The 107,582-nt window shown below is 42.4% G+C and overlaps 1 protein-coding gene across 3 annotated transcripts; it reads left to right on the top strand.

The window, feature by feature from the left end:
- The first annotated feature begins 5,479 nt into the window (after nucleotides 1-5,479).
- On the top strand, nucleotides 5,480-105,111 carry cep290 (centrosomal protein 290). Of its 3 annotated transcripts, XM_067999307.1 has the most exons (54): nucleotides 5,480-5,556; nucleotides 10,334-10,454; nucleotides 10,546-10,623; nucleotides 11,763-11,832; nucleotides 11,945-11,991; nucleotides 13,175-13,318; nucleotides 15,348-15,401; nucleotides 15,820-15,972; nucleotides 16,579-16,761; nucleotides 20,608-20,697; nucleotides 20,823-20,945; nucleotides 22,643-22,766; nucleotides 24,515-24,687; nucleotides 27,596-27,758; nucleotides 28,927-29,027; nucleotides 29,129-29,216; nucleotides 31,662-31,771; nucleotides 34,596-34,688; nucleotides 37,008-37,092; nucleotides 40,065-40,207; nucleotides 42,434-42,598; nucleotides 43,333-43,482; nucleotides 44,315-44,430; nucleotides 45,158-45,260; nucleotides 46,545-46,775; nucleotides 48,119-48,292; nucleotides 49,346-49,457; nucleotides 51,219-51,424; nucleotides 52,968-53,119; nucleotides 56,063-56,174; nucleotides 58,825-59,280; nucleotides 60,476-60,640; nucleotides 61,039-61,146; nucleotides 61,885-62,019; nucleotides 63,427-63,696; nucleotides 64,546-64,653; nucleotides 66,215-66,414; nucleotides 67,877-68,090; nucleotides 68,802-68,939; nucleotides 69,908-70,129; nucleotides 72,504-72,635; nucleotides 74,747-74,892; nucleotides 78,075-78,230; nucleotides 79,808-79,931; nucleotides 81,704-81,838; nucleotides 83,096-83,182; nucleotides 87,285-87,449; nucleotides 88,460-88,582; nucleotides 89,342-89,514; nucleotides 91,668-91,809; nucleotides 95,000-95,073; nucleotides 97,055-97,158; nucleotides 99,640-99,749; nucleotides 101,923-105,111. In XM_067999307.1, exons 2-54 carry the CDS (start codon nucleotides 10,353-10,355, stop codon nucleotides 102,109-102,111), a joined length of 7,521 nt encoding a protein of 2,506 aa, XP_067855408.1. In that variant the 5' UTR covers nucleotides 5,480-5,556; nucleotides 10,334-10,352; the 3' UTR covers nucleotides 102,112-105,111. The 3 variants fall into 3 exon arrangements, with proteins under 3 accessions (XP_067855408.1, XP_067855409.1, XP_067855410.1); XM_067999308.1 differs by lacking the exons at nucleotides 89,342-89,514; nucleotides 91,668-91,809; XM_067999309.1 differs by lacking the exons at nucleotides 91,668-91,809; nucleotides 99,640-99,749; nucleotides 101,923-105,111 and having other exon boundaries at nucleotides 97,055-97,136.
- Nucleotides 105,112-107,582: the final 2,471 nt, after the last annotated feature.

Genomic DNA, 107,582 nt, shown 5'->3' with positions numbered 1-107,582 from the left:
CCGTGCTGTATAACTCTATGACTCTATGACGACTCTATGACTCTATGACCAGGAAAATCTCCCCCCTTAATCTGCTTCAACAGGAGGATCTGCAGCCAGAATATTAACATAAACTTTTCCTTTCCAGATGCTGACTGACCTGCAGTTTATCTGTAACATTTTCTGTTCTTATCCGAAATACTGATTCTTGACCAAAAATGTGCCCTTTTGCATGGCTTCCATCCTCTGTTTAGAGAAATAGCAGCTGTAGAATTGATTCACTAAGTGCAAGTGGTTTGTAAGTAATTGAACATTTTGTGATTTTACATTTAAAGAACACCACTTTGAAAGATTGATTAGGATCTGACAGCTGGCGCAGTAGAATCTTTAATTATTATGTTTATGAGGGGGAGGAGGCACTGACGGAGCTGCGCAGATATAATAACACATGTGTGGATTGAAAGGCCCAATATCAGTTGGCATGTTTAAACAACAACTTGCATTTATATAGCCTTTTTAACTTAGTAAAACATCCCAAGGCACCTTCACAGGAGCGATTATCAGACAAAATTTGATACTGTGCCAAAGAAGGCCAGCACATGGGAACAACACCACCTGCACGTTCCCCTACAAGTCACACACCATCTCGACTTGGAAATATATCGCCGTTCCTTCATCGTCGCTGGGTCAAAATCCTGGAACTCCCTAACAGCACTGTGGGAGAACCTTCACCACACGGACTGCAGCGGTTCAAGAAGGCAGCTCACCACCACCTTCTCAAGAGCAATTAGGGATGGACAATAAATGCTGGCCTCGCCAGCGACGCCCACATCCCATGAACGAATGAAAATAAAATTAGGACAGGTGTCCAAAAGCTTGGACAGAGGTAGGTTTTAAGGAGTGTCTTAAAGAAGGAGAAAGGTTTAGGGAGGAAATTCCAGAGCTTAGGGCCTAGGCAGCTGAAGGGACGACTGCCAATGGTGGAGCGGAGGAAATCGGCGATGCACAAGAGGCCAGAATTGGAAGAATGCAGAGATCTCAGAGGGTTGTAGACACAGAGAACATCAATCTAACTGTGTGTGTGCCCTTTTCCTCCCTTCCCTTTGCTCCGTTCCTTTTTAAAAAACGCTGTTATCTACACAGATGTTGACAAGATCTATAAGATACGTCCTGGCCTCTGCACTGCCATGGCAGATGTCTGTACTTCTTGGCTTGATTGCCACCCTAACTGACTTAATGTGTCCTGGCCTCTCAGTTTTGCTTGGTTTGATGTGTCCTGGTTCCTCTACACTACCTGACTTGATGGGTCCTGGTCTCTTGTACACAAAGGAGGCTTATGATAAATGTCAGGTTCATAATTCAGTAGGGAATACAAAAAGTACAGGGGAGAACTGAAAAAGGAAATGAGGGGTAAGGAGAGAGTATGAGAATAGATTAGCGGGTAACATAAAAGGGAACCAAAAGTCTTTTATAAGCATATAAATAATAAAAGGGTAGTCAAAGGATGGGTGGGGCCGATTAGGGACCAAAAAGATCTGCTTGTGGAGGCAGAGGGCATGACTAAGGTACTAAATGAATACTTTGCACCTGGCTTCATTAAAGAAGATGATGCTGCCAATGTCACAGTAAAGGAGGAGGCAGTAGAGAAATTGGATAGGGTAAAAATAGATAAAGAGGAGGTACTTCAAAGATTGGCAGGGCTCAAAGTAGAAAAGTCACCCGGTCCGAATGGGATCCATCGTAGGTTGCTGAGGGAAGTAAGGGTGGAAATTGAGGAGGCTCTGGCCATAATCTTCCAATCCCCCTTAGATATGGGAGTGGTGCCAGAGGATGGAGGATTGCAAATGTTACACCCCTGTTCAAAAAAAGGGCGTGGGATAAACCCGGCAATTACAGGCCAGTCAGCCTTACTTTGGAAACTTTCAGAGAAATAGTCCAGGTCAAAATTAATTGGCCCTTGGATAATAAATGAAAGCCATCGCGGATGTGTTAAAGGCAAATCGTGTACGAGGAACTTTATTGAGTTCTTTGATGGAGTAACAGAGGGGGTTGATGAGGGTAGTGCAGTTGATGCTGTGTGTATGGACTTTCAAATGACATTTGATAATGTAATGGAGGCCTGGCCTGGTCTGGCCTGAAAAACGCATCATCAGTGAGGATGGTGATTAAAAACCTCTACCTACCCATAGTGCAAATTACAAAAGTGCAAAGAACATCTTAAAACTACGTACAGCAGCTCGAACATTGTTATTTCAGTCCAGTTTCTAATCCATACATCCACACCAGGACGGGCTGGGCCGGATCGGATTGACATTTGGCTCAGCTCAAGGAAAAATCCTGAGAGAAGGGTGGGGAATACCACTTCATGCTGTGTCTTGTCCAGCCCCCAAACTGCGGAGGAACCACGCTGGTCTGGAGCTGGGCCAGGCTTTCCTCTTTTAATTGTTAGTCGTGTAAACCCAACATTCTGAAACAATTAATTGCACGAGTTAAAAAAACTGACTCGAAGTACAAACTTTGGAATGATGCATCTCCTTCACTTCCAGTAAATGAGTGGAATGCAGCTACAATGGGCGGGCCATCATTTACACCTGTCAGTATTTGGCAACAGCAATCACTGATGGCGACCAGGTTATTCCCATATTTTGGAACAAGTGCAGCAAAGTAAAAGAAAAATGGTCTCAGAAAAGGTTGTGTTTGTTAATGCCAGACAAAAATCTAATGCATACAATTACAAGGCAGTTTTATCAGGGAAGTGAGATCAGGCCTGTTGGGAATGATAATGAATGAAAATTAAGGCCCGGAAAATCCATAGTAACACTAAACGCATGGTACTGGGGAAATTCATGCAAGATGTGAAGGGCTTCATTGGGAAGGCTGAGATCAAAACTGTTCTTATCCTCCCGGAAAGGGGAGTAGTACACAGCCTTGATGGTGACTTTCTGAGTGACCCTTTCCAAACACTTTTAATTACTCCACTCAACTCTTCATCGAGTGGCTTGGCTCTGTGTGCCCCTTGACCCGGCTCCGTGTGTCCCTTGCCCCGGCTCTCTCTGTGCCCCTTACCCTCTCTGTGTCCCTTACCCTCTCTGTGTCCCTTGCCCTGGCTCTCTCTCTCACTCTCTGCCCCTTGCCCTGGCTCTCTCTCTCTCTCTGCTCCTTGCCCTGGCTCTCTCTCTCTCTCTGCCCTTTGCCCTGGCTCTCTCTCTCTCTCTGCCCTGGCTCTCTCTCACTCTCTCTCTCTGCCCTTTGCCCTGGCTCCCCCTCTCTCTCTGCCCCTTGCCCTGGCCCTCTCTCTCTCTGCCCCTTGCTCTGGCCCTGGCTCTCTCTCTCTCTGCCGCTTGCCCTGGCTCTCTCTCTGCCCCTTGCCCTCGCCCTCTCTCTCTCTCTGCCCCTTGCTCTGGCCCTAGCTCTCTCTCTCCCTCTCTGCCCCTTGCCCTGTATCTCTCTCTGCCCCTGGCCCTGTCTCTCTCTCTCTGGCCCTTTGCCCTGGCGCTCTCTCCCTCTCTGCCCCTTGCCCTGTCTCTCTCTCTCACTCTCACTCTCTGGCCCTGGCCCTGGCTCTCTCTCTCTCTCTACCCCTTGCCCTGGCTCTCTCTCTCTCTCTGCCCTTGGCCCTGGCTCTCTCTCTCTCTCTGCCCTTGGCCCTGGCTCTCTCGCTCTCTCTACCCCTTACCCTCTCTCTCTCTCTCTACCCCTTGCCCTCTCTCTCTCTCTCTCTGCCCCTTGCCCTGTCTCTCTCTGCCCCTTGCCCTGTCTCTCTCTCTCTCTACCCCTTGCCCTGGCTCTCTCTCTCTCTACCCCTTGCCCTGGCTCTCTCTCTCTCTACCCCTTGCCCTGGCTCTCTCTCTCTCTACCCCTTGCCCTGTCTCTCTCTCTCTCTACCCCTTGCCCTGTCTCTCTCTCTCTCTCACCCCTTGCCCTCTCTCTCTCTGCCCCTTGCCCTCTCTCTCTCTCTGCCCCTTGCCCTCTCTCTCCCCTTGCCCTCTCTCTCTCTACCCCTTGCCCTGTCTCTCTCTCTCTCACCCCTTGCCCTCTCTCTCTCTCTGCCCCTTGCCCTCTCTCACTCTCCCCTTGCCCTCTTTCTCTCTCTCTCTGCCCCTTGCCCTGTCTCTCTCTCTCTCTACCCCTTGCCCTGTCTCTCTCTCTCTCTCTGCCCATTGCCCTCTCTCTCTCTCACCCCTTGCCCTGTCTCTCTCTCTGCCCCTTGCCCCGTCTCTCTCTCTGCCCCTTGCCCTCTCTCTCTCTACCCCTTGCCCTGTCTCTCTCTCTCTCACCCCTTGCCCTCTCTCTCTCTCTGCCCCTTGCCCTCTCTCACTCTCCCCTTGCCCTCTTTCTCTCTCTCTCTGCCCCTTGCCCTGTCTCTCTCTCTCTCTACCCCTTGCCCTGTCTCTCTCTCTCTCTCTGCCCATTGCCCTCTCTCTCTCTCTCACCCCTTGCCCTGTCTCTCTCTCTGCCCCTTGCCCCGTCTCTCTCTCTGCCCCTTGCCCTCTCTCTCTTTCTACCCCTTGCCCTGTCTCTCTCTCTCTGCCCCTTGCCCTGTCTCTCTCTCTCTCTACCCCTTGCCCTCTCTCTCTCTCTACCCCTTGCCCTGTCTCTCTCTCTCTCTGCCCCTTGCCCTGTCTCTCTCTCTGCCCCTTGCCCTGTCTCTCTCTCTACCCCTTGCCCTGTCTCTCTCTCTCTGCCCCTTGCCCTGTCTCTCTCTCTCTCTCTCTACCCCTTGCCCTGTCTCTCTCTCTACCCCTTGCCCTCTCTCTCTCTCTACCCCTTGCCCTGTCTCTCTCTCTCTCTGCCCCTTGCCCTGTCTCTCTCTGCCCCTTGCCCTGTCTCTCTCTCTCTCTACCCCTTGCCCTGTCTCTCTCTCTGCCCCTTGCCCTGTCTCTCTCTCTCTCTACCCCTTGCCCTGTCTCTCTCTCTACCCCTTGCCCTCTCTCTCTCTCTCTACCCCTTGCCCTGTCTCTCTCTCTCTCTGCCCCTTGCCCTGTCTCTCTCTCTCTCTACCCCTTGCCCTGTCTCTCTCTCTCTCTGCCCCTTGCCCTGTCTCTCTCTCTCTCTGCCCCTTGCCCTCTCTCTCTGCCCCTTGCCCTGTCTCTCTCTCTACCCCTTGCCCTGTCTCTCTCTCTCTGCCCCTTGCCCTCTCTCTCTCTGCCCCTTGCCCTCTCTCTCTGCCCCTTACCCTCTCTCTCTGCCCCTTGCCCTCTCTCTCTGCCCCTTGCCCTCTCTCTCTGCCCCTTGCCCTGTCTCTCTCTCTACCCCTTGCCCTCTCTCTCTCTGCCCCTTGCCCTGTCTCTCTCTCTGCCCCTTGCCCTCTCTCTCTGCCCCTTGCCCTCTCTCTCTCTGCCCCTTGCCCTCTCTCTCTGCCCCTTGCCCTCTCTCTCTGCCCCTTGCCCTCTCTCTCTCTGTGACCTTTGCCCTGGGCTAATTCCACCACCTTTTTTGCTGAATGGGTCTGAATCTCGCGAGAGTGGCCACCCGTGCCGTAAAGCGGATTGCGGGGCGTGCCGTAAAGTGGCCCTGTTTGAATGGTCGCCTAGCAGCCAGTGACCAACGGCCCGCGCTTCCAGGCCGCCCGGCCAGGTAATGGACTCCGTTTGTTTCAATCACAAGGAGCGGGTCGGGAGGATGCGGGGCGGGCGGGGGAACGTGGGCCGGCTAGCTGAAGATGGAGTTTCCCGGCGCTGGGCCGGGCCGGGCCGGGCCCGCTGGGTGTGGCGGTGACTCGGGTATTGCAGCTCCTTCCTGTCCCTTGTGAGGGACGCGACCTAATACTGGGCGTAACGGTGACGTTTGCAAGTGGCTGTTATCTTGTCTTTAGTGACGTATGCAAGTGGCTGTTATCTTGTCTTTAGTGATGTGAGCAAGTGGCTGTTATATTGTCTTTAGTGACGTATGCAAGTGGCTGTTATATTGTCTTTAGTGATGTGAGCAAGTGGCTGTTATATTGTCTTTAGTGACGTATGCAAGTGGCTGTTATATTGTCTTTAGTGATGCATGCAAGTGGCTGTTATATTGTCTTTAGTGATGTGAGCAAGTGGCTGTTATATTGTCTTTAGTGATGTGAGCAAGTGGCTGTTATATTGTCTTTAGTGACGTATGCAAGTGGCTGTTATATTGTCTTTAGTGATGCATGCAAGTGGCTGTTATATTGTCTTTAGTGATGTGAGCAAGTGGCTGTTATATTGTCTTTAGTGACGTATGCAAGTGGCTGTTATATTGTCTTTAGTGATGTGAGCAAGTGGCTGTTATATTGTCTTTAGTGATGTGAGCAAGTGGCTGTTATATTGTCTTTAGTGATGCATGCAAGTGGCTGTTATATTGTCTTTAGTGACGTATGCAAGTGGCTGTTATATTGTCTCTAGTGATGTGAGCAAGTGGCTGTTATCTTGTCTTTAGTGATGCATGCAAGTGGCTGTTATATTGTCTCTAGTGATGTGAGCAAGTGGCTGTTATCTTGTCTTTAGTGACGTATGCAAGTGGCTGTTCTACAGCCTTTTGTGACGTGAGCAAGTGGATGTTACACGGCCTTTAGTGATGCGTGCAAGTGGCTGTTACACATCTTCTTGTGACATGTACAAGTGTATATGGCGTTTAGTGATGTATACTGTCACACAAGACTAGTGACGTATGCAAGTGGCTGTTTCACGGTCTTTATTGACTTGTACAAGTGGCTGTTACACACTCTGTGACGTGTGCAATAGCTCTTACATGGCCTGGTGTCATGTGTAAGTGGTTGATGCATGGGCTTTTGTTTAAAGATGGTCACTTTTCATGTTAGAGACCGTTGTGTATGTGTGACAGAGACAAGAGCAATCTTCCTTCCTTAGGAGATGCTTAAAAATAAATTAAAAGTAAAATAGGAAATCTGAAATCAAAACAAAATGCTGGAAATGCACGTTAGATCCATTATCATCTGAAACAAGAAAATATAGGTGAATGATTTGGTCAGAACTGTACTCTGCTTTTTACTAATTATATGTAGAGCACATGATGTAACACAGAAACTAAGTGATGCTGGCTACATAATAGGAGTGAAGTTGGCCACAGCAAAAATGGGCTGTTTTGCCTGTTCTAATATGCCAAATGTAGTAAATATACCCATAAGATGATTTTTAAATAGATTTTGAAATGATTTACATCACTCTGGGTGGATTCACTGTTGTGGAGTGAAGCATATGGTGAAGCCACATTCTGTGCCACTGGCCCAGATTTTTCTGCAAAGTCAAGATTGGCGACATTTACCATAAATTTCACGGTCTAGCTCGCCGATCTCACTGTCGACGACTTCTTCCATATTTTCCTGCATCTCTAATTAGAACACACCTCAACGAGTTTGGCATCAAATTGGAATTGACGTAACCAATGACCAAAGTTTGCTACAGTTCATTCAGTGGCGGCACTAATTCTTTATAGTTTTTACGTAAAACTGTGACCGAATCAAAGTCCCCACTCCTCACTCTAGCCTCCGAAGTCGATCCATATAATATAGAACAATTTTAAATCACTGTATGCTCTCCTGGCCGGCCTCCCACCTTGCACCCTCCGTAAACTTGAGCTCATCCAAAACTCTACTGTCTGTTTCGTAACTCGCACCAAGACCTGTTCTCCCATCACCCCCTGTGCTCGCTGACCTACATTGGCTCCTGGTCCGGCAACACCTTGATTTTAAAATTCTCACCCTCGTGTTCAAATCCCCCCATGGCCTCGCCCCTCCCTATCTCTGTAACCTCCTCCAGCCCTACGACCCTCCGAGATCTCTGCGCTCCTCCAATCCCGGCCTCTTGCGCATCCCCGATTTTCTTCGCTCTGCCATTGGCGGCCATGCCTTCAGCTGCCTAAACCCTAAGTTCTGGAATTCCCTCCCCAAGCCTCTCTACCTCTCCTCCTTAAAACGTACCTCTTTGACCAAGCTTTTGATCACCTGTCCTAATATCTCTTTGTGGCTTGGTGTCAAATTTTGTTTGATAACGCTCCTATGAAGTGCCTTGGGTTATTTTACCACACTAAAGGTGCTATATAATTGCAAGTTGTTGTTATGTAAATTTGATGAAGCAATAAACTGGAAAATAAAAGACGGTGAAACTGACAATGGTTGCTGATTGTGCTTCATAAATTTCTGCTCAGTTTTCTGCCCTGTGAACACCTTTCATATCCTGTGAGAAATGACCATTAATTCGACGAGTTACGATTATGGGGATTTATTAGGCTACCATGACTCTGGTCTCTGCAGCTTTATCTGCTACAATTTATTCTATCGCCTCAAAACAATATGAGTTATTTTAGTCAAATAAAATATTCAAACCATATTAGAATGTTGCTTTCACTGATATTGATTCCTTATGGATGTCTTGTTTGGGTTAGGGTCCAGTTCAATCAAATTTTGACTATTTCTGATGAACTTTAATTCATTGTGTGATCAAATTCAGTACCATCTTCGAGAGACTTTGTGTACAATAATGACCACGACGTCAACACAACGATAATTCTAACAGTTGGGGAAAGTGCTGGAGATAATTACACAGATCTGTCTCTCTTTCTTAAGAGTGTTAACAGCTCTCCGTTTTCCATACCGATCTTGGAGAAATCTCATCGCTGCCAGGTCACCAGCGCCAGTATTTTCCAATCTGACTGGCAGCGGCAAGAAAATAGGCATCCGTTGAAGAAAGTCACGATTGATTTTAATGGGGGAGCAGAACTACGAAAATGAACTTCAATGCTATTTTGTTGAGGGTAATGGTGGAGTGGCACAAATGGCCCAGGAAATTTTGGCAAGGCGTAAGTCACTTATGCCATAATTTCCTCGAATAATGGCGTTTGCCATAGATGCACCATTGCTATGGTGCAAGTTTCCAGGCAAGTCTGGGCCATTATGATGGTTCTTTGCATATTTGGCGAGCACATGATGCAATTTTGTCATTAAAACCAATGCTCAGAAAGTGTATACTGCCACCTTGGACTCCACATTTAACAGTAGTTCAGAGTCATGGCTACCATTTAAGGGGCACTGCTTTCATCAAAAAAGGTGTTTGAAAACTTTTTTTTTCCATTTTCAATTAAGACAAAAATGATGCACACTCTTCCCTCTCCCAAAGCAAAAAAACATTTCTTAGCCACTTTTTCATTAAGATCCCCTAGATATGGAGTAGGTTATCACATTACTGTAATCGTTGCATTTAGCTGACACTGCATGAAACCCAGACTCTTTTCCCCCATAGAAAAATATATATCATATAATAACAATCCCTTCTTCTTTTCAAACACAAAACCCAATATTGTATATCAGTAAATGTTTTGCTAATGTTTTTCAATCAAAATTTGCATAACTGCAGGTTCATTTAAGTATTCTAATCTGTTGAGTGTATACCAATAGTGAAAAACCACAGCAGTAGAACACAAAACACCCAATGCAACAATTCAGAGTTCTGTATTATGCTAATAGACACTCAGGGCAAAAACAGAAGAGCTCTTCAGTCAGTCCTGTCCTGAGCAGACTGCTCCTTTGTAAAATTATTCTCCACAGAAACCTCTGATGGTTTATCTATAATCACAGCACTTTTGAATCCTTTACAACAGGCTGTTAAGGCAACAAACTCCCAAGCACTCATCATTCACTCTCATCCTTTGTTTGTATTGGTCTATGTTCCATCACCTGCTTGAAGGTATGCAGACCCCCAGATTTAACATGGCTTAATGACAGAAACTTTGGCCTACAAATTGCTACATGCAGCAACTGCAAAAGTTTTGTTTTAAGTTGCAAGTGTCACCATTGGTGTTGATTGCTTGCCATATGACAGTTTTAATACTGTCCAGCTTGTTTACGAGCTTATTTCAAAAAATTTTCAGAAAATAACGTTTTGGGATACTGTGCCTGTTTCCACTGGCAGGAGGATTGGTAACCAGAGGACACAGATTTAAGATAATTGGCAAAAAAATCCGGGGGGGAAATGAGGAGAATTTTTTTTTACGCAGCACATTGTAAGGATCTGGAATGCACTGCCTGAAAGGGTGGTGGAAGCAGATTCAATGGTAACTTTCAAAAGGGAATTAGATAAATATTTGAAAAGGAGAAATGTGCAGGGAAAGAGCAGGGGAGTGCGACTAATTGGTTAGCTCTTCCAAACAGCAGGCACGATGGGCTGAATGGCCTTCTACTGTGATCTATGATATATGTTGATCAGAAGGTAGGTCAGATAACTGAGAGGTCTGTCATTGCAGTGATTGGAGAAGCATTTATTTGATAAAATATGAATTGCAATTTTTTCTTTCAATGCTAGACTGAGGTTTTTTAAGTCCAGAGTACACTAATTTACAGGATGGTTTGATTTATTACTGACGTTTTCAATATTTTTCCCTATAGTGTGAAGCCAGCAACCAAGATGGCGCCCAACCTGGATTGGGATAAACTAATGAAAGTTGATCCAGACTCATTGCCAAGTCGAGAGAAACTGGCAGATAAGTTGTTGGATTCAATATCCAAGGTCTTTCTACTCATTTCAGTTTGAGGGTTTAGTATTGATAACATTTTTGCATTTAGTAATTTTAGCAATAACGATGAATTTCTGTGCCTAGGTTGAAGGAAGTGACTTGACATCAGAGGACCCAGAGAAGCTGATTCAGCTTTTCCGCATCACTCAGTCCTTAATGAAGGTTTGTGTTTAAAGATGCTCGTTTGTTGCTCCATTGCTAAAATGGAATTTTATTAGCGGAAGTGGTAAAGGAAAAGGGTTTTTGTGTCATTATTAATGAGACACTGAAAGCATGAGGAAACTGTTACTAAAAGGGCTATGCAATTAATTGCTGGGAGATCATTTGATTTTAAATCAAGCAGCTTATTGTATCCATGCATAATTCATCAGCAAGATGTCATTCAGAATGATTGTGCACAGTTTTGGACACAATCTTCAAAATTACATTGGCGCATTGGTGAGAATTCTGACTGAGATGAATCTGGATTTTATGGCTCTTAAGATATGAAGACCTGCGGAACTGATAAAGAGCAAACAACTGCAGCGATTGCAAATCTGAAACAAAAGCAGAAAATGCTGGAAATATTCAGCTGGTCAATCGGCATCTGTGGAGAGAATAGACAAATTAACGTTTCAAGTGTGGGGCTTCTACCAGAACTGGAAGAAATTGGAGTTGACCAGCTGACCAGCAAGGGAGAAAGGGAAAGGACAGGAAAAAAACACACACACACACACACACACACATGTGATGGTTAAGTAGGTGAAGTAATATTAACATGAGACAATAGGAGGCATAATGACATAAATTAAAGATATTTACAAGCCATCTTCAAATAGCCTGCTGATACTCACTGTTATGGTTCACACATGAACAATGACTACATGGACAAGGTTCCAGAGGGTCACTGGCCACATGTGGAACCAGCATGCAGTAGTAAGGGGTCCATCCCTTTGGGCGGAGAGGAGAAAATGGCAATAAACCAGAAAGGCAGCACAACTTTTTTTATTTCTGAATTCTTTTTACTGGCTTACATACAGATAGTTTTGAATGTGATACTTATTTTGTTCAGTACTTTTGAATAGTCCTTCATCCAATTTATTGTGAACAGAAATAAATAAATAAACAGTGTAAAAGATTGTTGTAAAACTTTTTGTTGATAAGTGCTTCATTTCTAAGAAGCACAAATATTGGCTACAGTTGCAAAAAAAAACACCAAACTGCTTTAAACTGGATGTTGTATTTACAGTATGCTTTTAAAGTTCACAGTGTTTTAGATTCACACACGATCAAGATGTTTGTTTTTTAAAAATAATATATAGATGAAAGCACAAGAGGTTGAGTTGGCTTTGGAAGAAGTTGAAAAAGCTGGTGAAGAACAGGCTAAAACAGGTAAGTAAGCTGTTTTGCAGTCTGTTTGTTCTGGTCTGTGAGTTCTGTAGTATATTTCAGATCACTGAATAATTGAATGTACACAGTTATTTGTTATCTGTTTTACCCACAGAAAACCAACTGAAAGCAAAAGTTCTTAAGCTAGAAAATGAGCTGGAGGTTAGTGTAAAGATTTAATTTCTTTCTTTAAACAATGTTATGTTTAAATAAAAATACCACCAAATTGAGCCTAGTACCTTATAATGTATCCGTACTAAGCGTCAATTTGGCTTTAATAAGGAACTTGTGTCTCTTGAGTCAGAAGCTTGTGGGTTCAACCCCCATTCGAGTACTTGAGCACATAAATCTAGGCTGACACTTCAGTGCAATACTGAGGCAGTGCTACATTGTCTGAGGTGCCATCTTTCGAATGAGACATTAAACAGAGGTTATATCTGCTTGCTTGGAATGATGTAAAAGATCCCAAGGCTCCATTCAAAGAAGAGCAAGGGAGTTCTCCTGGTGTTCTGGCCAGAATTTCCCTCCGCCAACACCAGCGAAAACAGATTAACTGGTCAAGTGTCTAATTTGCTGTTTTGTGGGACTTCGCTGTACAAAAAAATGGCCTTCATGTTTGCCAACATAACAACAGTAATTATTCTTCAAAAGTAATTTATTGGTTTTGAAGCACTTTGGGAAATCCAACAAATTACCGACAAACTTTAGTGTTTCTCAGCTTCTTCTATCAGTATATACAGAAGTCTTGCACAATTCAGCATCAAAAGAGAAAGAAAGGCAGCTGTTTTATCTTGGTTTCTTCTGTCCTGGAGCTGCAAATTTAAATACATCATCCAATCTGCAAAATTCCCTCCCCAATCTGTAACTGACCTAAGGATGTGCCTATAAGGTAATTTATCAATTACAATTAGACTTTGTGCTTTTCAAGGGACAGGTCAAATTATACACAGTTGAACCACAGCAGCAGAGTAATACCTTGTAAACTACATGGTACAATATTCCAATTGGAAAACGGTGAATAACGTGTCTTGCCATGAGCAAGCCCAAAGGAGATCTGCCAGTATCATTCTAATTATTCTGTTTGAATTGTTTTTCTCTGAAAACCATGTTACCAATGGCACGTTTACAGAATAGATATTTTTCATAAACAACTTAGCGAGATTTTGACATTTATAGTTAATTGAAACCTAAAAATATAGGCCCTGTTCCCATCATGCATATTCTGGTATAAGTTACCTTTGAAGTAACTCACTATAGGAGATTTTCTCGGCGAAGGTAATTTATCGATTACTTAAATGCGTTTGAATTCAGATTGTGAGCGACACTCCATTTTATTTCCGCCCAGATGGCCCACATGAGTGCTGGAGGGCGCGATACCCGATTCTTACGAGAAGAACTTCGGCAGCTGGAAAACCAGCTGCAGCTTAAGGACCGGGAGATTTCCGAAATGGAAAAAGATCTGAACAAGGAAAAGAAAGCTGTTGAGCAAGTAAGGAAGCTGGAGCAGGAACAACTCTGAATGCACAACTTCCACAGTTTTTCTTTCAAACTGAGCTCAATTTTAAAAATAAACGTAATAGAATTACATGGAATGTAGAGAGGCAGGCCATTCGACCCAACAGGTACATGCCGGTGTTTATGCTTCACACAAGCCTCCTCCCTCCCTACTGCATCTAACCCTATCAGCATACCCTTCTATTCCTTTCTCCCCCATGTGTTTATCTAGCTTCCCCTTAAATGCATCTATGCTATTCACTTCAACTACTCCTTGTGGTAGCGAGTTCCATATTCTAACCACTCTCTGGGTAAAAAAGTTTAAAGATCGCAACCCTTTATCTCTGAATCCATCCCAGGATGAAGTGAGATTAAATGACAGCTTAAATATTTGGGACATAATAAACATAGGGGGCAGGGCAGACTGGCCATTTGGGAAATCGGGAGATTTCCTGGGTGTCCCTGCCAGTGGTTCCATGGTGCTGTGATATTGCCGTCCCCTGTCTCCGTGCCCTTTCGGGGGAGTTAGTCCACTCCTGGTAAGGGGATGGGGACGGGGTGGGGGGGGGGGGTGTGGAAATGACTGCGTAGGCTACGATAGTGCACACCCGACATAAGGAGAAGTGCTTTAACTGATATGCCTGCATGGGTGAACCTCTCCACTAAAAGATATTCTTATTTCAAAGACTTCCCTCTAACGCTGAGGCATAGTGCTGCATAGATGCTTCATTCATAGGACTAGAATTTGGTGGCTAGGGTTTTCCACTTCTGATCTCACCAACCTACAGTTTTCCGTCGATTCATTTTAATTGAGGGGGGTGGGAATTGCGCGCTGTCGGAACGCAGAATCGGAAAATCACAGCCTATATCTCAATCTTGGATTGGTGCACAGAATCCCCAACTCTGCCATATATTGTTAACCATGGTTATTGGGTAGTGCAAGACCAGCTGCAGTTTAAGGACCGGGAGATTTCCGAAATGGAAAAAGATCTGAACAAGGAAAAGAACAACTTTGAACGCACAACTTGTTGGAACAACTAATGTTGTTAGTATGCCTGCTGGCTGTACTGCATTGCAGCACTGCACCAACGTGTTGTCTGTAAGAATTGGCTACTTAAGTTGCAAAGCCATGCAATCGAGCTGTGTCAGTTTCCCTCCTGAGCAGCCCGCTGTACAAGTTCAAGAAAACTGTTCCAAAATATGTTAATCAAGCCTAAGAGCGCCACATCCAGGCCACTGCAGACTGCACTGCAGCAAGTTTCACGAGACTGGTGCTAGAAGCTGTCGCCCCGCGCGCGAGAAGTCCCGCTATCTCAAACAATCCCAGGTTGCTCGCAACAGCGCCTGCGAGGTCACGGGGCCCCGGACCTGCAGGCCCCTGCGTTAATCCAGCCCTGTCTCTGAGGGCAGCTGCCAGGCAGGAGGTGGTGACATGTGTCAACACTGTGTCCACTACCTGTGGGGCCTGGCAATAGGTAAGGAAGGAAAATGGCACTCTTTTAAGAAGCTACCAAGATAAGACTGCCCCAACAGTAGCATTTATCAGGTAGATGTCCACATTTGCGTGCATAGGGGGTTGCCTACCAACCTGTGCCACATTATTGCTAGCCCATGCCAAGCCCTCACACAACCTTACAGTTCTATCTTCGCTTATCATGCATGTCCATAATCCACCAGAGCACACCTTCAAGCCGCACACCTCTTGATAGAACCATTATGACACAATCTAGTTGCTGGGTCACGTATGGAGACACTTACTGACGGGCACAGAATGGCCACGTAGCTGCAATCAGTCAACCCTCTTCCCCCCACCTCCTACACTGGAAATTCAGCAGTGCAGTGATATTTTGTACAGCTCACCTAGGTTCTCTTCAGCATACGCATTGTAACATTCAGTAAGGGGATAATTTCATAATGCAGTAACTGCTTTCATTTTAATTCTTGGCATCAAAATTTCTAAAAGATAATTGCTTTTTGACTCCTCGTGTGTTTTGCTGTATATTTACCTTTATGGTACTTTTCAGGTGGGAATTCGAATCAAGGAAATAGAAAATGAAAACAACAAGCTAAGAAGAGAGGTCAGTGTTAGGAACTGATAATATCTGATTAACATTCAAATGTGAATAATGTTAAATAAAAATATGTGTTTGCAAGCCACTTGTAGCAACTTTCCATTTCTTTGCATCTTCAGTTCTGTTTTATTACCTTTTGCTGCCAAGTTAGCGTTTCTCCTATTAAAAAGTTATTTCTTGCTAACACGCACTTTCTTAGTCTTTTCTTTCTTTCGTTCACATCATTCACTTTTCTTTGTCAAAGAGAAAAGAACTTAAAAGAAAGGTAAGAACATCATAAAGATGACTGGCTGTGTAATTAATGATCTCCCTCATTAGCGGGCTTATACATGAAATCATTATTTAGTTTCTAGGACTTTTATATTTCAAGTGTTTAATTGATGGAATGACCATGAACGTCCTGCATTGCTGATGCTTTTTGCAGAATGATCAACTACGCCAAGATGTTGGTGACTATCAGAGACAAATAGATTCTCAGCGGGAGACTCTCCTTAACAGGAGAGGTGATGAAGCAGACTACAGATCTCAGCTCTCTAAGAAGAACATGGAGCTTGCACACTATTTGGATGAAATTCAGGTACTATAAAAATATTTTTAAATATTTCCTTATATTTTATAGCTTAAGTATTTCTTCAGCATGTTACATTTCTGTATTGTTACATCCTATGGTTATCTTGTTTTATGACAGAATAAAGAAAATCATGTCCTTCAAGGCAGGGAACCTGCCACCCCTGCCCATTCTGGCCTAAACATGACTCCAGTCTCACTCTACGTGGTTGACTCTTAAAGCCCTCCGAAGTGGCCTAACAAGCCACTGAGTTATCAAAAGAATCAGCTACAATGAAGAAGGCCCAACGCCACGTCGTCAGGGTAACTAGGGATGGGCAATAAGTGCAGCCTCACCAGTGTCTCTCACATCCCAAAAACAAGTAAAATACCTAACAAATTGAGGCGATTGGTGATACTTTCCCTGATTTGGCTAACGCCTTTTAGGGTGAGGGTTGGCAGAGCCTTTCAGACTCGGTACTTGATAGCTGGAGCCATGCAGGTACACACGATACTTTGCACCAAGTGCGTTCCTCCGTTTAAACAAAAACGAGCAGTTGCCCTCTTTAGCACCAGACTGCTGATTAAATGTATCGCTTGATTATTCTGTTACTATTTTATTTTCTGTGCCCTCTAGAATTTGTCCGATACCAACGAGAAGCTGGAGACACAGAACCAGCAGATGCAGAAAAACCTAGAAGATTCCGTGCAAGAGATGGAGAAGATGACCGATGAGTATAACAAAATGAAACTGATTGTCCAGCAGACTGATGGTATCGTGGACCAGTTCAAACGAGAAAAGACACAGCTGTTGTATCAGGCAAGAGTCAGAGTTACTTATGTTAATCAAAAAATAATTGAATTAATTACACGGTAGTCTGGGAGCCATGATGTCAGAACACTGGACTCTCAATCTGGGAAACCCCAAGTAAGATTCTTACTTGTAACTGATGTTCACACTGGCTTCTGCAGGGTGAGTTTGGTGAAGGGCAAGGACATTGTGCAGGGAGGGACACTGGTCCACACTGTCAAACATTCTTCCTGATGGGTCAGCCAAAATATTGACAACATTACTGGTTGCGTTTGTAGGCCGGACTGTCCTAATGGAGAAGTTGGTTGGAGGAGGCGGGAGAGATGACTAACTTGAGAAGGAGAAAATGGCATTGAGAAATGGCAATCAGAGTATAAATAAAGGGGAAGGCAAGTTAGGGATTGCTTTCTTTATCGCAAAATCCTAATCTATTACAGAGATGTTTTTTTAATTCTTTTTACCTCCCACTCCAAAAAATAGTTACTTGCTTTTATCAAAGACAAAGTGCAAGGCATGGGAAGTTTCTGATAAATAAAAAGTAATTTAAGATGAGTTTAGATTAATTATTATACTGAAACACAGAATAATATTTGTTAAGTTATCCCCTTAAGATATATTCGGTTGTTTTAAGATAGTTAAGGTAAGATGTGTTCAGTTAAAAAAGGATAATTAAGATAGGTTATTATGCTTTTATATTAACATTCATGAAAGGGCCGTTAATCTAACCAACATTTTTAGCTGGGTTAAGCCACACAGGAAATGGAGAGGTGATGAGATGTGTTTGCCATTAAATTCAACTGGATATCGCTGCAATAGGTATTTACTAATTTAAAAAGGACAGTAAAAGATGAATTAGAGAGGGGGAAGCAAGGAAGAGTCTGAAGGACGTTAGCGACCCTGTGGGGTTTTTAATGTGCTTTTGTAAATTACCAGATTTATAGAATTCAATTTCACAGTTTGCAATGGTGAGATTTGAACTCACAGCATCTGGGCTGCTAGTCTGCTACCATAGCCATTATAGTACTGTGCCCAGACCAGCCAATCAGATAGGCAGAAGAAAGAGCAAAGTCAAAAATTGGATAAAGTCACATGAAAATAAGAAATAAACTGACCCACGTAATTATTACCAAAGATTCAGGCAGAGGCTATTAGAAAGTACAACAAAAATTTCACACTGTCTCTTTCCTTGTCTTGAATCATTTTATATAGTGTGTCAGGTCTAGTATTGTACCTCATGGTTTCATACTGTGTTCCTATTTCTGTGTAATTGTAGAATCATAGAAAGTTACGGCACAGAAGGAGGCCGTTCGGCCCATCGTGTCCGTGCCGGTCGAAAGAGAGCTATCCAGCTTAATCCCATTTTCCAGCACTTGGTCCATAGCCCTGTAGGTTGCGGCACTTCAAGTATTTTTTAAATAAGTTGAAGGTTTCTACTTCTACCACCCTTTCAGGCAGTGAGTTCCAGACCACCGCCACCCTCTGGATGATTAGATTTCTCCTCAGCTCCCGTTAATCCTTCTACCAATTGCTTTAAATCTATGCCCCCTGGTCACTGACTCCTCGGCTAAGGTAAATCGGTCCTCCCTATCCACTCTATCTAGTCCCATCATAATTTTATATACCTCAATTAAATCTCCCCTCAGTCTCCTCTGTTCCAAAGAAAAGAACCGAAGCCTATCCAATCTTTTCTCATAGTTAAAATTGTCCAGCCCTGGTAACATCCTCATAAATCTCCTCTCTACCCTCTCTAGTGTATTCACATCTTTCCTGTAATGTGGTGACCAGAACTGTACGCAGTACTCAAGCTGTGACCTAACCTCCCTGCTCTTATATTCTGTGCCTCGGCTAATAAAGGAAAGTATCCCGTGTGCCTTTTTAACCACCTTATCTACCTGTCCTGCTACCTTCAGGGATCTGTGGACAAGCACTCCAAGGTCCCTTTGTTTCTCTACACCTCTCAGTATCCTCCCATTTATTGTGTACTCCCTTGCCTTGTTTGCCCTCCCCAAATGCATGACCTCACACTTCTCTGGATTGAATTCCATTTGCCACTTTTCTGCCCACCTGACTAGTCCATTGATATCTTTCTGCAGTCTACAGCTCTCCTCCTCACTATCAACCACACGGCCAATTTTTGTATCATCTGCAAACTTCTTGATCAAGCCCCCCCCCCAGATTCAAGTCCAAATCATTAATATATACCACAAAAAGCAAGGGACCTAGTATTGAGCCTTGTGGGACCCCACTGGAAACAGCCTTCCAGTCGCAAAAACACCCGTCAACCATTACCTTTTTCTTCCTGCCACTGAGCCAATTTTGGATCCAACTAGCCACTTTCCCTTGGATCCCATGGGCTTTTACTTTTTTGAACAGTCTGCCATGTAGGACCTTGTCAAAAGCCTTGCTAAAATCCATGTACACTACATCAAACGCGTTACCCTCATTGACCTTCCTTGTTAGCGGCTCAAAAAATTCAATCCAGTTAGTCAGACATGACCTTCTCTTAACAAATCCATGCTGACTGTCCTTGATTAACCCGTGCCTTTCTAAATGACTATTTATGCTGTCCCTCAGAATCGATTGCAGTAATTTGCCCACCACCAAGGTTAGACTGACTGGTCTATAATTACTCGGTCTATCTCTTTCTCCCTTTTTAAACAATGGTGCAACATTAGCAGTCCTCCAATCCTCCGGCACCATACCTGTAGCCTCCATGGTCAGAGCCTCCGCTATTTCCTCCCTTGCTTCTCTTAGCAGCCTGGGATACATTTCATCCGGGCCTGGCGATTTATGTATTTTTAAAGATGCTAAACCCCTTTAATACTTCCTCTCTCACTATGTTTATCCCATCCAAAATTTCACATTCCTCCCCCTGAACTACAATCTCTGCATCGTTCGCCTCTTTTGTGAAGACAGATGCAAAATATTCATCAAAAACCATACCCACATCTTCCGCCTCCATACGTAGGTTACCTTTTTGGTTTCTAATAGGCCCTACTCTTTCCTTAGTTATCATCTTGTAATATGTCATCAATAAATCTGACTATTAGTCTTAGAGTCAATATAGTGGCCCACAAATGTGTTATTTACCACCTTTCAGAGAAGATAAGCAAACAGGGTAGGCATGCCATGTTGCTGGTGTGATCTACTGAGATTAAGGGATAATTATCCTCTACATGATACATGTAAAAGGAGCAGATTTCAGTTCATAGGAGATTTGCTCTTCATGTGGAATAGCCTCTTGCTGTGAGCAACAGACAAAAATGTTGGGAGAAATTCCAAATTTTTAGCAGGGTATATAAAATACTTAATCAAAAGCAAAATACTGCGGATGCTGGAAATCTGAAATAAAAACAGAAAATGCTGGAAATACTCAGCAAGTGAGGCAGCATCTGAGGAGAGAGGAACAGAGTTAACATTTCAGGTCAATGACCTTTCGTCAGAACTGATGAACGGCCATCAACCAAAAATTTTAACTCTGTTTCTCTCTCCATAGATGCTGCCTGACCTGCTGAATATTTTCAGCATTTTCTGTTTTTATATTACTGTATATATTATATAAAATACTTGTTAAGATAGAGAAACAGTACTTACAGATGAGGCAGGGCAGCGAGACTAGTGGTTCAGGATTGTGAAGAGCAAACTTAAGACAAGTGTCACAGATGGTGATCTACCGCTAGAATGAGTTACTAGGTATGTTTAGTTGAGGCAAGGACATTGGACTCCTAACAGCTAGGTACCATAATGGAAGGCGGAAGGGTTTGGTATTCTGGAGGGCTGAGATTAGATGAGCCCTTGCTTGTGAATTCAGATTGTTTTTTTTGCCAGCACTGCCACTGTCACTTCTGTGAACAGGTGCAAGATCTGACCAAGCAGCTCCAAGCCGCCACCGAAGAGGAGGATCCTGTGATGTTGGCAGTGAACGCAAAAATCGAGGAATGGAAGGTAAATGAATACCTGGCATTTTACTCAGAAGAAGTGTTGAGCTGTCACTACTTGTTTAAAAAATTATATTCTAATTAACAATGGTAGCTGATGTTCTAACGCATTTTTGTTTGAAACTCTCACAGAAAGTGTTGTCTGCCAAGGATAACGAAATCAGCGAGTACCAGCAGCAGTTGCATGATCTCCGAACTAAACTAATAATTGCTGATTTTGACAGTGATAAGAGCAGCGTCATTACCCTCCAACAGGTATATCAACTGGTCAGATTACAATTCCTTCCCATGACATTTTAGTAGGTTTTAAAACATTTTTTATGTCATGCTTATATTTCTGGCCAGATTTATTTTTCACCTGTTTCAACTGTAAGCTATTCTCACAACTTCTAATAAACACATTTGCCTTCATCTTTTTCTATTGCTTTCCTTATCTCATGGTCATCTATTAGATCATAGAAGAACTTTTAATTGTAAGTATTTTTCTTTTAATTTATGATCAAACACATTACAATTTCCTTCATTCATCTTCTATAATTTTACTTTGCTTCTCTTGGCCTTTGTTCCCAAGAGACTCTTTTAATTCAGAATTACAGCAATTCTCTCATTATTGTCTCATGTGACTGATACAGAATAATTTCACTAAAGATTAATGGCATTAAAATTGGTCATTTGGCTATTATGTAGGTGAAGGCACATGTCTTGGACGACGACTTGATATGTTGCACTAAATTTAAAAACTGTTTTGCTTTTCATTAGTTTTCATTTTGGCAAGTGGCTCAATTTAACATAATGGCGCGTTTCAACTTTCTATTAAATGTTCAGTGTGGTAGGATAGCAATCTTTTTTTCTAACCAAAATAACATTTGATTTGTAGCTTTATCGAATAATAGTAAAAAGAAAATAAACATACTGTCCGCTTTATGGCATTTCAATTTTACCTTGTAGATCTGAGCTGATGAAGTAAATGTCTGCATTTTACCTGCTACAGTGTTCAAAAGGCTGAAAACAAATTATTGAATACTTTTTTTTTTAAATTGGGCTTTACGAAGAAATGTGCATTGCCCCAAATGATCATTTGAAACAAACGATACAGGGTTATAGGAAGAGAGCATGGCAGTGGGTTGCTTTTGGATTGCTCTAGCAAAGAGCTGGCACAGACACGATGGGCTGAATGGCCTCCTCCTGTGCTGTAAATTTATACGGTTCTATGGCTGAGCCTGTACCTTCCCTTCCCCGTATTATTGTCTGTCTATTTTTCTGATGTCCTCCTGCAAGCATGATATCTCAAATATTTATTCTTTCTTGTTGGACTAATCCTTTGGTGCCCTGAAAAAATGCATAAGATTTTTCCTAATACAAACTCCATAATTTGTTGCCTAGGTCTCGGCCATTCCTGCCAATATTGGGCCTGAAGAAGCCTTTTATGGTTCACCTCAACTTAGTCCTTGTCATGACTCTCACCACAAGATCTCTTGTCTTTATTTGCCTACATAACATCAGTCACTGCGCTTTAAATGAATTCAATTCCTTGCATGTAAAGTGCTTTGGAGGTAGCTGTTTTCGAGAGATGTACGTCTTCCTTATGAGCCTAGAAATTGCTAGTTTTTCTCTATCAACCCTATTATATGCTTCAATCATCTTAAACACCTCAATTAGATCACCCCTTAATCTTCTACACTCAAGCGAATATAAGGTGTTAATATCACCAACAGTATTTTCTAGGCAGTGATCATTTGACGTTGCTGTTGACTAACTTAATCTTGCCTCTGGCATTTGACTGTGATGAACTTGTGCTTAAATTTGTTACTGTCACAATATTACAATTCTGCTACATATGTTATCTTTTTTAATTCAACTTTTATTTGTATTTATGCTTAGGTTACTTTCCTCATGTGTAGCTATTGCTACGTAATTCAAAGATTTCTGTTTAAAAAATCAATTCCTTACAGGTTCTGCAAGAACGAGACAACCAAATTAAGATTCTGATGGAACAAGCAGAACAATACACCAATGATATGGATAGAAACGTACAAATCATCGAAGAGTTAAAAACTCAGCTAGAGAAAGAATCAAGTACTAATCTATGTGTATTATTTTGTTTATGTTTATGTAGCAAATAAATGACACGTACTATATACAAGATAGTGTGTAAAATGTTTGAGGCAGCTAAAATATTGCACTGAGCTTGAAACCGAGGAGGATGTAAATCCTGAATTGGTTAAAAGCGTAAGAAGGAAAGTATTAGAGAAGTTAGTTAAGCTTAAGAAAGATAAAGTGCCGGCGTCTGACGGGATATATCCAAGGATTTGGAGGGAAATGGGGAAAGAAATAGCAGAGGCCCTAGAAATTATATTTCAGGGTTCCATTGAGTGTGAATGTTTGCCGGAGGACTGGTAATTATAGGCCAGTTACTTTAACAACTGTGGTTGGGAAAATTCTGAAATCTTCAATTGAAGTTGAAATTACTAAATATCTAGATAATAAGAAAATAATTAGAAGCAGCTAACACAGATTTCAGAAAGGAAGATCATGCTGGACAAAAGTGACCGAGGCCTTTGAGGAGATGATGGATATGGTGGATGAGGAAAATGCATTGGATGTGGTGGAAATGGATTTCCAGAAAACCTTTGACAAGGCACCACACAGGAGACTATTGGAGAAGATTAAGGGGTGTGGAATTAGGGGGAGGATAGCAAATTGGATGAAAAACTGGTTATAAATGAGGAAACAGCGAACAGGGGTTCAGGGCAGTTTTTCAGAGTGGATGGAAGTGGGTAGCAGTGTCCCACAAGGTTATGCCTGGGGCTGCTTCTGTTCTCTGTGTATATCAATGATTTCGAAATAGGTCTAGATGGAGTGGTGTCCAAATTTACAAATGATAGTAAAATGGGAGGCATAGTAAGCAATTCTGAAGACCAAAGGAAGCAGCAAGGGGATAGTGATAAGATGGTGGAATGGACAGAAAAGTGTGAGGTGGCTTTTTAAAAAAAAAAGTAATTGCGGGGAAATCTGGGTAATGTGGAAGAGCCAAGGGATTTGGGGGTTCATTATGGGGTTCATAATATCACACGATATTAGAAGCAGCACCTCAAGTGACTAATTCCCTTAAAAAAAGCTAATACAACACTGGGTGTATGGCAGGGGGTATAGAATATAAAAGTTGTGATGCAATGATGAATCTATATAAAATCTTAGTAAGGCCACTGTTGGAGTACTGTACACAGTTTTGGGCTCCACAATATAGGAAGGATGTTAAGGGAATAGAGCATATTCACTGGGATGCTGCCTGGTGTGAGGAAATGTGTGAAAGATTTTGGCTGTTTTCATTAGAACAGAAGAGAATACGGGGTGATTTTATAGATTTGTTTAAAATTCTGATTAGATAGAAACAGACTGTTTCCAGTGGTCTAGAATAAAGGGACTTAGATATAAGATTAAATGTAAAAGATTTAGGACAGAGTAGAAGAGTGTTTTTTACATAGTGCATCCACAGCCTCATGACCCTCTATCAAAGTTAGTGACTGAAGCAGGAACCATGTCAACATTTAAGAATAGGTTAGACAGGTTATTGAAGGAAAGGGGGATCAAGGGACACAAGATCATAGTGGGTAAATTGGACGACTGCTTGTAAGAAGGATAAACATTCGCACAGCCTGGTCCTATGTTGCAATTTCAATGTAAAAAAAATATTGCTGTAAAATGCTGCATTGTTCAAATGTGTCTATTTTAAGCCTTTTTCATTATTATTTTTTATTCAAGTCATGCATTTTTGATTGGTGTGCAAATATTTGGTACTGTAATACGATTCTGGTTTCTTCAAGGTTTTCCCACTCTTAATCAGCAGTCCAAAATTGGGGCACTCTGGGAAAAGGTAAGGGCAGCAGAGCAAACGACACATGAAGCTAAACAAATAGCAGAGCTTGCAGAGAAAGATGCCAAGGAAAAAGACAAGGAACTGGGGGAAACGCTGATCCGCCTGAGGGCGTATGAATCTGTAAGTATTCGTAACAAATACACAGATTCCTCTTTTAAAAATTGTATGATTTAAAAAATACAGCATGATTAAAATAAATCCACTGTATGATTGCCGTGAAAGTGATTGTGAACAGTTTTTAATAAGAGTACAGCCTTAAGAAGAACTCCAACAAGCTGAGAACTGTTGTAGTATTTGCAATAAATGCTTGATTTCTCTATAAGGAAAATTCACCAGTCCAGAGCTTCCAGGGTGGAACATTGGACTGATGGAGCACGGGTCAGCATGTGGCTTCCTGTTGGGGACACAGAGGTGGGAAATGTTACCCTAATGTCTGACTCCTTTAATTTTTCAGGATTGAGGTTGCTGCCAAGAATTTCACACAACAAAAACAAATTTAAAATGTTTCATAAAATAAAAATACATAGTGTGTCTAATGCTGCGAATTTGCTCCTAGCTTGTCCTGTGTGCACCCGCTCAGTCCCCAATAAATGCACACCTTTTTGCTCTTTGATATCTAAATTTAAAAAAATCAATGCACACTCTGGTGATATTTTACCAACAATTGTATTATCTTCATTCTAACATTTGTGAAACATTGGGTCTGTGTAATTTCCAATCCACTTATTAGATCTGCTGTAAAAGACCTATTTCTAATTTTCACAAACTCAGTCTCAGTTTCCACTAATTACTTGATTGTCATGTATTTTAAAGATACACAACAAAGACAGCTTTGGCTTGAACGGTCATTTTTCTTACTGTAAAAGTGCACAATGTGCATTAGTAATGTAATTTTAGTTTACTGGTAGCACTCTCGTCTCTGAGTCAGAAGGTCATGGGTTTAAGTCCCACTCCAGAGATTTGAGCACAAAGTCTAGGCTGACCCTCTAATGCAGGGAGTGCTGCACTGTTGGAGGTGCCGTCTTTCAGATGGTACGTTAAACCGAGGTCCCATCTGTCGTCTCAGATGGGCGTAAAGGATCCCATGGCATTATTCGATGAAGAGAAAGGGAGTTCTCCCCAATGTCCTGGCCAATATTTTTCCCTCAACCAACATCACTTTAAAAAAAACACACTGACCCAGAGTTTCTGCTAGACTGCGCTGGCTTTTTCAGCGTAATCCGGCCGAATCAGCGCAAAATATCACAGAATTTCAATTTAAACTGAATAGATCACCCCATAATCTTTTAAACTCAAGGGAAATGCAAGCCCAGTCAATGCAACCTGTCCTCGTCATTTAACCCTTTTAGCCCCAGTATCATTCAGGTATAACAGAAAGGAACTATGAGATAATGGATGGGCTAAAAATTGATGAAGAGGAGGTATTAGAAAGGCTGGCTTTTCTTAAAGTACCAAACCAGATGGGATGCATCCTAGGTTGCTGAGGGAAGTAAGGGTGGAAATTGCAGAGGTGCTGGCCATAATCTTCCACTCCTCCTTAGATATGGGGGTGGTGCCAGAGGACTGGAGAATTGCAAATGTTACACCCTTGTTCATAAAAGGGTGTAAGGATAAACCCGGCAACTACAGGCCTGTCAATTTAACCTCGGTGGTGGGGAAGCTTTTAGAAATAATAATCCGGGATAAAATTAATAATCAGTAGGACAAGTATAGATTAATAAAGGAAAGCCAGCTCGGATTTGTTAAAGGCAAATCGTATTTACTAACTTGATTGAGTTTTTTGATGAGGTAACAGAGAGAGTTGATGAGGGCATTGCGGTTGATGTGTATATGGACTTTTAAAAGCGTTTCATAAAGTGCCACCTAAAAGGCTTATCAGCAAAATCGAAGCCCATGGAATAAAAGGGCCAGTAGCAGCATGGATACGAAATTGCCTAAGTGACAGGAAACAGAGAGTAGTGATGAATGGTTGTTTTTCGGACTGGAGGGAGATGTATAGTGGTGTTCCCCAGGGGTCGGTGCTGGGACCACTGCTTTTTTTGATACATATTAATGACTTGGACTTGGGTGTACAGGGCACAATTTCAAAATTTGCAGATGACACAAAACTTGGAAGTGTGGTAAACAGTGAAAAGGATAGTAATAGACTTCAAGAGGACATAGACGGGCTAGTAGAATGGGTGGACATCGGGCAGTTGAAATTTAACGCAGAGAAGTGCAAAGTTATACATTTTGGCAGGAAGATCGAGGAGAGGCAATGCAAACATAATGGTACAATTCTAAAGGGACCAGGAACAGAGAGATCTGGAGGAAGATGTGCACAAATCTTTGATGGTGGCAGGACAGGTTGAGAAAATGGTTAAAAAAGCACACAGGATCCTAGGCTTTATAAATAGAGGCATAGAGTACAAAAGCAAGGAAGTTATGTTGAACCTTTATAAAACACTGGCTCGGCCACAACTGGAGTACTGTGTCCAATTCTGGGCACTGCACTTTAGGAAGGATGTGAAGGCCTTAGAGAGGGTGCAGAAAAGATTTACTAGAATGGTTCCAGGGATGAAGGACTTAAGTTACATGGATAGACTGGAGAAGCTGGGGTTATTCTCCTTAGATCAGAGAAGGTTGAGAGGAGATTTGATAGAAATGTTCAAAATCATGGGTTTAGATAAACTAAATAAAGGGAAACTGTTCCCACTGAAGGAAGTGTCGAGAACCAGAGGACAGATTTAAGGTGATTGGCAAAAGAATCAAAGGCGAGATGAGGAAAAACTTTTTTACACAGTTATGATCTGGAATGCGCTGCCTGGAAGGGTGGTGGAAGCAGATTCAATCGTGGCTTTCAAAAAGGAATTGGATAAATGCTTGAAGGGAAAAAATTTGCAGGGCTACGGAGAAAGAGCAGGGGAATGGGACTAACTGGACTGCTCTTAAAAAGAGCCAGCATGCGCTCGATGGGCTGAATGGCGGCCTCCTGTGCTGTAACGACTCTATGATTCTATTTACGCTAACCAGTGTAATCCTGCACTAGGGTCACTATGGACTGGAAAATGCTGTTGCAGAGATTAAGGAATGCAAGAACCATATCAAAATCCGAGATCATCAAATTGAAGCAATGACGAGAGAGATCAACAAGCTTGAAATGAAGATTAATGATCTTTTGGATGAAAACGAAAATTTCCGGGAACGTTTAGGTGTGTAACCAGATCGTTAAGATCTTCAGGAGTAGTGATAATAGAAAGTGCTGGGCGGCTTTTTCTCGCTTTGCATATTAGGGTGGTTTCCGACATTGAACTTGAAATGGCAGTGCAATTGGTTCCAAATACAGTGAACTTAAACGAGTAGTTTTAGCAGTTTTCAATGCAAGCACTTGATTGTTTGCAGCTTAACCAGCCCAGTAGTGCACTACGCCAAGATTGTGCTGCTCCATATGGGCTCTCTGGCCACTCCATTGTCCCGGCTCCCATTGTGTTCATTGGAGCCACTCTGGATGCACAGGAACTCTCTCCATCTGCAGAGTGGAATTTGGGGGAGATCAGCAATGGATTGTCTTGAAATGTTTTAAAAAATGTACATTATTGTATGTAGCTCAAATTCATTCTTTTCTGGGGTGGAGCGGGGGTTGGGGGGAGATTATCGGTGTCTGATTTGCAAAAACATGTGCCCATTTAACAAACTATTAATGTTCTTTTTATGAAAAAATACTACAATCTTAGCAAATGAGATATTAGAGCAGTCCAGGATTCGGCAGCAGTGAGGAATGTGCAAATTAACTGAAAAATCTGTATTATTATAAATGCGTGCATTTCCTGTCCACAAACTGTTGTCACAATTTTTGGTCGTGCTTTTATGTCAACATTTAGTATTGAAAATGACCATGTAATCGGATGTAATGAGAATTTCCAGAGTAAACATGTCCCAGTGACACTGTAGTTGCAGCTTAAGGCCACTAGGTGCCGCTGTGGTTCCACTGGAGCTCCGCTGTATCCTCTGGCAGACCATGAACAGTGTCACTGGATAACGAATGGATTTATCTGGTTCCCCTGAGGCTCCCTGACATATACAAGTGGACCAAAAAATAAGTTTGGAAACTCCTGCCCTACACTGTCGTGAGGCCACTTCTTGCAGTACATCACCCTGAAAGTGGAATGCAAATGTACAAATCGATATTTAGTGCCAACGAGTTTTTAAAAAATTCTTTGGTCAATGGAATTGCATTTAGCATTGTCATTACAACTGATACAAACGATGCCAGTAATATTTTGCCCATCATTTCTTGAATGATGTGAATTCTGTTGATGAAGAAAGTTGATAATAAAGTTCCGTTTCTTCTCGCATTAATGAAAAATAATTTGTGCTTAGGCCTCGAACCTAAAGAACTGGTCGATCTGACTGAATTTAAGAAAAGCAAGAACTTGAAACAGCAGCAGTTTCAAGCTGAGAACCAGGTTCTGCTAAAAGAGGTTTGTCAATCGTCTTGTTTACCTTGCTGTTGGTCTGCTACAATATTATGTTTGACTGTTTTATTTAAAAGTCCAAAAACTTACGATGCACATCATTTCAGATTGAACTCCTGGAGGAAGAAAGACTAGAGTTAAAGAGGCAAATTCGCAGGATGGCCCAAGATAAAGGCATACGGGCAAGTGCAGGAGGTAAGCTTTATGCTACGTTTTTGTTTCTACATTGTACAGGACCAGCAACATCATCTAATAGAGAATTATTATCTAATGTATTTGGAATGTGGAATTATGCGAGATAATTCGATTGCAAAAACTGCCTCATGAGCTTTTCAGTTTCTTAAAAAAAAAACACAATTGTGCTTGCTGTCACCATCAGGAGCATGTGCACATTTGTTTCTCTGCTGATGACACTGGGGCAAACCAGTGTCATATTTATGGATCAATTAAAAAGAGGCAACTGAAGCTCCTCCTTCTCTTCAAACTCCACATTTAAATAACACGGTGAATGACTTCACCAGACAAGGTTAAACCTCAAAACGGCAATCGGCTGCCTGACGTTGAGCAGTTGTCAATGTGACAACAGTGATGAGCTGTCCAAAGTAGTGAGATTGCTACTGAGGAGGCTGAGAGAGAGGTTGTTGCGGAGATCTCTGGAGAAGCAGCATAGCCTCAAGCGCGAGAGCTGGGAAGGGAAAGGAAGCATTGTAACCACAGCAACCTATTAACTGCCACTGAACTACCTGTGATAGCTGTGTTTCAGTTGGTAGCACTCTCACTTCTGAGTCAGAAAGTTGTGTGTTCAAGTGTCACTCCAGGGCTGGAGCATATAATCTAGACCGACTGTAAAAGTGCAGTACTGAGGGGGTCCTGCATTGTCAGAGGTGCCGTCCAACAACGGAGATGTCAAACCAAGGACCCGTCTGCCTGTTCCAGTGATTCAAGTGGGAGTTAAAGGTCCCACGGACTTATTTAAAGCAGGGTCATAAAACTTTGGAATGAGAAAAGGCCATTTGACCCATCAAGCCTGCTCTGTACACAGTCCACACATAATATGATCCACAGTCATGATTATTCCTGACCACCTCCCCTGAATCAAACAGATCTATTAATTAATACTCATTAGAATGCAAGGAAGTTCAGCCAACATTGCTTCCTCAACTCACACCAAAAAAATGATTCACTGATCATTCATCTCCTTGCTGTGCACAAAATGGTAGCTGCTTTTGCCTACATAATAACAGTTGCTGCACTTAAAAGTAATTCATTGCATCTGAAGTACTGTGAATTGTTTTTAAGAGACGTGATAAGGTGCCATTTCAATGCAAGTTTTTTTTTTCTTTTTTATCAATAACACAAATAAAATCTGCTCGTACTACATACTGATACAAAGGAGGTAATTTTAACCTGACTCGCCGGGCGGGAAACCCACAGGATCGGGTGGAACACTGGTTTTACATCTCCTGGTTTTAAAGGAGAGTAAAATCGGATGGGGTGTAAAACCAACATTGCACCCGATCCCATCAGTTTCCCGTTGGGCAGGTTAGACTAAAATTACCCTCAAAGTCAAAACACCCTCAGCATGCCACAGATGCCATCGAACCCAATTATCTCTGCACAACAGCACTGTCTAAAAATGGAGCACAAATCTCAATATATGGCAAAGAGATACAACGTGAAGCCAGAAATAATGCATCACTTTCAACAAAGTTTCTAACAAACATATACAGAAAGATACAAGGTAAAACCACACAATAGTACCACAGGAGCTCAACACGATTCTTGACAAATCTCTTCTCTCTACAAACACAAATCCATAAAGAATATGAACCAACAATATTATAAAACAAGAAATGCACATTGGACAAGAGCTAGCAATATTCGGACAAAACCTGAAAGCCAAGCGGATGTGATGAAGGAAACTTGGATTAGGCTGTATTCATGATGCAGACAGTCTAAAATGTAAGAATGAAAAAAAACACTGAGAATAAATTTCATATTGGCAGAATGGGCGTTAAATGAAGTGTTATGTCTCACCATGTTTGACCATTTATTAAATTGACCATATAAGGAAGACATGTCTCTAATCACATGCAAAGAGTAACTGAAACCAGTTCAAACACCCCTAATCCACCAAAACATTATATATTTTTTGATGTGTTTGAAAAGCCCTTTACATTCCAAAAGTAATGAATCATATTTTCTCATCTTATGACTTTTAGGATGTAATTATTTTGATATTTTTGACATCTAATAATGATGTTAGTTGCAGGTAACAGTTTTATGTGTATGAAAGGCAAATTAAAGAGATTAGGAAGGATGTAGTTTTTATATTAATAGTCGCTGTCCTACAGAAACAAGATGTACAAAAGTAACTGTTGTGGTATTTGCATTGAAATGATGAACATCTTTTAATCTTTCAGATGTTTTTTAAAATTGTAAATCAGCTCTGTATACACTTTATACATAAACTTCTTAAGTATAATGAATTGAAATAATACTTTACATGCAACTAATTTACAAAGATTATGAACTTCAATTTAGAATATAGAATTAAATGTTTTTTATTAATGTATTAATTTTGGCCTTGGTCACATTGAGTAAGATGCACAAGTTTTGTCAACATGTTGTACCTTCTAGGACTTTCAACAGTTGATTTGGGGTCAGTGGAGCAGTTTACTGATAGATTGAGTCCAGTTAAAGAATCAGTACTGTTGAGTACTTCCAACTTTGAGGAGTTAAAGAACAAGGTAATAAATATGCTTTGTATTGATATTTTAGTTCATCAAACTTATCAAAATGATGTTGCAGTAACTTTGAATGATGTTGTTAAATAACCCTGACCAGTGTTCGGTCTAAAATGTAACAGGATTATAACTTTCGCAGTCATTGAGTTAACATGCAGGCTGTGCGTGACTGAAATTTACCAGCATGGCTCGTAATGAAATATCAAATCCATTATCCTGAAGTGACAATAATTGTGTTATAGTAGAAAAGCGAACAGAATTTAGTACCTTGACCAGCATAATACGAACAATGACGGACAGGAAAAGACCCTCTGGTCCATCCAGCCTGTCCCACACAATTGTGATAACTTGTTCATCACAATATATACGCTCCCCACCCCACCCGAAACCATGTGATCTCCTGGGAGAGGTGAAAAACCAGATTAAAAACCCAGGCCAATTTGAGGGGGAAAAAAAACCTGGGAAATTCCTCTCCGCCCACCCCCCCACCCCCCCCCCCCCCCCCCCCGGAGATTAAAACGATAATGGAGTACTATATTGGAGCTCCAACACACTTTAGTAGGTTCTGACTTGCAATTTCTCACACTGTGAGCTCCTGATCTCAGATATAGCCAGGTGCTTCCCCTTAGGGAAGGAGAGCAAATTAGGTCAGTGTCTCCAGATCACTCTTGTGCTCCTGCTTGCAACCGGCTATTGAATTGCGACGGTGAAGGAATGGGATCAACTCTCCAGCCTGTTCTCTCAAACAGAGAAATTGTGAGGCATAGGTAGGCTATAAGGAGGGAAAATTGATAAGAGAATAAAATTACTTGTCAAACGACACAACAATGATCATCATGTATCGGAATATTTGCTGTTTTAAAATTGACAATGCTTTCATGGGAGGAAATCATTTTTAAGACGTTAACTTCCTGTTTAAGTAATGTGACAGAGCCAGTTCTCCCATAGTAGATCTAGGGATGTGCTGCAAAATATGTCCGATCTGGGGGACTGGCATGTGTCTTCTCAGTGTACTTCAGACTTAACACATGACCTAGCTATTCTGTTGGTGTGTTGATGCAACACCTAGTGACTTGAGTGTGAGTGTGTGCACGTGTCTCTTTGGTGGCAGTACATCCTCATTGAAAGCACCCAATCACAAGAAGCAGCAGCAAGATAGCTCCTGAATAGAACAGATTCATTGCACACTATGTGTAATGCATTTTATGTAGCCTGTTTTTGATAAGCCATCATGACTGGGCCCAACGGAAACAAGTGAACTGGTATTTCTGAAGGAAGCCAGTCGATTATATCTGGCAGGCTGGATGCGGATGGATTTTTATGTACCATTTGAGTTAAGGATTTGCCCGTGTACTTATATATATAGTAGCAGGAACTGTTGCTTTGTAGTGCCAACCAGAAGATATGAAATAATTGACCATTGATGGTTGATTTAAGATAATTCTGTATCTATTTTCCCTGCTCTTTCAAAAGTTATATCTATTTCTAGCTTACAGATTTTTCTAGGGTACGACCAGGGTTTTGAGAGGAAAGAATCATATAATTTAGAATTACATCTGTTCTGTTTTGATACAGGACAACAGTAGAAACAATGATTTTGACCAGGAAGCAGGAAGAGGCTTTGCTGATGCTCCTCATGACAATGACCACTATAGGGGGAAGGCATTGAGGAGAATGTCCAGCCAGATTTCAGATATTCTTCAGAGGTCTATAGTGCAGTTAGGAGGATGGCAGAGGCAGTCAGAAAAATTTCAGAGGGAGTCTTTGCGTCAGGAAGATTCTGTGGCTTCCCTGAAAGCAAGTCAGTTCCTTCATAGTCCGACCGTGACAGAACATTTTGAAAAGGGAAAGTCTGTTGAGAAGTTACCATCCATTCCGTACAAACATCCGGAAGCTCCAGTCAGGTCACAGCCACCGGAGGGAATTTTGGTAAAGTTACCAGAGATACCAATGAATAATGCAGCAGTGCCACTTGGGCAAACAGATGTTCCCACGCCTGAGAATGTTCAGTCAGTGCAGGTGACAGCTTCTGAAGAGCCAGCAGAGAACTTAACCAGAAACGGAGACCCATTAGATCATCTCCTAGATCACTTGAGGCAAGAACTATCGAGCCTTAAATCACAGGTTAGAAAATAAGTCTTGCAATTTTTGTCAAAGGTTTCTAATTCTGCTAACGTATTGCAAATATTTGAATATGATCAGTGTGGGCATCCTATAATGATAGAACACTACAACATGAGTTTGCTCTTTATACTTCTAAATTACTCCCAGAGCCAAACCTTAAAATCAAATAATGAATCACCCCAATTTCTGCCCTACTGTGGCTTTTATTATAATATGCGTCAACAAATGAGGGTGAAAGTTACACATGACCATCTCTTGGTATGGGCTTCCTCATTCTTTGGTTGGTTTATCCTCCACAAACATGGTCCTTATCCTCCTACCCAATTGTTTGTCTCTAATTTGGAGTCCCATGAACTTATGTTTTAAGAAATTATCCCTTCCATCCTGCCTTAGTTGAAAGGAACTGAGGATCAGCCCATGGTTGTAATATCTGTGCAACATGGGAGCAGGAGGGGAATCATATGGCTGTCACAAATCAAACTCTTAGCGATTGTCCCTTTTGACTTTCGACAGTGAAACCTGCCTTATTGTATGCAGAGGGTGAACTTCGATCAAAATATGAAGAACTCCCCTGGTGTAGGAGCTGAATCTAACTTTTATTGTAAATGCTGTTAACTGCCTTAGTAATGCTTTTCAGAGAATGAGAGGAACTTGGCATTATAAGCGCTCAGTGTATTTTAACAAAGTTAATGTGTGTCTGTAGAATCGTCATATGCACAGTGAGTTACTGAACAAAGAAGGAGAGTACCAGGATGCAAAATTTGAACTCGCCAAGCTCAGCCAGCTAATGACGCAGGTAATACAAGTTACCCACTCAAGACTAGCAAAACCAGGAAGGTGGAAAATCGCTTGAGTGGGTTTTATTGGGTCGTATAGCTGCTTAGGGGAATAGTTTTCTGACAATGCAAATGTAAGCTATTAGAACAGTTCAGGCCATTGCTAAATTCGTCGGGCCTTTTTTTATGCTTTGAAATATTTTTTAAACAATTGCAAGTGTAGAGAGAAATGACCAATATGTCTGCAATTCTTAGACAGTGGGCCCGATATTAGCACCCACTATCGGGTGCGTTCCTGGCGGGGGGGGCTCTGAAAATCAGGGAATCCCAGAGCGGGTCGGGAGCCTGGCTCCAACCCGCCCACTTCCGGGTTCCCCACAGACGCGCTGATGTGCGCGCGCAGCCCCCGCATGTGGGACTCCCGCAGGCAATTAAAGCCGGCGGGGTGCCACTTGACAGTATTTATTGTGGTATTTCAGGTCGTTAACAGACCTGATTAAGGGAATATTTCAGGAGGGGTGGGATTTTAGTAACAACTGGGACTGTTTCCCGTACTGAGGGAAACACTCCCAGTTCAAATAGACGTGTTGCAGCTGTCAGCCTGTGGCAGCTGCAAAGGTCCATTTGACAGGTGGGGTGGGGGGAGACCCTCACTCATTGCAGGAGGCCACTCTGTCACTTTGGACAAAGTTTGGCCTCCACCACCCTCCTCCTACCAATAAAATTCACAAACTTACACACTTACCCCGGGGTCCAGACACATGTACCTACCTACTCAGATGTACATCTTCCGGATGGGGGCCGCTGTAGCTGCAGTCATGACCTCCTCGGAGGGCGAACAGCATCACCGGCCACGCCGTCCACCTCTGACACGTGGAGCTCCACAACACAGTGCTGTGACACATCCACCTGCACAGCAGGAGGGAGGGCAACTGCAGAGACAGATGCCTCGCAGAGGGCACTACCCTCGCCACAGGGTCCACAGACCAAGGCTCAGCTTCCTGGACCTCTCTGAGCAGCAGTGCACACGGAGGCTCAGAGTCACTCGACATGTAGTCGTGGACATCTGCAGCCTCCTTCATGCCAAGCTGCTCCCGGCTGGCCCGAGCACCATCTTCTTACCTGTCGCTGTCAAAGTCACTATTGCCCTCAACAACTTCTCCGCATCCTTCCAGGGTGCCACCGGGGACATCGCCGACGTCTCTCAGTCGTCTGCACAAAAGAGCCCTGCAAATACACCTACACCCACTCTGCAGTGACACAATGGGTGGCATCAGGTGTGGATCTTCATTGTGATCCTCAGGAAAGGGCATTATTGCACAAACCAGACAAGATTCGCAAAGACGTGTCAGTAGTGGTGCCAACATAATATGTAATGTGAGTTGGTCAGAAATTAAATATAAGTAAAAACCATGACAAACCCTCAAACACCCTTGTGCATCCCCTTCATGCTCACAACACGTTTGCCTTGCGCTTCCTACTGCACATATGTGATGCATGCCCTGTGGCTGCAGCACAGGTAGTGGCAGGTTGAGTGAGGCTGACCGTGAAAGAGATGCATGAGAGGGTGAGTATGAGATAGAGCCATGAGACTGTATGAGGATTGGGTTGAGTGGTAGTGGCGGGATGAGTACTGACAAGGTGAGTAAGTGCAGGTAAGATGAGGATGAGGTTTGAGTGGGTGTGAGGGGTGATGTGACAGAGTAGTGTTGGCAGTGCAGAAGGAGATGTGGGGTGGGGACGGTGATGTGGCAGACGGAGTGTAGGGGAATGAGTAAGTGTACTCATTTTGGCTGACCTACTTAGGTCATTGCAGCGCCTCCTGCACTGTATGCAGGTGCGCGATATGTTGGTGGTGCAGGTGACCTCCTCTGCCACCTTGAGCCAGGCCTTCTTGGTGGCAGAGGCAGGCCGCTTCCTCCAGCCCACTGGGGGGAAGATCTCTGTCCTCCACCTCCTCCTCACCCCATCCAATAAGAGCTGGAGTGAGGCATCATTAACCTGGGAGCAGCCTTTCCCCTGGGCTGCTCCATGCTGTAATTTTTCCTATTTCTTGCAGCATCAGTCAGTGGAGGACTGCCCCTTTAAATAGAGCTCCTCCAGCTGACAGATCTTACTGCACATGCGCAGTCCGCCCGACGCGCAGATCAGCAGCGGGGAACCCGGAAGACCAGGTAAGTGGCTCCAATTAGGCTGCGATCGCGTGCGGGGCAGACTGATTTCACCGGGCACGTTAACCACGCGCCCAATAGACCCCCCCGCCGCAAACCCGCAGCCCTGGTAATATCGAGCCCAGTGTATTAGAAATAAATGTATTTATTTTGTGCATTGCTACCCAGAATGAATATATTTTGAGAGAACTGGAAGAAAAGGAGAAAGAACTGGAAAAAAGAAAGACAGAAATTGCTCTGCTAAAAGCAAATGGTAAGCTCTTTTTAAAAAAAAAATTAAAATTGTTTGCTGTTACCTGTATATGAAAGACAAGTTAGATAAGTAAGTTTTCTTCTTCTATGTTTTTGTCTGATGAATCCTTGATTAGTGTGATTTATATTGTAGAAACCTTGCACCTGCCACATGTCCATAGGGCATAAACAATGCCAATTATCATAGAATCATAGAATCATAGAAGTTACAACATGGAAACAGGCCCTTCGGCCCAACATGTCCATGTCGCCCAGTTTATACCACTAAGCTAGTCCCAATTTCCTGCACTTGGCCCATATCCCTCTATACCCATCTTACCCATGTAACTGTCCAAATGCTTTTTAAAAGACAAAATTGTACCCGCCTCTACTACTGCCTCTGGCAGCTCGTTCCAGACACTCACCACCCTTTGAGTGAAAAAATTGCCCCTCTGGACCCTTTTGTATCTCTCCCCTCTCACCTTAAATCTATGCCCCCTCGTTATAGACTCCCCTACCTTTGGGAAAAGATTTTGACTATCTACCTTATCTATGCCCCTCATTATTTTATAGACTTCTATAAGATCACCCCTTAACCTCCTACTCTCCAGGGAAAAATTGCCTCAAATACTCCAGTGATGAGAAATAGACTAAACCCAAACTGCTATCTGTTGAGCATTAATGTCCTACCGACTACAAATCTCTCAAGGCTGGAAAACAACTGTTGCTGACGCTGTCGTGTGAATGGAGTTGCATCAAATTTCAAATCAAATCAAGTTTGAATTTGATACTCGTGTTAAGTGTTAGTACGACAACATCACTGACAGTAATTTCCAGGCTGATCTGTCTGTTTGAACAAAAGCTCCATTCAGAAAACACACAGTCAGTGAACAATGAGAAACTGTCACAAAACCAACCAATCAAATGACTGAAACTTTTTATCCAAGTGTTTTGAGTGGCCATCTTGGTCCCCCACTACCTCCCTATCTATCTATTATATAATAACATCATATCTCATATCTCACGATATAAAAATAGCATTTATATATAGTATATAATAAAGACATAAACAAATTAAACATTCAGTTACCCATAAACCTACCCCATTGACTGTTGGAAATCTCCAGCAGTTTTTCTTCCCATGGGTATTTCCCTCCCTCAGAGCTTTGGGACTTGCTTGCGTTGAGTTCTATTTCTGAAGCTTGAAGCATCCTAGCTGATTTTTTTTTCCCTCTGTATATGTGACCCCTCAGTGACAGCCTCCCATAGGCAGTTCTGCATCATGTCTTTCTATATTTGTTGGGATAAATAATCAAAGGCAAATGAATCCTACCAATTTCAAAGCAGTCAGACTGCTTGTTTGGCATCAAGTTCTGGAAGGGTCACAATTTCCTTCAGCTCAACATCACAGAGACCGAAGCTATCGTCCTTAGCCCCCACCACAAACGCTGCTTCCTTGCGCTTGACTTGTCCCATCCCCGGACACTTTCTCAGGCTGAATCAGACAATTCACAGTTTTGGTATCCTGTTCCACCCTAAGCTGATGGCCAAGACAGCTTATTTTTACCTCTGCAACATTGTCCATCTCTGCCCCTATCTCAGCCCCTCCACCACTCAACATCATGTAACAACCCTCCATAAATCCCATCCTGTACTAAGTCCCGCTCACCCATCATTTCTGTCCTCATTGACCTACACTGTCTCCCTATCCCAATGCATTCAGTTCAAAATCTTTGTTCTTGTCTATATTCCCTCCGTGGGTTTACCCACACCATCTCTACAATCCTCTCCCAATGTATTGTATTATTCGAACACTCCGTTCCTCTATCAGTGGCTTTTGTGCATTCACCCTCCCTCTGACCCATCATTGGTGGCAGAGCTTCGAGCTGCGTTGGTCCTACTTTTGGAACTTTCTCCCAAAATCTCCCTGCCTGTGCACCTAAAAGTCTCCTTAGTATCCATCCTTTCAACCATTCCTAATCTCTTCCTTCCTAGCTTAGCACCCATTATCATCATGTCAATTTGTGAAGCACCTTGGGATGTTTTTTAAACCAAAAACACTATATAAATTTAAGTTGTTGACGACAAACTTTCTATGATATGAAAATGTTAACGTAAAAACTCATGCCGGTGGCTTGGCAATGTCAGTGCTATTTGAGGCCACTAATCTTGAGAATTGGGGTAGAGAGGTTGCACAGTATCAGATCTGAGCAGAACGTACCTTCAGTGCATCTTCAAAGTCAGTAAGAGTGAGGTGGTACATTTTGGTAAAAATAGAATAATTATACTTTGAATCGAGGAAGGCTGGGTGTTGTGGAAGAGCAGAGGGATTTGGGGGGTTCATGTTTCACAAGACATTAGAAGCAGACCTCAAGACGATAAGACCATATAAAAAGCTAATGAAATAATAGGTTTTATGGCAAGACGTGCAGAACATAAAAGTCGAGATGTAATGGTGAATCTAAATAATTCCCTCTAATAGAGCAGAGGGTCGGCTTTTGGTGTGAAAGCTGGTAAAGCATGAACTTGTCTAGATGCAGAAAATTGTTTTTGAATCGAGTTTACTGTGTGGAGGGGGAAATAACTAAATTCACATTACAATCGATTAGATTTGTTATAGTTTTTCGAGTGCTCCCAGATGGCCACCTCCCCTAGTGCATTCCCTGATCTCTCCCAGTGCACCCAGGCTCAAGCATCTAGTTTGCAGAATAGCAGGTGGTGGGAATTATGCCATAACTAATACGCTTTGACATCTAACAGTAAATAATGTACAGTGTAATATACATATACCTCCAACTCACCATGAGCGGTGTCACAGGACATGTTCCAGTGATGTACAGACTCGAGGGGCTGACTGGCCTACTCCTGTTCCCACGTACCTGAATTACTCGCTTTGTAAACATGCATGTATCAGTAAGATTTATATTCCACCAACTAAATCAGACTGGCAACTGTTAGTCCTTTACTAATGTGAGTAATATTGTTTTTTTATAGTAAAAAATGTGGTAAAAGAAAATAAACAGTTTGAGGATGGTATGAAAGAGATTTTACAAGCCATAAAGGATACACAAAAGGAAACTGTTCCAACAGGAGAGGAAGAAATCCTAAAGATAGAAAGTCTGGAGCGACTAGTTAATGTAAGTAGCATCATCCTTCTGGAGTTCTAATTTCACTGGTTAATGTACTGATGCAGTAAGAGGTGTTTGTTTCACATTGTGCACTGACACTTGAAAGGCCTCAGCCATTAATTGGCAAAAGGACCAGAGGCGAGATGAGGAGAAATTTTTTTATGCAGCGAGTTATGATGATCTGGAATGCACTGCCTGAAAGGGCGGTGGAAGCAGATTCAATAGCAACTTTCAAAAGGGAATTGGATAAATACTTGAAGGGGAAAAATTTGCAGGGCTCTGGAGAAAGGGCAGGGAAATGGGACTAATTGGATAGCTCTTTCAAAGAGCCGGCACAGGCACTATAGGCCAAATGTCCTCTTTCTGTTCTGTATCATTCTATGATTGTATGATTTCCTACTTGGCAACAAATTTGTGCCGTAAGCTCAAGAGCCAAGAAGCGATTCTGTATTTACATCCAATGTTGTTCTGTAAAGTAAACAAGAATGGTCGATATGTTGATAGAGTGGGAGGAGGCTCATGGACCAGTTGGGCCGAATGGCCTGTTTCTGTGCTGTAACATTCTATGTAATAAAATGTAAATGTGACTGGTCACAGAAAAAACACTGTATGATGCTAATAACAAATGTAAGGTACCGTCAGATTTCTTTCATTCCTATTATATCTCTCGTGGCATTGCTCGCAGGTAGTCTATGCTTCAGACCCCAACTGCTGCTGGGCTGGCTTCCAAGATGGTCCTGATTCCTGCTGGCCACCTTACCTGGCCTGATTGCCCTGGTCTACTGACATGGCGCTGGATATTTCTACTCATCAATCATTGTCTCTCTCACTCTTCATCCATCTCTCTCTTTTTCTCCATCTATCTATCTCTTCGTCTCTCTCTTCTTCTATTTCTCTCTCCACATTCCTGACACGCTGACTTTTGCAGTCTAAAAAATATTGAAGTATTTTGAGGCCTCTCCACCCACCTGAAAACCTCATTGTACCTGCTAATTTGAATCAATTACATGCAGATTTGCCCTACTCTGAAGTCTGCGATTTTTCTCAGCTGATTACTCCATTTGTGCTGCTTACTCTATAAAGCAGGCAGTGGAGTTGGCTTCTCAAAAGTGAATAGTTTTACATCCCTAGGCAGTGTACTCCATTATTATAACCAGGAAATCAACTGAGGCATCATTGTAGTGTATTCCATCTGTATTGGACCCAACATGGCCAGAGCTAAAACTAAAGTTGTAGGTACGTAATGCTGTCGTGCTTGCTATATTTTTATTTGGTTGTGAAACTTGGACTCTTAGAAACATAGAAAATAGGAGTAGGAGTAGGCCATTCGGCCCTTTGAGCCTGCTCTGCCATTCATTATGATCATGGCTGATCCTCTATCTCAATACCATATTCCCGCTCTCTCGCCATACCCCTTGATGACCTTTGTGTCTAGAAATCTATCTAGCTCCTTCTTAAATATATTCAGTGACTTGGCCTCCACAGCCTTCTGTGGTAGAGAATTCCACAGGTTCACCACCCTGAGTGAAGAAATTTCTTCTCATCTCAGTCCTAAATGTCCTACCGGTATCCTGAGACTGTGACCCCTCGTTCTGGACCCCCCCCCCCCGAGCCAGGGGAAACATCCTTCCTTGCCATTGGCATGTGAAGCAGCTTGAAAGATTTCACCAAATGTGTGTAGGATCTCTGCTACAAGTTAAGTGGCAAGACGGAGTGATGACCACTGAGGTCTGTACTGCGCCAGCACTGATAGCATCAGGATCGTAGTTACGCAGGTCCAATTCTAGTGGGGCATGCTTGCTGTCCAGAAGATAGAGGAACAGCTTCCCAAAGCTATATTGTAGAGGGTCAGAGAAAGCGTTTCAGAGATAACCGAAAACAAAAACTTAGGGACTGGGACGTTCATTCAGAAACCTGGGGAAAAATTTAGCCAACAGTTGCACATTCTTGAACTTTGCGGTGAAGCTTGGCACCATACACACAGAAGAAGAAAAGTGTAGTCGCATAAAGGTAAATGAGCAACAACTGGCAGATAGAAATGGAAATATGATACCAGTGGCCATTAATGTATATTGTGCATTGGTCTATGGAGCTACTCTTGCATCGCTGACTGTAACTTGTTCCTATATATGCGTTGTGGTGATATTTGTTCAAAGTGACTTTGTCTTGTTATCTTGGTTTAAAGTGCAGCATGTACTGACGTGCTAATCAAGCTGCTCCAAAATATTGTTTCAGGCAATCGAGACGAAGAATGCAACAGGTATATTTGACGCCAGTGTCCACCTAAAAGCTCAGGTTGACCAGTTGACCGGGAGAAATGATGAACTTCGACAGGAGCTTAAAGAGGCTCGAAAGGAGGCTGGTATAGCTGGCAATCAGCTGGAGAAAGCCAGTGAAAGGGTTTGTACACAAAATCTATGTTAGTGTGGTGCTTAACCACCTTGCATTTCACAACAGAATCAAGGAATTATATATGAGATATACTAATATTGTCAAGGGTGGGAGGGGGAGTAAAAGTAAATCCACAAGTGACATTGTGGCTGCCTAAACTCCCAACCTTGAAGACCATGGACTCTGCAATCTGAACAGCGTGAGGTAGGAGTTACAAGTGGAACTGTTCTCGTATGCACTCACGTGGAATTCCTCTGTGCACAGGTTACCAGTTCAGTTCAGCTCTACAAAATGTTAGTAGGTTATCAGCACACATTTAAAGCGAACATTAAATAATAAGTTTAAGTATAAATACTCGGGTGAAGGAAGATCATTTATGTATAATTGTATTTCCCAAACCCGCGACCTCCACCACCAAGAAGGGCAAGGGCAGCAGTTGTATGGGAACACCATCACTTCCAAGTTCCCCTCCAAGTCACACACCATCCTGACTTGGACATATATCGGTTGTTCCTTCATTGTCGCTGGGTCAAAATCCTGGAACTCTCTACCTAACACCACTGTGGGAGCACCTTCACCACATGGACTACTGCTGTTCAAGAAGGTGGCTCACCAACGCCTTCCCAAGGGCAATTAGGGATGGGCAATAAATGCCGGTCTTGCTAGCGACGGCCATATCCCAAGAATTAATGTTTTTTTAAAATTTCCTTACAGTGAAGTGCCTTTTTCTCTTTTTTTTTTAGATTACACGCCTGGAAAGTGACTTAACTCTAACGCGTCAATCAGGAGGATGCAGTGTTCTGTTCCAACCTCTCACTCTACCAGAAGGAATGGTGCTCTCCAGTACTGATGTCATCAACACCCTTAATGAATATTTGGTACAGCTTCTGCAGGTATGCAAACTTTGCCTGTTTGAATTAATAGTTAATACTATATTCTAACACCTTATTCTGTTACGATCTTTCAAAATGTAAAATCTCATGAATGCCTGGTTGTGACAGTACTGATCATCAATTTGTAATATGAAGAACGGTAGAAAATTGAGAGTTCAGAGGTTGATGTCAATGTCTGTTTCCCAGAGGCTCTCCATATTGTGGGAAGCAAAATATACCAATTTTTTGGTATAGGTTTTATTGTTTTACTGGTAGATTAATAAATAGACCAGTGGTTGCTTGAGAGTAATAAAGATATAATCCAATCAAAGGGAATTTGATGATATAGTAAAACCTAACATTTTGAAAGAGCGATCCAGTTAGTCCCATTCCCCTGTTCTTTCCCCAGAGCCCTGTAAATTTTTTGCCTTCAAGTATTTATCCAATTCCCTTTTGAAAGTTACTAGTGAATCTGCTTCCACCACCCTTTCAGGCAGTGCATTCCTAACCTATCTTGTTTTTGCCTCCTTTGAAAATAAATTATTTTCTGTGCAATTTTCATTCCCTGTCCTCTACCAATTCGGCTGCTGACGACTAGTAGATAAGAGTGGTAGGGTTAACTAGCTCACCGTTTATTTTTGTTTTGTGGTTCCCCAAAACAGCTCAGTGGGGACAAGTACCCCGTCCTGCTCAGTGCTCTCCACTGATGCCTGAGTGGCATGAGTCTGCATGCCACCTCTCTCTGCCACATCACAAACCTTTTTGAAATAGGAATATTCCCTCCCACCGTTTAACCTTTTTACTAGCAAAGTTGTTCTCAGCAGAGTCGTTTTTTTATATATTGGCGGCTTAGGAAATCTCAAATAAAGAGAAGGAAGGGAAGAAACTGCAAGAAGCAGCTGAAGATCACAAACGCAAATTTGCAGTAATTCGTCATCAACAAGGATTGCTCTACAAAGAATATCAAAGGTACCAAACAGAAATCATTTCTCAATATGCATGATTCATGATTCACATTCTGAATACTCCCATATTGGTTTATTTTGTTATTTTAATTGAAACCCAGGCACCAGAGCCCACCAATTAAAATACTGGTTTTGAACGATGGAATTAAATATGGTTATCATCAATTATGTTACTATACTACTACTAAATTCCCATCCGTCAGCGCAGCAGTGAATTAAGTCACTCCACTTTTAGCGGTTCTGAACTAGCTAGGCCGCATCTGTCCTCTGTGTCCCTTCCTGCAACGAGTCGCTCTCGACATTGTCTGTCTATCCAGCTCTTCCTTGGTCTTCCTCGGCTTCTTGTCACTGGGTGAGCCCTGAAAGTGGCACCTCTGCACATTAAACAACCGCCCCAGAAGGGTGGTTTGACCGACGTTTGGTTCTGACCACTCACCCAGGCCCTCACTAGTGCCATACCCCGGGAACCATGCCTCGGTTGGCATGGTAAACCTAATGAAAGTAGCCGAGGAGTAATGGCTGAGCACTTGGGAGGGTCCTAGACCTCTGGAACCAAATGAATTACCGGAGGATGAGAAAGGCAATTCATGCCGGATGGGTCATCGCCTGGTTAAACAAGGACCACGCTTACCATTCAGGAACCGAGGCAGGAGAGGAAATCTTTTAATTGGTACAAACCATCATGTTGCTATAGCTAACTTGAAAATCATGACTGATATTCTTTTGTACAGTGAAAGAGAATCTTGGCAGAAGGATATTGAAAAAATTGAAGGAGAAAAGAAAAAGCTTGAGGATTTAAAGGAACAAGATCGTGTAAAAATTGAGGAATACAATGTAAGTGTTACACAAATCATTAAAAGCTAGTGCACGGGTACAAATAGTAATCAAAAAGACTAATGAATGTTGGCCTTTATCTCAAGGCGGTTGGAATAGAAGGGGGAAGAAGTGATGCTTCAGTTGTACAGAGCCTTGGCCAAGCCCCATCTGGAGTTCTATTTTGGGCACCATACCTCAGGAAAGATATATTAGTCTTGGTACAGTTCAGATTCACCAGAACGATAAAGTGTTAAATTATGAGGACAGGTTGCCTAAACTTTGTTTGTATTCCCTTGAATTTAGAAGGTTGAGGGGTGATCTAATTGAGATGTTTGAAATGATTGAGGGATTTGATAGGGTAGGTACATTTCCTCTGGTAGGGGAAACCAGAACAAGAGGGCATAATGTTAAAATAAGAGCTAGGTCATTTAGGAGTGAAATCAGAAAGCACTTTTTTACACACAGGGTAAATCTGGAACTTTCTTCGCCCAAAAGGCTGTGGGGGGGTTAGTTGAAATTTTCAGGACTGAGATAGATAGATTTTTGTTCGGTAAGGGTATCAACAAATATGGAACAAAGGCGGGTAAATGGACTCGAGGTACAGATCAGCTAATATCTAACTGAATGGAGGAATAGGCTCAAGGGGCTGAATGGCCTTCTGTTCCTGTGTTTCTATGTTCGATGTTGTGCAAGCACCCGCTCCCCAGGTTATTAAAATTAGGGAAACATCCCCTGACCTGGCATACTGTGGTGGGGTCAGCGCCAGAGGTTCCCAATAGAGACATCCCAACACTTAGCACCAGGATGTCGCCTCCATGGATTTTTGTGAGAATAATCTGGTTTATTTTCTCTTTCCAAGTCTGCAAACTTTTTTTAGCTTTTTTTTTTAAGAATATGTAGTACAGTTGATGCAAATAGATTAGCAGTCGGTGAGATTTTTATGTCCAAATATGTGGCTCTAATACGTAAACTGGCTATAATTTATGATTTATACCACCACACCATTGGGAAATTTAAAAATTGCAGCATAGATCAACATAAAATATATTGACCTTGGAATTGCATCATGCAGTGCTGTTTTTCGGGTGCTACAGGGGCATGTAAGGCCCCAAAATGTCGGACAGGAAGCCCAATATCAGGGGCGCCCCAGACCATACCATTCTGGTGCAGGATATGTACCCTGCACGCCAGAAGTGGGTGTGCCCAAATTTTTAGGCAATTGTCTTATAGTTTTGTTTTTGTCCATATCAAATTATAAATCATATTGTGTAATTTTTTAACCATTCTCCACTTCTAAATTAGCAACTACTAGAAACACTTCAGCTGGATCCTGACGAAATCAAGAAAAAACTTGCAGGAATTACTAGCAAATTAACCGTTCTGCGGGTAAATGAAAATTCCTTAACGAGGCGCTACACAACCTTGCTGGAAATGGAACAGCACCTAAGAAAAGAAAATAACAAGCTCAAGAACGAAATAATAGCCATGGAGGCAGCTGTTGGTGAAAGAATTGGATACCTGCAGCGATTCAAGGCACGTACCGATTTTAAAAGCAGAAGGAAAATAAAATGGAAACCTGTTCCTTGGATTTTTCTCCAATGTAAATTCAAGATGTGAATAATTGAGTTTATATTGGTGGTGACTAGTGCACCAGCTTAGTCTTACAAATTCAGGTCTGCCGTAGATACCTTCTCAATTCTATGGTATCAGTCGCTTTCAATAAGTGATTTGAGTGTCTTACTCACACTGCCCTATATCTACTGTACAACTTTGTCACATGGGGGTATAATAGTACTATCTCCTTATGACCTGAACCAGACATTCGTGTCGTTCACACCTGAGTTTCTTCAATTTTTCCAAAGTTGGACTGAGCAAACACTTGATGACACCAGGCAAGATATGAATCAATAAGTTACTTGATTTCACAGTAAGGTGAACATACAAAACAGCAGTTATTATCAAACTCACCTAATTCAATCAGTACAACTTATCTTTGCATAATATTACAAAATAAAAAATGTGCCATATTTCCCAATATCACTGGGTCATCTTACTTGACTTAAAGAAGATGACTTCTAACTGTCCTCCCTCCTAGCTTTCCCTTTAAAAACCAGGCTGACTGCCTGTGTCCCTGTCTCTGCATTTTATCTCCCTTTATCTCCCTAGTCAGAGAGAGATTACAGACAATCCAATAATTGGATGTGATGTGTTTTCCAATTGCTGAGAGAAGCTAATGGATTGCTTATTATTTACAATCTATGGAGAAACAGCATCAAAGCTAGCTCATTAACACCTTAACAACTCATCATCTCAGAGTCTTTTTTAAACTTGCGTGAATCACTGTGTTTTAAAACACCCTTTTTTCCAAAGCCTTTCTGTGGAAAAATGTTCAAAAAGGTTCTGAAGCACAAATCTCTGTTCTATTTGTGCTTATATTTCTAACTCACTAGTTTGTCCAGTTTGAATTTCATGGGTCAGGAGGAATGCACTTAGTATGGTTGCCTCATTCATCTCAGAACACCAAGATCTGTTAGTGTTTGCAGCCTAAAAATGCAGATTAGCGGAAACATTCATTTAAGCTTTAAACGTGGCTCCGGGGGCCCATGTTATTCACTTCGAGGCTCGTGATGACAAAAAATTCACCTACTAGTCTTGGGGAAGGAATGGAAATTTTACTGAAGTATCATGATACTGAAATAATAACATTAACAAAATATCTTTGTCATAGCCTCTGTTTTTGAAGATCATTAATTACCAACTTCACTTTGGGCTGTCGTGCTTTTAATGAAAGCACAGACTACATTACAGTGTCCCTTTTTGTTTTGTATTGTAAAAAGTTGTAGTGTTTATCTGTTTGCTATATAATCTGTTTCTAGGACATGGCTGCTTTTAAAATCGCTGCATTGCAGAAAGCTTTGGATGAGAGCACACCTTTATCAGATCTGGAACGAGCTAACAAACAATATAATGAACTCACAGCTAAGTATAGGGATCTGCTGCAGAAAGACAACCTGTTAGTCCAGAAAACCACTAATCTAGAACATTTGGAGGTAGGCAAATAACTACAATTTTTAAAATATTGTAACTGAGGTAATTGTTTTCACTTTTGCTTCTCAAGTATAACAGGGAAAGGTATGTGAGTAATATGGAATCGGTGTTGGTGACGTAATACTCAACATAGAATCGTACAGCACAGAAGGTGGACATTCGGCCCATTGTGCCTGTGCCGGCTCTTTGAAAGAGCAATCCAGTTAGTCCCATTCCTCTGCTCTTTCCCCATAGCCCTGTAATTTTCTCCACTTCAAGTATTTATCCAATTCCCTTTTGAAAGCGACTATTGAATCTGCTTCCACCGCCCTTTCAGGCAGTGCATTCCAGATCATAACAACTCGCTGCATAAAAAAAAATTCTTCTCAAGTCCCCTCTGGTTCTTTTGCCAATGACCTTAAATCTGCATCCTCTGGTTACTCATGTATTGAAAAGATACCTTGTAGGAAAATTGTTCATTCCATCGATCTTTATGTGGAAGAGGAGTTTTGGATTTCTGCTTGTTTTTAAAATTATCAGAAACTTTTTTGTTAAAAAAACTTCTGTGTTTGGGGAAACTGAAACTTTCATCACATGTTAATTTTATCCAGTGGGGCAGATTTTTGTTTTTACCACCTGGTTGTTAAAGGAAAATTAAAATTGGGTGGAGAGTGTAGCACGTCAGTTACAGACCCCCCCCCTCCCCCCCCCCCCCCCCCCCAGATTTTCCTCCCATTAATTTAAATGGATCCGTTACCAATGTACGATGCTCATTGCCCGATTTTCCTTGCTGCACTCTGCCCAGGCAATGCTGTAAAGACAAAAATCGACTCCAATGGCTTTTTTGAAAAAAAGGCATCTCAATATTGAATGTAATTCCCAAAACACGTCTCTGTTTAGAATAGAGTACGAAGCAAAATGAAAGCTGTTTGCTTTTTTTCCTTCCGGGCATAGCGCATAAATGCTACTTCAGCGCTCGAGGAGATTAATAGACCGAGATACTAGCAATAATGAGGCCTATACGAAGTAACATAAAAGACAAGTTTTATACCCCAACAACATGTTTTTCTTTTAAGGGTGAAAATACAGTGTTACACGAACAGATTAATGCCTTAAACAAAGAGCTGGAAATTACGAAGGAAAAACTGCACACACTGGAGCAAGCCTGGGAACAAATGGATAAACTAGGCAAGTGGCATGTGATTGTGACAGACCTAAAGTATTTTAAATACTTAACTACACATCTGTTCTGTAAGTCTATTACTTGTCTCCGGTTTAATTTGATGTTTTTTGTTTAATATTTTATGTTTCTCCAAGACATTGATCCTGCTGTTGTTTTTTTAAAATTTGGTCTTGAGATGTGGACGAAGCAGGTAAGGCCACCTTTATTGCCCATCCCCAGATGCCCGAGTGGCGGGCTTTCTCCTTGAACCACTGCAGTCCTTGTGGTGATGGTGCTCCCACAATGGTGTTGTGGGGAATTTCAGGATTCTGATCCAGCGACGATGAATGAACAGTGGTGTACGTCCAAGTCAGGATGGTGTGTGACTTGGAGGTGGTGGTGTTCCCACAAGATTGCTGGTCTTGTTCTTCTTGCTGGTAGAGGACACAGGGGAGGGAGATGGTGTCTAAGTAACCTTGGTGAGTTTTTGCAATGCACCCTGTAGATTGTACATGCTGCAACCACAGTGTACTGGCGGTGAAAGGGCTAGACATTGAGTTCAGTAGCAGAGGCATGAATTAACCAAACTGATCTGTCCTGAATGGTGTTGAGCTTCTTGAGTGTTGTTGCATTGCACTCATCCAGGCTCGTGGTGAGTATTCCATCGCACTGCTGACTTGAGCCTTGTAGGCAGCGAAAAGGCTTTGAGGGGTCAGGAGCGATAGTCGTTATCTGTCAATAATGTGGCACGAATGTTACCTGCCACTTGTCAGCCCAAGTCTGGATGTTATCCAGATCCTGTTTTAGACTTTCATGGGCCGCTTCATTATCAGAGGAGCTGAACACTGTGGAATCATCAGCAAACAGCCCCACTCCTGACTTTATGATGGAGGGAAGGTCATTGATGAAGCAGCTGAAGAAGGTTGGGCCAAGGACATTTCCCTGAGGAATTTGTGCAGAGACGTCCTGAGGCTCTGATGGTAGGCCTCCAACAACCACTTTGCGTCAGCTTTGACTCTAGCCATTGGATGGTTTTCCCTTTGACTCCCATTGTTTTGCTAGGGCTCCTTGGTGCCTTATTCAGTCTTGATGCTGCCTTGATATCGAGGACAGCTATTCTCACCTCTCCTCTGGCATTCAGCTCTTACTTCCATACTTGGAATCAAGGCTGTGATGAAGTCTGGAGACCAAATGGTTCTGGTGGAAACTGAAATGAGCTTCGGTGAGCAGGTTACTGGTGAGTAGATATTGCTTGATGGCACCATTGAGGACATCTTCCATTGGAACGGCTTGGCTAGGGGAACTGAGGTGCACAGGTCTTCAGCAATACAGTTGAGATCTTGTCATCACCTATAGCCGTTATGGGTCCAATGCACTCAGCTGCTTCTTAAGATCACCTGAAGTGAACCGAATTGGCTGGACAACGGTATCTATGATGGTGGGGACCTCAGGAGGAGACTGAACTGGATCATCCACTTGGCACTTTTGGCTGAAGATGCTTGCAAACACTTGAGCCTTGTCTCTTGCACTTACGTGCTGGGCTCCACCACAGTTGAGGATGGGATGCTCATGGAGCTTCCTGTTAGTTGCCTGGTTGACCACCACCATTCTCAACTAGATGTAGTAGGGCTACAGAGCTTTGATGTGATCCATTGATTGCAATTCACTATATTGCAGGTTGGTATAATCTTGCAAGTACTCAGGATAGATAACACTTCCAAGTTTTTCTGTTCGGGGGGAATTTACAAGCCTGATACAGGCAATTAAAATTTTTACTTTTATTTTAGGAGGTCCAACTGCCTTGGATAAAGCAACAAAAGCAATTACCAACTGTGAAATTGTGTCTATCTCCAAGAAGATTACCATGCTGGAAATGAAGGAACTAAATGAACGGCAAAGAGCAGAACATGCTCAGAAAATGTACGAACATGTACGGAATACACTAAAACAAGTTGAAGAACGGAACTCTGAACTTGAAACTAAATTCTCTGAAGTACGTTGCACTTGTTTTTATATATTGTGTGTGTAAAGAATTCTAATGGGCTTGATAGCATTCTGGTTAAACATCGTAACAAGTACACAAACTACTTAATCCATTGGGTGGGAATAGATTTTTTTTTGTACCATTTCTAATGCTAGTTGATAAAACAAAAATTAAAGAGTTATGGGGTAAGGGCAAGTGAATGGGACTAAGTCGACAGCTCCTTCAGAGAGTCATGCATCACGATTAGCTGAATGGCTTTCTTCTGTGCTCTAAAATTCTATGATTCTGAGATTGCTCACAGACAATTTTTCTTTTAAACGTGCTGCTAAAAAACTACTGTTAAAATAATCTGTCGATCTGTTGTTTGGTAATTGGTGGCTGTTTCCTAACAGTTTAGTTTTAGACCTGATGATTGGCTAGTTCTGGAAGTGATACTCTGTTCATTCTGTGATTGGTGCCGTTTGCTGATTGGTAGCTTTTTGTCACCTGAATTTGTTTTTCATCAAATCCGTATGGTTCACATCACAGATTGTGATTTGTGATTGCTTGCTTCTTTATTATGATACTTGAGCTGATCACCATTTTGATCGCCCTACAGACACTTTCGAGTTGTGATGTCCTGTGGTGTGTCAGCTACTGATTTTTATAAAAATCTCCTGCCCTTCTCATTTGAATAGTCTGGTCCCCATGACATTACTCAGTTGAAAGGAATGTTTGCTTCCAACCATTGGCTTTGCTGCTCTTGAACCAAACACTAGGAGGTTGCAAAAGCAAGTCCTCTGAGTTCAACCCTTATTTTGTAGGAAAGTGTCTGGTTTCTACTTGGCATCTACTTTAATAGCAATGTCTCCCTTGGCGCAGTTGGTAGTGCTCTCGCCTCTGAGTCAGAAGGTAATGGGTTCACATCCCACTCCAGACACTTGAGCACATAATCCAGGCTGACACTTCAGTGCAGTGCTGAAGGAGTGCTGCACTGTCGGAGGTGTCGTCTTTCAGATGAGAAGTTAAACCGAGGCCCCGTCTGCCCTCTCAGGAATGTAAAAGATTCCATTGCAGTATTCGAAGAAGAGCAGGGGAGTTCTCCCAGTGTCCTGGCCAATATTTATCCCTCAACCAACAGCACTAAAACAGATTATATGGTAATGTATCTCATTGCTGTTTGTGGGACCTGGTTGTGTACAAAATGGCTGCTGTATTTCCTTACATTACAACAGTGACTACATTTCAAAAAGTACTTTATAGGCTGTAAAGCGCTTTGGGACATCCTGAGGTTGCGAAAGGCGCTATATAAATGCAAGTCCTTTCTGATAATCAGAATATGGAATTTACTCTGTGGTATTGCAGCTACATTGGGAGATTTGTGTTTCATTCCAGGTCGCATGGTTGTGAATCATTTTCAAAAAGGAGTACAAAATTTTACCTTAATCTTTCCATTTATTCAGAGTGTGGGTTATAAGCTGAATGTGTGTACTTTTATCCATGTGTCTGCATTGCAAGATTTTTATTGTTTTTATTAAATTAAACACAATTATTCTCTCCCATTCATTTCCAGGTAACCAAAATAAACCTGGAAGCCCAGAAAGTTGAACAGAGCCTAAGAGACGAGCTGGCAAGCAGTGTAAGTGAAGCAGTGAGTAACGCGGACAGGAGACGCATCACACACCTGGAGAAAAATGAATCGGAATTAAAAGTTGAGGTGTCCAAGTAAGATAATAGTGCACAGAAATTAACTTAATATTATAGCTGCAAAGGTTTTATTATTTAGTTTGTAAGAAGAGATGCTGAACTGTTTTTTGACTCATTTCCCCAAGAAGGGTTAATTCCCTAATCTGCTGCTCCATTTTGGTTTAGGAACATAGGATCAGGAGGAGGCCATTCAGCCCCTCGAGCCTGCTCCGCCATTCAGTTAGATCATGGCAGACCTGTCCCTCAGCTCCATTTACCCGCCTTTGCTCCATATCCCTTGATATCCTTACCTAACAAAAAATCTATCGGTCTCCGTCTTGAAAGCTCCAATTGTGTCCACAGCATTTTGGGGGAGAGCATTCCAAATTTCTACTGCCTTTATGTGAAAAAGTGCTTCCTGATTTCCCTCCTAAATGCCCTAGCTCTAATTTTAAGATTATGTCCCCTCTTTCTTAATCAGCAACCCCCCCACCCACCCACCAGAGGAAATAGTTTCTCTGTATCAATATTTTCTTTCTCTAATGGATCATTCTTCATGCATCTTGCTGGGATGGATCTGGGGAGACTTATGCTCTCAGAATGCCCATAAAATATTACTGTGATGTTGTAATGATACAACATCAACACTTACTCCCACGACCTTAAAAGCCCCAGAGCCAGCATTGTGCTAGTTAGTTTTTCCCTGGTCTCCTCATAGCATCTCTCACTGTTGAATTGGGACAAAACTTTCAGGTTTCTCCACAGGAATGGATTAGATTGGATCAGATTGTCATTATAGTTTTTCTTAATTTGCAATTATATTCTGTTTCCAAAACTGCCCAGTTAAAGGAACCAGAGTAGGCTAGTCACCCCCATGAGTCTGTTCCGCCATTCAGTTACATCACGGCTGATCTATATCTTAACTCCATTTACCCGCCTTGGTTCCGTAACCCTTCATACCCTTGCCTAACAAAAATCTATCAATCTCAGTTATGAAATTTTCAATTGACTCCCAGCCTCAATAGCTTTTTGGGGGAGAGAGTTCCAGATTTCCACTACCCTTTGTGAGAAGAAGTGCATCCTGACATCATCCTAGCTCTAATTTTAAGGTTATGCCCCCTTGTCTGGACTCTCCCACCGGAGGAAATAGTTTCTCTCAATTAGATCACCCCTTAATCTTCTATACTCAAGGGAATTAAAGCCTAGTCCATGTTTTCCTCTCTTTCAAGTTTTATTCCTGAAATCGAGGAATTGACATCAGTTGGAAAACTTCCAGGATAAATATCAACAAAATGGTGCCACGCTTATTAGGACACACGTGAATAAAAAGAATGAAAAATTAAATTGAATTAGCCCCTGTTAATCTATTTAAAGGCTCAGCTGCATTAATCAACCCATTGATTAGTCCCCACGCTTAACCAGGTGACCATATGGAGAGCCATAAAAGCAGGCAAACACATAAAACTGGAATTTTAACACTCATCCCATTCAGTATATCCGCCAACACTGACCCATAGAATATATTGACTGCATAAAAATTAATTAATTACTTGGGACAGAATGGCAAGACCAACTTCCAAAGACTAGGGTTGCACAGTTTACCATTATGTGCCATGGGTGCAAACTTGTTAATGAAATGGGGTCAGATACGTTAAGGACACAAGATCTAATTGCTGTACCTTTCTGGGATCGATTACAGGTTAATTGTATTGGACAGATCCTGAGGTCCATTAAAGGTCAGAAGAAAACAGTAGGAAATCACTGTCTTTTAAACAGTTTCCCAGTGCTACATTCCTCACTCCCACCAAGCTCTCCATTTCTCTGACTCTGGTCTCTTGTACATGCCCCCTCCTTTCATCCCACCATTGGCAGTCTTTAGTCGCCATGCCCCACATTCCCTGGTCTTGCCATTCAGAGTCATTAAACTGCTTTATTTTAGTCAGTGAGTGTATAGATTAACAGTTATAGCAATTTAAACATTACTTTTATTGAACAACCTGAACAACTTGCTTCACAGAGGTCTAATTTTTTTTAAATAGCCACCAATCCAAAGAAGGAGATATTAGCAGGGGCAATCAAAAGCTTGGTCAAAGAGGTAGGACTTAAGGAGGATCTTAAAAGAGGAGAGGGAGGTGAAGAGGCAGAGGGATTTGTGCAGGGAATGTGGGGCATGGCGACTGAAGACTGCCAATGGTGGGATGAAAGGAGGGGGCATGTGCAAGAGACCAGAGTCAGAGGAACGGGGAGCTCGGTGGGAGTGAGGAATGTAGCACTGGGAAACTGTTTAAAAGACAGTGATTTCCTACTGTTTTCTTCTAACCTTTAATTGACCTCAGGATCTGTCCAATACAATTAGCCTGTAATCGACCCCAGAAAGGTACAGCAATTAGACCTTGTGCCCTTAAAGAGACAAGCTAACATACCTGGCTTCACGTTATGTTATGTTATGTTCTGCCCATTCATAGTTGATGGCAGAAAATTTGGTTCATTGTGTGTTACATGTCATGAAACAGTACAGCCTCTGACTTCCTAAGAGCAATGCCATGGGAAATACATTAATATTGGTGACTCCTTTAAAATCGGATATTTAGTCCAACTTTTTAATAACAGCAAGTTGAATTCCATAAACTTTATGTATAACAAAAGCAACAAATTTAGTTGTGATACTTGTTGGATTCTCTTTGTAAACATTGAGTTGGTTGCTATTCATAGTGATATCAGTGGTGACGTGGAGGAGGAGGGTTGAGGTGAAGCAGTCACTAAAGTGGCCTGCTGTAATATTAACATCCCACTGGCATTAAGACCCGTTGTGTATTATCCCAACCTGTATTGCTTTTGTTTAATATAATTTGAAGTGCGTGTGTGTTGTGTGTGTTCACTCTGAAAGGAATTGTCTGGAGCAATCCAGGTTTGAATTGCACTAATGTATACGTATTATATAAAAAATGTTAACTGCATTCATGGACATTTTTCGTTCATCAGATTAAGAGATGTTTCGGATGTAGCGAAAATGCAGGTTACAGCCTTGGAAGCTCGCCAGCAATCTAGGGAAAAGGAGGTAGAAGCCCTCAGGAAGCAAGTGCTGGATTACCAGGTTAGGGCATAATTTGCTTTTTACATTTAAAAAAAAAGTTGTTCATTAAGAAAAACAAATTAACAAAGTTGCTTGTCAGACTAATATTTTATATGACTGCTGACAGGACTTCAAAAACAAGAGTTATTTGATTGTTCTGGTTTTTTTTAGGAAATGGAAATGTTTTTAGAAATACTGACGTATTAGTGTTAGCCTGTGTTTTCTTTTGATTGCTTATCTCGTTACTGAATATAAAATTTTAGTTAATTAGTATGCTTTGTGTGCTCTAGACACACGAGGAAAACTTTTAATTATCTCCAATAATTTAGCGTGTGATTTTTCTCATCCTAGGTCACATTTCTAGAATGTCAAGTCACAGAAGTCTGTGCTGTTAGCGTTTCTTGCTGATTGTGCACTGAGAGTTATTTAAGTTGTAGAGGTTAGAAATTGTGTAACCAATAACCATGGTTATTGCAAAAATATAAGTAAAAATCACCCATTGCAGGTTGGTACAATAATAATTTTGGACAGAAATGAAGCCATTTAATGGCTATGATCTCTTATCAGGCTGAAGGGTGTGTTATCAATGTTTTAAAATGAATGGCCTAAGTTGCTTGGTTTTGTCAAGACTCTGCAGCATACAATTTCTAATTACCAAAATGCAGAAGGTATGGAGGAACTGGGTGGTGCTAAGGGCTAGCTGCGGGTCTTTCACCTCTGAGTCTTGAGTTTGAGTCCAGCCAAGACTGATTGCATGTAAATCTCTTTTTGTGTGTTGTCTGTAAGCGTCCCGTGTGAAATGAGTCTGGGCACTCTCAATCCAATTCTTAATGGGCATGTCCACAATGTAAAACTGCCTTCTAATTTGGCACGAATCTGCAATAAATTGGCAGTCTCGTTCAGAGAGGCCATAGGATGGTTGGTGTGGGAAATGGAAAAATGCCCCACTGGTGCAAGAGGGGTGCCCCATTTTTCTATGTCTCACACCAACCATTCTGTGGTCTCTTTGAACAAGATTGCTAATTTACTGCAGATTAGTGCAAACTAGCTGAGGCACTTTGAGCCATATTATATTAGTTTAGATATGTGTAAACAAGGATGCAAAACTAGCAGACAGTGTTAACAGAGAACTTGTCCATTTGTATCACTACACTGAGTAATGCTGCCAATCAAAAGCACCTTCAGGGAAATTAGCAAAAATTTAAGAACAAGTATGATTTTTGCTTGTTAAGACCTTGTTAAAGGTGAATCAATAGCAAATTATGCAGAAGTACAAGGGAGAGACATAATCGAATAGTAAGATTAGAATTCCCGTGTCAGACCAGGCTGGGCAGACTTTGAAGTATCTTTCAAAAGGACCATAAAAGTAAAATCAACAAGGTTGTATGGCGTATCTATTTCGCAAAAACTGACACTTGTGAAAACTCAAACGCTTTCATCTGCGTTGGCCTCCTTAGACCATGGTCCATGTATGGGTTTTAGACAGCAGAAATAAACAAATTTCTCTGATTCTGGGGGGACATGTTGTTCACTGGCAGAAGTGGACTTTTTTTTTTACAGTTGGTTTATTTCAAAAAGGAAAATGCAGCAGTTTATATTGTGCACAACATTATAACTGAATAGTTCACGCAAAGAAACATACTGGAGAGCATTGTTTTTAAACTTTGCTTCAAATTCACCTAACAATGGACTGCTTGACTAGTCCGATGTTCCCCACATGTATTCAATCTCACCCAAGAATTTTAACGAGACGTATGCCTTATTATGTATCCAAATTCTTCCTATTAAAAAAAATACATTTGTTATCCATCAACAGCATTAGATTTTTGTATATTTTTTTAACTAGAAAAAAATAGAAAAACATTGTTCTATATAAAGATACATTTTCCCTTTCTTAATCTACTAAATTTAGATTTTTTTCCTTTATCCAGAATTTAGCGCAGACATCTCTGCGTTTCAACTGGAATACCAAATATACTATGGGTAATACAAGATTTGCTCAATTTCTGTCAAGTAACCGCACACAATTGCGCATTCCACAGTGATTTGGGGTTTAATTTTGTCATTTGTATACATTAAGTGGCTTGTTAGCACCTTGCAAAAGTGTTAAAGAAGCATTACTAGCAGGTGTGTTTTGATTGCCTGATTTTTTTTGGTCGGTTCAGCTATCAATATCGATGGAAGATTATCTCTGTGTGGTATAACCATGTGTACATGGCTTAGGTGTGCTTGATGCTGACATCGGGTTCCCAAAATAAAAAGTGTTGAATTCACCAGCATTAACATTCTTAAGCAAAATACTGCAGATGCTGAAATCTGAAATAAAAACAGAAAATGCTGGAAAACACTCAGCAGGTCAGGCAGCATCTATGGGGGGGGAGAGAGAGAGAGAGTTAATGCTTCAGGTCGGTGACCTGGTTCTGATGAAAGGTCACCGACCTGGTTCTGATGAAAGGTCACCAACCTGAAACGTTAACTCTGTTTCTCTCTTCACAGATGTTACCCTGACCTACTGAGTGTTTGCCAGCATTTTCTGTTTTTATTAACATTCTTAGACCTGACGAGCACCAAATCCACATAAAAAGTCATTAATAATTGCTGAAAATATCAGGTAGTTATGTCCACTGTAGCTGCACATTGTGTAAATGTCTGTCGTCATCTTCCCATTCAGGCGCAGTCTGATGAGAAAGCTCTCATTGCAACGCTGCACCAACACATTGTCGCGTTGCAGGTGAGTGAAGCCACTGCCGTTAGCAAGCTGGAGGCAGTCACGAGCAAGCTGCAGAAAATGGAGGCCTGCAACCTCCGGCTGGAGCAGAAACTGGATGAGAAGGAACAGGCCCTTTTCTACGCCCGGCTGGAAGGGAGAAACAAGGCCAAGCATCTGCGGCAAACCATCCAGTCCCTCCGCAGGCAGTTCAGTGGGGCCCTGCCTCTCTCACAGCAGGAGAAGTTCTCGAAGACCATGGTGCAGCTGCAGAACGACAAACTGAAGATCATGCAGGACGTTAAACTTGCCCAAGAGGAGAGGGGAGCGGCAGAGGACAAGGCACTGGAACTGCAACTGAAGCTGAAGGGGCTAGAGGAATTGATAGCATCGTTAAAGGATGCAAAAGGAGCACAAAAGGTTGGAAAGTTTTAAAGCCTAATGAACCGAATAACCTCGATAGAAAATTTGAGTTTTGTTTCTTGATATTTATAATGAACTAATAGATCTCCTGTGGCATGGCTTGTGGGAAGTCAGCGTATATACTGAAGTGACTGGAAGTAAATGTGACACTTGCAGAACCATGTGTAGTCTTCAGGTGAAATGGCGTTAGAGAGTAGGGGATAATTTTAAGGCCATACATTCTGTTGTTTATTTTATTCCACACACTTTAACTGGATATTATTTATAGATGGGTACAAAACTTGCAGTAATTTGGATAGCAGTGTTAGCCGTGGCTCAGTGGTAGCACTCTCTCCTCTGAGTAGAAGGTTGTAGGTTCAAGTCCCATTCCAGAGATTTGAGCACATAATCCAGGCTGATACTGCCAGTGCAGTACTGAGGGAGTGCTGCACTGTCCGAAGTGCCGTCTTTTGGATGAGATGTTAAACTGAGGCCACGTCTGCACTCTCAGGTGGACGTAAAAGATCCCATGACATTATGCAAAGAGCAGGGATGTGCTCCCCAGTGTCCTGGCCAATATTTATCCCTCAACCAACATCACTAAAAAACAGATTATTTGGACATTAATCACATTGCTGTTTGTGGGACCTTGCTGTGCACAAATTGGCTGCCGCATTTCCTACATTACAACAGTGAATACACTTCAAAGGTACTTAATTGGGACGTCCTGAGGTCGTGAAAAGCACTATATAAAAGCAAATCTTTCTCTTTCTTCCTAGCAGTGAAGCAGAATTGACTGGAACATAGAAGTTTCTCTGCAGTACAGGCTGAAGTGTTGGGATTGGTGAAACTAAGTACCCCCAGTGGTGGGAGGGTGCAATTACAGCGTGACAAATTTACATAGGAAATTTCCATTCCAAATATGGACATAGGAATTTATAATAGGAAAAGTTGACACAAAGTGTGACAAAAACCTGACAACAGGAAGCATGGTTTTGTGGACAGGAAGTTGCACAGATTGTAGATACAATGTATATCATTTAAATTCAGTCGTACTTGTTAGTATATTTAATTTATTTGGAGGTTTCCAGATTTTACAAATTGGCTGGAATTTTAGGTGATGGCATTTTCAAATTGTTGGTTTCATTTTTGTTTTTCAAATTTTAGTTATTGTCATTTTCCTGTGCTATTGCATTCGCTTTCTTTTCAATAGGTAACCGAATGGCACAAGAAAATGGAAGAACTCCGTCTCCAAGATCTCAAAATGAATCGATGTATAAACAAGCAAAAGGAAGAAATAAAATACTTAAATAATATAATAACTGAACAGGAACGCACCATCAACAACCTGGAGGAAGAGACAGTTCAACAAAACAAGGTGAATATCGTCAGCCTGTGACAAACATAGGAATGGCTAGATGTTAAAAAGTCCAAGGTCCATCTAGTTCGCCTTCTACCATCCTGGTCGTCGCATGATAAAACGATAATGGAGCTGTATCAATCAGTCTACAACAGACCCAGACATGAGGCGAGGAAAACCCCTAGTGGTGGAGAGCTTTGGGAACCATAGGTCCAAAGTCACCTGTTCTTCCAAGCATGCTACACTTAAAATATGTCGTGTCTCAAATTACTCATACACTGTATCCCAAAATGTTATTTTCTGAAAGAAATCGATCTAATTTGCATTTGAATGAATCAATACTAACTGCTTCCACAGTCTCCCCAGGGAGTCTGTTCCACTTGCTTTCTTTACCCAATTCCACATTTATCCAACAGTTCCATGAAGAGCGGCAGATGACCTGGGATCACAGAGAGTTAGAGCTGCAACGTCAGTTGGATATGTACGAGCATCAACAGAATGAAGTACTGAGTGCAGCTCGAAAGGTAGACATGCTCTTTATCTGATAGTTAATGCATGTAAAACATAAAATGTGTTACAAATTACAAAGACATTTTCAACTAATCACATCAACTTGTTCTGTAAGTGCGGGGATAATGTCTTTACACAACTTCTAGTCACATCACCCAGGACGAGTCATAGCATCATAGAGCACAGAAGGAGGCCATTCGGCCCATCATGCCTGTGCCAGCTCTTTGAAAAAGCTAACGAATTAGTCCCATAGCCCTGCAAATTTTTCCTTTTCAAGTATATATCCAATTCCCTTTTGAAAGTTACTATTGAATCTGCTTCCACCACCCTTTCAGGCAGTGCATTCCAGATCATAAAAACTCACTGCATAAAAAAAATTCTCCTCATCTCCCCCTCTGGTTCTTTTGCCAATTATTTTAAATCTGTGCCCTCGGATTACCGACCCTCCTGCCACTGGAAACAGTTTCTCCTTATTTACTCTATCAAAACCCTTCATAATTTTGAACACAAAGGGCAGTGTCAAACCTACTGTGGCATCTAGCTCCCCGTGAAGTTAGCATGCCAAAGTATTTTCTTTCTTTTCTAAAAATCTCAATAGTTTTTACTTAACGGACACTTGTGTTTCTTTCTAATGTGAAAGCAGCATCTGAGAATGATCCTTTTCGTGACTGCTTCTAATATGGTGAAATGTGTCTGTAACACTTACAGACTTGTGGAGTTTGCTGTACTCATCCATATACCATTCCCTACAGTTTGAGGAAGCCACTGGCTCCATCCCGGATACCAACATGCCACTTCCGAAGCAGCTGAATGTGGCTTTGCAAAAGATCAGGGAGCACGTCCACACTATTCTAGAAACCCAAACAGCCTGCAGGACTCTAGAAGAGGTAAAGGAAAAGCTTTGTCATTTAAAAAATGTCAATAAAGCCTGCAACAAATTATTGCTGAATTCACTGCCATTTTATAAAAAAGTAGTGAGTTGCAGCCTCGGCGTGCAGCGGTTTGGAACACTAAGGTGGTGTGGAGTGGTAAGATGTGGGTTTGTGCTTGTGGCTCAACCCATGGTTGTATGGGAATCATGAGTGTGGGGCAGGCTTGATGCTGCCCGTCATTTTCGTATGTTTGTATGGTTCTTGAGTTCTTGATTGCTGTCTTGGAGAGACAGGGAAAGTAGACTCGAAAGATGCAAGGTAAATCAAAAGGCAAGACAGTCCATGGCACTCTTCCACACCTTCTACTGGTCAGTTGCAACAAGTTGCAATTGTTTAGTGTCTTTAAGGCAATAAACTCCCAAGACATAAAATTTCACAAAAAGGTCAGATATGAGAGAAGGTGTTTAGTAACGGGAGAGTTGACCGAAAACGTGATTGAAAAGGTAAGCGTTGAGAAGGCGTTTAAAGTTGGGGAGGCAGGGAGCAAGGCAAAGGAGTTTAGAGAGGGAGTCCCAGAGGGTTGGACCTACACAGTGAAAACTATATCACTAAGGGAGAAATACTGGGTGGGAGATGCATAGTAAGCTAGAGTGAGAGGACAGTAAAGTATGGGCTAGGACTTGGGGTTGGAGAAGATTAGAGGTCGGGTAGAGCAAGGTCATGAAGGCATTTATAGACAAAGACAATGATTTTGAATTTCATGTGTTGTGAGATGGAATCATTGGAGGTCAGTGAGGTTAAGGGTGATGGGTGAGTGGCATTTAACGTGGGACAGGATGCAAGTGTTAAAGTTTTGCACAATTTGGAGTTTGTGTAAGGTGGAACCCAGGAGGCTGATGAGGAAGGAATTTGAAAGGTCAAGTCTTGATATAATGAAAGCATAAATAAAGGATTTGACAATGGTGACGTTGAGGTAGGAGTAGAGGTGGTCATTGTTTCAGAATTAGAAATATGTGGTGCTAGTGATGGTTAGCATGTGGGATTTGAACTCGGGGCTGCAAAGTGGTATTGGGAGTGGTCTGCCTATCTGTCTGCCCATTCAGCTGGTTATAGTACGTAGGATGGTGAGATCTAGAAGAAAAATACAAAGTAATGGTGTAGTAATGCACACTGAAAGAAGGAACTATGACCCCTAATAAGTCCAGCATTGGAAAATCTCAGCATGCAACCAATGGGATCTGATAATTTTTAAAATAATATATAGTCATGCAAACTTCCAAACTGAAGAAATGTATTAGAGTTTGGAATCGATTCTGTTAGGATCCATTTCTGGAACATTTCCTTGTACTTCGTGTATCAAATCTTAAATTGTATTATATTGAATGGATTTTGAAATTACAAGCACAACATTTCTCTTCACAGAAACTTAAAGAGAAGGAAGCATCTTTGTGGAAGGCTGAACAGAATGTGCTGTCTCGAGACCGAGTTATAAATGAGCTGAGACTCCGACTACCTGCTACAGCTGAGCGAGAAAAGCTGATAGCGGACCTCAGTACTAAGACGGAGAATGATGGGGAAAGCAGGAAGGCCCTGAAAGTAGCCCATCAGACTATCGCTAACCTGCAGGCTAGGCTAAATCAGAAGGAGGAAGTCCTACAAAAGTACCAACAGTTGCTGACGAGAGCTCGCCAGGTGACTGAAAATTACGTTGTTGTAAGAAAGAACAAACTAACTTGCATTTATATAGCGCCTTTCATGACCTCAGGACGTCCCAAAGCGCTTTACAGCCAATGACGTACTTTTTGAAGTGTAGCCACTGTCGTGATGTAGAAAACGCGGCAGCCGATTTGTACACAGCATGGTCCCACAAACAGCAATATGATAACGACCAGATAATCTGTTTTACTGATGTTGGTTGAGGGATAAATATTGGCCGGGACAACTAGGAGAACTCCCCTGCTCTTTAGAAAGACCTCTGGGTCTATAGTTACGAGGAGAGAGATGAGATACTGGGACTATTTCCACTGGCGTAGAGAGATTTTTAAAATTATGAATGATTTTGATAGAATGAACAGGAAAAGACAATTTCCTCTGGTTGGGGAGTCAGTGAGGAAGGATCCTTAATTTAAAATTGTCACTGAAAGGGAGTAAAGATGTTAGGAAACATTTCTTTACACAGTGCGTGGGAAGTGTTGCCACAGGGAGTATTTGAGGCAGTGATCATTGCACCTTTTTAAAGGACAAAGTGGATAAACATTTGAAACAGAGGACGATACAGGGCTGTGGGGAGAGAACGGGGCAGTGGGGTTAGCTTTGGATTGCTCCAGCAAAAAGAATCAGCGGGCTGAATAATGTCCTTCTGTGTTCTAAATTTCTCTGGTTCTTTGGATAAGCAGGAAAGAAGAGGCAGACACAAGTTGGAAAAATCCAGAAGTTCTGCGTTAATTTGTCAAGCCCCCAATTATCTGAACCAAATGCCAGTACACATACATAATCAAGACATATAGGTTACTTAACTTGTTTTTTTTCCACATTTAACAGGACCAAGAAGAAATTGCAAAGAAACATGAGGAGGATCTTAAAGTTTTGCACCTGAAATTGGATTCATATGCAGATGCATCATTGAGTAAATTTAAACAAGCTGCAGTGGTTAGTTTAACTGAAACTCTTTCGGTCATTTTATCAGTAAAGATAATGATTAGATTTTTGTGTAGTTCTTTAACTTCAATAGATACAGTTCCCGAACGAGAGTTTTCCATTTGAAGTACCTTAATTATTAGTCCAATTTAATATTAAGGTTGTGCTGCGTAAAGAGTTGTATGACAGATTTTTTTTAAATATACTCACTATTCAGTTATTTGATGTTAAACCCCATGCATCATTTTGCTGATTATTTTTGTCATGTGTTAATGTTTAAGCAAAAGCCAAAATTACAATTTTTTCCAAAAATTAAACCTAAAATTAGAGGCTGTAGAGAGAATATTTGAACTAAAAAAAATGGTTACGACAGCATTGCAGGGTCTTCTGATCCATTGCCTCACAGTCTTCCATCTATGGAACATCTGATCTGGGGGAAACCTCACCGCATCCTTGACCATAAGGATAATCTTCACTTTTCAGAACTTGGCTCTGTAGGGGGGATTCCAAGAGGCCCTCTTCCAGCGGGAAAGCCAAGCGTGCAGGGAGCGCAGATCAGACACAGGGCTTCGACACTGTAGCCTGGATTTTTTTGACCCAGTCCCAAGACCGTAGCTCGTCACTGGAAGCACAGGCTCGTGGAATCACCTTGCCTTCACTGACTGCCATCTTGCATTCTATCAGTTTGCTGCATTCTCCTCCCACTATCACAATCGTGCACTGTTGCAATTTAATGGCAATTGGAGAATTATACAGCACAGAAGGAAGCCATTTGGCCCTTCATGACTGTGCCGGATCTTTGAAAGAGCTAGCCAATTAGTCCCACATCCACATCCCCCCCCCCCCCCACAAATCCCTGTCTATCCCCATAGCCCTGCAAATTTTTCCCCTTCAAGTATTGATCCAATCCCCTTTTGAAAGTTACTATTGAATCTACTTCCACCGCCCTTTCAGGCAGCGCATTCCAGATGTAAATCTCACGCTCCATGCCACAACTGCCAGTCACCCCACCTTCCTCTCCCCTCCAGCAAAAATTTTGACAGTATTCACGGCCAGCTTATTGGCTTTTTACACTAGAAATTTTTAAGTTGTGCTATGGATGGAGATTAATGATTATAGTGGTTGACATGAGCAAAAGCTGTGGTAGCAGCCACAACATGGAGATAGTGAAATTCTTTCTCAGACAATTATTATTTACGCCAACATTTCTCTGAAATATCATCGTTCCACTTCCTGCTAAAGAAAATTCACGCTCACCAGCATCTTTCAACCCACTAAATTCTGAAGGTTGATGTTGGAAGAACTTTAACAAACAGTACAAAGGCCATCTGACCATACACTGATTGTGAATCTAATTGTAGAATAAAACAATGAGTAAATTAAACTGCAGATGCTGCAAATCTGAAACAAAAATAGAAAATGCTGGAAAGACTGAGAAGGCCGGGCAGCATCTGTGGGGAGAACGGAGGAATCAACATTTTGGGTGTGCGCCCCTTGTTAGAAAGATGAGCACGGAAGGAAACTTAGATGAACAGGTGACAGAACAATAATGTTTTTTGTGTTTTGGCAATAGGAGCTGATGAAAAAACCGTCCCTTGCTGTTCCAACATCCAAACACCTGGCACGCCTGGCGGAGCTAGAGCAGACGGTGGCAGAGCAGGATAACTCACTCTCAGCGCTCGTGGACAAATTGAAGAGAGCAACCGTGGAACTGGAGAAACAGAAAGCTACTACTCAGCTTCAAATGAAAGAACACGCGACTGAGAAAGCAAAGTAAGCTCTTAGCGCGTACTAGAAGTTGCTCATTTCTGGCATTGTGTAATTTGCAGATACGTTTAACCCAGTTTACATTGCTTTAAAAATAATTTTAAATGTATATATCAATTTCAGACACATTAAAACTCGGTTCTTTACTCTGCATCCTTCACAGACTGTGGGAGTAGAGCTTAGGATGGTAGATTATGGGGAACCTAAGCACCAAGCATAGGAACAGGAGTAGGCCATTCAGCCCCTCGAGCCCATTCCGCCATACAGTCAGATCATGGCTGATGTGTACCTCAACTCCATCTACCCGCCTTTGTTCCGTATCCCTTAATACCCTTATCTAACAATCTCAGTTTTGAAATTTTCAGTTGACCCCCCAGCCTCAACAGCTTTTTGGGGGAAGAGAGTTCCAGATTTCCACTACCCTTTGTGTGAAGAAGTGCTTCCTGACATCACTCTTGAACAGATTAGCTCTAATTTTAAGGTTATGCCCCCTTGTGAAAGCACACACACACAAAAACCGCACCATGACGTTGCAGATTGAGCTGTGTGTGGTGCCTTGCTGCTGTGTCCTATAAAGTTTCAGGACCTGTGCCATTGTCAGTTTTTTTTTCTCTCCAGCTATAAAGAACAGATTAGCCAGTCACTCATCTCGCTTGTTGTTTCTTACACATAATTGTTCTGTCGCCCACAGCACTTCAAAAGTAGCACATTGGTTGTGAATCACTGTGCAATCCTGGGCATATGATAAGAGTGTTACTTTCTTGCTTTCTTTCCATTTTTTGCTTTTGCTGCAGACCTCACATTGTAAAAGATTTGGCACAAACTCTCCCGCCTCTCCACAGGAGTAAGTTTAATTAGTCAGACAATGGAGCATTTATATAGCACCTTTAACCTAGTAAAAAGTCCCAAGCTGCTTCACAGGAGCGATTATCAAACATAATTTGACACTGAGCCACATAAGGAGATATTAGGACAGGTGACCAAAAGTTTGGTCAAAGAGGTAGGTTTTAAGGAGCGTCTTAAAGGAGTAGAGAGGGGTAGAGAGGCGGTGAGGTTCATGGAGGGAATTCCAGAGCTTAGGGCCTGGGCAGCTGAAGGCACGGCCGCCAATGGTGAAGCGAAGAAAATCGGAGATGTGTAAGGGACAAGAATTTAGAGGAGCGCAGAGATCTCTGAGGGTTTTAGGGCTGCAGGAGTTTACATAGCTAGGGAGGGGCGAGACCATGGAGGGATTTGAAAACAAGGATGTAAATTTTAAAATCAAGGCGTTGCCGGCCGAGAGCCAATGTAGGTCAGTGAGCACAGGAGTGATGGGTGAACGGGACTTGGTGTGAGTCAGGACACGGGCAGCAGAGTTTTAGATGAGCTCAAGTTTATGCCGGGTGGAAGGTGGGAGGCCGGCCAGGAGAGCATTGGACTAGTCGAGTCTAGATGTAACAAAGGCATTGTATTAAACATTTATTTTAAGGCTCGGAGAGAAGCACGTCACTGAGATAAAGAAGCTCCACGATGAAGCAGGTGAGCTGAGGTGCATCCAGCTGCAGATGGAGAAAGAGGTGCAGTACTTGCAAACTGAGCTGGAGGCCCAGAAACAAGCTAATACAAGAGCACCCACCACCACCATGAAGAACTTAGTGGACAGGTTAAAAGGTCAACTGGCCTTGAAAGAGAAACAGCAAAAGGTAGGTGTTATAAAATGTGGATGAGCAAAGGGTTATCTTGGATATTGAATGTCCACTGCCTGTTGTTGTGTTGTGTTGCACTGCATTGCTTAGCAGCTTCCACATGCTTGGAAGTAGCTGTTTAATATAAACTGCTTTGTTTTGGGCTGCACTTTCTATTTTTATCTTCTAAAATTAGCCTACCTCACTAAGAAACTGGTTAAAATTTACATTAAGAACATGTTGGGGTTTGTTACCTCTGTTTGCTAATACAGTCCCCACCACTTACACTGTCCGAGCTTATCACGGGCAGCCACCTATATCGGGCAAATGGCGCTGACCATTTGCCATTACCGTAGGAGTTAATTACAAAGGCGCCACTTAAACTGTATTAAGCGCGCTGGCGATTTCGTGTGGTTCAATACTTACCGATTTAAAACTCGGCTGATTTCAGGCAAACTCAGATTCAATCGTCTGTTCAGACTGTTAACAATTACACAAATTATTTCATTGCTACAGCCTATTACAGTTTGACTATCCACCGCGTATAGCGGGCAGATTGCATTAGCACGAATGCGCCCGCTATAAATGATGGGGATTGTATTAAGGAATTTAGGATTTGAAGGTCGTTTCACAGTAAAACATTTTTGAGACTACTCAAAATTCTAATGCTCTTAATAGAAAACGGAAATTCTTTCTTTGAAGTTCTGATTCCTGTTCTATTCCTTGTAGGCTCTGAGTAAAGCACTGCTAGACCTTCGATCTGAGATGACTTCCCATGCAGAACAGCAAATTATATACCAGGCCGCACAAAAGGAGGGACACCTCAATGTTCAACAAATTGTTGATAGGCAAACTAAAGAACTGAGGGTAAGCCTTTAAAAAATAAAGTCCAAGATTATCATTCATCCTGTTAAACTGTATTGCCAATCACTTTTGGGATGTTTTTCATACTGCAGCAATTGAGCCATGTTTTAACACAAGATAGTTTTTTGTATATTATATGCTTATTGTGGAACATATGTACGTTTGTTTATTTTGAATGGAACTTTTCCAGCATAGATAGCCAGTGGATAGGCCGGTCTCAAAAGTTTCTGATGCATAGAGGTTGCTTTTTTTGGGATTTACTAAAGATCTGGGCAAGTACTGACGGCCTGTTCAGTTCTTCCCATGATTGGATATCCCCAATCCAGCCAACAGGGGGGTGGAAAAAGAGAGAGCGGGGGGGGAGAGGAGGGATAGGCTGGTGCTTAGGGTGGGAACTCTGCATCGGAACGGCTTGCTTGACAGCACACTTGGTGTAGACCTGCTTTTCTTGTCTTCCAGGTTTCTGGACCATTGAGGCCTGTTTTTTCTGTTTCCATTTCTACCTGCCTTACCCCCTCCCCCCACACTGCCTCATGTTCTTTGTGTCTCAAAAGCGTCTTCAATTTCCCTCATCGTGCCTACTTATTGGCGCATATTAATAGCACTTCAGCCATTTCACCAGCTCCTGTTTTCCTCTTAAGTTCTTTACAGGTCATTCCACTTCCTCTCACCCACATGTGAGTGTTTTTCCTCCCTCTTCCCTTTATTCTGTTCCTTTTTAAATGCTGTTCACCTGTAAGACCTTCCGATGAAGGGTCCACACCTGAAACATTAACTCGTCTGTTCTCTCAGCAGATACTGGCTGACCCGCTGGCCGTTTCCATCATTTTTCTGTTCTTGTCCCGGCAGATCTTCAGATGGGCAGTGGCGTGATCAGTACTCACATTTGTAACTACGCACCAGCTTGGCTGCTCCCAAACTGGCTTTCTCTCAGTTTAATGTTGCTCGCTTGTGCTTTATGCTATTCTTAGGCACGTGTAGAAGAGCTGACTGACCAACTTGCAGCAACTAAGGAGAGCGTGAAAGCATGCAAGAGCAAGGAAGCGACCACAACAGCTGAACTGGAGAACTTAAATGGAGAACTTCAGAAAAAGCAGCGAGTTCTGAACAAACTGCAAACAGAAAAAGATGAGTTGGAGAAAGAGAACGAAGAACTAAAGAAAAAAAATAAAAGGCTGTGCAGCAGCATGCAGGTCCAAATTTTAATCCGTCTCTTACATTCTGTGTGATTAGAAAGTAATCCCATCTTCCATTTCAATCCTTAGGATTTTTAGCATTTCTGAATAATTTACAGCTCCACTTAGGTCTGTTTTGTTTTTGCTAAAGACCATAAAATCATGCTGTTGGAAAAATACATGTTACAATTGGTTTCAAGAGAAGGCCATTCAGCCCCTCGAGCCTGTTCCACCATTCAGTGAGATCATGGCTGATCTGTATCCTGACTCCATCCACTCCCCTTGGCTCCATATCCCTTAATACCCTTATCGATCTCAGATTTAAAATGATTAATTGAGCTAGCATCTACTGCTTTTTGTAGAACAGATTTTCACACTTCTACCACCCTTTGCTTGAAAAAGTGTTTCTTTACTTCTCTCCTGAACGGCCTGGCTCTGATTTTGAGGTTATGTCCCCTTGTCCTAGACTCCCCCACCAGCGGAAAAAGTTTCTCTCCGTCTACCCTATCAATTCTTTTCAAAATCCTAAAAACCTCAAATCAAATCATCACTTAACCTTCTGTATTCCAGTGAATACAAGCCTCGTTTATGTAATCTCGCCTCATAATTTAACCCTTGGAGCCCTGGTAACATTCTGGTGAATCTACGCTGCACTCCTTCCAAGGCCAATATATCCTTCCTAAGTTGTGGTGCCCAGAACTGTGCACAGTACTCCAGATGTGGTCTAACCAGGGCTTTGTATAGCTATAGCAAATCTTCCTCCCCTTTATATTTTAGCCCTCTACATATAAAAGCTAACATTCCATTAGCCTTTTTAAGAACATAAGAAATAGGAGCAGGAGAAGGCCATACCGCCCCTCGAGCCTGCTCGGCCATTCAATAAGATCATGGCTGATCTTCGCCCTCAATTCCACTTTCCTGCCTGATCCCCATATCCCTTGATTTCCCTAGAGTCCAAAAATCTATCTATCTCAGCCTTGAATATACTCAACAATTCAGCATCCACAGCCTCTGGGGTAGAGGATTCCAAAGATTCACCACTCTCTGAGTGAAGAAATTCCTCCTCATCTCAGTCTTAAATGGCCGACCTCTTATCCTGCGACTGTGCCCTCTAGTTCTGGACTCTCCAGCCAACCTCTCAGCATCTACCCTATCAAGCCCCCTCAAAATCCTATACGTTTCAATGAGATCACCTCTCATTCTTCTAAACTCCAGAGAGTATAAGCCCATTCAACTCGAACTCTCCTCATAGGACAACCCTCTCATCCCAGGAATTAATCTAGTGAACTTTCATTGCACCGCCTCTAAGGCAAGTATATCCTTCCTTAGATAAGGAAAACTATACGCAGTACTCCAGGTGAGATCTCACCAAAGCCCTGTACAATTGTAGTAAGACGTCCTTACTCTTGTACTCCAATTCCTTTGCAATAAAGACCAACATGCCATTTGCGTTCCTAATTGCTTGCTGTACCTGCATGCTAACTTTTTGTGTTTTTTGTACCAGGACACCCAAGTCTCTCTGGACACCAACATTTAATAGTTTCTCACCATTTAAAAAATATTCTGTTTTTCTATTCTTCCTACCAAAGTGAATGGCCTCACATTTCCCCACATTATACTCCATCTGCCACCTACTTGCCCACTCACTTAACTTGTCTGTATCCCTTTGCAGTCTTTTTGTATCCTCCTTTTTAAATTATTTTTTGTACCTGACCACTACATTTTAATGATCTGTGTGCATGGACCCCTAAATTTCTTTGGACCCCCACTGTTTCTAGATTTTCACCATTTAAAAAGTACACGGAACTATCTTTTCTTTTTGTCCAAAATGGATAACCTCACATTTACCTGCATTGAAATCCATCTGCCACAGTTTTGCTCACTCAATTAATCTATCAATGTATCTTTGTAATGTTATGCTCCCGTCTGCACTACTCACTATGCCACCAATCTTTGTGACATCGGCAAACTTGGATATATGGCTCTCAATTGTCAGATCCATTTAAATATTTCAAGCAAAAAAATGCAAAATGTTTTGGCATATCAATTTAGAACAAGAAATGTTCACAAAAGCATGACCCAGAACTGTGACAACAGGAAATAAGGTTTGTTGTATGGTCGTGGGTCTCAGCTTGTTAGTCCTGACAAGTTGTCCAAAAAATGTCTTTGTTAGCAACTGTGGAGATGGCTAAGGCAGGGACAGTCTTTAGAATGAAGATGACAAACATGTGATGAAATGAAGAAAATATTAAATTAGTATATGAATTGCAAGGGTCTTTTTCCACACTTCTGTTAATACCCAAGTCTTCATGTAGAAAGATTGCTGGAGTATTAATGTTTATTATGTCGGTAAGTCTATTTTAAAATTTCAAACCACCTTGTCGTATTTCAGACTAAGATGGACACTGACAATAAACAGAACTTAACAGATGAACTACAGCGGAAGGTTAAAAGATTGGAGTGCGAGTTAGACAAGAAGGTGGCCTCTGAGCAAATTGAGAGAAAAGTTTTGAAGGAAGACAAGGTAAGTTTCCACAGCCTGAGATTGATGTGACTGCTTATCATTTAACAACACAAAACGCCAGATGTTAAATTGCAAAATAAATTAATAACTTCTTTTAAGATCCGAATACTCTCGACTGGATTTAAGAACAATAACTGTAATTTTATAGAACTTTTAGCCTGAGCAATTTGCTTTGAGATAAATTAAACCCACACATACTCCTTAATAATGATTTGCTAATATTGCAATCTTCCAAGCATAAAAAATGAAAGGATGGCCTGATTTTGTCCATTATTACTGAATCACAGAATAAAATGTAAAGAAAGTGGCAGAGAGTAGTTTCCAAGTATCCCATCAGATAATTGAGTTTCCACTTCATCAAAGAAATTAGCATACTTTTTCACATCTGGTGATCAAAAATAAAAATCCAAACACTTTTGCGTAAGTTTGATCATGCATTTAACATAGCATGAGCAAACTTAGTTTGACTAAACACACTCGGTAACTAAAGAAATTCTTCAGGACATAAATTAAGGATAAAGTTGAGGCCTCTCTGTAGCAACATCTTTTTAAAAAATTTATTTCCACTGAAAGCTTTTCTGTTGAATTCTTCATGTTAGGCTAAAAGTAAGAATCTATTCTTATTTTCAGCAAGGTTTACACAAAAAGGCTACCATCAATCGTCTTTCAACAGAGTTTAATTTGATTGGCTAATCTAAGGTACCAATAGCCTTTAGCTATGTTGCCATGGTAGCTCTCAGCTGGAGTCTCTAGATACACAATCAACAAAAATTAAAAGTGCTGCTGCTGGAGGTCTTTATGAAGGAGCTAAATGTCTGTTTAGAACAGTATGTAATTTGTCCAGGTTACCAATGAAGATTACTAAAATGGTGGTGTTTTTTCTCTGGATAACAGCCAGGTATTATAATGGAACTTGTTTTTCTATTGTTATTATTACCCTCTGTTTATGCCAATTTGCAACAAGCAAGATACTTAGAAGTTAGGACAGCTTTAGATTTCCACTACAGCAGACATAATGGCCCAGATATTGCTGGAAAAATGATAGCGAGTTCACGGCGCCCACCATTATTAGTGCGTAAAACCCCCAGCAATTTGTGGCGAGGAAAAAATACGCCGTGAGTTCCGATTCGCCACAAAGGTTTGCGCCGCTCCGCCGTTAGCCTCGCCAAAACCGAAAAAATTACCATCTCACGGTGAGCCTCCCCGTTGTGTGTCATGAAATTGCTGGATTCGCCTTGTTAATATGAATTAATCTCACTGCAGCCACTTAGGGCTTGTAAACCCTGTTAATGTTGCGATTTTATGGTCCTGGCATGCCGCTCAATTTTGGAGACCCAGAAAGGGAACAGTGAAACTGTGGAGTCTCATTCCCGCAGGTAGTAAATTGTTCCTAGAGGTTTTTTAAATTTTAAATGTTTTACACTTTTTTTCTTTCTTTTCCTTTCTGCCTCCTTTTTCTCTCTCTCTTAATTCATTCTTTTTTTCCCTCTCTTTACTTCTCTTTCTGTACCTGATTTGACTCTAATCCCCACCCTATTTCCTTCTCTGTAGTTCGCTCTGTTTCTTTCTCTATCCTTACATTTCCTGGGTTAAGGAGGTAGACCTTTGGCCCCAGATGCCCCGTTATCAGCTCGCACTTCCAGCACAAATATAATACGATCAAAAGGGTGAGGTTAAAAAATCCAATTCAGGGGCTCGCTACAAGGTGACCCGCTCAAGTAATTTCTAGGCCATTATAGCACTAAAGTGGATCTAAAATGATTTGTTGTACTTTCATACCAAGGATGTGCAGACAGACTCTGTTCCAAATCACAATTCTTTTACCTCTCTGACATGAGTTTGAATATAGCCCAATAGAGGGGGTGAATGTCTCCATGTGGAGTGTAAACTTCATTGAATGAATAGAAACTACTATATCTAAAGGGGGGAGGTCTTTTCCTATGTTTCTGAGCATACTCATAGCCCACTATTTAATGAAGTAGTAGTTAAAAATGATAGAATAATATGGCTGCTGTGACTAGTGTTGTACATGGAATAATAAAAGCTGCTTTTATATTTTTTTTAAAAAAAAGAACTTTACATAACAAACATTTTCTCCTTTTGCATCGCAGACTTCAAAAGAGGAAATCGTGAGGTGGGAAGAAGGCAAAAAGTGGCAGGCCAGATTGGAAGGAGCGAGAAACAAGCTGAAAGAAAAAGAGAAGGAGGTGGAAACTATGACCAAACAGAACATCACTCTAAAGGAGTTGTATGCAAAGTAAGTTTTAGTTTTGCATGTTATTACTCTCATTCTATTGTGACCGGTGATGTTTTTTTTTTACTCTTATTGTGAAATTAGCTGGTAGGATTGTATTCAATGCAGACTATGTGCATCTGGAGTAATCGTTTGACTCCTACCAGCAAGCTTAACTGCCTAAGCATAAAATGTATTTGGTCTAGGCTATAAAATGCTTTGTTATTTTTATTAAAAGACTTTCTAAGCAGGTGTAATTACCAGCAGCCATTCATCATGCAAGAAGTAGTAAAGTAAAATGAAGTTAAAATACCATAAAATTTGGTGTACAATGAACTGATGTTGTCTTCTCCTTCCTGTTTTGCAGTGGCTGTTTCAGTAAACGTTCTCTCACATCTGTGTGTAACTCACCTTTTTTAGATAGACCGATCAATATTATGGATTACTACACCATTTTGTTAAATTAAAAGACTGTAATTACAATTGGTGGCATAATCCACAATTAGTGGGTCAATTTTCACATAAATGCTGATTCCATCCAACTTGACCTGTCTGCTTCCACCATTGATTTAAAGGCAACCACAGTTCCATTTTTGAAATCCAAGGCCTGGATGAGTCGTAATTTCTTCCAGTTCAACACTGGCAAGATCTAAGCCTCCTTTTTTGGTTCTCACCAGCATCTACCATCTTCTGTAAACATTCTTGCCTGCTCAGGCTGGATCAGGTGTTCAGCAATCTTGGAATCCATTTTAGTCCTGAGATGACCTTTATACCTCACATCCGGTTGTTTTCCAAGACTGCATTTTTCCATCTCTGGAATGTTGTCCATTTCTGTATCACCTTTCTCCCACTGTTGCTAAAATTATAGTCCATGTCTTCATCATGTCTAGGATTAACTTCTTCACTGCTCTCCTCACGGGCCTCCTCTCTTGCACCTTTCACAAACTTCAGTCAATCCCCAGCTTTGCAGAATGTGGCCTTTCACACATCAACTCAGGCACTCCCATTATCCCACTTCTTGCTGAGCTCCAATGACTCCTTGTTCCCCAGCATATTGACTTCAAGACCTTTGTCATCATTTAAAAATCCTTCCACATTCTCATCTCTTCCTACCTGAGTGATCACCACCACCATTATATCTCAGCATGCACCCACTGACTCTGGCTCACAGTCTGTTCTCCAGTACCTCTGTTCTATCTGTCTGATCTTTCAGTCACTAAACCCCTGCCCTCTATAACCTCTCCTTAAATCAACAAGGTGTGGAGATGCCGGTGATGGACTGGGGTTGACAAATGTAAACAATCTTACAACACCAGGTTATAGTCCAACAATTTTATTTGAAAATCACAAGCTTTCGGAGGCTTCCTCCTTCGTCAGGTGAATGTCAGGAAATCCTTGAACGTTTCGCATTTATATTCAGAGAACAATACCTGGTGATTACAGATAATCTTTCCAACTGCCCGTTGTCAAGGCAATCAAAGTGTTCAGACAGAGAGGTGTTACCTACAGGACCACCGAATATACAAACGGCCAGAACACAAAACAGAGAGAGAGGGAGAAACATCCAAAAGGAAGAGAAAGACAGAAAATGACCCGTTGAATTAAAGACAGATAACTTTTATTCGCTGGTGGGGTTACGTGTAGCGTGACATGAACGCTACACGTCACACTACACGTAACCCCACCAGCGAATAAAAGTTATCTGTCTTTAATTCACCAGGTCATTTTCTGTCTTTCTCTTCCTTTTGGATGTTTCTCCCTCTCTCTCTGTTTTGTGTTCTGGCCGTTTGTATATTCGGTGGTCCTGTAGGTAACACCTCTCTGTCTGAACACTTTGATTGCCTTGACAACGGGCAGTTGGAAAGATTATCTGTAATCACCAGGTATTGTTCTCTGAATATAAATGCGAAACGTTCAAGGATTTCCTGACATTCACCTGACGAAGGAGGAAGCCTCTAAAAGCTTGTGATTTTCAAATAAAATTGTTGGACTATAACCTGGTGTTGTAAGATTGTTTACATAAATCAACAAGTAGATGGACTTCAAAAGCCTCTTCAGGCGTGCTTTGGTCCTTCCCCTTAATCTCTGTCATCCTCATTTGGTGTCCTCTTTTGCCTCATTCTTAAGAACCTTGAGATATTCTCCTACATGAGGAGCACTATAATGAATATTGGTAGTTGTATATTTTAATTCGTATGTCTTTTGTGTGCTGCTCTCTTTTGTGGTGTTTATTTTACACTTTCCTGATTTGTTTCTTTCCTTATATCTGTTGTATGTTGTTCTCCCACTTATTTATTTACTAGTTTGATACTTTCTCTGTTATGGCTTCATTTCCATCCCCTTGCTGATTATATTATACTTCAGCCACAGTGAAACTGCTCCCATAGTACAAGTGGGTTCCCTGCATCTGCAGTGTCAAGATATATACTTAAATGAAATTATACTTGAGATTTTACTATAAATGCCTACAGATCAATCCAATGTTAATGCTAGTGGTCTGAGATACCATACTCAGAGACAACTGTATTGTGATTTGCAACTAAGTGAAATTCAGTCTTAAAACTTAATAAAAAGATCTAGGACTGTGTCTTTTTTTTTATAATTTACACCTGGACAACTTTCTCGCTTTGCAACGACGGAACTGGTTTTGTGTATGATAATCTTGGGTATCTAGCTTTGCTGCCTGGCCATTGCTCCTTATTAATTTCAGTAAAGAAAAATGTAAGTTGATGTTTCGTTACTGTAGGTATATATGTTAAGAGTTAACTTCTGTTTATAGCTTATGCATTTAATAGTGTTTTACTTCAAGAGCTGGCATTCCCTTTGTAGCTTTCAAATTCACTCAATGGTTATCATTCCAAATTAATGCGATTAATTTTTTTAATGACTAAATATGAAGCTAAGTGAGGAAAATATTGTACATTTAATGTGCCACTAGTAAATTGCCTATTGCGTTGCCAATAGTCAGTTGATGAATGTAAGTTTTTTAAATGATTGAGTAGGGAAACGTACTCCACAGAGACACCTCTGTGTCCATGGCGTGCGACTACATTGTGATAGTTGATATAGAAAAATTGAATGGGAAATGTTGATAGAAAAGCAGGATCAAAAATCGTGACAACAGGAGGTAAGTTTTACGGACAGGAAGTGTGCCCTGCACAAGATTTTTAATAACATACGGATATTTAAAATGTGTTTGATGGCAGAGCTGACCAGGAAAGGACATGTTTACAGAAGAAACTGAAAGCTCGCGGAATTACGGCAGACCAGGTAATGGGCGTCAGAACCATGGAATCTGATAGAGAGATTGAAGATTTAAGAAGAAAGAATGCTGAGCTGGAAGATCAGATTGTGGGCATGAGGTGGGTCATATGACCGCTCTCTTTCAAAATGTATTACAAAAGAATAGATTCAGACGCTGTTGTCCCCAAATGTTCATTGTTAATCTGAGTCTTTTACTTTAATATTTCTAATTACAGTTTGATATACTACCAGATCCTTATTAGTCTATTCATAAGTAACATGAATATTTTGGTTGTTCACTCTGTATGCAATGGGTTGAAAATCTACAGCCTTTCCGCCAGTACATACCATAACTCCAGCAGAAGGACGGTAGATTAGGCTGGATCCTGGCCTGTCTCAGCAGTTTCCATTGGGCCCTATAAGGGGCTGAGCCTCCACCCGCCCCGAACAAGTTGAGTGGCATTGGATGGAGTGCAGCCAGGGATGGAGACAGCTAGGCTGGGAGTCACTGCGTCCTTTGCCTCGCGGAGCATCAGCGGGCCAATACACCAAGTGGAAGCAGGCGTACTGGCCCATCGAAGAGCGGAAATGGGGCCCACCTCAGAGTCCAGGCCTGACCTGGACCTGGACTTCCCCTCCCAGAGAAAGAAGAAACTTTACAGGTAGTTTTCAGCCCTCTTGGGAAGTTGGGGGGGGGAAACAAAGGGGCACTTCTGTCTTGTTTCCAGGGAGAGGGTTGGCAGCATCCTTCGTGGACCAGGCAGATTATGGCCTCCTGGGATAGCTGCATGCCCAAGATGTGCCCTAGTTATGCGGGCACTGGCCCACTTTATTTAAATTAAGGGCCTCTCTCAAACCCAGCAGATTTAATGCCAGAGGTCACAGGTGGACACTTTCCAGCTTTTAAGCCAGAGAGCTGAGGCTGTGGAATTTCGGCCCTAACATTTTCACAGAAAACTAGTAAACTGCCTGTGGAGTTAACCCACAATCGGTTAATGAAGAAAAGTTTTTGTGTGTGTGTGTATTGATGTATATATTTAAAAAAAGATTCTGGTAGAGTTGGGAGAGAGAATTCAGAAATTCATTCCACAGGCCAGCTTAGTGGCCAGAGCCTGCAACTACATCGTGACAGTAGATATGGCAAAATTAAATGGGAAATGTTGACATAGCAATTTATAATGTTAAATGTTGACACAAAAGCATGACCAAAAATTGTGACGACAGAAAGGAAGGTTCATGGACAGGAAGTGCGGGCAAGATTTTTAATATATGTTCCCAATAGTAAAGTGATTTTAACATGAAATGTATGTTATTTTTGTGGGGACACAGTGGCTTCATAGTTCATTATTTCAAGATCTAAATGTATGATTCATCACCAGTGGCAGAAACCTATAACTCTGTTGGGTTCTTGAAGCTCATTGAAGCTGTACAAAAGCCTAATAACTAATTTATTAACGTGGAGCTTCTTAGAGACATGGTGCTTCCAAATAAAACACCTTCCGACACTTTACCACTTCTCCCTTATTAGGTGCATATCCTACTGCAGAAATAAGGGCGCAAAACATTTCCAAAGTGTTACTGCCTTTAGATAAGAGACGATATAGTCACAGTTAAAATATCTTTGATTCCTTCTTAATAAAGGTCCATTCGTTATAACTAATAACAGAAAATGATGTTTGATTTTTCTTTTCCTCAGGCAACAGCAAGCTTTACCACGAGATTCAGTGGTAGAAGATTTAACTTTGAAAAATCGTTACCTGCATGAAAAGCTCCAAGCTTTAGAAAGGCAGCTGTCAAAAGGCACACTTTCCAGACCATCGGTATGTGTTAATTTTAATGCTTCAGGAACACTGTAACCAACAGAATCATAGAATAGAATCAGACTGCACGGAAAGCGGCCAGTCAGCCCTTTGAAAGCGCTATCCAATCAGTCCGACTCCCCTGAGTGCTTTCCCTTTGAGGGAAGAAGAGTCATTTTTTTTGTCTAAGGAACTAAACTGTTTCTGTCCTGCACTATTACTCTGAAATAGGATTTTTGAAAGAAGACATTATTGAATGTAATTAAACGTAGTGAAACCACAGGCTGGGAATTGCTCTCGGCAATAACAGTGGGCAAACACTTAAAGCTTGTCTACTTTTTTCACTAGGTGTTAATCCATTTATTTTAAATGGGTTAACACCTCTGTTAAAGTATTGGACAGAGGAATGTCCTAGGAACACATAAAGCATCATCCACTAATATCCCCAAACCCTTGGCTTGTGTCTGCATAGAAACTGCATTGTGAAGAAATTTTTTTTTAAATAATCTCCCATTAGTTTGAATTTGGTTCCAATACAAATTACTATTTTTAAGTTTATATAATTGCTGTATCAGTTAAACAACAAAATAATTGAAAAAAGTTTCCTTATTGGAAGCACAGGGATGGTTAATTTTAACACAGCATTTATATTAATTTTAACAATCTAAAAGTTAGGGAGTGCTTTGACTGGAGTGGTTAAAGACAGTGTAGTAGATATTTTGAATGGGGTTTTCTGTATTCATCACATGTTCTCAGTGTAAAGTGATTTCTGTATTACTCTGTGCTCCATTTCATCTTTCATCCAGCTCTCTTTCTCTGTCCTTCTCTCTCATATACTGCATACCTTCTGCTTGTATGCAATAAACATCCAGTCAATGCAAACTTCAGAACTCCATGCACATGTTGAATCCAAAGGACCTGCAGCCATTATTACTGTCCGTGAAACCAGTACTGACAAAAGCATAAAAATGCGTACCAATAAGAAATATTTAAAGAAACCTAGATTGGGCTTGCGAAAGAGTAATCAGATTTGTGATGAGCAAGAAAATATATCTTCAAATGAGACTGGCAAAAATGCTGAACTGGGCAGTGAAAATAATAAGCATTTCAATGATGATACGATGTCTTCAACTTTAAGACCGGCGAATGCATGTACTGAAATCCAGGCAGTGGAGCCAACCGAACATCTGACAGACGATACAGCTGACGGGGGCAATACAAATGGAAAACAACCCTCGACTGAGGAAGAGACAGAAATGGACCAGGCAGCTGAAAAAGAGAAATCAGAGCAGGGAACTGATGATGATTTAGGTGAAGATATCGAAGAGCCAGAAATAAATGATCCTACCGTGGATCCAGCAAGCGATGAGGCGAGCACAAGTAGCAAGAGTGAGATAAGTATTGCAACAGGGGAAGAAATGGAACAGACAACGGAGGAAGAGACCGCAGAAGAACAGGGAGGAGTGGATTCTGAGAAGCACAGAATCCCTGAAAAACAGCTTCAGGTTATCCATGCATGAAATCTAACAGAAAGAACATCCCTGTCCCCAGTTGCCTCTTTCCCATCCCAAATAAAACAGACAGATTTTTTAATATGCTTCTCAAAAATCTAAATATTAATAGTACATATCTATCTCCAAAGTAAATTCCGATCTTCGTTTTACTTAATACATTCATCCATTATTTTGCTGTTAGATTTATGCCTGGGCTTTACTTTGAAAGAATCTTTCTATGCAGTACTGCATGCGGGGGAACTGATGTTTCTGATGACCTGTTTTATTGCTGTATTCTAGACCTCCGGAATTGGATCTGATGCTTCATCTCAAAAGGAACAAGAACTTCAGAGAGAGAACCTCAGTCTGTCCGCAGATAACATGGAACTGCGGTTTCAACTGGAGCAGGCCAATAAGGACTTGCCACGATTAAAGGTAAGCCACACGTGAGCAAATAATGTTAACAGCAAGAAATGCAGGAATCAATTGTTTTTTAAAAATTCATTCTCTGGATGTGGGCGTCGCTATCAAGGCCGGCATTTATTGCCCGTCCCTGGGAATTGCTCTCGGCAATAACAGTGGGCAAACACTTAAAGCTTGTCTACTGGAGTCACATGGAGGCCAGACCAGGTAAGGATGGCAGGTTTCCTTCCCTAAAGGACATTAGTGAACCAGCTCGGTTTTTAACAACAATCTGACAGCTTCATGGACACTTCTACTGACACCAACTTTTCATTTCCAGATTTTTTTTTTAACTGAATTCAAATTCTCAATCTGCCACGGTGGGTATTTGAACTCACATTCTCTGGATTACTAGTCCAATAACATAACCTATATGAAAATATAATTACATGCTATAGTGCTCTAAAAGTAGCAAACAGTCAATGGATCCTGGATAATCATCTAACCTAGCCCTATTACATTGAAATTGATACATATGGACAAAGCCAATTAAATTTACTCAGACTACTATAACAGGTTATTCTCTTAACTTTACATGATGCATTTTATTACTTTGTTGTCATTGTGCTTTGTTACAACAGTACCTAATGAGGGGTGGCACAATGAATATGTAAGATTTATTAATACCGTTATTTGTAAGCATATTTTATTACAGTTATGCATTTTTATGTACATATACTGTTTTTAGCTGAACAGCACAATAAACAGCACCAAATAACTTGCTGTGTTGTATCAGTCAGTCCATTGAGTCTGTTTAAGCTTATTTTATGAAAGTAAATTTTATTTCTGATTAAGTAAGGCACACTTTGCCCAAACTACAGTGTGCCTTCATTTCACTTTAAAACAAAATAGCTGGTATAATTCCTTTGTTATATTCACGAGCATGGCAACTTGTTACTGAAAAGCAGTCAGTTGTGGTAACTTTGAGTCCTCACTAGCATCAGTGAACCTAGTGTAAATAACAGAAATACGGGCAGAAATCATTTTAATGGTTGAGAAATGATGGACAGTGCCCGCCCGAATTTCCGAGTTGTGCTGCCAGCGAGTGAAGCTCCAGATCACCCACACAGGCTTTTAAAATTACTCCCAATATGCCTCCGCTGAAATTGGTTTTAAAATCTGGTTTATTTCTTAACATGTTATTACTGGAAAGATCAAAGGATTCATTTTTCTGCTTTTACTTGTATAACTTGGTTTAAGTTGTGTTCCCTGTTTCTTACCTTTTCACAGGATCAAATAGTTAATTTGCAGGAAATGTATCAGCTTCTCAAGAAGGAGAAAGCAGAATTGGAAAGAAAGCTTGGGAATGTCCGAGGGGTAAGTGTGATGTTGTGCTTTCCACGATAGTTGTGTGTGATAACTAGTGAGTGAATACTGTCCTAACACACCCCAACACCACACTTTTCACTTTTTAGTTCTTTTAGTACCTTAGAATAATTGGCTTGGCAGATTTCCCATTTTGGCAGTTTAATAAATTTACAGGGTGTAATGTGGTAAGTAGATTCTCCTTCTGATGAGTACTTGCACAGTAAGAATCTATCCTCCTGAACAACCTTCAAGATTCCTAGCGTGTTATCTGTTCTAACAGTAACACTTCGTTAATTCACAACATAGTGGCTTCAGAAATTGATACTAATGTTTATTTACATGTGTGTCGGGGTAGAAATAGCCACTCACCTACCTATCCAAGTCAGGCAAAATACAGTAAAACTGGTCAACTTTACAGTAAATACATTCTCACTCGAGCTCCACAATTGCTCGAGTTCCATGAAATATTCTGTACCATTAACATTATTTGCGCGATTAGTCCAATGAAGACGTTCCAATCAAGGAAAATTAGGCTTAGCTCAGTCTCCATGAAATGAAATGAACCTTTAATGAAGCCCCTCGCAGTGAACGTGGGTGGAGGTTAAAGTATGAAGCACATTTTGTTAAACCTGCCTTCTTTTTCATTTGAGAACTTTGTGGGAACATTGTAATTGGGGCAGTTTATTTCCATTGCTGCAGGAAAGGCAACAGGGAGGGCTCCATTTAGCTGAGGCTGCCTATCTAGGCAGCCCAGGCTGCAGAGTATCTATAGTATTCAAATAGCATCAGTGACCAATTAAAAAATATACCCACTGTGTGGCTATCACAGGAATACATGGGAACATACAAAAATGACAGGCAGCCAAAGACCAGCCTGCCCCACACCATGGTGGCTGGAGCATTGTGACTAGACACTTCCAACCTCCCCCCCCCCCCCCCCCAAAAGCCACGTAATCTCCTGGGAGAGGCAAAAAAACAGAAGACAAAACCCAGGGCCAATAAGGGGGGGGAAAAACTCTGGAAAATTCCTCTCCGACCCTCTCCAGCAATCAAGACCAATCCAAGAGATTACATGGGGCCCGATTGTACCAGGGGTGCAGGTACTCGGCGGGTAGGCCAGCGGGCGCGTTGAAAACGCGCCCGGTGAAATTAGTGGGTTGCCCGCGCGATCGTTGCAGGCAACACACTAATTGGATCCACTTACCTGCTCCTCCGGGTTCCCCGATGCTGATCTGCGCGTTGGGCGGGCTGCGCATGCGCAGTAAGATCTGTCAGCTGGAGGCGCTCTATTTAAAGGGGCAGTCCTCCACTGACAGATGCTGCCACAAACAGCAAAAATTACATCATGGAGCAGCCCAGGGGGAAGGCTGCTCCCAGTTTAATGATGCCACACCCCAGGTATCATTAGATGGGGTGAGGAGGAGGGGGAGGACAGAGATCTTCCCCCCGGCGGGCGGGAGGAAGAGGCCCACCTCTGCCACCAAGATGGCCTGGCTCGAGGTGGCAGAGGGGGTCACCTGCGCCACCAACATATCGCCCACCTGCATACAGTGCAGGAGGCGCTCCAATGACCTCAGTAGGTCAGCAACAGTGAGAACACGTAGTCTTTCCCCGACACTACGCCTGCCACAACACTGCCCCCAACCCACATCTCCATCGGCACTGCCAACACTACTCTGTCACATGACCCCTCATACCCACTCAAACCTCATCCTCAACTTACCTGCACCTACTCACCTCGCCAGTACTCACCCCGCCACTACCACGCAACCCAATCCTCATACAATCAAATGGCTCTATCCCATACTCACCCTCTCGTGCATCTCTCTCACGGCCAGCCTCACTCAACCTGCCACCACCTGTGCTGCAGCCACAGGGCATGCATCACATATGTGCAGTAGGCAGCGTAAGGCAAACGTGTCGTGAGCATGAAGGGGATGCACAAGGGTGTTTGAGGGATTGTCATGGTTCTTACTTCTATTGAATAAAAGAACAACTCACATCACACATATTGGCACCACTACTGCATTGTCTTTGCGAATCCTGTCCGGTTTGTGCAATAATGCTCGCTCCTGGGTATCCCGATGAGGACCCACCACTGATGCCACCCAGTGTGTCACTGCAGAGTGGGTGTAGGTGTATTTGCAGGGTTCTTCTGCGCAGACGACTGAGAGACATCGGGGATGTCCCCGGTTGCAGCCTGGAAGGCTGTGGAGCAGAAGTTCGGGAGGGCAGTGGTGACTTTGACAGCGACAGGTAGGAAGATGGTGCACGGGCCAGCCAGGAGCAGCTCGGCATGAAAGAGGCTGCAGATGTCCACGGCTACATGTCGAGTGACTCTGAGCCTCCGTGTGCACTGCTGCTCAGAGACGTACAGGAGGCTGAGCTTCGGTCTGTGGAACGTGGGGCGAGGGTAGTGCCCTCTGCGAGGCATCTCTCTCTGCAGTTGCCCTCCCTCCTGCTGTGCAGGTGGATGTGTCACAGCACTGTGTTGTGGTGCTCCACGTGTCAGAGGTTGACGGCGTGGATGGCGAGGCTGGTGAGGCTGGTGATGCCGTTCGCCCTCCGAGGAGGTCATGACTGCAGCTACGGCGGCCCCCATCCGCAAAATGTACATCTGAGGGGGTCCGCAATGTAGGTACATGTCTCCGGACCCCGGCGTAAGTGAGCAGGTTGGTGACTTCGACCATCAGGAGGGGGGTGGTGGAGGCCAAACTTTGTCCCAAGTGACAGAGCGGCCTCCTGCAATGGCTGAGGGTCTCCCCCCACCCCACCTGTCAAATGGACCTTTGCAGCTGCCACAGGCTGACGGCTGCAACACGTCCATTTCAACTGGGACTGTTTCCCCCTATGTGTGAAACAGTCCCATGTTTATCCAAAATCACACACAGTCCCTTAATCAGGTCAGTTAATGACCTAAACAACCAAAGTAAATACACTCAAGTGGCATCCCGCTGGCTTTAATTGCCTGCGGGATTCCCACCAGCGGGGGCTGCGCAAGCACCCCCGCACGTCAGCGCGGAACCAGGACGTGGGCGGGATCGAGGCGCGATCCGGTCACGTGCCTGGATATCGGGATTTTCGGGGCCCCCCCGCTGGAAACCCACAGGAAACCCGACGGTAAAATCGAGCCCATGGACCGTGTATTAACTGTTAATCCACATGCTTTCTATATGATGCGACCTCTGTCCCTGTCAGGAACCGGTCCAGCTCCCTCTTAAAGACAAACAGAGAGTCGGCACCCACCACACCAGCCGGCAACACATTCCAGAGGCTCACTACTCTCCGGGAAAAGAAGAACCGCCCAACATCCAATCCAATCCTACTTTTGTGTAGTTTAGATGCATGTCCCCTGCTCCTCCCCATCTGTCAAACTGAAATAATCTATCAATGTCTTTGTAAGCTTTATTCAGGGCACATGAAATATACTGTACACAAACTTTTACAACAGATTCTGGGGCAACTACAGACTTACTGTTATCTCTTTACAAAACTTATAGGCCGGTTCACAATACTGATTACCTGGAACATTAGGGACTTGAGCACATAATCAAGGCTAACACTTTAGTGCAGTACAGAGGAAGTGCTGCTTTGTTGGAAGTGCCGTATTTTAGAAGCGACATTAAGCTGCCTGTCCAGATTGACGTAAAAGATTCTATGACACTATTCAAAGAAGAGCAGGGGAGTTCTCCCGGCGTCCCAGACAATACTTATTCCTCAACTAACACCACCAAAAACAAATTAACTGGTCATTTATCTCATGGCTGCTTGTGGGATCTTGTTGTGCATAAATTGGCAGCCATGTTTGCATATTCTGCAAGAGTGACTACACATCAAAAAAAATAATTTGAGACAAGTGCACGTACTTTACCAAACCAATTGCACAGAGAGAGAAATTAGTTTCATTGCAACTTGAGAAGTTGAAAATACTGCCCTAATGTGAGTCTGTATCTGTCTTGGTTTCAAGAATAAGTGTTTGCTCAGAGGGTGCTTGTTCTGGAGACAAGATTATTTCCGCCCTTGAAACTCCTTAAATTAACTGAGGTTTTGTTTTTAACTCAGTCACTGGCCGACACAGACAGTTATTAAATATTAAGTTATTATTTGGCAGTCTGGGCGGAGCGGCAAGACGATGCCCGAATTAGAGAAAACGATAGGTTTGATGAAGAAGGTGGTGGAGAGAGTGCAGCGAGAGAACGAGGAGCTGAAGAAGGCACCAGGAGTGGTATCCAGTGAGAAACAAACCTGTCTTGAAATGGAAAACGAAAAGCTGAAGGTTTGTGTTAGCGTTACGAGATCTTACTTTTGTTTTTACAGTTACATATGCACAACAACCTGCTATACTAGGAGAAACAGCTCCCCCCACCCTCCCCAACCCCAGTGGTGAAGGTGAAAATTACCCCCCGGGTTTTTAATAGGAGATAGACAGCTATCATGGCTAAGGTTGCACCGTGCCAGTTGTGGCTCTGCGGTAGCACTCACTCCTCTGAGTCAGAGTGTTCAAGCCCCACTCCGGAGACTTGAACACATAATCCAGGCTAACGCTTCAGTGCTGCACTGTCTGAGGTGCTGACTTTCGGATGAGACGTTAAACCGATGGATGTAAAAGATCCCACGGCACAATTCGAAGGGGGCTTTTCCCCTGTGTCCTGGCTAATATTTAACCCTCAACCAGCATTATCACATTGCTGTTTGTGGGACCTTGCTGTGCCATGTTTCCTACTTTACAACAGTGACCACACTTCAAAAGCACTTTAGTTTAGCTATAAAGCACCTTGGGACATCCTGAGGTCGTGAAAGGCGCTATATAAATGCAAGTTCTTTCTTCTTTAAGACCAGGTATCAAAGGGTTGCTATCAAAAGTTGCAGATAGCACATTCTTGGCACCTCTCTTATATGGGAACAGTAAGTGTGATGGAGAGATCTATCGAATCTGTATTAAGACTCAGTATCCCCCCACCTTTATTTTCTAATATAAAACCAATACTGAACTCAGCTGGTTGGGCAAGGTCCTCAAAGGGTTTTACACTGAAATAACATTTTTGGTGAAGGCTAAAGAACATCCCAGGTTTACTCGTAATAACTCCCAGTCCAGTGTATATCAGGCATATGCCGCCTCATATAAAGAAGAACCTAGATTTTCTGATCTGCGTACTTTTAACGCCAGTGTTACAACAACGCAGTTCGGAAAATCCGGACTAATGTTTCGCACCGCGAACTAATTTAGCAATATCAAGACTCTCGTGCCAAGTACTAGCTATAATCTATGGACTTACTTTGTTCCAGTCTGAACTGGAGAAACTGAAGTTGCAGATGGGGGGCCAGCTGAGCTTACGCTACGAGTCCAAGACGAAAGGCATGGAAAAAATCATAGCTGAAAATGAGCGATTACGAAAGGAGCTCAAAAAGGTAAAGCCACCAGGTCACTAGTCGAAGTCGCCTCTGCAGTAAGCTTTGTTTTCACTTGGTAAGTTCCACCCTTTTTTCTTTTTAAAAAAAAAATTTGTTTTGATCCCTTTCCCTCCGTCAGCTTCACCTTCAACTCAGGAGGGTTGGCACACGGCCTGATTCCAAGCTGCCAATGTCCTCGAGAGGGGTCAGCCACCAGGAAATGCCACTGAACTGTACCTAGGCAACACCCTCCTCAATGCTCCCTGACCCCGCAGCCCCTGATCAGCACCTCCCACCTCTCAACACAGCTCAGCTCGTCAACTGGGTGGGGGTGGGACTTGCTGAGTACTTTTCTATGTCTGGTTCCAAATGAAGATACTTTCCGTCCGCCATTATTGTAAATTTACACTGAATTCTAGCAAAGCAAACTTGTACTAGATAATAAAGCGAAAGCAAAATACTGCGGATGCCGGAAATCTGAAATAAAAACAGAAAATGCTGGAAAACACTCAGCAGGTCAGGCAGCATCTGCGGGGAGAGGAACAGAGTTAACATTTCAGGTCGGTGATCTTTCAGCAGTCATTAACCTGAAACGTTAACTTTGTTTCTCTCTCCACAGGTGCTGCTCTGACCTGCTGAGTGTTTTCCAGCATTTTCTGTTTAGATTGCACTGCATAATTTCTCTCTCGAAAAGAATATGGCTCGATTCTGATGACCCATTACTGACCGGAGATGGAGCTGAGATTTTTTTTTTGCTGAATATTTGTTTTGTGACAGGAAGCTGACTGTGCTGAAAAGCTGCGAATTGCTAAAAGCAACCTGGAGATTATGAACGAGAAGCTGAGCGTGCAGTTGGAGGAGACCAGTAAGCGATTAAGCTTTGCAGAGAGTAGGGGTCCACAACTTGAGGGTGCAGACAGCAAAAGTTGGAAGTCCATTGTAGTGACAAGGTATCACTTTAATCTCCGATATGTAAAAGCACGAAAGCCTGCGAGGCTGACTCTGAAATATTGGTCACTCAGGGAAGATATTGATGTAATGGGACAAAATGCAAACCTCATTAGCGACATTGTATTATCTTTTAAACAAATAGCGCCAAAATTTTCCAGGTTTTTTTTCTCCCTAATTGGCGTGGATTTTTATCTGGTTTTTCGCCTCTCCCAGGAGATGACATGGCTTCTGGGTGGGGTGGGACGGAGAGTGGTGGGGTGGGACGGAGAGTGGTGGGGTGGGACGGAGAGTGGTGGGGTGGGACGGAGAGTGGTGGGGTGGGACGGAGAGTGGTGGGGTGGGACGGAGAGTGGTGGGGTGGGACGGAGAGTGGTGGGGTGCGACGGGATGGGATGGGAAGTGTCTGTGCCGTGATGCAACAGGCATCACAACTACGTGGAACAGGCCGGATGGACCAGTAGGTCTTTTCCTGGCCGACCTTTTTCCTATGTAAGAATGTTCAGCAAAATGAAAGGAGCAACAAATGGTCATCATTCAGCACGATGGAAAATGTGGATCTTGCGTGTTTACCTCATTTAAAACCTGGGTTATGAGGATGATTGTGCACACTGGGCCCAGGTGTCTGGAGAGGCGCAGGATGAGGCAGGACCTAATAGAGGTCTTTACAGTTTTCGGGGGGATAGAGAATTTGCATCGAGGAACATTCTTCTGTTGGGCACAAGGTTTGAGCTCTAGGGGATAACGTTTAAAGGTGAGGGTGTTGAAAGAAAATGTGAAATGTAGGCAATTTTTTTTTTAGTAAGAGAATTGTGGAACAGATTAAGCAGTGGGGAAGGCAATGGAACAAACAGCCATGGTAGATTTTTTTAAAAAAGGACCGGCTGAACTCTGATTAGCAAAAGGGATAAAGGGCTATTAGTTCCAGAATTAGAGGGAACCTGATGGGAGGTTTGAAGGGATAAGCTGAATGGACCAATGGTTTCTTTCTGCCCAAAGCATTATTGTGTTTTTTTTAAAACATTGCAAAACATGATGTAAGAGGGCTTGAATATATATTTATATTTTAAACTAAAATGAAGGCTGTGAGAGTGGGGAGATTGGCTGAGAATTTGCTATCTCCAAATGGGTGGATTTCGCTTTGAAATGATTTTTACTTAAATGAACTAACAGCTGACATTGGAGCCCAAGGATTTGCATGTTTGTACATTTCGTTCCTGTAAATAAATTTAACGGGCTGAAATTCTGTCGGGATTACTCCGGGAAAGTGGAGTTGAGGTCGAAGATCAGCCGTGATCTTATTGAATGGCGGAGCAGGCTCGAGGGGCCGTAAGGCCTACTCCTGCTCCTATTTCTCATGTTCCACCGGCACAAGCAAGGTGGAGTGGAACCCGCGGCCGTCTAAACGGAAGGACGCCGCTCTCACCTCAGGTTTTAGGGGTGGGGTCGTTGGCATGTTCAGGTTGGGCGAACCAGGCCGGCAAGGGCACATCAAAGGCACCACCCCCGATCCACCTGCCAGAAGATGGGGTTCACTTAACTGCTGCACTAGGTAGCCCCAAGTCCCTTCCTGGGCTGAATTACGAGTGGCAGTGAAGGGTCTTCAGCTCCAACAGGAGTCTTAACTCTGACAGCTCAAGGTAATCAATCCCTCTCCTGGAGCGGGACTCATGCCAGCTCTCCGCTGAGGCCTCTTAAAGGGTGGAAAGGGCGTAACCCAGGAACTCCCCCAGGCGTATCCCCTTGATGCGAGTGGGGGTTGGGCAGATGATGCACCCATCACCACCTGCCGTTGAAAAATAGCAGGACCAAAGCATGGGGTGGAATCCCGGGGCAACCTGGTTCCATCCCATTTTCCACACTCCGGTCAGGCAATCTGCCCAGGGCCCGAATGGAATTTAGAGCCCAATTTAATTATATTGATTACTTCAAAATTACCAGCAGTTACTTCAGTTAAAAATTATGCAGTTTTATTTTTGACGCATTTCACACGATCAGTTGTGCATTTTAACAATGATGAAATCTTTAAAAGTAAACTGCATAACACTGACAGAATGACTTATTTAAACTTCAACAGTGCCAACTTTAGTAACAATTGGGGATCTCTTACATTATTACAAAGACAATGAGTAATTCATTCCTTCATGCTTTAAAGAATGTATGAGAGTAAAATAAAGGAGATGGAGACAGACATTACAAAAAAGAATCAAAGCCTCACTGACCTTAGGCAGCTGCTGAGAGAATCAACTGATAATGAGCAAAAATTGGCAAAACAAATAGGAGACCTGGAGGAACAGGTGAGAGAAGACTTATGATACGGTTTTGCTGCTGGTAGTGTGTGAACGTATAGAGGCATAGAATCTTAAAGCACAGAAGGAGGCCATTCAGCCCATCGTGCCTGTGCCGTCTCTTTGAAAGAGCTATCCAATTAATCCCACTCCCCTGCTCTTCCCCCCCCCCCCCCCCCAAAGCCCTGCATTTTTCTCCCCTTCAAGTATTTATCCAATTCCCTACCGATGTTAAATTCCTCTCTGCACTAATGCAAGTGTTCATCTGGGACAAAGAAAGAAAGAATGAACCTTCTTTTATACGGTGCCTTATCACATCTTCAGGACGACCCAATAAGCTAAACAGTCAATGGATTTATTTTGAAAGGCACTCACTGTTGTTATGTAGGCAAATGTGGCAGCTAATTTGCACACAGCAAAGTTCCACAATCGGCAATTCAATAACCGGATAATCCATTTATGCTGGTGCTGATTGAGGAAGAACTCCCCTGTCCCTCTTTGAACAGTGCCGTGGGATCTTTTACATCTGTCCGAGCAGGCCGACAAGGCCACAGTTTAACAACCCGTCCAAAACACGGCACCCCCGACAATGCAGCACTCCCTCAGTACTGCACTGACATGTCAGCCTAGATTATATGCTCAAGTCTGTAGTGGGTTTTAAGTGCACAACCTCCTGCCTCAGAGGTGAGAGTGTTACCATCACTACAATAGCAAAAGATTGTGAAAGTTTCTTAAGTTATTAATGTTCGTTATATTTTATTTTAAACAGATTAACACCTGTATTTAAAAAAAAGTGCAGCGAGGACTTTAATACAAATGCATTAAGTGTTCTTGTGGGAACAGCGCTGGTTGGGAAGTCTATCCCATAATAGTCTGCGGTTCATTTAGTTGTGGGACTGTTGGTCTCAATCACATTTCTATTTTTGAAAATTCAATCCACTGAACAGCAAGTCTGATAATGACTATGTTTCTTTCCCCATTCGGCTTACTGCACTAAATTCCAGTTGAGTGCAAGCTAAGTTTGCTTCCCCCCCTCCCCCTACGTTGACTGCAGTGCACCTCATTGATCTGAGGTATAAAGATCCCAAATAAAAAAGTCTAAGGACCACATGCTGCAGTAGATTAGATTCGGCTGTCGAGTTTGTAATGGCAATTGCTGTCGGGAGCATAACAAGTTACAAATGGTGCTTAGAACAATCCACGTGGTCTTCCTGAAACAAAACAAGAGTTAAAATGAATTATGCGCAAGGAATAGAATATCTGTACAGTATATTAAAAATCTTAATGTCTGCATGCACTTTGTGTCCAAAAAACCCTAATTCCTTTTGTCACTTTTTTGTATCAGCTATTTCCATTATGAAGTCCTGTGTCCATATTTATAATGAGAACTGCCCATGTAAATGGGTCATGTTGTAATTACACCCTTCTGCTAGTGGTGGCTCTATAGTGCCTCAGATTTTGCATTTCCCAGTCCCGAGTCTGTACTGTAGTGAAACTCCTCTGCTCCAACCGTCTCTGATTCTCTGCTTCCCAAATTGCTATAAGTTTTGATATTTAACCATCAATGATATGGAATCAAATATTATATAAAGCTAAGGACAGAACACATGACATTAAAATGGGGACTGAATTACTTCTGCACACCTGGTCCAATTATCTCCCAGCCTCTAAGCTCATTTCACTTGGTCTTGACTGCCCGTGTGTAACGCCCCAGCAGATAGGCTGGTTGTAAAATAAATATTTAAAACCATTAGATGATTTTATGAAATCCCGGACGGTTACAATTCTCGCTAACTGGAAAACAAATTTGGTCTGTCTCAAGTGAATTGTTTTCATAACTTATTTTCTTACAATTTCTATTAACTGGCAAGGACCCTGAATCTATGCACAGTCGAATGAATTGAAAACAAATCTTTTCTTTTTAAGAGAAGTTTAAAATGGAACAACACTCCCCAGTTATTAATGTTTTTCATGATTTTTGCTCCTTGTTACAAATCTGGTGATGGTACCGCTTCACTAGAAGGGTCACGTATTGGGCTCCCCCACAGCTCCGCCAAATAATCCAGTGAGTGCCTGAACCTTAGGAAAGTCCCAGGATCAATCACTGGTCCCAGCCGACACAGCTGATCTCCGCCAGGGCTGCAGCAGGATTGCAAAAAACGTTGGCCTCAATGCCCCTAGGTTAGGACGAGAAAAATTGGCCAATATTCCCTCTGATACTTGCTGCCTCATGACCCTTGCTAGTGGTGCATAGTTGGGCTCAGAATCGGATAAGGGTACAGTAGTGTAGTGGTTATGTTACTGGACAAGTAATCCAGAGAATGTGAGTGGCAGTTTGAGAATTTGAATTCAGTTTTTTAAAAATCTGGAAATAAAAACCCAGTATCAGTAAAAGTGACCATGGAGCTGTTGGATTGTCATAAAAACCCAACTGGATCACTGATGGCCTTTAGGGAAGGAAACCTGCCGTCCTTACCCGGTCTGGGCCTATATGTGACGCCAGTCCCACACCAACATGGTTGACTCTTAACTGCTCTCTGATGTGGCCTAACAAGCCACTCAAACCTGGGTAACTAGAGATGGACCTTGCCATCGATGCCCATAACCTAGGTGAATAAAGAAAAGACTGTCTGAATATTCTGCCAGAGCTCACATGTGAATGATGGTCTTCTGGGTAAAGGAGTCAATTGCTTCAGTAGGGGAGAGGAGAAAATAACCAGGGGTATATTTTTTTAAATATGATCTCTACAATCTATCAATTATCCAACAAAAGTTTACTTCTCTTATAAATATTTGATAGGTCACTCTCAAAATGACTTGCTCTGCAGGAGTTTAATGCACTGCAGAATATTTTGGATTAATATTAAGAATGGAAATGTTTGGTTTAAAAATCCCACTTGTTCAGAAATTTGCTGTTCTGAAAATGAATGGAATCCAGTACAGAGAGTCTAGTTAAATGTACCCTGGATTACTGAGCAGCCTTTGAGTTACTGTAGGCAGGGTTCTGATTCCTGTCCATAATTAGCAAAGCAGTTGTTCGTGTTTCAATAATGAACGCAAGTTCAAGAGTGCAAAGAATAAGTCGGCAAATTACTGACTGTTGCCTTATTTTGCGTTAATGTAATTGTATTTAGAAGAGATGTAAAAGTAATGGGCAGGACCATTTTGATTGGTGGTGCATTTTGCTTCTCTGCCACAGATTGAGGTGCTTAAGCATTTCCCTGAAGAAGCTAAAACAGAGCCAGGCCTCGCCAGAGAACTTCAGTTACAAAGGTATGAACTGTAACACTTCTGTAAATGGGAAACTTAACTTGTGACCTGCAGCAAATATGATTTTAATCTCACAGTATAAAGCTGTACCTGGTGATAAACAGGATTCCTGTATGCAGGTCGACACTGCTCTAAAATCTAGCTGATCTCCTGTGGCGTTGCTCAGAGGTGGTCTGGAGCACGGTTATGATGTTAAGTTGATAAATTGGCCTGTTCCTTTTAAGGCCACTGCAGTAAATTGACAAATCCAGGTAACTGTAGCTACTTCTACAGCGCTAAGCCTAGTCGGAGGGAAGTCGCAACTGCTTGTAAATTTCAGCCTGCAGCTCAGTGACTGGCTTTATTTTTTTGAAAGGTTATTTAGCACCTGTAGCAAAGTGTGGCGTCTGAAGTGTGACGGATGCCTGCTAGATGCAAGATTAAACATTACTTATGGATTGCATCAATTAGTAATGATCTGGTTTTAATACCAAGCTATTCAAAGAATAATAAAGCAGAACAAGCAAAGTCAATACAGTGGGACAGGGCCACTGGGGGAGGGGTGGAGGAAAGTTTGATTTTTTTTTTCTGCTCATCAAGCTGAGGTTGTCGATACTTAGGAAATGGAGCATTTTGCCCATTTTGTGCATCCGGTGTTGGCAGCAAGCTGAGGTACAGAATGGCCAGATGTGGCATAAAACTCCCTCCTCTATTCCAACAAAACTTGGTTCAACATAAACCTTCAAAGAACATCTCCATTGTTTTTCATTTCCCACTCCAGCAGCTATATGGCTTCTCCATGTGACACAGCAACAACATCTTGCATTTATATAGCACCTTTAATGTAGTAAAACCTCCCAAGTCACTTCACAGGAGCGATTATCAAACAAAATTTGACACTGAGCCACATGAGAATTTAGGACAGGTGACCTAAAGCTCGGTCAAAGAGGTAGGTTTTAAGGAGCGTTTTAAAGGATGGAGAGGTTTAGGGAGGGAATTCCAGAAGTCAGGGCCTAGGCAGCTGAAGGCACGGCCGCCAATGGTGGAGCGATTAAAATCAGAGATGCGCAAGAGGCCAGAATTGGAGGGGTGCAGAGATCTGGGGCTGCGCCCACAAGGTATTGAGTTGATGATGCCCAAACACCTTTCACAATGGGCCTTGCAGCGAACAGCCGGGGACACGTCCAGCCCTTCGATCTGAGCTGAATATGTTATTCAGACCCCTTACTTTTTTTGTCAATATTAACATGAAAGAGCATAAGGATTTTTTTTTCATTGCTCAAAACACTGTAAAGTCAATGTTTTGAAAAGTCCAAAACAAAGCAATTTGTCTGTCCTAGTGGTTTCTTTCTTTACTCTAGTGCAAGCTTAGACCTTGTCTTTTTAGCTGACTTTATTTTAAGGCCAACATTAAGCAATTTATTTTAAACAGGTTAGCACAGCACCAAAGTACACCAATCAGAAAATCTAGGGTTTACTACCTACAACCAATCTGGGGGGAAAATGGACATAATATTGTTTGTTTCCTACTTCATCAAATATCGATGCTGTTAAAGTTAGGCCCAGTTCACTTTGGCATTTACTTTTCATCGTAGTTCCAAAGTGAAACGAATAGAGAGCTTGGATTTTCCTGTCGACACTAACCCAGAGTCGAGTAACTATCGATTAACCTGGTTATTTTTTAGCTTGTACCTAGTTGTGTAGAAGAGGTACCCATCCTTTCTGTTTTTTGATACAAGCTTCATTCTGCGATCGCCAGTGACGAGCAGTTTGAGTTTGAATCGAACCCCTTACAGTGGAGAAACACTCTAGTTCCAGTTTTACTTTGTGCTTGTTTATTGCTGTAAAATACATATCTTATACAACCCATAATAGAAACAGAGTAATTGAAAGAACTCAAGTGTGTGTTTAAAAATGTAGTTGAGAGGTGATTTTTTGAGATTTTAAAATCCTCCGTGTGTGGCTGTAAATTCTAATTCTATCCTTTCATTCAATCAACTGGAAGACTGACAAATGACCGTTTGGAAAAAGAGAAAGCTGAACTTCTCCACCATCTAGAGATCTACAGGAAGCAAACGGGGGAAGCTGCGGAAGGCAGCAGCAGAACTGGTAACCCTTTTAATACTGTTCTCGTCTTCCTTATCTAGACTCTACAGTGCTGTGAGTCTTTACAGAACAAGTACATAATCAGACCAATGTTTCCTATATATTCACTTAACCAGATACCAACTTAGCACAGAGAAACTGTTCAAGATGGTTTATTAGGATGCAGTTTACAAACTAGCCTTACCTTCTCAAACATGGGAGGTGTGTGGCCTGGTGGAGAGAGGATATGGAGGAATGAAGTAATGAGGGAGAGGAAACTGGGGGTGGGGTGGGGGGGAGAAAAGGCCGTGGGCCCTCCAGAAATAAAACTGTAATGGTTCTCTCTGCCTCTAATAAATCATGATGCGCCATCTTAATCATACCCATCCAACGTAAACCATGGAGGTGGACTTTTCCCCTTGGATCCAATCATTATTGGGCGGTCCTGGAGCATTAATGGAAGGAAATAGGGTGGAGATGCCTACCATTGAATCCCAGACCCAGGAAGCTGACTCGGGAATTTTCCTTCAGGCCCCTTCCCACTCCCCACTGGGGTCGGACTCTTTCCCTCCAGTGCTTGCAAATTTTATTCATTTATGGGATGTGGGCATCACTGGCAAGGCCAGCATTTATTGCCCGTCCCTAATTACCCTTGAGAAGGTGGTGGTGAGCCGCTTTCTTGAACCGCTGCAGTCCGTGTGGTGAAGTTACTTGCATGACGACAGGGATGGCGGGTTTGCTGGACCGTTGGATTTCCCTTGAAAACCGCAACCCGCCCCGAGCTCCCAAGTCCTCAAAACAATTCCTATACAGAGGAAGCGTTGGGAGGTCTCTGTTGTTGGATGCCAGGTGGCGTTAATGGTGAAGGCCTGCTGGTTTCTCCTCCTCCTGCCCTCTTCAGCTGCTTGCGAGCCCTTTCCACGAAGGTTAATATCCGCAGCACTTCCGTTTCTCCGTACACCCAGGCACCTGTTGACGGGTCCCTCTAAGCTGCTGCAGTGAAGGTGACCTGCAGCAACACAGCAGTCCCCTCCCGGGGCAGAGCAGAGCTACTCGTGACACCCTGCCCTACATACTTAATTAGCCCCAACTTAGGAAAATGGGACAGGGTCCCGTGCGGTTGGAATGGTGGGTGGAGGTCCCACAGTTGAGGAAAATCTTTCCCAAGTGTTTATAAATGTATAATTTATTAATGTTAAGTTTCAATTCTTATTAAATGTCTTGTTGAAGTTGTACAAGACATTAGTAATGCCACACTTGGAATACTGTGTACAGTTTTGGTCACCCTATTATAGAAAGGATATTATTAAACTAGAAAGAGTGCAGAAAAGATTTACTAGGATGCTACCGGGACTTGATGGTTTGACTTATAGGGAGAGGTTGGATAGACTGAGACTTTTTTCCCTGGAGAGTAGGAGGTTTAGGGGTGATCTTATAGAAGTCTATAAAATAATGAGGGGCATAGATAAGGTAGATAGTCAAAATCTTCTCCCAAAGGTAGGGGAGTCTATAACGAGGGGGCATAGATTTAAGGTGAGAGGGGAGAGATACAAAAGGGTCCAGAGGGGCAATTTTTTCACTCAAAGGGTGGTGAGTGTCTGGAACGAGCTGCCAGAGGCAGTAGTGGAGGCGGGTACAATTTTGTCTTTTAAAAAGCATTTGGACAGTTACATGGGTCAGATGGGTAGAGGGGTATATGGGCCAAGTGCAGGCAACTGGGACTAGCTTAGTGGTATAAACTGGGCGACATGGACATGTTGGGCCGAAGGGCCTGTTTCCATGTTGTAAACCTCTATGATTCTAAATTATATTGAAGAATTTTTAAACGCTAGAAGGTAGAAACAAGTTAGTTCTAAGTCCTGTGTTCCTGTACAGTGTGGGCTGTACTCTGCAGGGTTGCTACAAAACAGGTTAATATTTTCTCACCCTATTTAGTCTATTACCAATTGTTACAGCTTAGATTTTTAATCACCATTTTCCCTTTCAGTGGCTGTAGCAGACTCAGGACAAACAAGCTGCATCCCTAGTGATCCAAAAGGGTACGGCCCCACAATTGCTGGGTTGTAAGAGGGCATAAGTCCCATTTTCACCCTCGGGGCGAGGCGGGGGGGGGGGGGAACTAAGGGCCCGGAACCCAACTCCGTCAGGAATCCGCCCCGTTTAGACCCAGACCTTTTAATTCTGGGGGCCATGGTGGAACCTCTGTCCGCCCCCCCCCCCCCCCACTACATCATGGGGACAGCTTCCGACATGCCAAAAACAGACTGAGGGCTGCCTAGAATTAGCCATTCACAAGCACTTAAGATACACAATCTAATTCACACGTGGATTAAAAAAAAGTAGCTTAAAGATCACTTACTCCATTTTATGTTTGAGGGCCATAGAATGGAACTCATCTTAGAATTAAGTAACAAACTCAAATATATACAAGTCTAACAGGGCAATATTCTTGTTCTTGTCTCAAGAGATTTATTTTTAAAAAAAATTTGTGTATTCCCATTGTAGCTTGCGATGACGTATTAGACAGAGGACAAAAAGAGGATAAACTGATGGGAGAACTAGTGGAATTACAAACACAATTCAAGGCATCAGACCTGGAGAAACAACAACTGCAGGTAAACAGACTTGCCTGGTTCAGTCAACTCTCTCAGCAATAGTTTACATTGTGTGGCCAGAACTTTTCAAATCAGTGGTGTCAGACAGCTCTTGTGTTTTAAGCAGCCACACATAGCAGCACTTGGACAGATCTGCAGATTGCTAAAGTTCACATACAAAGGATTAACAAGTTTGTGCTAAATTCCTGTGTGCACTGTTTTTATGCAGGCATTAACTCTGACAGCAGCAAGCCATTTATTTTACACAGCGAATTATGATCTGGAATGTGCTGCCCGAAAGGGTGGGGAGAGCAGATTCAATAGTAACTTTCAAAAGGGAATTGGATAAATACTTGAAAAGGAAAAATTTGCAAGGCTATGAGGAAAGAAAAGGGGGAGTGGGACTAATTGGATAGCTCTTTCAGAGAGCCAGCACAGGCACGATGGGCTGAATGGCCTCCTGTGCGGTATGATTCTATAATTTTTACAAGCATGTGGTGTGTTTGTTTGTGAACTTCACCGGTCGGAAGTCGTGCCCAGTAGTTTCAGATCTTCTTGGGCTTTATTACTCATCCCGATCCAGTTAGTGCCGTTTCACAAATTAAATTGTCTGTGATTATTTTGGGTTTATACAGCATAGATGTACGAAGCAACTTTGCTATCTTAAACACCCCGCCAAGTCATCGAAGATCCAGTCTTTTTTAAACTGAGGTGAACTGTTCCTATAACAGAACCTCATAGATTACTTAAAGCTGATGAGTGAATCAAGTCAGAATTTTTGCATTTCAAGAGAGCAGCATAGAATCTGTATCGTAGAATCACAGAAAATTTACGGCACAGAAGGAGGCCTTTCGGCCCATCGTGTCTGCGCCGGCTCAGAAACGAGCCACTCAGCCTAATCCCACTTTCCCGCATTTGGTCCGTAGCCCTGCAGGTCACGGCTCTTCAGGTGCACATCCAGGTATTTTTTTAAAATGAGTTGAGGGTTTCTGCCTCTACCACCCTCTCAGGCAGAGAGTTCCAGATCTCCACCACCCTCTAAGTGAAAAAATTTTTCCTCATTTCCGCTCTAATCCTTCTACCAATCATTTTAAATCTATGCTCCCTGGTTATTGACCCCTCCGCTAAGGGAAATAGGTCCTTCCTATCCACTCTATCTAGGCCCCTTATAATTTTGTACACTTCAATCAAATCACCCCTCAGCCTCCTCTGTTCCAAGGAAAAGAAGGAACACTGTACCTTCCTACTAACCGCTACAATATTTCTGCAGGTCTTGTTTCTGCTATTTATTGGATGTGTAAAATGCTACAAACCAGTATTTCTTTCATTTCTTCCTGGGACGTGGGAGACGCAGGCAATGTGTCATTTATTGGCCAGCCCTGGTTGACCTGAAAGAATGGGGAAAGCAGCTAGAAGTTTAAATGCAACCAGATTTGACAGAAAATGGTAGCAGAGCAAGGAATGAGAGGTTTTTTTTAATTCATTCTCGGGATATGGACGTAGCTGGCAAGGCCGGCATTTATTGCCCATCTCTAGTTTCCCTGAGGTGGTGGTGGTGAGCCGCCTTCTTTTTGAACCGTTGCAGTCCGTGTGGTGAAGGTGCTCCCACATTGCTGTTAGGCAGGGAGTTCCAGGATTTTGACCGACCGATGATGAAGGAACGGCCGATATACGTCCTAGTCAGGATTGTGTGTGTTACTCGGAGGTGACTGTATTCCCATGCACCCGTTGCCCTTGTCCTTCTAGTTGGTGGAGGTCGTGGGTTTGGGAAGTGCTGTCGAAATTGTCAGTCAGAAGCCAGTTTGAACCACATCAGGTAGAGCCTGCATCCATTCTATTACTCTTTGGAAACCAGAATACTCAAGAAGTAGGACATGGGGCAGTTTCTAGAGGGCAGTGTGAATGGGCAGAAGTTGACGACTATAGGTCACCTATCTTATTAGGGTTTGTTAGCATATATCTGTCTATATCTATTGGCCATGCATCATCATCTATTACCTGGCCCACACTATTATAGGGCGTTACAGCTGGACTGTCGAACATTAACAGTAAGTTACAAAATCACAGAAAAGAATCTTCAGAATGCCAAGAAAAAAACTCAGAATTCACCCCCACTAATAAGTTTTGTCAAAAGCCCCCAAACCGTTTTAAACTTTGATTTACACGGTAATCTAATTGCCTTTTTGATTTCTAGGAAGAAATAAAGAGGTTGAAAAAGGAGCTCGAGAATTTTGACCCCTCCTTTTTTGAAGAGCTCGAGGACTTGAAATTCAACTACAACCAAGAGGTCAAACGGAACATTCTTTTGGAAGAACAATTAAAGAAATTATCGGAGCAGTTTGGAGTCCAAGTCGATATTCCAGAGAATGTTTCCATTGACTGAGATGTGTCTCCTAAGATCAGTGCTGGAGAACTGCTTTCACCATTCAAAAGTTAGTTAAGTGTTCAAATTCAACAATTGTTATGATCTCTCAAAAAAACTGTCTATTTAATAGGCTTTAAGTGCATGCTTTAAAGCTGCAATAATCCATCATCATTTACAATACTTCAGCTTAGGAACAGGAGTAGGCCATTCAGCCCCTCAAGTCTGCTCCGCCATTGAATTAGATCATGGCTGATCTGCACCTCAACTCCATTTACCTGCCTTTGCTCCATATCCCTTGATACCCTCACCTAGTAAAAAATCTATAAGATCTCAGTCTTGAAAGCTCCAATTGTCCCCCAGGACCCACAGCCTTTTGGGGGAGAGAATTCCAGATTTCCACTACCCAACTTTGTTGCTCTTTTTGACAATAGCTAATCGGCCAAACACTATCCGAGTCAGCAACTAATCGGAGGCTGTTTCTTCTCCATTTAAGGGAGATCAGTGTCCAGGGAGGGAGGGGTGAATTCAATCTGGTTATTTTTTTAATCCAAAATACTGGCTCTCCAACAGGGTGGGAGCTTCAAAGTTTGTGCTTTTGTGCTTTTTCACTTCCCCGTGGCAACCGAACATTTCAGGCCTTTGACTTATAAGGCAGAGCTCCAGTGAGACTTCTTACTGGCCCAGTAGGGCTCTGTGGAAAGTAACAGAGATCCAATGTCAAGTGAAGTAGCCATAGTGCTTCTGTTTCCCATTTCCTATAGTTGCTATCTGGGATCACACGTATGCCCTTTAGTACGACTGTCCATAACTGACACTAACTGAGCAATTCCCTGCTGAGTGTTGAATCTCAAATGGTCTTTGTAGTCCTGATCCAACCCACTTACCCGACGGAACACACACAGCCCTCGACAATATCGTCAGGAAGAAGATGGCAAAATGTTTTTATTTGAAATCTAAACTATAGAACGTTCCCACCCGTCTACCTAAAGGACAGTGTTTGTGAGTGAAGATCTGGGGGTCAGAAAAATAGCTTAGTTGAAATGTACATTGAAGAAAAGGTTAGGATCCATTTACAAGTCTGACCACACTGCATCTTTCCTTAGAAAACTAATGTTCCCTGTAATATGTCTCATTTCCACCACCTGCAAAACACCGGATAAAATGAGAGTTCCTCACTTAGCATTGTGGAAGTACAAGCTAATCTATTGGCACACTCCCCCACCACAATTGTTTGCTTCAGTTGTCCACAACCCATTTTCACATTACAGTGACCTATGCAAGTAATGGTGGGAGAGATGTGTTCTCACACACACACACGTGTTAAACTCAACAGAGGACAGAAGATGCATGAAGATCTGTTTTCCGTGTTCTCACTCAGTATCGAAATGGTTATTTATTGCTTGTTACTTTTAGCTGGGGCCTGAAGGATGGATTTTGTGTAAACAAAGATTCTAATAGCCTATTTTTGAAAACATACAAAGTAATCATATTGAAGGAAAAATGAAAATGTATTTTTGTAGAATTTATTTATGTGTATTAGATCATTTCCTGTACTGTGAGGACTGTTCTATAAATACAAGTTATTGTTATTTATTACATGTTTAGAGGTAAAAATGGTTGTAGAGGGAGCTTTAGTTCTGCATCTAACTTGGGAGTGTTTGATGCTGACACTTGGTGCCTGAAAGGAGAATGTGTTCTTTTTCCTAGCACTAACATCCATCACCCTTTTATCTCGGTAATGCACTGTAAAATCTAGTCTAGAAGTTGGATCTTTCCAGATGGTTTTATGTGATATACATGAAACAGAATGCAATTTATACACCCTTTTGAAACCAAATCAACAAAATCATTATTTACAGTGTCAATTAAACACACCCTCACCTTGATGAGCCCAAAAGAAAAATAAACAGCTGTTTAGTGGGGATACAATTCGACCTTCTTCTTCCAAAGCAGGAAGATAAAATGGGATGTGCAGACCGGGAGCTTTCCATAGCCTCCTCTTCACTGTTTGGCTGTGACAGCTCCTGGCATTTACAAACAACCCTAATTTCCAACTCCTCTGATTTGGAGGGAGCACCGCCAACACCTGAAGCCTCTCCCCTTTTCCATTTGCTATGTAGAGTGTGATTATACCCCAGCTACCGGACTTAACCCAGTAGAGGGTGACGGCTACCTGCAGAGCTCGGACAGGCTGCGCGTAGGCCATTGGCAGTTCACTCACTGACAACAGAATTCCCCAGTAAATGAACTTTTACAAAGCAGCAGAGTCGGAGGAAGCATTCGCTCTGTTGCTGACGTTAACTTTTAAAATTGAGTTGAAATAGGTCCCAGGTCAGCTCAGGGACTGCCGTTTTAAAGATGGCTTCACCCCCTGCCTGGAGTTATACCGCGTCTCACATCTCGTCTGTATTGTGCTCGGGTGTCCGATCACTGTCCAGCTACTGCCACTTTCATGCTGGTGGACATCTGAAGCCATGAGATTTACATGTACCACCTCTCGTGAATTCACCAAAAATATTTTATGCTAAAGGGTGTAACATAATTAATTCAACATTTTCTGAAATAAAGTATGACATAGAATTTACAGCACAGAAACAGGCCATTCGGCCCAACAGGTCTATGTCGTTTTTACGCTCCACACGAGCCTCCTCCCACCTTGCTTCATCTCACTCTATCCTTCTATTCCTTTCTCCCTCATGTACTTATCTAGCTTCCCCTTAAATCCATCTATGCTATTTGCCTCAACTACTCCATGTGGTAGCAAGTTCCACATTCTAACCACTCTCTGGATAAAGAAGGTTCTCCTGAATTCCCTATTGGGTTTATTAGTGACTATATTTATATAATTGCCTGTTGCACACCACTTAGAAAACAGTCTCTGAAAATAATGTAAATGTTTGTTTAAGAGGAAATAACCATCTTTGTGCTTACTGCTAATAATTGTTTAGAGACTCCCCACCACCTTCTCAAGGGCAATTAGGGATGGGCAATAAATGCTGGCCTCGCCAGCGATGCCCACATCCCATGAACAAATAAAAAAATATACAACTTGCATTTATATAGCATCTTTAACGTGGTAAAACGTCCCAAGGCGCTTCACAGGAGCGATTATCAGACAAAATTTGACATCAAGCCACATAATGAGATATTAGGACAGGAAGTCTTGGTCAGAGGTAGGTTTTAAGAAGCGTCTTAAAGGAGGAAAAAGGTAGAGAGGTTTAAGGAGGGAATTCCAGAGCTTAGGGCCTAGGCAGCTGAAGGTGGGCGATAGAAGTCAGGGATGCGCAAGAAGCCAGAATTGGAGGAGCGCAGAGATTGCGGAGGGTTGTAGGGCTGAAGGTTAAAGAGATAAATGCAATTCGGTTCCAAATTACCTAGAGATAAGCATGAACCTCAGAGATAGTGGGAGCAGCTCTAGTACAGGGTCAAACATCTCACTGCCTGTCAGCTGAAGAGGTCTTTGAGTTTCCTGAGCGGTTACCTTGCATATAGTTTATGTCCTTGATAGTACACTACAAATCATTACCACCACATGCACTTCAAGCTAAGTGGTAGTCACTGGGGACTCTTCCAGAAGCATTTCAGTCTCCAAAACAACCAAAGAATCTCAGCCTAGCGTACAGGTAGCTTCCTCTCTGGAAGCTGAGCGACTGTGTTTTCGGACTGGGCGGTGGCAACCATTAATGTATTTATCAGTCACACGGTGAGTGAGGTGTGATCACAAGGAGATTTAACCCTGCTTCTCACTGTTGACTGCAGCCAAGGTGCTTGCACCACATCGGTCAACGGGATCCAGTGGCTAAACTGAAACTCTCTCATGGGTTGCAGCAGCAGCAACAATACATAAGAGACACGACAGGAAGAGATTCGAGCCACACAGCTCACAGTTCACCGATAGGAAAATTGAGAGCGGTGTCTCTCCCAACACCTCTGCTTGTAATCCTGCAAAACGTAACTCCTGTACCTTCAAACCATAAGTACCACGTCTCCCCACCAGTCCCTGGTTTCTCCCTCTCACCTGCGGCTGTCTTGCAGTTGCTCTCCCAGCGGAAGTTCCTTCTGTCGCTTCCAATGTGTAGGCACAACATGCTGTTCTCAACGGCCTTTTCAAGCAGATGAAATTCTCAGAGAACTTTGAAATCAGGCTCCACCAGAGGGCAGCCACACACCGTCCCTTATCTTTGTGCAGCAATTCCTATCCATGAATGCAATAAGTGTTAAGGTTCTTGTAACACATATGTTTGCAATGAAGCAATGGGCAGAAAACTGAATCGGTGAATCAAGTTAATTAAAAAAGAACTTTCATTTAGAGTTTTTCGCAACCTCAGGCCGTCCCAAAGTGCTTTACAGCCAATTAAGTACTTTTTCTTTTAAAGTGTAATCACTGTTGTAATGTAGGAAATCCGGCAGCCAATTTGTGCTCAGCAAGGTCCCACAAACAGCAGTGAGATAAATGACCAGATAATCTGTTCTAGGTGTCAGATGAGGGATAAATGTTGGTCAGGACACCAGAACTCCCCTGCTCTTCTTCAAAATAGTGCCATGGGACCTTTTACATACACCGAGGGGGCAGACGGTGCCTCGGTTTAACGTCGCATCCGAAAGACGGCACCTCTGACAGTGCAGCACTCCCTCAGCAGTGGCACTGAAGTTTTTCTTAGTAAAAGAAAACACTCTACACATCCTTCAGTCTACAATTAATTTAGGATTTGCTTAAGATGAGTGTCAGGGGGTTCTGGAAGGAGTCAAATAATGAAATGACATACATGTGTCTCACAGTCTGATCATGCTCCACCATGACACAATTCAAACTTCACCCATGGTATTTTCTGGCTGCTGACCATTATGTGGAGAACCCGGCTCAAACAATCCAGGGTCCTGCAGTTAACAGTCAATCTCAAGCTCCATCGTGTAAAGATACTTTTTTCTCCGGAAAAACAAATGAAAAGGTCAAAATTGAAAAGGGGAGTTTTTCATTGGTGTGGAAATCTTCTCTATTTAATAAGCATCGCCTATGGTAACGGTGGTTTCAGTCGGGACTTGCAACGTAATTTGCTGCAGAGGTTTACAACAGCAATGGCTGAACAGAAAACCGGCAGATGGAAGTTGCAACCAAAAAGTCCCAAACCCGCGACCTCCACCACCTAAAAGGACAAGAGCAGCGGGCACATGGGAACAACACCACCCGCACGTTCCCCTCCAAGTCACACACCATCCCGACTTGACCATATATCGGCCGTTCCTTCGTTGTCAATGGGTCAAAATCCTGAAACTCCCGATCTAAAAGCACTGTAGGAGAGCCTTCACCACGCGGACTGCAGCGATTCAAGGCGGCGGCTCACCACCACCTTCTCGAGGGCAACTAGGGATGGGCAGTAAATGCCGGCCTCGCCAGCGACGCCCATATTCCAAGAATGAATTTTTAAAAAACTTTTCAAATGGAAGTTTAGGAAACATTTTCTCCATCGGAGAGTGGAGGAAAGGTAGGA

This window comes from Heptranchias perlo, chromosome 18, assembly GCF_035084215.1.
Source record: "Heptranchias perlo isolate sHepPer1 chromosome 18, sHepPer1.hap1, whole genome shotgun sequence".
Classification (NCBI taxonomy): Eukaryota; Metazoa; Chordata; class Chondrichthyes; order Hexanchiformes; family Hexanchidae; genus Heptranchias; species Heptranchias perlo.
The sequence above is the reverse complement of the archived record's forward strand: the minus strand, read 5'-3'. Positions and strand labels throughout refer to the sequence as shown.

Bases quoted from the DNA above. Each gene is read 5' to 3' on its own strand.
- cep290 (XM_067999307.1), top strand. From the start codon at position 10,353: ATGGCGCCCAACCTGGATTGGGATAAACTAATGAAAGTTGATCCAGAC. The intron at 15,973-16,578 runs GTACTATAAAAA...TGTGCCCTCTAG, and splicing joins ACTATTTGGATGAAATTCAG to AATTTGTCCGATACCAACGA. The intron at 59,281-60,475 runs GTTGGAAAGTTT...TCTTTTCAATAG, and splicing joins ATGCAAAAGGAGCACAAAAG to GTAACCGAATGGCACAAGAA.